The 115222-nt window shown below is 41.8% G+C and overlaps 1 long non-coding RNA gene across 3 annotated transcripts; it reads left to right on the top strand.

Moving 5' to 3' along the window:
• The first annotated feature begins 10349 nt into the window (after nt 1-10349).
• On the top strand, nt 10350-45840 carry LOC142600417 (uncharacterized). 3 transcript variants are annotated; one of them, XR_012833888.1, is made up of 5 exons: nt 10350-10728; nt 34355-34476; nt 36207-36427; nt 42219-42315; nt 44608-45840. It is a non-coding gene; the product is annotated as an uncharacterized LOC142600417 (long non-coding RNA). The 3 variants fall into 3 exon arrangements; XR_012833887.1 differs by lacking the exon at nt 10350-10728 and having other exon boundaries at nt 33097-34476; XR_012833889.1 differs by lacking the exon at nt 10350-10728 and having other exon boundaries at nt 33097-34476; nt 36140-36427.
• Nucleotides 45841-115222: the final 69382 nt, after the last annotated feature.

Below are 115222 nucleotides of genomic sequence, written 5' to 3'. Positions count from 1 at the left end.
GCCCGGTGCCGGCTCCGCCGCAGAACACGCTCCCGCCTCGGGCGGCGGCGAGAGGACGCCGGGGCCGGCGCGGGCTTCGGCGGACGCCACGGACCGGCGGTGCGGCGCGCTGGCCGCGACCGGCCCTGGGATCCCCCTCCCGAGGCGGCGAGGCCGGCGGTGCGCGCCGTCCCTCCGCGGGCGCCGGGGCCTCCCTCCTGGGCCGGCGCCGCTGCCAGGCCCCCGCTCCCCCCGCGGGGGAACCCGCCGGCCGCCGGGCTCCCCGCGCGGCGACACTTCCCCTCCGGACGCAGCCAGCTCCCGGCGGGGCCAATCAGCGCCTCCACGTCACGGCGGAACGCCATCCTCGTGCCGCCGCGGCCAATCCACGCACAGGACGCGGCGGGCCCCGTTCCGAGGGGCGGGACGTAACGGGCTGACGCACGGCAACCGCGTCATTGACGCAAGCGGCGTTGCTAAATTTAGCCGCCGGGCCCCGTGCAGGGCGATCGGGATCGCGCGGGGGAGGGGGCGGAGCCGGAGCCCATTGAGCGGCAGCGGCGGCGGCGGCAGGGCGGGCGGGAGCGGGCGCGCGCGCGGGGCTATTTTTGGGCCCCCCCGGTTGTGATCCGGCCAAACCAAATATAGATGCGGGCGGGTATTTATAGCGCCGGCGAGTCCCATTGTCGTGGGGACGCGCCCCCGCCCGGCTTCCTCTGCGCAGGGGGTGGAGTGCCGGCCCGCGGGGACCGCCCGCCCGCGGGGACCCCGATGCGCCCACGCAGCCCCCCTTCCCCCCCCCCCCCCGTGCACCACCCCCCCACCCCCCCTCCTTCGGCTGACCCCCGCGACTCTCCGGAGGGGGAAAGCCTCAGCCGGCCGCTGGCGGAGGGCGCCGGCCTCCGCTCTCCTCCCCGCAAAAAAAAGTCTCTCCGGGCCGCGCTTGGCTGGGCTCCCCCTCAGCGTGGCCGGGCCGCCGCCTCGGGGCGATTCCCTCGCTGCAGCGTGCGCTGCTTGCCCTCCCCATCCCATCCCTGCCCTCCCCCGGCGAACCGCTTGACGTTCCCGAGCGGCGGCCAAACGCCCGCTGCGGGGGAGCGGCGGAGGGGCTGGGGCTAGGATCCCCCCGCCCCGCTAGCGCGGGACACGCGTGGAAGCGCGGGGTGTTTCCGCGGCGGGGATGCCCCGCTCGGCCGCGGCGGGGATACCCCCTGCCTGACGCAACGGAGCGAAGCAGGGGCGGCGGCGGGCGCGCATAGCGCGGCGGTGACCTCATGGCAGAAGCGGCGGCTGGTTGGGAGTCCTCCCCCCTCCCCCCCTCCAAACTAACCCCCCCCCCCCCTCCACCCCCCCCCGCCTGTTGAGTAAGCGCCGGGAGAAGCGAAAATGCCATGACGGGCCGGTGCGCTCATCCCCGGTGCTGACACGCCGCGAGAAGGGAGATTCCCTTTGATGCCGCTGCCGGCGTGGGCGGCTGAGGGCAGGGGAGGAGAAAGGGTGGCACTTTCCGCCCGCCGCTCACCCCGGGCACCGGCCCTGATAAAAATACTCCGCTTTCCATGCTGTCATTTCTCCTCTGCATCTCGGCCTCTCTGCTGGGAAAGGGACTCCGCCGCCCGGGGCCGGCCCCCTCACCCCCTCCGGGCGGGCTACCCCCGGGGTATAAAGTCCCCAGCGTTATCCCGAAACTCCCACGGAGAGTGTGTGCAAACACAAAACCTCGGAACCAGGTGGACGGTCCTAGAAACCGTATTGCTCCCCCCTCCCCCCCCTTCCCTGCCACATACTCCGTGCAACTTCGCAGCTTCCTCGAGCTGTTCCTGTCTCCCACGACGTGAAAATATCGTCATGTAAGAAGGCTAAAAAAAAACCCCAACCAACAAAACCCACCTCAAATCCAAAACCGGCGGCAAGAGTGTTTTGAAAGCTTTTAAAATAATATTCAAGGTGCTATTTAAAGAACCGCTACACAGGAAATGGGATATTTGGAGAAAATAGTTAGAAAGTGCCGTTGAGAGTGCGATGTGCTTCGGGGAGATGCTGGTGCTGCGCAGGGAGCCAGGCGTTCGCTCGCTGCCCGACTGAAGGCAGCAGTTTCCTCTGGGGAGAGCACGGCCTGCTATTTTGCAGTTATTTATGAAATGAGAGGTCACTCGCTGTACGCTGCGTGCTTCTGAAGCAGCGAAAAGGAAGTCCTTCATGCAAGGAGCTCCCAACCTAAGGATAAACACCGGGGCGGAGGCGGAGATAAGGGGACAGGAACAACACGAGGCAAATTGTCTAACTGGCGTGTACACGTCGGCTTGATTTCGCTGGAAGTGGTGGTGCAGGAGTGAGGGCCTGAAGGATGGTGTTGCCGGGGCTTATTGGGTAACTCAGGATAATCCCACCAAGCACTGGAGCTCTGTGCAATGAGAGGAGGAAGCCTGTGGGAATGTGAGGGAGGCCTTGAGAGAAATAAAGCTCCAGGAGCTAGGGAAGGTTGTTGAGGGATATTTGCCGGGTGATGCCGTAGCTGGGGAGACTGAAGGTTACGCGGGGACACTGGGAGCAAACAGCATGGAGAGGCTGAGGGGTTCACTTCCCGTGCCCAGCCATGCGTTTGCATTTATGGCCAAATCACTTGATGACAACTCATCAGAATTTGCAGTTGACTTCTCCAACACCGGAGCTTATACAGTCCAGGCCAGTCTTTAGGCCGCAAATTTCTGGGACCAAGGCAATGAAAATTTCACTGGTTTTAGGCTTTTACTGCAGACTTTAAATACCCAACTCAAAAAAACCACGATCCAGAAATCCTCACCAGCTGCCATCTATCTGGAGCCACCTAAATTCAGTAGGGCCATAAAGGTGCTCTTTGGAAGGTCATCCGGTGCAATCTCCTACTCAAAGAGTATTCCCCTGTATTACCTACAAATTCCCCAATCTTCCTCCAGGATGTAGAAACCTACATGCCACCTGTGCCTACATGGCACCTTCTACGAAACCCCCAAAAGAGGAGTCGGTGCACCCAAATTACACGATAGCTCAGTAGTTTCAGGACTTGCACAGAAAACAGGACATCCAGATTCACATAGTTTGTCTGGGGCAGGGGGGCAAGGGTGGGGATGGGGAGAGTCCGCCTACATTCCCCACCTCCCAGGAGACTGCTGTAATCCCTGCATCATTCTGGGTGGCATCTCACCCACCTGTTTGAAGTGGTGAAACTGCTTTCAGGCTTGTGTGTGAGCGTTGTAGTGCAGTGCTTCAGGCTGTCTGCTGGAAAGGAGGAGATCTGCCTATCCATTCCTGCTCCAAAGACGGCTTATTTTATGTTAAACACCTATAGTGTAAAAATACTGCCATGGCCTTACCTGAACTTACTTTCTTGCCTGATTAATCCCTTCCTATGGAGCATGGTTTCTATAGTAAAAGCTCCCTTTCCCCTCCATACCTTCCCAGACAGCCAATAACCTGGTGATGAGGCCATTCTCTCTGATAACGGTCGTTGTGGATTCGAGTCTCTTTAAGCAGAGAAAGGAGCTGAATCCCACATCTTCTGTTTTCTAGGGAGTCCTGTATTTGACAAAGCCACAGAGACAACGGAAGGTAGCACCCATCTTCTTCCAGCTGTGCCTTTGAAAAAGCTCATAGGTGGGCATCTTCAAGATAGGGTTCTGATACCCTGAGACTTCCTACGCTCCTAAGCTACGCATCCTTGCTCCAGAGGGGTGGGATTTGGGATGTGCCCCCTGTCAACTTGTTACGGTAGTCTGTTTTGTACTTTTTTCTCATCCTGCAAACATGCGAAGAGTTAGATGATTAATTTGGATTTCTGGATTTCTTTCTGGGGATGGGGCACTAAAGAAAACACTGCAGTTTTTAATTTGGTCACCTAAAACCTCTTTGGATTTAGGTCTGAGTTAGAATCCTACCCTTCAGAGGTATCCTGTCACTCAGAAAATAAATGTCACAGGTTCTGGTGATGATCAAGGTGACTAAAGTCTTGAAAACAGGATGTGATCCTGGTCAAAATGACAGCTAGCTGAGTTTGGATAGCCTGGAACAGCAGCTCTGCCTTGGCTGCCTTACGTGGTTAGGCCAGCAAGTTTCTGTACGCAAGGTAGCGTGCTACAATAGGTACTCAGAACACCCAATTTATCACCGCTGAGTTTCAAAACTGAAAGAGGAACTCATCCCGCCACCTTTGCTTGAAAGGTGCCCTTGTCATACAGAGGTCATGACGGGGAAGAGGGAAAGGCCTATTTTAGCCTTTGGTGGTGTGTTCGGCAGGGTACCCCCTGCCAAAACTGAGTCCTAGTCTTGACTAAATGAAGTCCCAGTCTAATCTAGCCTGCTGTCATACTTTTACAGTCAAAAGTTTATATTTTCTTTTTCAAACTAGTTAAAGAAATGGTTGGGTGGTTTATGCTCAGATTTTCCAAATTACTATCATTGGATCGGGGCCATGCATTGGAAATTTTTGCCCCAAAGGAAGAAATTTTGAGAAAGATTCAAATGATTCAAACCCAGTCTTTTATGAATGTTAGAAATATGCGCAGTATGCTTTGTTCACAATAGCTCTGTTTTCCCAGACAGAAGCTCCACCAACTGGTGGAATTGCCATGGAATTCTGCAATACCACAGATGGGGAGGCTTGAATATTCCTGGACTGACTCAGCCTGTTCACTTTGCCTGGCTTATAAGACAATAGGCGATTCTTTCTTGCTCAAGAAGATCCAAAATTAAAAGTAAAGGAGGTCACATATTAACAAAAGGAACGGCTGCCTTTCAGACAAACCCACAGACCAAACCGTGATCGTATTAAGCAGAGAGGCTGTTGAGAGTATAATTCCTACTGCCCACGTAAGAGCTGATTAGGAACGGGAGAAGCCAGGACCAGACAAGGTTCAGACATGCAAGCATAGCAGATTATTAAATAAGGAGATGAAGAAGCATTCAGAGGGATCTTAATTTAAGTACATTAATTATGTAATAATGAAGCCGCTTTAAACTAGATTTATCATGGATACACAAGAACTACATTTTGCATTGGCCTCGATTCTTTCATAAGGACAATCTTATTTGATTGTGTTCACTTAAAGAAAAATGAGAGAGAGAAGGGGAAAAAAAAGCTCAAGCTCATCTTATCCTAGGCAAAGATCTCGAAGACTGTAACGCTTACTACAGAGAGCTGGATTTTAATGAAGGATCAAGGCCGTGGGGCTGGTTTATAAACCCCAAAAGTTAATATTTTCCCCCTCTACCTTACAATTAATAAAATAATAGCAATTATCATTATTATTTTGTAAGTTCTTTTCCCATGGCTTCCTTCTGAGTCCTTTATTTCTAAATTTAATTCTTGCCTGGATTGTCAATCCCTACTTTACTTACCACATGGAGTTCTATGCAAATGCAATTGTATCATTGTAAAGAAAATACAATTCATATCAGATAATCATTTAGGCTTGTTCAGCAGGCATTGCTGCTCTGGCAGACTTATACTTTCTGTTCGTGTTGACAAAGGATAGCTCCTCAAAAGCATCAACTTGTCATTTGTTTACTTTTCCTAACGTCCTTCTACAAGCAGACAGAACCTTTTAAATTCCATCTGTTCTTACTACCTTGTCTTTCTGGTTACCCTCTTTGTTTTACTCCTAGCGATCCCTAAACCGTTTACCTATGTTCACAGGCATTGTGTTTCATTTACTGTCCCTCTCATCTTTTCTTGGACTGCATCTTCTTTCCATCCTACTCTTTCCCTGTCCATTTCTCTCCCTTCTTGCTACTGTGCTATCTGAACCGGCCATTTCCAGGAGCCATCAGGCAGCAGTTGCTCAGCTGGGGTAGGATGAGGGGTTCGAGGAGGGGACAGCGGGAGAGTCCAGATGCCAAGGCAACTGACTGTCCAGGTTTTGCTTTTTGCTTCGTCTGTGTCCTGGCTTGTGCCTTTGTATAACGCCATCTACCTCCGCACGCTTCGTTTCCCCATCTGTAAAATCGCAACAAGGGATTTAGGAAATAAAGGCACAGAAATGAAAACTAATGACTATTATTGTTTATGTCTTACTAATGCACAAGGTCTCAGACCTCTCAATGGTAATGATTCCTTTCTTTTTCTTAAATAAAGAAATGAATAATTTACCTGAGATGATCTGGGCTATTTCTTTCAAGCTTATCACATCTTACGATCAGAAGTGGGCTCTAGTATCACGTCACAGGTTAAGAGAGTTTAAGCATCAGCTTTCTTCAATTATGACTAAAAACTTCTGGCATCTGTGAATCAGCTGAGATACACTGTTAGAGTGAGCTGATGAAATCAGCTCCGTTCCCCACCCCTGCACTGTATATGAAAGACCAGACCACAGTGTCTGCACTCTAGGCCTGTATGTATGGCCCTAGCTCCGGGAGTAGGGTGATGAGCTCAGAGTCTAGTCTTTGGGGTTGTGAAAATCATCTTGAAATCCCAACTTGAGTGAAACTGGGAAGTCACGGCTGCCCAAGCCCATAGCGGGCTGGAAATGTCCTACCTGGAGCTGCGTTACGCGTGTTCCTCTGTGCAGCCCTCTGGGGATGGCTGAGCGAGCAGTGCCAAAACAAACTTACAAACAAAAGGAGCAAAGTGCGCTGAGCGCAGGTGTGCTGCTGTCGGAGCAGTTCAGGGAAGCCTGGGCTGTTCCTCTTCTACCAAAGAGGAGGAGCCTGCTGCTATTTCTGCAGGAGAAGCTGTGAGAAAGGCAAGAGAGGATGCTGTTGCCTCACACTCTTTAGGAAAGCATTTGAGCTTTGAAATGTGTCTTGGAAAGTCGATCTTGAAAGTTAAACCAAAAGAGAAGCTGAATTCCTGACTTTGTTCCCTCCTGTTTCAGAGGCGAGGAACTTGACAGTCTCACCTGTTTATAATTGTATGCTATGCAAAAACTTGCAGGTGGAGTGCTATATGAGACGGCCACATGGTTTGAACAGCAAAACCTCAAAACATCAAGAAGTGATAGTCAAACCCATCTAAATACAGTTTTAGAAAACAACCATCGCTGCTTCTGGGGCACCTAGAGCCGTGATCCAAAAATTACGGAAAGGCTATGTGTCTCAGTGATGGAGACAAGGCGGAGAATGACAGAGAAAAGAGATTCCATGCCTCATCTTCTGCTCGCTGAAGTTACCCTCCTTTGGGTGTTGGAACTTTGCAAAGGCAAACAGGAAGCCCTGCAGTGGAATTGCAAATCACTGAAGCCACTCGCCGCTGTAGCAGGAGGTGCATCTTTTTTTTCTAGTAAAAGGACCTCCCCATTTTCAAAGTAGCAAAGTCATAATAGATTCTCTCTAATTCCTGCGACCCCGAAAGAAAAGACCAACAAATTTCTTTGCAAAGACTAAAGTCAGCATCGTTCTGCATAGTTTTGGCTGATTTCAATACTCTGCCTAACAGGAAGGGAATGGAACATCGTGCAGCAAGAGGACTGACGTTTGAACAATCTCCTATTTTTTACTAGGATATGTTTTGTATTTTTATAAGACATTTGTTGGGGATGATGAGGCAAAAGCTTTGTCATGTTGCAGTTATATTTGGCAATAGAAACTAAAGCATAATTAGAAGTTCTGGGCAATTTAACGAACAAATTTCATTCCCATTTTCTCTTTCCTTCACCAACACTTTCACGTGCTGAGTGTTAGAATAACTCTGGTGTTTTCACCCTACCAAAATTCCCCACTGATCATTCCGTGCATTTGTGGTTCCATGCAAGGGGGAAAAAAAGCTTCCTGCCTTCTGTTCTGAATTAGATATCTTTTCCTATTATATTTCCCTGCTTTATTGTTTTTGTTGTTATGAAATAGGAGTTTAAATTCGCAGTAGTTGTACCCATAAGAGTTTAGGCAATTCCCTTTATTTTGTAAGCTGCTCTTCTTAAAGACAAGGAATAGGGTACCCTGTTTTCAGTGGATACATAACACTGCCGAGTTTCACCTTTTTATCATTCCTTATAGCTTCTCCTAGCATGGTACTTTCTTTCTAATGACAAGAACCCCAAACAATATCCTAAATAGGCTTTTATTAAAATTATGTCATTTCGGGCTGTTCAATTAGCTTTTTAATTGCTTCGCTGTATTACAAACATTTCTAGAGGGCCCCACATTACCTGCAGATTTTGTGTCACATCAGCATACTCCATTAAATTCCATTAATTTTTCATTTGTGCTGATAAGTGCACAAGGAATGCACTGCTTTTTTTCGATTTTTAAACTTCACCAGCTGAACTGCTGTCGCTTCCCAGCTTCCAAGTGAAATCCACTTGCTTCTATTCATCATGTCATGCATGGCTAGCAGTGAAAGCCAATCAGGATTAAGGAACTGGTTATTCACAGAATCACAGAATCACAGCACGGCGGGGGTTGGAAGGGACCTCTGGAGATCATCTGGTCCAACCCCCCTGCTACAGTAGGATCACCTAGAGCAGGTTGCACAGGATTGTGTCCAAGCGGATTTGGAATATCTCCAGAGAAGGAGACTCCACAACCTCCCTGGGCAGCCTGTTCCAGTGCTCGGTCACCCTCACAGTGAAGAAGTTTTTCCTCATGTTCAGATGGAACTTCCTGTGTCCCAGATTGTGCCCGTTTCCCCTTGTCCTGTCCCTGGGCACCACTGAAAAGAGGCTGGCCCCACCCTCTAGGCACCCACCCTTTAGATATTTATCAGCATTGATGAGATCCTCTCCCAGTCTTCTCTTCTCCAGGCTAAACAGACCCGGCTCCCTCAGCCTTTCCTCAGACAAGAGATGCTCCAGTCCCCTCATCATCCTCATAGCCCTCCGCTGGACTCTCTCCAGTGGTTCCCTGTAATTCCCAAGCCCGGAGCCACAGAATGCCAGGGGTATTTGCTATAAACCCCTTTTCCCCCCAATTTCGCGGAGGTTGTGGTGGGGTTGGGTTTTGTTTGTTGGGTTTTGTTGCGCCCCCCCCCCCCCCCCCCCCCCCGAAACTCTTCATTCCGCCGTTTCTGAGGAGTTTGTGAGTGTGACGGGACTTTACGCGGGGGTGAAGACTTCGGGCACGAGAGGCTCCCGCAGCTGCTGCCCCCCCCGGGGGACGCGGGCAGGTGACGGCGAGCGCGGCACGCGCGCCCGGTCCCGTGACGGCGCCGGCGGGCTTGGAGCCCGGCCCGCCGCGCGCCCGCCCAGCTGAGCGCCGCGTGACGACGGCGGCGGCGCCAACAGGTGTCCCCGCGCCGCTGCCGGGACCGCCGGGGCACCCCCGCCTCCCCCCCCCCCCCCCAGGCCGGTGACCCCGGCCGGCCCCTGGCCCGGCTCCCAGGCGGGGAGGGCTGCGCTCTAACGAAGAGGTTTCCCGGGGACAGACCAGCCGGTGGCGGCCAACGGGCCGTGCCGCTCCACGTCCCGTGCTCGAGCGGCTCGTTCGAACGGGCATCACGGCAGGGCGACGGCTGGCAACGAGCAGCGCCGTCCCGGGCAGCAGGTTCTCCTGCGCCTTGCTTGTGCTCGGGGCGGGGGGGAAACTCAAGAGCGGCCTCTTTACGACTTTCGGGACAGGGCAAGGAGACGAGACTCAGCGCTGCGTTAAGCGGCCGTCACCGAGGCGGCCCCGCCCCAGGGGCACCCGGGCGGCCGCCGCCAGTTCGGACAGCTCGGCACTGTGGCTACAGGGAGTCCGCAGACCTCCCGCGACTGCCACGCGTCACCCTCCGCGGCGGGGACCCGCTCCTCCCACGCGTGGGGGCCGCCGGGGCGCGGGGGGGAAAGAAGCGTTTTGAAGCTGCCGTGAGGCCGCCGGGCTCGGCTGCTCGGCCCACGCGCCCCGCGGAAGGAGCGGGCCCGGCCGGGGCTCTGGGGGCAGAGCGGCACCGCCGGGCTCGGGCGGCGACTCCGTTTCCCGGAAGCCCGGGTCTTACGCTTTTATTTTCCGTGGGGTTTTTCCCGGGGATGGGGGTAGGGTAGGAGGGGGAATCCCCCGCTCGGCGCCCCGGCCCCGCACCGCGCCGCCAGCCCGCCGGGGAAGGACGCCGGCGGCCGGCCCGCGCCCATCACGCGCTGCTACCGCCGCCGGCCAGGCCGCGCGCTGCCCGGCTTCCCCCGCTGGCGGCGGGGGCGGGGCCGGGGCCGGCCCGTCACCTGACGGCGCCTACGCCGTGCGCGCGGCCCCGCCCCCCAGCGCGTGCGGATGGCAAACAAACGGCCGGAGAGCTGCGCGCCTCCTTTTCTTTTCTTTTTTTTTTTTTTCTTTTTTTTTCCCCTCTCCGCCTTCTCCAGCTATAAATAGCTCGCGCCGTGCGTGTGTCACGTTCCCATTACGTACGCCTTACGCTGACGCACGGGGGCGGTGCGCTCCGTGACGTCAGCACGTATCCGGCCAATCTATAAATAAACTTCCGGCGGCGGGTGCCAGGGGCGGGCGAGTGAGTGAGGGCCGCGGCGGCGCTGCTGCTGCTCCCGTTCCCCGGGGAGCGGCCGGCCGGCCCTGTTGCCGTGGCGACCGCAGCCTCGTTTCCTCGAGCTGGGCGGCGCCGCGGGAGGGAGGGGGGGGCGCTCCGGGCCCGGCGCTGCCCTCGTCTCTCCGCGCTTCGCTCCGCCGGGCCCGGCGCTGCCCTCGTCTCTCCGCGCTTCGCTCCGCCGGGCCCACGGCCTGGCTGGGGGGAGGAGGAGAGGAGCGCCCCGGGGGCTGCGGGCAGGCCCCGGCTGGGAGCGGCGGGTTGGGCCTGCACCCGGGTCGCGCTTTGTCGCTGCTCTCACGTAGCTGCTGCCCCCTCCTCTTGCTGAGGTGACAGCGCGGCACGGCTCGCTGTGTGGGTCTTAGTTACGTACTTTCTAATTACTTCCCTGCTACTACGGCAGTAGGTTTTTTGGGGCAGGCCGGGGTGAAGGCACGGTGCTGTGGAAGGACGTGTCTGCAGTGGTGTGCGAGGTTCCTCTCGGCTGGAAGGGGAGCAGCCTCAGGAGCTCCCCTCCGGCGCCTGTGTCTCACCCTGCTGAGTAGGGGAGCTGCGTGCTGAGGGGCACCCCTCCTCGTAGGAGGGGTGAGCTCCTTTCAGGTGGCAGGTGATGCCACCTTGTCCCCCCTCTCCTCTCACCTGGCTAGCGAGTCACAAGCTTTGGTGGTTCGCAGCCATGTGTTTTAAATCATTGTTTGTCTTCAAGTGCTGACTGTGAGTTGGTAATTCAGTAGTTGCTGTGCAGTGGTCCGAGCCCATGTGTCGCAGAGATGGAGCGCACAGCAGAAATGGTAACAACAGCGGTCCTGCTGTACTCTTTCTAGTCTGAGATCCAGATTCTGGGCAGAGGTTTTTGAGGGAATTCATATGTAGCTTAGCTGGTCATTAAAAATGCAGGCAATGTATTCCTTGCTACACAACGGGTGTCTCATAGGCTCATCTGCAACAATCTCCAAGGAAGTAAGCCATGCTGGTCTGGCTCCCTTTAGGTCTGGGAGGGAAGTGAGTGTCACTCTTGTGGCCTAGGCAAGTGCTCTAGCCACTTGTCTGCTGTGTAGAAGTGGCTGTGATGGCTGGTCCCGATGTCATCAGTACTTATTAGGCCCCTCAGGGCCAGGGGTGTAGCATGATCCTTCATTCTGCGAGCAGCTGCGCTGGCTGAAGATGCAACTCTTTCCCCCAGCTATTTGCTGCCTTTCCTCTGCCAGAGTTACCGCCCCCACAGCTCTTGAGTTAATGTTGGATAAGTGAGCGCTGGGTGAACTGTACTAATTTTGCTTGAAGCATGCTAGGGAGGATTTGTACCATCTCTCTTGCTGGCAGAGGTTTTGACTTGGTTATCTATGGCACATAGGTAATGACAATATTATGTGGCAATAATGCTTTCACCTAATGCAGTGATGTTTGAAAGAAGGTACCTGCCTGTTGCTTTAGGCATTGGGACAACTTGTGAGTACATGGTATCTCTTGGATTAAGGTGGGTAGACAAATGCTGGGGTCAGTCTGGATGGTAATACCGCTGGGTGTGTTCACAGCAGTGCTAGATGCCGCAGTAATCTCTTCTGGTGAAAGCGTAGGCAGCATGTTTGGTTCTCCTGTCCAGGCTTCCCGGTTGCATCCTAAATGTGTAGGGCTAGGTTCAAAGATGGGCCTGCTTGACTGGCTAAACAACATATTGAAAAACAACTCTGGAAAAAGAAGTCCATTTCTAGTACTTAAACTATTGCTAAATAGCATGATAATGAAATTCCTACTTGATTGTAAGCTTTCTGGGCAGGGGAACATCACAGTTATTGGCTATCTCATGCCTCTCATTCCTTGCACTTAGGGTGGGTTGTGTTTTTTTTTTTTTTTCCTAAGAGTCTTTGCAGAGCGATGACAAAGTAAGTGTAAATGGCAGATTTACTTATTGTAACTTATATTGCTTGGGGTTTCAGGAAATCCAGTCATCTTAATTGTTTTCTTGTGCGTGGTATTTTTGTTCTTTATTTTGTAGGTCAACATCTGAAATTTGATTGGTTTGCTTAAATTATAGGTTATAAAGTACTGGATGTTACATTTTTCTTGTCTTGCGCTTTTATATCGATGGAATTAAAAAAAATATTCTCCCATTAAGAGAATTAGCCTTTTTGGTGATTCAGGGTTTCCACTGAGTTCTGTGCATTTGGGGCATTTTGTATGTATTTTGTAGCCCTGGTAGAGTAGACAGGTTTATTTCTGTCTTTCTCCAGAGAAAGTGGAAATTTCACAACGCGCAGCGGGTTGAATAGTGATACCTGTCATTTCTAATCTCTAGTCAGCTTTCTAGGGCATATTGGACATAGTAATTTCTTAGAGATGTTGAAGTATTTCTTAATCTTTCAGTTTTTTGGAGGTATAATCTTCTCTGATGTACATGGTCTGTTGGAACATCATACAGAGACTGTGTCAGCCTTCCGGGAGTTCAGATTTAATGGTAATACCAGCTTCAGTTCTCAAGGAAAATGGTTTGCTGCTTCAGTAATTGCATTCTTGGAGAGAAACTTAATGGTTCTGTAGTTGCTTTATCTGTAAGGTTTGTAGTTTGCTGGAAAATTTTCCTAGACAGCACCTGTGGCTGCACAGGTGAGCTGAAACTAGGAGCAGCTTGGTTATTTGTGACAAATTTCCTCTGGTGCTTTCTGCCATTGCAATAGGTAGGATAGATTACCTGCAACATCATCTGTGGGGTGGCTGGTACCTTTGTCTCTACCTAGTCATCCCCAAAGTATGAATTCCAAGCCTTTGGCAGCTGTCGAGAGGCAGGTGAAAAGGATGAGAGGATCTAGTTATGAACACGCCCTCATACTAACCTACCTCTCTGAAAGCGGTGAGTCAAGTCACACACTGTCTTTCCAGGAAAAGTTGACTTAAGATTTCTGCCCGGTGATATTTCTAAGAGAACTTTGGGGAGCGCTATCATACAGTGCCACCGGTGGGCAAAATGAGATCTTTACATATATTTGAACAAAACCACTGTTAGCAAGCTTCCATTAAACTGATCTTGAGCTTTCTGTTAATGAGCGTTGTGCCTTTTGATGCCTAAAGGTCTCCTGCAGGATTCAAGTGTTTTATTAGTTGGCCATTTGAAGGTTTTCAATAGCCAGGGTGCTTACGTGTGCACTAAACTGTCTTCCCACAGAAAGACTAGAGTTGAGATACTTGACTGGGGTCCAAGGAAAGCTGACTTTAACACTGTGTCACTTCTCAGTGCTGGGTCTCAAGGCCTTGAATTAACGAGGATGAAAAAGGTGGGAAGTTAGAGGTAATCTTGGTAGGGTTCAACCTAAACAAAAACAATGTAGTGACTCAGTTCACATGCATTGGCAGTAATTCTGCCAGTGTAGTGACTTGTTTGAATAGAAGACAAGTTAAAAGAGAACAAAGAGTTTAGGGGAAGGATGACTGTGACACAAAGCCATAATGGCTTTCTAGGGTACAGTAACGAATCAAAAGAACTAGTCTCCTTTATAGTTGTCTCCCCAGGCTCAGATACCTCTTAATTCTCAGTGCTGGGAGTAGAAGTCCTCTACAGTGATGCTGTCTGTGATCAGGGTAATTGATAGTGTTTCGGTCATTGAAAATGGCAACAGTAGAAATATTTTTGCAACACCACTTGGTCATAAGAAAATCTGATATTAATGTGACAATATTGTACATTTGTTGAGTACTTTCAAAAAATCATACTTTTTGGATTATCTTTTTTTTTTTGAAAGGTTTGCACTCTAACTTCAGGTAGACTGGGATACTTTCATCAGTGAAGCCACTCCAGTCTGTTTTACAGAATTCAATGTGTCAGATAAGTATTTTTAACAAGAAAAAGAAAAGCATTCTATTAGTTCTGTGATGTATGTCTAGGAGCAAATTTGTTAACATTTATCTTGGGTAAATTCTTGTTGCTTTTTTCCAGAAATGTTTCATTTATGGAAGTGAAGAAAATGAAGTTTGAAAAACATATCTGGATGGAATATAACAGGCATGATTGTATTGACATCCAGTGTGGTATTTGAATTACTAAAAAGTGTGGCTTGGTACAGTTCTTGAATATGATTGTAACAATCCTGTGTGCGAGGGTTCGATGTTCTAAAAAAGTTTTTAATTGGTATTGTTTTCCTCATTTGCTTGTTTTTCTTTTCATGAGAAGCAAAAATAGGCTGACCTCATGATTTGAGTAGGACACTGTAAGCAGAAGAGCACAAGATAATGTGGTTTGCTAATGTCAGCCTTCAGCTAATGTCAGCCTTCAGCTTATGTCTGTGGTCACACTTAAAAATGCCCTTCTTGGTTTCTCTGCCTTCTGTTCTTCTTTTCACTTTAAACTCTCTTCTGCCCTATACCTCTAGGGTTTCCATTCTCTGTTTTGGGTCTTCTTCCTTCCGCAATAGGCCAGTTCTGGACTTTCCTGCTTCACGTTTCCCTAATTGACTAGTTTTGTTCATTTAGGTATTAAAAATGAGTGATTTCATGTTAGCTTTCTAGGGTTTTATTAAAACTTATTTACTTTTTTCAAGCTGGTCTCCGTGTGGAAGAAGTGCTAATGAAACCTGTTAAGTCTAAAGTGTGGCTTTTTCTTGTGCTACATCCAGCCTTTTTCTAAACATTTTTTGACATTTGGTTTTCATTATGCACTCTTCTGCTATTGACTTTGTTGTTCAGAACTGACTACAGTCATGAATAGAAACAAGTTTGCCTTGGGATCTGGCATGTAACTGGGACAGAGCTACTTATGTATGATGAGATTTCTGCATGTCTTTCCTTATGGTGGTCTTTTCTGCTAGTGAGTAGAGCTTCTCTCCCCCCCTTAACTGGTCTGCAACTTTCTCAATCTTCCATGGCAAAGCTAAGCCTTCCACACTGAAAAGGAGATGCAAGCCTGAGACATCATGTCTCTTTCTTCTGAGGAAAAGAATCAGTCTGCCTTTAATATTATTAAGGCCTCTAGAGCCATAGAGCAGCAAGTAGTCATGAAGGACTGGTGACTGCTTTCCATTTTCTGTTCCCCCAAGGTGATTGGAAGTCTATGAAGAAAGACTAATCCCCTCTATTTTGCTCACAGAGATGTGAGGAAAGGCAACATGGTCTTTCTTTGTGGGAGTGGGCTCTGGTTACTGTTATGTTAGCGCTTGTAATCCTGCATGTCAAAGTGATTTGATATTGTATGTGTTCTCAGTAATTTATTTACAGAAATGTACTTGGATAAATTTATTGCTCTCTTTCAATTAATTTGGTACTTTAAAAGTGCATGATGCACTTAATTAACGCTACTGGTGCTTTAGTTGTGGAAGCATTGCTGAAAAAGTAATGAAAGGTAGAAATAACCAGTGCAGCCATCTGCAGTATGTTCTGATTTCGTTTCAATCTCCTCAGTCAATGATGACTAATGGAAAAGCTAGAAAATGGGTGATTGATTTCAGTGATTGTTCTTGGCTGTGATCATTTGGACATTGAGCCAATTATTGGTGGAGATGGTTGGGTTGAGCAAGTGTGGCAGAACAAGATGAATGATTTGGAAGTCACTGGGGACAGAACTTGGTAGGACTAATGAAACAGGAGGAATGGAAGGTAAGAAGTCGTGTTAATATTTGATAAGATCTCTTACAGGTTGTAAAGGCTGGAGTAATTGCATAGCAGACTTTTTTTTAGGAACCTGAAGAAAATATGGGAGATGTCATACTGAAGCTGTGCAACTCAGGAGTAAAGACTTTTATTCGAGCTTGTGTTTGCAAAAGTCTGCAGTGTAGACAAAACCTGGTTATGTTAACATCTACTTCTGAGTGATGCCTGAATTCCCCTTGTAAAACAAAAAAAACCCAAAACAATAAAAAAAAACAAACCCAAAACCCACCCCGAACAAAACCAATTTGTGCATCCTGGTATAGTAATTGTATAGATGTAAAGATGTGAGCTTGCGTGTACACTTTCACATGAACTGTAAATGTTTTCTTTTTGAAAGAAAAACTGAAGAAAGGAGTTATGTTAAGTATTAAGCTAAAATAAATTCTTGGCTGAACAGTGTGTGGGATTCAGTAGAGTCATGGATGCATAATTGTACAGATTTATTTATATTTAAACAGTTTCCTGAATTCAGATTGTGCCTCTCGCTTGTATAAATACTGAACCACTCCCTCCCCCCCATAATTTCACAATAACTTTAGAAGCTGCGAATCCTTGTGCTCTAGTTGGCTACTGACTTTTAGTAGCCAGTCATATGGTATAGATTTGCAAAGCTGACGCAAAATGGAGCAATTCATCTCCTCCGTAATACAGGCTGCTGAAAGCGTATCACCCTGAAGCTCTGCTCATTGCACTGTCACCCTGCTGAGTACCAAGACAAGTTCAAGGTTTTGGTTTTGGTCTTAGACTTTACAATGCACCATGGCGATGGCCCAAGCCGCCTGAGGGAACACCTTCTGCAGTCACAGCCACTCATGACAGCTGCATTCCACTGGAACAATGGCATTGTTGGCGAAATGGGGAATGAATGGGAGAGACAAACTGCTTCTGCAGCTAGCCCACAACTGAGGAGCTCAGTCCTGGAACACATCAGAGTGACTGACCTTGGAATTAAGTGTAAAATTCACTTGCTTCAATCTTGACTTTCTACAATGACCAGGAAAAAAATAATCCCTAGGGCATAGACAGGGATGATCTCAGTTTCTTTTTAAAAAGCCCAAATAACAACGTATATAAAAGTATAGAAAAAATAGGGTAAATTTTGTCCACTACTCCTGTGTGGTTTTTGGTAGACTTCATAACTCCTGTCCTCAGAACTTTCACTCTACTGGCCAGCAGTAAAAATGCTACTTAAGCTTGTTTTTAGGGTGAGGAAAAATCCCAATCCAAGAGGAGACAATAGAAAGCCAAGTGGAAAAGCAACACAGAAGAATGTTTCTAAAAATTTTAGCTTCATTTTTTTTTCTGCTTCCATTTTTCCTTTGCACATCTATTCTTAATATACTTTTTATTTACAGATGTGTTACTGATTGTTGAAATGCAACAGTAAAATGTATTAACTGTTGTAGGAGCGTTGCAGCTGTTCTTGGGACAAGAACCTGACTGATCTGTTGTAGCTTGCATTTGCATGAGCGTAAGGAGATGAAATGCCAGGGAGAAAGTACCCACTACATTTTTTTTTTTCTAGAAAAGCATTGGACAATGTTGATGCCCCATCTGGCTGTTGTAGTCCTTTTGCTCGATAGTGAAATTTTGGGCCCAAGCCTAAAGAAAGTGTAAGTCTGTTCTGAAATAGCTAACAAATGGCTCAGTCTTCAAAAAAACCAGAAGTCCCCCCGAATCATGGGTGTCATTAGAGGGTGACTAGAGAGTGGCTGCTGTGCCACAGGAAGCTGGTGGGTGTCAGGTTTGGAAGGAGAGGAGGTGGTTCTTTGCACAATGTGTCTCTAAGCCCTGAAATTCTTTGCCTGAGGATATGACAAGTACTAGAAGTTTGCCTGGGTCCAAGGAGAGCGCCGCAGGGAAAAGCAAGCCATCGAGAGTGAGTAGCTATAAAGACACTGCGTGCAAACTCAGGAGTGGTTGAGAGCGGCAAGTCTTCCAGGGATGTGTTCTGACGCTGTTGCCTAAGCATCTTTTTTTAGTCAATGTTGCACAGAATGCTTGGTTAGGGGGATCACTGATCTGACACAGTGCAGCTGTCTCTGTACTTTTATGTTTAAACGCAGTCTGAGTAGAATGGAGGGAATGACAAAGCTTACGGAGATATCAAAACTAAAGCTGGCTGTAAAGCAGTGCGGAAGATCTTGCAATTCTGCGTGACTGAGTGAGAAAATGGCAGATGAAATTCAGAATTGATAAATGCAAAATAATGCACATGGAGAAAAGCAACTAATTATACATACACAGTGATGCACTCTAAATTACCTATTATCACTCAGGAAGGATCCTGGACTCATTGTGAATAGTTCTGTGAAAATGTCAGCTCAGTACTCAATGGAGGTCAAAAAGGCAAGCAGAACAATGTTAGGAAGGGGTAGAAAGAGCAAAAAGGGAAGGGGGAAAAAAAATAAAACCCCAACAGTCTGTTATATGAATCCATGGAGATCTTGAAAGCTGCATGTATTTTGGGCCACCTTGTCAAAAGGAAGATACAGTAGAATTTGGAAAAAAAAAAATGAGCAAAGGAACAAGGATCATTGGAATGGTTTTCATATAAGGACAGAAAAGTTTTTCACCTTAATAGATTTCAGGGGAGAGGGATTGGATATGATAGCTCTCTGCAGAGGGATAAACAGTGGAGAGGAGGACATGGAGCAAATAATTGCTTTCTCAGTAAACTGTAAAGGAAAATGAAGTCTTCAGGGTGCAAGCTTGAAGACAAGCAAAAGGAGATATTTGTAAAGGAAAAAACCTGAAGCAAATAATTGCAGTGTGGCATTTGTTGCAGTGGGTGGTTTGAATAAATAGGTTAAAGCAGTGATTGATAAAGTAGCAGGACGAAGGTCCACCAAAGATTACTAAACACAAAGGTGATGTAGCTGCTTCTGGTTCAGAAGGACCTTAAACTGCCTGTGGCTGAAGGGGGACGATGGTGTGCTTTTCCCAAAGTAGCGTGGGCCAATGTCACGGGTGAGATGGCAGAGTCAGTGAAATTATGGCCTGATGCGGGGAGCGTGCCTTACGTTCTCAGCCCTGACATCAGGAGTAGTCGCTGTGACGCTCTGCAGTGTGGTTTGTAGCCGATGAGATGTCTTGGTCACAGGACGTAGTATGTGCATGTAACAGTTGAAGAAAGGAAGGCTTTGTTCCTGAATAGAAAAAGATGGAAATAATTCAAATTCAATGTAAAAAAAACATGCAGAAAACTATGGCCTGGTCTGTTGGCTGTCACATGTTGATTTGCTGGGTGATTGTAATATCAGAATGTTTACAGGCTTTCAGTAGGCAGGGGGATGATGATCTGCGGGGTGGTCTGAGGGCGTGTAGTCTCAGGTGCTCTTTGGTAATGTCAAAGAATGGTTTTTGGCTTCTCATTCCTTTCTGCAAAGCTTCTTTTTTACCCTGAGTTTGTCTTAGTGGTATATTTTTCAACCAGGTACCAATTTCTTTGAGACGTTTAGAGACATGGGAGATGATGCTGTCTAAATTCGAGGTATTGAAGATCAGGCAATATTGGGTATTGCCTGTGTTTTGGCGATACTGTAGTCAAAGCTCTCTCGCTAGTTCTCCCAGGCACTTTTACAGAAGCCACTTCTGTCTGTGGAAGAGCAGCTGATCGTAACAGCCGTGAGAGTGGGTCCTGGGGTGGAGAGTAATTATTTTCGTCCCTGAAGCCTTTAAAAAGCAAGACAGGAATGAAGGAAGTTGTTTTTGCTGAACTGGTATTTCTTAACTTTATGGGCTCAGGGAAAAATAAAACAACTAGGACAGTCTTGTGAATGCATGTATGTACAGTATGTCAGATGCATTTGCTGGACCACAGTCTAATAATAAAAAGAGAAAATGAAACTTATAAAGTTACTGTTTATTACTTCTTACACTGGAAGTGAAAGAAAACTACTCTGTCTACTGTTGTGTTTGGTTTTTTTTTAAAATAACACCCTGTACAAAGCAAGTGAGGTAATGCTGAAATACATGTTTTCTAGTGCCAGTCTGCTCAGCACCTGATAGAAAGTATCAAGGAGTTGTCCCCATGGAAACTATCTCCTGAATCAGGTTGAATGCAAGAACAGGGATTCTGTGGTTAAAACTTCTGCCTATGACAAAATTCTGAGTATTGGTGTTCCAACTCCTGTCTTCCAAAAAAAAGCATAATAATTAGGTAGCGAGGGGAATAATCCGTACAAGGAAGAAAGATGCTCCATGCAAGTATATCACTTTTTACAATTAGTCAACAATGTTAAATGCTTTTTACCTCTTAAAAATACAAAAAAATCTGGTATATGTATACTGGTTTAAGTAATTTCTTCAAGTTACTGGATGGAATTTATTTTTATTGTACACATAGTGTTACTCTCATCTCCTGTAGCTAGGTCTTTGCTGAGAGCTTTAAGTGTTCATTTTACAGTTAGACAAGTGATTTTCAACCTTTCAGTTTGAAGGTCCAGACAAATGTGCAGTGGTGGAAGGAACACCTGTTAGAGCAAATTTAAGCCTGTGAGAGGTTTCTTTGTGGTTTTGTGGTCCCTGAGTCCACCAGTACTTTGGGGGTCTCCAGAATTTGAAACGACTTATTTAGACTCTTTAAATTATGTATATAAAATAAATAAACCCCCAAAACACATTCTCTGCATGGAAGCTAACAGTTTATCCCAACTATGTTGCTGGCTTTGCCGATAGCTTGCTCTGCACATTTATTCATGCATCGACTAGAGTTTTTCTTTCAAGAAGCTGGCTAGCACATATTTGATCAAATTTAATTATGCTGGACCAACAGAATCTGTTTAAGTCTTCCTTCCTGCAATGCTAAGGAAGTTATGAGCTGGTAAGAAAGCTGGTGTTCTGTTCAAATATTACTCCATGAGTCACCAATTCTTCATTATTAAAACAGATGAACTGTTCCTTCCTTCCCTCCTTTCCCTCTCCCTCACTCTTTCCCTCTCTTTTTCCCTTTCCCTTTTGTTTCTTTCAAGAATTTAGTCACTTCTTCTAGTTTTACAGGTTTGGTGTGTAGGGAGGTCAGACGTACTGGTTTTTGGCTCCTAGGATCCCTCTTCAAGCCATTAACATTTTTTGATGTTTAGAATCTCACATGTCCCAGAGCTGAAATGGGTTGAAATGATAGGTTGCAGGACAGACATGATAGTTTTGTGATTTGGGGAAAAGTTCCTCTACATTTTTGGTTTTGTCCTGACCTGTTATAATACAGGATTCAGCTGGCTCTAGGTTTCTGTCCTAGTATTCATATTCCACTGGCCTTATAAATGGCTTCATCCCTGATAACAATGACTTCTGACAATAGCTGTATTACACTGTAGTTAAAATAGTGTAAAAACCCCACATTCCAAACCAACAAACAAATCCAAAAGGTAGGGAGCACGCGGGAAAAGACCCAGGTCTGTTTTCATGGAGGTCATTTGGGTAGTCAACCTGTCGAGGAAGGAGAACGCTTATTAACCTCATGGCATTCTGTACCTGTCTGTAAAATTGATTTCTTTAATAAAAGTAGCCGTTGCTGATCCTTCACATGCAACTCAACGACTCTGTCTTCTGAAAATCTGAAACACAGAGGACTTTTTTTTTTCCCCCCCCAGTTCTGAGTGGGAATCAACCCATTTGGCTTTGTGATTTCTGCAGGGAGCTTTTGTATGGAAACAACTTGCCCAGTGAAGTGCTATCTCTCACCGTCTGTAAAACTAAACTGGGCCAAATAGAGAAATTTTGCCAGCTAGGTGGAGCTCCCCCACTAAGTTTATCCTTGTCTTGATTTTGTACAGCCTTAGTCACTATGGCTGAATCTGTAAGCTCATGTAATAGATGGCTGGTTTACAAAGAATGAAAATCAAAATGCAGGAGAAGCTTTCTCCTCCATGGACTTTGCCACAGGTGGAGATGAGCACACTGTAAGCCGGGGTTGTGCTGATCCATGCTGGTGTTGAGGCTGGATCTCTCTGTGGTGTTTTCATTCAGCAAACCTGGAAGTGCTGGCAACACTTTAAGTAGTTTTCTTCCTGGATAATAGAATTTAAAAGATACCTTGCGATGACTCAAATTCAGCCCACGGGTTACTGAAAGATAAACTTACCACTTAGCTGTAATAAACACTTGTTCATAGCAAAACTTACTCTTCCCCCTTCCTTCAAAGAGTGATTCTCTAAGCTTGGCATCCTTTGTTCCCCTACTTGCTGGGTCTCTAGAGAGCACCGTATCAAGTGATTTCTGTCTATATGTGACAAGGATGAGGCTTCCCACTGCAGTTTGAGATGTGAGGATCAGATGAGATTCGTCATACGTTTTTATGCCGTCTCTGCGGTAAAGAATCTGCAGGACATTTTAGGCATTGATGGAACCACATCCTTTTTCTATAAGGCCTCTAGTGATGCTGAAGACACTTAGTCTTCAGTAGTTTTCAGTAAATAAAATGAAGGGAAGCTTAGTACATGGTATTGTTGATAGTTCAGGAAGAAATACAGAATCTAGATGGCTGTCTTACAGGGAATTCTTATGTTGGAAAAACACAATTGCTTTGTTGTGGCTGTAAGGAGAGCCTAATGTATATCCTCATCAGTGTTCAAAATAATGGGTCTGATTTTGCTAAAAGCATGCTTGCGGTCAGTGACCGTTGCTCAGTTGCTGAACAGCAATTCATTATGCTACGGTAGTTTGTTTATTGTTTGCCGTGATACCCATATGCTGGAGTAAAAAGTTATGGTTCTGGATTTGAAATGTAATAAAATAGAGCTAGTAAGAAGCTAATTTCTTTTTCCACAGAGCTACTTTTTGAAGTAAAAGTGAACCTTTTAAGGACCATAGTGAAGTATAATTAAGTAAAGCTTTTTAGGGGGAAGGAAAAAAAAAAGGAAATAGTGAACAAATAACTCTCTATGCCAGTAATCAAAGACGTTTGTTTGAAACCAAGTATCTCCAAAAGAAATGTAGGTATATGTGTTTCTACTGTAATATGACACTAGTCTGCAAACTTCTGTATGTTGTATATGGAATATATTCAACCAGTACCAATCATTGTTTCAATTCACCAGATAACCAATTAAAAGGAGAAAATTAGTACCATGTTGTAGCATTAATAATGGCAATAGAAGAGTTTTAGATTGAGGCAAGTATTTTCTTTTTTCTGAGGATATGCATACGTTAGTCTAATGGGAAAATGTGTTTAATTCCACCCTTCACAGTGTGGGAAAAGTTTAAAGAGTTTGAAGAATCCTTTTAGTTCAGATTTTGAATGAAGGCAATCTCTGAATCTGCTGACTTCTGAAAAACACTGCTCTGGGGAGTAGCAACCTTACATCAGTTAATGTCTCATGTTTTAATAACCAGTGGTGGCACATATACACATTTTATTACAACTTACATAGAGTGTGGAAGATGAAACACCAGAAGAAGAAGGGAGGAATTTGGAGGAGTCATCAGAAAGTAATTTTCACATGCCTGACTGGAGTGGTAACTACATTTATGATGTTGTGGAAAGAAGGATATTTTGATGCAGTGCTAATTTAATTTTAAAAATACAGAATTGTTTTATCATGAAACTAAATCTATTTTTATATATTTGCTATTCCAATAACATCGGAAAAATGTTGACCCTAAAACCTATGTCATTGTTAAAGCTTAGCAGCCTGTGTATTTATTTACAATTGTAATTCCATTCACTTATTAACTGAAGATTTTTTAGCACAGTGTATAGAGTGACTAAATTAAGTATTCTGTGCATTCCCATGACACTGTAGACCTAAACTGTGCAATGGTGACTTTTTCTTGTTTCTTATGAGCACATCTAAATTTTGGGGGAAGAGCAGGATTTGGAGCCTCAGTCTCAAGGAACAGAGTCAATCCTCTCTGCGATCCTAAGTGCACCTTTCCAGCTTACGATTTTGAGCTAAGGAGTGACCTGAGATTTGTTGAGTACCATTGACTATTGGTTCAAAGCAGATATTTGAAGCATGACCTGCATCAGTGACTCATAGTACTATAGAAAAAATTTCACTTACAATGGTGCATTCATCATCAGGATTACCATTTAAAAGAAACATTTGACTTCTTCCTCAGCAGAGCTATGCAAGAAGACCTTCATATTCTGGACATAGTCACTAGAATATGTCAATACAAGTGTTCTACTGTTCATAGAATCATGGAATCACAGAACCATAGAGTGGTTTGGGTTGGAAAGGACCTTTAAAGACCATCTAGCTCCAATCCCACTGCCATGGGCAGGGACACTCTCCACTAGACCAGGTTGCCCAAAGCCCCATCCAACCTGGCCTTGAACACTTCCAGGGATGGGACATACACAACTTCTCTGGGCAACCTGTTCCAGTGCCTCACCACCCTCACAGTAAAGAATTTCTTCCTAACAGCTAGTCTTAAATCTACCTTGTTTCAGTTTAAAAGCATTGCCCCTTGCCCTGTCACTACAGGTCTTGGTAAAAAGTATCTCTTTTAACTCAAAGTATTAGGCCTTGCAATGTAGTGCCTCATTGTACTCTAGAATACTTTAAAGAGCTGTAGCTAAGATTTGTCATCAGTAGCAATGAGTGCCATGATACTATGTGACTAGGGGGAGAATCATTAGTGGCAAAGATGTAAAATTGGTATATCAGAGCAACTTATTTTTTGTTAGTGTCACTTAATGAGCTTCTCTGCTTCTGAAGCCAACACTTTAGTGTTAGCTAGTGATTTTGTATTTGTGTGGACACACAGCAGAGGATTTAAATGACATCATATGGGCTAGTAATGTTTCAAACCAAACAACAGGGCCATACATTTGACTGCAGAAGAAATTCATAACTAAGTAGTCTTATGGGAACCTTGTAAACCAAAGTTGATGGTAGTTTTGCCTTCAGGTTCATCACTGGTGCAACTGAATGACTTCTTATCTGTATCTGATGTTGCTGTTATACTGGTGTACTATGATGTGGTTGCAGAATAATGGACCAAAATATTCAGGCTTTCACTGATGCCCTCTGGTTTTTTTTTTTTTTTTTTTCAGGCTGTTACCACAGAATATGAGTATGTATTTTGGTCCTTGTAAGAAGACAGAATAACAACATGCCCCTGTTGGAGTCAGGAGCCAGATTTCCATCAGTGATGCAAACAGTGATATATCTGTATATTAATGACGGGGGAGTCCCCATCCTTGAGGCAGTATGTAGGTATGAGGTTATCAATCAGTATCTTCAGACCTTAATAGTTCACCCCAAAGTGGGTGACTTGCACGCTGAGCAGGGCTAAATACTGGATCCCAACAGTCATTGTTTTCTTCTGAGTTATAGTCACTTCGGGCTGTGGTGACAGCTGCTGACTTTGCAAATAGCTGGGCTGGTTGGGGATGTTAAAATATCATCTCTTCATTACTGATCTCGCTGCTGAAGAGTATCACTCTGGTAAATCTTGTAATGGAAATAAGTGTGCTTACTTCATCCACTACAGGCCCAGCTAGAAGGTGTGATTGAAAGAGCTGATAACCTTGCAGACTGGACCAATGTGAATGAGGGAGGGCTCACACAGTCTCTTTTGTTAGCAGGGCTCTGCAAGCGGTAACCTGCAACTAATGGGTTATGAGGAGCAACCAGGAGTGGTAGCAACTTCGTCCTCACAACTAGATCTGAAAGAGGATACACGTATGGAGAAAAGCTTGTTCTTACTCAGAGTGCTACTACTTCAACTTATATTGGTATGGGAAAAAGCAGACAACTTCCCCTTCTCCAAAAGCAATTATTATGACTACAATTTTGTATTTTAGCTATAAGCTGTGCCAGCATAATGATTTTTAATATCCAGATTGGTATCTCTGTGCTAGGAGGTCTGTATTCACCTGATAGTTTTGCTAAAAACATCACACCCTCTACTGAAATCATTATGTGGCTAGAAAAAAAACAAGCCTTAAAAAGTTATATAGTTAAGTGTTTTTGTGGTTTCTCAGTAATGTTGCTGTAGATAGGTAAGTAATTTAAAATGTTAAGTCAGAATATCTTTTTTTTTTTAATAGTGTAGACTGCTCATAATAAATGTAGTAGAATAAATAGGACAGATATTTGGGTTTTTTTACTTTTGCTGCAGAGTACAAATATTTAAAAGGTGTCTTAATCCTTTGTTGACTGTGTATTGGTTTTGTTTCTGGCTTGCAATTTGCAGTGACTCAGAAAAGGAAGTGAAAAGTATTTTACAACTTGAACTAGTTTTAGTATCTAGCAGACTTGTGCAACATCTGTACAGGAGCCTGCAGGGAACATGAGTATTCTGAAAAGAAAAATTTCATGTCTTCTTAAATGCTATTGTAGGTTTGCTTGTTTAGCATCAGCAAATGGAGTGATCTGGCACGTCAAGACTTATGGCTAGAAGAATGATGTCCTTCAGAATGACTGTAGCTTACAGACATTTTTTCTTATTTCTGTATACTATTTGATTCATTAATACTTATAATTTTTTTTGCTTTTCAGAGTACATTGCAAAACTGGCATGACATATATATATATTGCATAACACTTGCTGAAAAGATTATACCTCATCAGGTGTAGAAGGGGATTTCAGAAGCTTTTCAGTATTAAGAGACTATTTAGAATCACATCTTGCTTCGAAGGAAGTTTATGAAATGTATTATCACAATGAAGACTGTTGCTGTCTTTATATCACATATTTAAATTAACTTCTGAGCCATAAATGAAAGGTTATAAAGGTAGCAAACAATATAAAATGAGGAAGGAACTGTACTTTATGTATTTGTCAGGTGAGGAAAAAATACAAATACTATGATGATGAGATGCATATGGCTAGGGGTGGATAGGGTTTATAGTATCATGCTCTGTGCAAGTTGAAAGGGATTGTGGGGGAATGAGGAGCTACCAGCAGGTGTAGTTTTTTATTTGCAATGATGGGTCTGGTCAGTGACGAAAAATACATGCATGGCATAGTTTCTCTGATATTACCAGTGCTGCACTTGCTTACACTTGCAGTTTGTCCTGCACTTTTGATTACACTATAGTATCAGCCGGATAAAACGAATTACAGTTTTTATGACACTAATTGTGACTGCTTCCGCTTCTCTGCTGTCTACACTGATGAGCATTACTAATGTGACTAATGTTCCTCAAAGCAGTATTTACGGGACTCTTATGCTGTGCTAAGGAAAGGGGCTGTTCTAAGGGTGTTCAGGACCTCTGATGGACTAGTTTTCAACAATAACACATTCTTTGAAAGTATTGACAATTCACAGAATATAGGACCAGTACTTCACATTGTTTTTTCTTCTTGGTGACAGTTTTCCTTCCTGTGTCTGCAAAGAAATGTCATTCATCCTGGGGAGTACAGGAAAAGGCAGAAAGGTGAAAATAGTAGTGCCAAGGACAGGAAAAGGATAGGAAACTGAAACTCTGCTAAGAAAAACTAAGACTTTTTGATGTTTCAAAACACAGTCAATGATTTACCTTCTCAATACATTATTTGTCCTCAGCTTTCTCAAACTGTTAAGTTTCTAATGTGTCCCTTATATTTTATGAGTACTAGGGCAAAATTTCTAACGAGCGAGGAAGTGTAGTAGACAGCAAGTCAAATCTGGTTTATGATGATAATTTTCAGAGAAGCAGCAAAACTAATTCTAATACTAACTCCAGGAGCAGCTTTGCTTTGTTTGTTTTCTAAACAGGAGATACCTGGAGACATGTTCAAGGTCAGATTTAAGTGTTGTATTGACCAAGGAGATATTAGAAGGTGGTACATTCTCCAGCTGCGCATCCAGGAGAGAGTTTTTCGTAGTTAGGTTTTTCAGAGATGTTAATGACGTGTAGAATTGGTAAAGCCATGAGACAGGCATCAAACATGCATCCAAATTTGATGCTAGCTCTTGCAGAAAAAATATAGTCTATAGCATCTCCGCTCAAAAAATACCCAAAATGAACTTGAAAAGAGTTGTAGATCCTACATGTCCTGTCAGCTACCTCACACAGCATTTGTAATTCAGTAATCACAATGAATGAATAAAATATGTAAAAAGTCCCCATATTGGTTGCAGTACAAGAAGTGGGTAGAATATACAGCAGGATGTGCTAGGAAGAAATATGACCTTTATGGGAATAGTTTTGGGGCTTGTTCATAAGTGAAGGCTAGGTTGAGAGCAGAGGCTAGAATAATAGCACCTCGGAGATGTACCCTCACATTTGAGCACTAGCTGCTGAATGGCACTACGTTTCTCTGACTTACCTGTGTCGCAACTACTGGCTGATCTAAATTTGTAGAAATACTTCTTCCATCTTAAAACCACAATGAATGGATCTTAGAAAGCTCTCTTTTTCTCTTTTGGTACTTGGAAGGATTAGCCATAATTAAGAGCAGTTTCTTAGGTCTGTAATGCTCCAAGCATTGCAGAAACCACGGTGTGGTTTGGAGCGTACAACATCCTGGTCACTCCCTTCATGAGGTATCAGACTGGTAAGAGAGAGCAGGACGGACATCTGTAGCAATTTTAGCTGGTGTGAGCTCCTCTTGGTTGAAGGACAGTCTTCTAGTTCAGGCATGCTGCATAGCCAGCAGCTGGGAACACCACCACTTTCATTTCAAGTGGCCTCGTGTAAATGACAGGAGACTTGGAGGTGTCAAAATCCATCATTCTTTTCCTTAACCACAGAAACCTTGCGCAAGATGAAATCAGGCAATCTAGATGCAATAAAACTAAGTAGGGAAGATGTTGGGCAATACCTGCTGACATCACTATCGCTAGACGTGGACTGTATGTGACTGCCATCGACTGAAGTATGTAAACTTTACTGAGCTGTGGTGTACTGCGGAGGTTAAGGTTAGTCATGCTGGAACCCGAGCAAAAGATCTCTTGATCTTGATCAAATACCACCTCTGTGGTATTTGATATCCAAAAGAACCGAAAAGGCAGAAATTTTCTCTAGGTGGGGATGTCCACATCAGCAGGGTTGTCATCCAGCTGAGCATTGCTGTGGCTCTGGAACATGCTGCTCTTCAGAAAAGCCAGAGCCTCGATGGAGAAGGGGAACCCTGGCAAGGGTGCACGCATGCTGTAGCTTTAAACCTGTAAAGGGACGCCTGGCAGAAGGGGGCTAAAAAACTCTGCCAGGAGTAGGAGGATGAGGGAGGAAAGCAATTTAAGGTAGTAGTTCCCAAAGTTTCTGACTGATGGATGCCTGTTAGCCTCATTCTTTCTCTCGTACCACCACGGAGCTTTTTTTGTCAAATCTTTAAAAGAGACACTGTTGAAAACAGTGTTTTAATAGACTTTTGCGGGCCAGCCTTAGAGCATTTAGCCTGGCTTGGTGGACCATACTTTGGGAGTGCCTTCTTAAGGGGAATTCTGGTCTACTTATTGTAATAAAGTTCTCAATTCATTGTCAGAAGACTGAAACTCTTCTGGGGATTCTGCACTATTGTCATTTGACATGGTGGCTGTCGGGGATTGTGGATGGTTTAGAGGCGTATGGGGGGTATTGGCCTATCACACATTCCCTGGGAGCTGCTGTGTGCCATGGGGGGCCTTGGAGTCTATTCTCTCTTGCAGAAGGGGCATGCTCTGCCACCCCCAAGGAACAATAACGTTCAGACAAAGAACATTTTTTCCAGATCTCTTTTACAAACATGGAGCTGAGTGTAGAACCCTTTCTGAGCCAAGAGGAAGCTGCAGAATTTTGTGTATCTGCTCTACTGTGAAGCCACGACGAATATTCAGCAGAGGCTTCTTTGGAGGGTTGATGTTTTGGGACCATCTGGGTGCAGACGGTTCTTCTACTCTAAAACCAGAAAAAGAGCTTCTGAACCATAGATGGAAGGTTTTCAATCCTCGTTGTTAGAAACAGCTCCACTGAATTATGGAGACATGGGTAGTAAAAACCAAAGCACTTAGAAAAGCAGAGTGCTCTGAAGTTGTAAGAGGAAGTCTGATTCCTGAGTAAACAAGGCACTTCTGATGGAATTCCAGGATAGCTATTGCATCACTAAGATCAGTTGTGGGCCTACACCAGGTGTGGAATGTGTGGGACAAAGACACGGACATATTGTCTCAAGCACTATCTTTTTAGGGGATAGTCAAATGAGACAGAATGAGCAGACTTACCAGCTCACCACTACCAAAAAGATGAGATCCTCTACCCTTCCCTCCCTTTCTTTTCCCATCATATACTTTGTGTTTTCTCTGATACTTGTATCTCTCCAGGAACTGATTTAATTCACTTAAATGGCAGACTATTTATGTTGTGGGGAGTTTTTTTCAAATTTCAGTCAATCAAGTCATAGAAGAGTCTGATGCTGCAGCCGTAAAACGTGACAGTGGATTATGTGGCTTTGAGCAGGGGAGGAGGAAGATAGGAGCTGAGGCATAGAAAGAGAGAAGCAGGAGAAGAAGAAAGGGGAAGACAGACCTCATACTTTCAGCTGCGGGGAACCATTTGTTGGGTTTATCTGGCCATCAAACTTACACTGTGGCTTTATGCCACTTAAAACAATTTTTCCAATTAAAATTGAAATGTTTTCCTTACTAATTTTTGTGAATGCCTTTTTTTTTCCCTCTTTTTTTGCTCGCATGAGGAATTGATGCATAAACTGCATTTTTAGCTCTTCACATGCCTGAATTTTTCTGAGCTTTGCTGAATTTCGTGACCTAGATGTTGGTCTTCTCTTGTTTTATGAAGTATGTTCCACATCTTCTGTAATTATTTTTTTTTCACGTGAATGATTTCTTCTCTAATAAAATCTTCAGCTAAAAAAAAAATAGATAAGTAGAAGTCAAACAGCAACAAAATACTGAGTATCAGCCATATGGGACTCAGATTTAAAATGTGGAGTAAACTTCACTGCATTACTGCATGCATTATCTGTGTACGTTCAGATTAGAGCAAGAAGAGATGGGCCATAAGTACAATGGTCTTTAGAAGCAATGACTAATAGGGAAAGGGAGGTCAAATATCAACCAACAATTTTGTCCTCAGTCTCATGAGGATTATACACAAACAGCTAAATATAGGAGCATTCTCCTAAATTCAGACAAATTAATTAAGGCCAGAGAGAATTTTATGTCATTCAGACACCACTAGGAAAAGCAAAGTCATATTTCATAAGTCCGATTTCTCGTTCTCAGTGAATAAATTGACTTGAATTACTGATAACTTCAACACTCTGTTGATTAGAACAAAAAGCTGTCCCTTTCACCCAAGACTGCAGAATTTTCTTCACCGCTGAAGATCCTTCTCTCTGTAACAGAATCTTGGGAAAACCTAGGGTTTAAATTTTGGAGCATTAGACTTCTGATGTACTCTGTTCTTTTAAAAATTGTATTCCTGGAATGATAACAAAATCCACGAGCAGCTAGACCTCTCTTTAGTGGTACAGGCATTAGTGATGCAGGGCTCCTGCACTTAGGCTTTAGAACATCTGTCAGGGAGTGGTTCTTTCTGTGCTGAAAAAAAAATCTTTAAGAATTGCCTATCTTTGCAGCCAGCTCAGTCCTTTGGCCACATATCCTCACCACTGGTAGCTTTTTGCATACAACTTTGTAGCAGTTCTTTCAAGGTTCCTTTCCCCCCTACATGTCAACTCATAACTACGCTTGCTCTTTGGATGGGACTAGACTCTGGGGTTTTTGTCTTTAAATTGTTGTTACTTATAATTAATGGTAAATTAAAATTTTCAGTGGACGCTGAGATGGCTGGCAGTGCGAAGGGACTAGGGGCAGACAGACTCACTGGCGGGGAAGGGGCTAGAGCACTGTGACTTGGGGGCAGCAAAGGTGTGACCTGCAGAGTCAAAGACCCTGGTACCAAGGAACACGGGGACAAAGATGGGGTCATGCAGAACAGTAACCGGAGAGGAAGAGCTAGAAATGGTGTTATGAGGTGCACATGGAAAATGAGGAGCATGAGGAAAAGGGGGGATTGGGAATGTGGCGTGTTACAGCAGTTATATTGCTTTAATCTGTCAGTATGGTGTGACAGGGAATGAACGGGATCCACAGTTCTGCTATTTCTTACACATTCTTGTCATATTGGCTCGTTTGCATGCATATATCAGAGTATTCATTTAAATTTTTTATTTATATCTGAAATCTGCTCTAGAGGAATTTGTAGGTCCTTCAGTGTAGACATTTTCTTCCTTTGTCTTTGTAAAAGCAAAGATCAACCCACAACCTTTCATATTTCTTAACTAATTTTGTATTGAGATGTTTATTACATCTTTCTTGCCTGGGGAAAATCCCATTTGTCTGGGGCACGCAGTAGTTTCTTCTGTTTCCTGTGAAAAGCTGTTCTTCTCAGTAGGCTGTGCTTCAAAGATATTTGCTCTAAAATGCAGGCTCAACAAAAGCCATGCAGTTTGCTCTATCCTATCTGCTTTAAGCAATCGCATAGTAAGAGCTCCTCCTAAAACAAACAAACAATGCGTCCTAAAAGCTGAGTTTCTTTATAAAGGTGTTAATGGAGAAGTGTAAATGGAAAGAAATCAAGTTGATGATACAATATAACCTGCCTTTTAAACTTATTTTCAACTTCAAGTAAGTAGAAGGGTTGGAAAGGGAGGATGAGGAAAAGGATCTCTCGCTCTTTCTTTCTCTCTTTCCAGCTTGTTTACTCTGTTCATGTGCCAGCACAGTGTGGGTATTCAGTTTCACTCTTTTCATAAGAGTTTTATACAGACATGCACTGTTTTATTTTTTGTTTTTATGATTATTGCATATGTTAGTAGGGGATGCAAAACCTGTTAAAAATGTAGAGGATCCATACTGTAAAGCCACAGGAAATATCCCAAGGGATTTAGGGACAGATGTGGGATTTGCTCCATTTCAAAGCAACTTCAGATTGGTCAGATTTCAGCGTGATGTAGTCCCTTTGAAGAGATGGCTGCAACAGCCCGTGCATCTACGAACTGCTCTAAGGGTGACTCCAGGGCACGATAAACTACTTTTGGCTGATACTTGGAGGAGGTTTACAACTTTTAACTCCAGGAGCACACCCCCCTTCTCGTCGTGTGTGCTGGGTAACATACAGTTGGGGGGGGGGGGGAGTGGAACAGAGTAATGATTCTCTAGATATCTGATCAATCACAGGAAATAGCTGGCACACACTTGTTGCTAATCTTTAATCTGAGATCGGTTGCCTGGGAGAATTTTCTTAATTCTCTCCATGGTTATAATCTGGCCTTGACTTTTTTTTTACTCTAGATAACATCTGATAAGAGATTAAGAACATGATAAGAAGCTGTTTTATATGAAATTTGAGAGGCCATTAACATTCCATTGAATTGTAAAATTGTCAAGCTAAAAACAGCTCTCCTGGTGTTCTGCACAGATGCAATAGCAGATCACTGAGTCACAGGAAATGATTCAGTCAACATTTCTAAACTTTCAATGTGTGTTTTATGGAAGAAACTTGATGTAAATGTTTAGACAGTTATGGTTTTGGAGATAAATATTGCAATTTTATGGAGTTTGGGGTTTGACGTACCAGAATTGTGATGCATAGTTGTCAATTTACTGAACATCTAAAGCTGTTCAATTATTGTATTTGGTTCCAGTGTGGGATGTATTTTCTTTGGCTAATGAAATGTGGTGTCATATTTGAGCATAACAGATTACACATCAGAAAATTGAAGGAAAATTAATTTTTAATGACCTGGGATTCCCACTGCACTGCTGCAGGAGAACTTGTGTAGGCCTCCACACAGTTCTCCTTAGTTTCTTGTCTCCTCATCCTATAAATACAGTGCTTCAGTGATATGACTTCTCATGGCAGGTTATCCTCTGCCCTAAATGATCTCACTGAGATAAGCTGGTTTAGAAGGTTAAGTTAAAATGTTTCCTTGCTCATTTTAAGTGCATTAATTGCAACAGACAGAGTGCTGACAACTCAAAATTCACTTTTTTTGATGTCAGTTCCTTGCAGATAAAGTGCTTCTTGTATTTTTCAAATATATTATTTCAGTAGGATTTTCTTAAATGTTTTACTCATTAAAAAGTTGAATGGACCTGCAGTGTACTATGGCTTAAAGGACATGAAATCAGTATTACGGTTACTCTACAAAACTATTACACCTAGGTATACTTTTGTGAATCTGAAGTAGCACTAATAAAGCCCATGAAGATTCTCTGGATTTATAATGATTTAACTGAGAACAATCCAGGCCTAAATATTAATATCCATGATTAAAATACAAGCAGTGAGGCAGGAACTTAGAGTTCTAATTACTTCTTGTCTGTCGTTAAATATCCCATGACAGGACTTTTAAAAAAGACCTGCTAGCACCAGCACGACAGATAAATTCCAGCTTCAACCATATCATTTTCACGTGCCTAACTTGTCCTTACAGGAAAATAATCCGAGGAGACAGCTTCTGTGGGTGAGCAAGTGTCTGCTCGTGTGTGGGAATCGATATTTGGACCCGAGATGGTGGAAGGACTATGGGGTGTCTAATGTTTCTGGCTGTGACAAGTGAGGACAGGCACGTCAAAACCAGTAATGCCTTTGTGGTTCTAGATTTCCACTTGGAGGTGGGTTAGTCTGGTCCAAAATGGAAAAAGAGACCCCTTTGAATGTCCCTGCAATGTTGAACGATCAGGATGAATTAGTCACCCTAGATAACGCAGGGTGTGCAGTGACTGAAGAGTTTGGTTCAGTCTGAGCGATGCTGTACGGGCGCAGGTGCCCAGGGGCTGGCAGGGGGCTGCAGGGGCCTCTGTGAGGAGCGGCCAGGGCTGCCCCATGCCGGGCACAGCCAGTTCCAGCTGGTTCCAGCCAGTTCCAGCCCACCCACCACAGGGTACGGCTGAGCCCCGCGGCCGAGGTGGTGGCGCCTCGGGGAAAGCCTGGGTAAGTGTGGTGGGTTGACCCTGGCTGAGGGCCAGGTGCCCACCAGAGCTGCTCTGTCACTCCCCTCTTTCATTAGACAGGGAAGAAAAGGTACAATGAAAAAAAAACTTACGGGTCGAGATAAGGACAGGGAGAGATCATTCTCTAATTATCATCATGAGCAAAACAGACCGAACTTAGAGAGGGAATTCATCTAATTTATTACTAAGCAAAACAGAGTAGAGGAATGAGAAATAAAACCAAATCTTAAAACACCTCCCCCCACCCCTCCCATCTTCCCGGGCTCAACTTCACTCTCGGCTTCAACCTCCGCCCCCCTCAGTGGCACAGGGGGACGGGGAATGGGGGTTACGGTCAGTTCATCACGCGGTGTTTCTGCCGCTTCTTCATCCTCAGGGGGAGGACTCCTCTCATCGTTCCCCTGCTCCAGCGTGGGGTCCCTCTCACGGGAGACAGTCCTTCACGACTTTCTCCAACGTGAGTCTCCTCCATGGGGTGCAGACCTTCAGGAGCAAACTGTTCCAGTGTGGGTCCCCCACGGGGTCACAAGTCCTGTCAGCAAACCTGCTCTGGTGTGGGCTCCTCTCTCCACGGATCCACAGGTCCTGCCAGGAGCTTGCTCCAGCGCGGGCTTCCCACAGGGTCACAGCCTCCTTCAGGTGTCTCCACCTGCTCCGGCGTGGGGTCCTCCACGGGCTGCAGGTGGAATCTCTACACCCCCTCATCCTCCCTCCATGGGCTGCAGGGGGACAGCCTGCTTCACCATGGTCTTCACCACGGGCTGCAGGGGGATCTCTGCTCCGGCGCCTGGAGCACCTCCTCCCCCTCCTTCTGCACTGACCTTGGTGTCTGCAGATGTTCTTACATCTTCTCACTCCTCTCTCTGGCTGCAAAAGCTCTCTCTAACTGTTTTTTTTTCTCTTTCTTAAATATGTTATCACAGAGGCACTGATTGGCTTGGCCTTGGCCAGCGGCGGGTCCATCTTGGAGCCGGCTGGCATTGGCTCTGTCAGACACAGGGGAAGCTTCTAGCAGCTTCTCACAGAAGCCACCCCTGTAGCACACCCCCCCCCCCCCTTGCTACCAAAACCTTGCCACGCAAAAGCAACACAGTAAGAAAGGGCAAAACACTGCCTGGCAGCAAGGGGTGAGGGAAAAAGAGTGTGAGAAACAGACCTTGAGCCCTGAGGTGAGAGACAAAGGAGGGGAAGGAGGTGCTCCAGGCACAGAGACTCCCCTGCAGCCCCTGGAGAAGAGCATGATGAGGCAGGTTGTCCCCTTGCAGCCCACAGAGAACCATGGTGGAGCAAATACCCACACTGCAGCTCATGGAGGACTCAATGTTGCTGCAGTCTTAACCTGAAGGAGCTGCAGCCCAGGCGAAGGGCCCAAGCTGGAGCAGTTCATGAAGGACTGCAGGCCATCAAGAGGACCCAGGCTGGAGCAGGGAACAGTGTGGGGAGGAAGGAGTGGCGGAAAGGAGCTGTTACGGAGTGACCACAGCCCCCATTCCCCATCCCCTGCACCACTTGGGGAGGATGAAGTAGAGGAGTCAAGGATGAAGGAGTTGAAGGTGAGCCTGGGAAGAAGGGAGGGATGAGGGGGACGTGGTTTTACTTTGTCATTGTTTCTCAACATCCTATTCTATTCTTAAGTGGTGGTAAATGAAATTAATTTTCCCCAAGTTGAGTCTGTTTTGCCTGTGGCAGTGGTTGGTGAGTGATGTCCCTGTCCTTATCTCCACCCACGAGCTTTCTCCTCTTCTTTTCTCCCCCCCTTTCCTGCTGAGGACAGGGAGTAAGAGAGCGTCTGGGTGGGCATCCGGCAGCTCACCAAGGTCAACCCACCACAAATGCATTTTATTGTATGTGGGGATTATGAATGTTCTAATTCAACCAAATACCTGCTATGTAGTTGCTAATGATGAGGTCTTTGATGTCAGTTTGTTTTGGAGGGAGATGTAAAGAGAAGGAGAGAAGGGAAGCTGGCCTAGTATTGAATAGATACTCAAATGGCAAACCAAGCACAAGTAGCTTTCACTGAAAATTGTCTTGAAAGGTTTGTAATGACAATGTCTCTTGATGTTTTTTTTTTTAATCTCCAGGTTGAATTTTTAAGTAAAAGGCAATAAACAGTTAAAAAAATGACAATGCCAGTGACAAGTAGCAAAAACATCAAAGCTTTAAAAATGAAAATAAGTTTGGTTTGTTCAACAGCCTGTAATAGCTAGCTTTGAAACTTCAATTCAGAAACTTTTGCATTTCCTTTTAAAAAGTTTAAACAGAGTATTAATGTGGCCACTTGGGATTGCACACAGTCACCTTGAAAGGATGCAGAAACGTATTCTTCTAGGACTTATACTATGTATTCTGTTTTGTTATTTATAGCATCTTTTTTTTGAAAACTGCAATATCCTTTGTGAAATTTCACAGGCAGCAGTTGGCCAGAAATAAATTATTTTTACAACAAAACAAAAAATTCCTTAAGATTCACTGATATATGCACTTAATTGAAACTTAATGAAGCTACTATTAATTGTCAAACTTGCATTCCTCACTTACCTATAAATCCTGTTCAACATACTTATTTCCAACTAATGTTCACTTTTTCTGCAGAGTACTTATTACTATTAATATCAAATTGGCTTAAAGTAAATAATTTAAGGATTTTTCATAGCTAAGGGTTAACACTGAAATTGTTGAAAATGTATACACATAGAAAGTGCTGTGAGTCATGGTTTATCAGACTAGCTCAAGAGACAGAAAGTTGATTTTTTTAGTATACAGCTTCTGTAAATTTTTATGGGTCTGTCAAAGCCGAAGTAGTTACAGCAGCAAATGTAAAAATATATATGGCAAGTGAAGACAGTGAAAAAGAAATTCTGCGTGAAAAACAGGACAGACCTCTTTATCTCTCTCTTTTTAATCTGATTTTAAATGTATCCTGAATTATGTAATCCACCCCTTTAAGCTCAATTGTAGTAAAATGAGTGCAATAGTAGAGCAAAACAGAAAGGAGGGAAATGTTAAGCTCCTGTTTAAGAACCATTCATGGAATTATCCATCGTAATGAAGTTAATAGAAATTTGGTGAGGACAAATGCCAACCCCCGCACCTGGGAAGGAGGGACCCGGTGGAGGAGCACAGGCTGGGGACAGGGTGAGCAGCTCTGTGGAAGGGACCTGGAAGGCTCGTGGACACCAGGTTGGGCAGGATCCAGCAATGCGTCCTGGCAGCAAGGGAGGCCAACAGCATCCTGGGTTGTAGCGACAGAAGTGCAGTCAGGTGGTGGAGGGAAGTGATTATTCCCATTTACCAAACACCTGTTAGACCACATTTGGATACTGTGTTCAGTTTTGGGCCCTTGAAAACAGGAAAGGCAGTGGTAAACTGGCAAGAGTTCAGTAGAGGGCCATGGTCAGGGGGCTGGAGCACTTTCCCAGTGTAGGGAGGCTGAGGGAGCAGGGCTTGTTCAGCCTCAGGAGGAGGGGCCATAATAGCAGCATTCCCCTACCTGTGATAAGGTCATCAAAAACAAGGAGCCTGGTACTCCTCAGTGGCGCAACGTGGGAGAACAAGAGGCAACAAGCAGAAGTTGAAGCAAGAGAGGTTCACACTGGGTGTGAGGAGAAACCTTTTCACCATGAGGAGACTCAGATACTGGAACAGGTTATCCAGAGGAGGTCGTGTGCTCTCCATCCTTGGAGGATTTTGAGGCCAGATTGAATGAAGCTCTGAGTAACCTCAAGGCTCATCCTGCTTTAAGTGACCAATCCAGTGACCTGTTGAGATCCCTAGATCCCTTCTAACTTGAATTATCCTGTGATTCCATGTGATTTTATTATTATTATTCTTGTTTTCTTTTCTTCAAGAGGTTGAAAGACAGACTGTTGTAAAAAGTGTCCTTTCCAGAGTTTATGTGCAGTCTCATTTCAGTCTTAAGTACTTTTCACTTGTGCTAAATGTGATTTGATATACATGAAAGAAACTGTGTCTGACACAGAAGACTTCAAAGTTTTTGATTCTATGATCTCAAAACATTTAGATAATTACATATTTTTCCTCAAATAAAAATACTCCCCTGCTTATTTTGGCAAATATTTATTCATCTCCTCTGTTTTAATTAGTAATTAAATGAATGGAGCATGACTTCTTTATCAAATAAATACTTATTTTTGAAAATAAGGGTATAATTTGAAAATGAAAGGCAATTTTTGAGTTGAGCAGATTACTTGTATTCAATCACTATTCATTATCTATTTTCTCTTTAGGTCTTGGCTGTTTAAAAGGACTTAAGAATATATTCCTAAACTCGGCGTTAGATGCAGTAATTACATTTTCTGGTTGGAAAGTTAAGTTCTTGAACAGACCTTACAATAGGCTCAAGTGAGCTAAAAATAAACTCTAGGCAGTTCGTATTAACTGGGTAATAACAGGCAACAGCAAAAAGCAGTGTCCAGCTATGATGAAAACAGGAAGTTCATTACACAAGCTGCCCTTTCCAGATAGGTATGAATTCTTAAAGGCTTAACTAAAATAATAATCCCTCAAAGTTTTTAATAAAAGCAGAGAGTTGCCTATTGTTCATAGCTCAGTGGAGACAAAAAACATGCACCCCAGTACATTGTGAAAGATCTCCTGTGTTCTGGGAAACAACACTATTTCCATTTAGTTATTGGTAACCCTGATTTCAATTTTAAGTCACTATGGATTTGATACTGCAAAGGGCTGAACATCTGAGCCCCATCCAAAGCTGCATAATGCCATTAAGCCTGGCAGCATGGTGAGATTGAAATGCAGAAGTTGCCCCTGATTGACTGGGGTCAGAACTAAGTGCTGAGCTCGTGTCATTGACGCTGAAGCTATCTGTGCTCCAGCATCTCCCGGGAAACCATGTTCCCTCTCTGAAGCAGTAGTGCCCTCCCCACCTTCTCTTGGCAGGCAGAGGTGGCAACATGGTCCTTTCCTTAGAAGTGGCGAGTGAAGCACTAGCTAGATCTAGAGAGGTTTTGCTAGAGACATGCTACTCATTTTATTTCTGAGGTAACAGGCAGACAAAAGAGATAGTCCCCCTGCTTACAACCCAAGGTGTCTAGAGAAGGTGCACGTTTTCTGAGCCCCTTTTTCTGCTTGTGAGGTGATGAAGAGTAGTTGTGTGCACAACCAAATACTCAGCGTATGCAGCTTTCCTCTGAGTGTGTCAAATGCTGATCTGAGTACACAAAAGTAGGGTGTTTTGGATGCATTTGGGGGGGTGTTAACACTTTGTCTGATCTGTTAATGGGATAAATTACAGCAGCTGAACCATGCCGTGCTTCAGAAGTGCCACGTGCTAGGGACTCAGCCAGACTGTGGTGATAGAGGGCCATGCCTCAGCCTGGCTATTGTCCTGTAGCGCTGGCTGATCTCTGCTGCTCTTCCACCACTCTTTTCCCTGCACCGCTGGGATGCCTCCACAGGGAAGCTCTCACCCTTCAGGAGACCACTCTTCCACAGTGTGGCTCTGCCTCTGAGGCTTGTAATGGGAATCTATGTGTATACGGTAAACACGATGCAACACAACTCTCTCTCACCCCATGTGTTCAGTATGCATTTGCATGACAAAAGAAATGTCAGTTTGTATTTCTCTTGCCAAATGAAATCATGTTAGACCTTTATGTTTGCTCTGATTTGGGTGCTTTTTATCTAATGCTGCCCATCCAATAAAATGACCTCTCAAATTAAGATGTTTAAAAGTCAGAATTGACTATTTCCACCCAGCAGGATAGAATGCAGCCATGTTATTAAATAATGACAACGTTGATTTACTGTTAACAAATTCTTCATAGAAGCTAAACACATTAGATAGTCTATGCAGATAATACTGGTATTAAACCCAGACCCATGGGCAAACTATTGCTATTATGCTCTTATCACACAATTTTGGTTCTCAAACTGGAAAAAGCTGGTACTTTGTGTATTAATTAAATGATTGTATAGTCTGCAAAGGCTCCTTATTGTGTTTCAGAAATACATAACGATAATGATTCTTATGATATATGACAGGAGAAAGCTTCTTTGTAAACTTAAGATAAGGTTTCCTGTGGAATCTCCTCAGGTTTAAAAATTGGAAGTCACGTCATTCCCTACTTAATTTGCCTGTGTTTAGCTCATGGATTACAATAAGTACTTCCACTTTTAACCACATATTGCTCCAGCATATTTCTTTTTGCTGATGCTCTCGCTGTGCTAAGTCCAGCTTGGATTGCTGTGCCTGGTACAAACTCTTGGGAAGATGCAGTTCTCTCAAGCTTAAAGTCTAAAATGGAAGGCCTCCAAATGAGGGGAGGGAGGAGAAGATGATGACATCTATGCAAAATTATCACAGCAACCCGTTGATCTGACATCTTTTTTATGTGTAGCACTTTATTTACAATAAAGACAGTTAGTGTTAACATTTTGTCAAGGAACATTTCATGAGTGATGTGGAAAAGAGGATTGTGGAAAAGAGGATTGTGGATAGGAGGATTGTTGGGTTTTGCTATGGGAGAGAAAAAAACTAGGAAAACGTGAAGGGATAAGAAAGTGTGTGTTACAGTGGGGACAGTATAGACACATGGACAGTAAAATTGCATGGCTGACGTGTCACAGAGGTGAAGGAGGAGGAGACAAAGGTGACAGGCAATCAGCAGTGACACAGTTCAGTGGCAGAACTGAGCGCCTGGCCCAGATCTTGCTGCTCCTATCTGCAGTGAGGGAAAGAGGCTGCTAGATTTCTTGCCCTGGGATTCCTCTTTCATTTTCTGTCTTCTTTGTTTGCGGTCTATTAAGTAATTTTTTCCTAACGGGTAATTCTTAAACATCCCTTTTATTTCATTAGATTGTCAAAACCTGTGGTAACACTGAATAGCAATGCTTGTGATGTTCTTTGGAGTTCTTTGCATTTTTATACCGTTCAGATTACCCTAGGTGCTATTTAGGCCGGAGTGTGGGGGAGCATAGCTGCTGAATGTTTCTTTGAAGGAGCTTTTTTGAAGTCCTGAGAAAGCTGGGATGTGACTGGCAAAGAAACTTCCCTAGGTCTCTTTGCCGCCTTCTTGCCTTCTTGTGAAGGACTCCCTTTTCAACTTGTGGTTAGATTTTGAAAGGCATGGAGAGTTCTCCATTCACCCATCTGCCTTCAAAAACCATAATTAAACTGCAGACTTAAGGCCTGACACTGAGATGGCACAGTCATCTCAGATTAACGTGGAGAAATGCCAAGTAAGAGCATTGTGGATGAGGTCCTGTGTCTGAAGGGCTGTTTCGTTGTCTCCTGCTGGCTGACAATACTGAGCAGGGGGAGGCAAGGAAGCCTTTCTGACTGCAGACGCTTCTCCTTTGCAGAGTGCCTGTGTGGATTTGCAGTGCTGCAGTGGATTGTGGTAGAAAAGACAAAAACGCCCTCAGCCTCTGCCTGGAGACAATGGGCAACAACGGAAGGGTGAGTGCCTAAAAAAAAGCATGGGATGGGGGAAGAGCACATCTGGAAGGAGAAGAGCTAAAAATGAAGTTGTAACTGTAAATGACAGTGATAATTAGAATTTAAACATGTTAGGGTTGAGATGGGGGAATAATTGTTATTTTTCAAGATAACTTTTGGAAACAATTACCTTCTCTGTACACTTTTCTGTATACTTTATATATATACAACCCTTAATATACTTTACCAAAACAAAATTTTTTTTTAAAAACAATGCAATCTGAAATGTCAAAAAGAGAATGAAAATTTTTAATAAAATGATGATTTCCTGAAAAAATTATCAACTTGATTGGAAATTTTTTCCCCAAAATTGCTGATCAAAAAACCTTCTAGAATCTTCCTCTTATTATATTCCCTAGTTTTGCCTGCTGCAGTGCAGGATCGTTCCCAAATTAATGTAAATTCTAGTGTTTGTCTACTCTACTATTATGGCAATTAATTCAATTTCAGAGACTGATTAAAGTTTTCCCTACTATTGAACTTCAGCGTTCATCACTTAATTTTTCCTTGATATGTGTGTAATATTCTCTTGTATCTCTCTAAATGATTCTGCAAATGAACCAGTGTAGAGTTTGAACATTTTAAATATTTGTTGTAGATATAATCATAACTTAGCTGTCATTTAAACAGCACCATACATGTATTTCTCTTTTCATCTTTTCTTTTAGTTTAGTCTCCTCTAATTATTTTTGTAGCTTTACTTTGAACTTAATCTCTACGTTTTTCTGGTAATTAGGTGCTGATAGCAGAAAAGCATTTGAACAAATTCCACCTGTTATGTGAAGAATCATCTCCTTTTATTTCTTTGACCCCGTCTCCTAGTAGCTTTCGTTAATGACCTCTACTTCTTGTGTTTGAAAAAACTTGATTTCTCGCCACTTTCCCACATGTACCATGATCCATTTTGGATTCTATACTCTTTTATGGTTCATTTCTTTTGACTTCCAGAATTACTTGCCCTGTTATTTTTGCATGGGAAAGAAGTTAGATTTGTTCTGCTAGTGGTTGCTGGAGCAGTACTGTTTTCTTTCTTCAGCAGTAGAACTGTCTCTGGTTTTCTCTAAACTTCTGCTACTTATTTAGTTATAAATTCCTTACTTAATAACTTTCACAGTTTCTAATGCTTGCCCTTCATCTATGAGTATGCACACAGCTAATCTGTAAAATAATATTAGTGTGGCAAAGTGAAGCTCTCAAAGGAAAAACAGAGTTCCAGTTGCTCAGGCATACTAATTGAGAGCTCCTTCACTTGTATGATGTATCTTTAATTTATGATTATACTCTTTTTTTCCTTTACATAGGATTCTGTCTCACTAAATGCAAGAATGGGTAACACTGAGTGACAAAAATCTTCCACATCTCATCCTTTACCTGTAGCATCCTTATTTTACAGGCAAGGAAAATGAGATGACATAACAAACTTTTGCTGACATTAGAACTATGTCTGTCAGTGTGGAGACTCAGCACTGCTTTGGTCCTCAGAGTTGGCCATGAGCATGCCTGGGAGCGCACACGTCTCAGTGACCATGGAACTGAGCGGTTAGATCACCTTCCTGAAAATTAGCCCCTCAAGCAAGAGATACCAGAAATGAAGACTGCAAAATATTTCTTTCTTGGGGGCAGGGAGGGAAATGTGTAAAAAAGTCATGAATGTAAGTGAGTTCACTTGACTGAATTTCTGCTTCCTAAACTGTACATTTGCTCTCACCTTGAAGTCCCCCTGCCAGTCTGCTCTAATGCTTGATACCTTGTAGAAATTGAGACAGGGACAGAATCAAGAATATTAAGTGCCCTGGTCTGTGTGTAGGTGCCATTCTTTTTGTGAGCTGTGTCAGACAAGGGGGATATTGGAGGAAACAGGATGTGAATGTATAATTTAAACCAAATTGTTTTCCTTATGGGTGGGGATTAATTGGGCAGTCTTAATTCTGGACTTCCCAAGCTTTGAGTGCTAGATCCTAAAAATTATTCTTCAAATGTTAGTTTAGGGAAGGGAGGATGGAAAGAAGTGAAATTCATCACTTCATTAGAAGACAGAAGTTGGGCTTCTCATTGCTTTTATGTATAATTCTAACACCCTTGATTTGTAGAATTGGTTTCTGCAAATTCATTTAATGAAATGAAGGTTAATTGCTTCAGTATCTATCAGCTATGGTTTGCAGGCGATGTGACCCACAACACACTGATCAACTCTATGATACAAACTACTCTGACTATACAAAAACATAGTAATGTTTATTGTGTTGATTTTAGGGCTCATCTTGAGGTTGTCTACAAAACCAGCACTGGTCTCTGTTGGCAAGGAGCCTGCAAGGGTGGCTTGAGGCGAGGCCAGATGGTGTCATGCATGATGTGCAGATCTCTCTGATATGATGAGTGTGTGTAGCTGTCACGTTGGACTGGCAGCATGTAACTGCTTTTTCTATGTTCTTTCTTTCTTTACATACCTAAGTAATGCTATGCTTTCAATCTGTTTAATACATCTTTGCCACTTAAAAAAAATAAATTCTCTTCTTATCAAGAGAAACACTTATTGCAAGTAGGACAATGTTATGATGTAAGATAGATTTTGTTATTCTCTTTTCCCGCACCAGACCTTTGATTTCTCATTCTGCCATTCTGTAGTAATTATACGCTCAGTCTGTGCGTGACTTTGCATGTGCTTACACATCAGTTTTGCATCACAGCTTCCCCTTGCCCATAAACCAGTGCCTGCTAAGTGCTTCATGCCCTCTTGCCTTCCTTCCCTGAGTGCCTGTAGAGCTGTGTCCAAACTGCTGGAAAGAGCTGTATGGCAAGAGGAAGAGGGAAGGGCAAAACCAGGTAGTAGGTGAATACCAGCCAGTGCAATGATTAAGGTGCTCCTCTATATAAATTGTGTAGGGTTTTTTTTTCAGTATTTTTGCAAAAATAGCAGGCACCATAGTAGCAGAACATACAAATTTGTAAATAAAGCCTGGTTCAGTTCTGGTTCCAGAGTGATTCCCTGGAGTGGTACAGATTTCCTTCGTCTCACAGTGCATTACTGTATAATAGCCCATGTTTTATCAAATGTGATAAAGCTTTGCTTTAAGATGATAAGCTTTTCTCTCAATTAAAGATTATAAAGGTTCCAGGCAGAGTGACAAAAAATTAACAGGTGATTTGAGAGCATTCAGAAATTGGATGTTGAGGACTGGTCTATCACAGAGTAGCTGGACAAAGAAACAAAACCTGTAACTACTGTAGACTATCATAAGTGTTCAGTGTTACAATTTAAAGTGAAATAATTTAAGAAAGCCTCTGATAAAGATTATTCCTTCCAGATTGTAACCATAGAGTGATGCCAGGAAAACTGAGGAAATTTTGTATTCAATGATGTTTATAAAAACAAACAAACAAACAAGACCCTTTCTCTATTTTGTGAACTTTTCATTAATAAGTGTTTGTGAACACTGCAAATTGTTTTTAGCAAAGTAGATTTTGGCCGTACTAAATAGTTCAACTAATGCATTTATTTAATTTTTCATTGCTCATGGTTCTGCTGTGACAAAAGAACTTGATCTTTTGGCATCCAGTAATATTTTTGCTTTGATCCTGTAACCAAATGATGCTAGCCACAAAATTATTGTAATTTTGTCATGATTGCACTTGGGATACTTACTATTCATTTTGGTTTTGGCACTCACAGCATCAAAACTTAACCCAAATAACTAATAATGTGTTTGCAATAATGTCAACAATATTTGGCAATTATTTCACTGTATGATTCGGGAAGGTGTTTGACACTGACCTGATTACATCTGGGAATAATTGTGAATTTATGAAACTAAGAGTGGAATTATAAACTAAACAGCTAGTAATCTCTGACAGGAACATAGCAATTATACACTTTCAATAATATGGGGTTTGAACTGGAAATAAATACTTAACAGGTAAGAGGTGACTTCTAGGCCAAAGATTCATAATGTCAACACAGAAGTAACTAGGTGATGGTTTTAGTGTCATTAGTATGGTGGTAGATGATGGTGGTGGTGTTATCATCGTCATGGTCGTGGTTGTTGTCATCGTCGTTGTCGTCGTCGTCGTCGTCATCATCATCGATTTTCACAAAATCTTCAGCCAAACTTGAAGCTGGATTTAGGTGCTAATACTTTCTACCAGCTCCTAGTGATTAAGCGTAGTGAGATAGGTACATACATTAAAGTTCAGTGGCTTTTTCTCATGGATAAATATACTTTAAGTTTTATTTCACATAGCAGAGTCCCAAATCTGCCAAGAAATGGGTCATTAGGTAATTTTCTGTTTCCCATTGAATTCTATGATAACCTGAGAAGAAATTGCCTGGGTTGTGTTCTTTTCACATCATTAAAACTCAGAAGCAGAGTGGCATTGCCACAAATAAATATACAGCTTCAACATAAAAGAAACTTCCTGAAAAATCTGAAAAATAATTTGCCAGAGATAAAGTATAAGATGGTAAAAGTACAAGTTTTTGTTGCACAAGTCCAGGTCTATTTCAGACGCAAGAAGAGTAGTTCAGTTTTCACAGGACAATTTCAACCACGAAACTAAACAGAGTTTATGAGTTATTTGTTAGTTTAAGATAATGTATACAATAAACCGTTATGTCTGGCCAGACATATTTAAAACCAATTACAAGTAGCTGTTAATAAAAAGTGTTCAGGATGAATGGGCCTTTTTGGTTTGCTTTGTAGAGGAAAATATTATCATATTAGCCAATAAGACACTTACCATGATTACTACTGATTGCCCTAACCTCTCAATTTTACTTGGCAGAAAGCAGCATGGAGCATTGCTATTGTTTCCCTTGCTCCTGAGCCTCCACAAGAATGTCTAGCCAAAGTGGCTAGATGACATTTTGGCATGGAAAGCATCACATTTTCTCCTGCCAAGTCTAGATAGTTCATATATGTAGGAGAAGTGTTGCTTTTACTGGTTTTTGGGATATCATTCTCAGCCTATCATCAGCCACATATGTTAGGAAAATGGGAAAAACTTGAAGTGTCATTTTTAATGAACAGATGCAGATATTTATTTGTGTCGCCCCCCGGCGTATTGATATTCTGGCTTGCAGTATGAAGGACGCTACTTTACTGTGACATTTAACTTGACACTCAAAAATTGCAGCCTCTGCTTTCTTACAGATGGATACTAAAGAGGAATTATGAACAAGTTAAAATCTAATGTAATTTCTCTCCAAGCATTCATTCTGTGCAGGAGGGATGGATAAACAAATTTCACTAATAATCTCAAGAATCACGTAATATATTAATTATAGTGAACTCTAACAAAAAAGTTCTAAGCATTTATGATTTGTAACTGCCATTCTTTGTCATAAGTAAGCACTTTTGATGTATACTTAGTGCCACTCCTGTCTTGCCTTTCTGTTAGCTCAAAAGCCTGCCTTTGAAGGTAATAAAATACAGTTGTTGGAGACTGACTCCTAGTACTGCAAATTACTTTTTGGTACATTTTCAAATTTGTTTTGCCCAGCCTTTATGAAAACTAAAATTCTTTCAGTAAAGTCTACTGGACGTTATTTAAATTGCAGGCATTAAATCTCACACAATTGTATGGTGAAGGGATACATGCTTTGCTGCAAGAGAGTAGTCTTTAGAAGGAGTTTATTTAAACATTTACTCAAATACTTATCATTTTGAATATTGTAATTTCCATGACAGAAGCACATTCATTATGTTAAAATACTATAAGAGGTGCAAAATCAATCTACCTTCCCTAGAACTTTTAACATGACTTTCTGATTCGTACTCTTATTTTCTTCATCTGCAGTAAATAATTCTGAAGAACAGAAATTGATGGCTGTCTTGGCAGACTTTCACTTTCTTCAGAGTCTCCTAGAGGATGTTGCACTTGTCAAATGTGGGAATCGGTCATAGCGGAACTGGTAAAGGAGATGATTTATGGATCAAAGACATTGCTGGGCAGTGTCAACAAATGGCCTGTCACTTATGTGGGACCTATTTTTTAATGACTGCTTTGAGTTCTTAAATGGGACTTGGCCACAAAAAAAACCCTTTTGGGATAGTCTTCTACAGAATGGTGAATATCCTTCTCCGTTTCTCCATTTCCTCTTTAAATTTTCTAGGGTAGTTTTGTTTCCTCCTTCATGCTTTGTGACACTCAGGGTGAATGCAGTATTTAGCTACTCTGACATTCAGACATTTCGAAGAGTATCTCTGTGCTAAAGAAGTCTTATTTTTCAGTGAAGTGTATTTGTTCTTTTATTAATATCTTGTTTAATATTGTCCTACCATTCAAATTCAAGTTGATGATTATTCAGAAAATACTTGCACAGAAACACTTCCATTTTTATCTGGTCCTGGTGGAGGAATCCTTGCATTAAGCAAATCTCTTTTCTTCTGCAGTCTGCTGAAAGTCAATAGGCTGATGATGTTGCAGTGACTGCTTTTCTTGCTGCCAGGCTGAGAAAGGCTCTATCTACAAAAACATTCTCCTGTCTACAGTTACTTGCATGTGCTCTCACCTCTCTTTCTCCCTGAGCTGAGAGAGACTGCTTCAGAAAAGAGGTCCATGTTGGCCACTTACCAGTCTCTAAAAATGCCCAGTGCTGAGATGTATTCAGGTTCTGTTCAGATTGATTGCTTGAATTTTGTAGCTGGCCTGACTTGCAGGAGGAATTTTTTAAATGTGTTTGATAATGCAGAGAGAGCTTGGAGCTTGGCTTGTGGAATTTAATACTTGGTGTTCTAATTAAAATTGCTGCATCAAAAAACTGCTGCATCAAAAAACTCTTTGTGAGCAAGCATAGTTGTCTGATGAATGATGAACTGAGGTGCTTCCTTTGTGAAAATTTTGTCATGCAATACCTGAAATAGAAATTTCTATTCAAAAAGCAGATATTACAGATGTTTATAATTGGGCTCAGTACAAAAAATTATTAAATTGCCATATTTTGAATGTAAAGATTCAGAATTGTGGTTTATCTTGAAGACAAAAATGTATTTATTTTACTGTTTACAAACAAGAAAATTATGATACAGTATAAAACCAAGATAAATTCCTAAATGAGATGTATTGACATATTCCCCAAGGAAATGCCTGCATTGCGTTAGTTCCACTGTGGTAACTTTTAAGTGTTATTTTTACCTACTACTTAAACATTTTATAAGAAGCTTTCCCCTGACATATTTCAATAGAAAGATGAGTTGTCTGGAAAGTTACAGGTGGGCTTCTTTTGATGGGCATTTTTGATAGGTATTTATCATAACTCTTGGCTCTGGGGCCAGTCCTAAAAAATGGAAAAGAAACATGTCACTGTTAAATGACAGATGTTAAAAAAACTAAGCAATTTACTGTGAGCATTAGGCATCCAATTCAGATGGCTTTTATATACATACTTTGTTTACATGTAATCTTCAAGAACAGTTTTTCATAGATACAAAACTGCTACTATACAGGTAATGTTTATCTATGACCTGTAAGCTTGACAGACAGAAGAATTAAAAAAAAGTTTCCCATGTTGTATGAAAAAAACAGGGCAATGCTTGCAAAGATGTACGCTTGCAAAACAATTGCTTCTGTTATGATCAGTGCAGTTCCCAGTCTGCTCCCAGGTCAGCTCATTGTCTTATGTAGACATTTGGATGGTCCTGAGCAAATTGATTACATCAGAAAGATGATGTTGCTGGATAAAAGGTTATAGCAAATGTCTTTATTTCCTGCAAACTTAAGTAAATGTAAGGTTCCCTAAATGTCAAGTGATTAAATTATGTATTACTTAGAATTCACGGTCTCATTGCCTTCTTATGCCCATTCCCACACTTTTTTTACGTTTCAAGAAATGTTAAAGCACCTGACAATTATTAACTGACATTTTGGAAATATTTAGGTTAGAGTACCTGGATTCCATAGTCTAGTCATGATACTCAGAAAGATGGCTCTTCTACCCAAATGTGAATGTTATGGAGAAATGATAATGTTCTTGCTGAATAATGGGATTTTACAAGAAAAAAAGACTCTGAAGTTGATAGCAAAATTCTTACAACTGTCAAGAGGATTGAGGTTTCATGAGCTTTCTGAATATTTTTAAATTTTTTTAATAGCCAACAAGAAATTTTGGAATCACTCCATGGTGAAAATTATAATTACTTTTATAACTTTGAAACCTCAAGTTGTAATTCTAGTTGAATGGACTACTTAAGAGACATTCTTTTTTTGATGTGATTTCAAGATTTTTTGAAGAGACTTATGCTGTAGCATTGCCTGTCCATCCGCCTGTTCTACACTAGTATCTTTTGAATTCTTTGGTCAAATTCAATCAAATCTGAGTTACCTGTAAGAATTCTAGTTTGCTTTATGTTCCCTCAAGTCACGTGAAAAATTAGGGGCTGCATGGAAGAAAGAGACGCAAATTAGCATACTGCTGAGGAAAGGACAGGCAGAAAGCAATCACTATGTATTTTACTAGGCAGCAGTGGGCTAAGTCTAACTTTGGACTATCCACATTGCATGGGCTCTCTTGCATGGTTGGGATGGCATGATGAGAAATGGTGATGTCGAGCTGGTTTATGGGATGAAGGGAACCATCTTTCATTAGTTCTACTACTCACAGAAGAGCTCATTTGACTGGCATTGCTATAGCTACCTTAGTTCAAAAAGAGAAGATTTTGAAAACCAATATCATATGCTTTATTAAACTCAAGTCTTAAGTAAGGCTATATATAATCATTTTAATTTCTGAGGCTTCACAAGTAATCCTACTTAAATATATAGAGAAGATTTATCATAAGATGTTAGTGCCATTTTTCTTGATTATCACTTACCGAGGCTTCGAAGTACTCACTTCAAAGTTCTTAAAAGCCAAATGTGGGGTTTTTTTCCTTGCCACAGCATCCAGTAACCTAATAAAAGGCAGATTATTCTGATTTACTGTGAAGCACAAGGGATAACTAAAATATAAGTTTTTTTCACATGTCTACCCCATAGGATTGTGAGTTATTTCAGGACTACAGGCAATGTAGATAATTTTGTATTACAGGTACAGAACACTCGCGTTTTTAAAGCATAATATTTTTCTTCGATATGACAAAGCACATGCCAGAAAGAAAGCTTTACTTTCAAACTTAAAGTCACAAGGACTCGTGCTCATTTGGCATTTCTGCTAGAAGTATCTCTCTAAAGACACCATCACTGGTGAAGCCCTGTCCTCCATGGCCTTTGGTAGGTGGCCACAAGGATGCTGGTCAGCAGAGTGTTTTGCCCTCTGAACATAATGCTGTCTTGCAGGCAATCCACAGCTGGCCACTCTGGTTGTGCCTGGTGTACCAGCAGGCTGCCTTATGCCGCTCTAATCCCCTGGGCGTTCTTGGATGCATGTCTGGTGACCCTCTTGCAGTTCCTCTGTAGGAACAGAGACTTCTGGAGGCACCTCAAGGCACCCTTCAAAAGTCAATCTAGACCTGTTCTTTGGCTTGCCAGTGCACACTAGACCACTACTGAGGCCGTGAATTTCACTGTTTGAGAAAGTTTCAGTGGCAAATAATTTTCCTTTAGCTAAGAACCTTTTATGTGGCCCATGGAGGGCTCTGAAAAGAAGAGCAGAGTCATTTTGTTCTGGTATAACCTGACAGAGTCAGGGTAATGGGTGCTGAGTGACCAGTGTGGCTGAAAGATTTGGGCTAATGCACTTCAAATGCACTGAAGCAATTTCAGGCATCGGTTAAAAATGGCAAGGTTGTCTTGCAATAGCCAAACCTGGTAGCTATGCTTATAAGAAAGAACCATGGCTATGTCACAATATGCAAAAATGATAATTTTAGTGGCATCTCTATTTGCAGCTAAAACCTGTTGAGATTATCTTGGAGCCTTAACCCTAATAGAAGTGTTCAGCCTTCAAGATTTTTGTTCTCAGCTTCACAAGTTCTCCACTGTGTTAGGGTTTAGTTCCATCTTGTCAAAGGACTGGAACAGTTGGGCTGTGAGGGCTAAGTGTGCCACACCTGGAAGATGCATGCAACTGGCTTTCTTCAGTGTGCTCTGGATGTTTAATCTGCAATATGTTGTTAATGCTACCAGCACTTTCAGATAGCTGTTCAGTGAAGATGGGAGGGAGAGTGGACCTGCAAGCACATGAATGGAAACAGCTGCAGCAGAACCCTCTGGGACCAGACCACAGTTTGTGTTTGGCTACTGTTCTGTTTCAGTTAGTGGGTAGAGCAGGCTGGTAAAATAGTAGTGAAAATTTACCAGTTCTGGCATAAAATCCTTATCTCTAGCCTATCAAAAAGAAAGATGAGAAAATGATATTTGTGTTATAAGCTACATTTTATCTCTTATTTAGATACAATGAAGGAAACTAATTATCTAATTAAAATTTGCCTAGCACTAAAGTTGATTCTCAGTGACTTCAACAGTAATATATATAGTTCTCTGCTGCAGAGAGTGGCAAATACACCAGAACATGCTGGATTATATCAGAGCATTGCTCTTATACTACTATCCACTCTACACAAACTTTGAAGCTTTTGCCTATGAAGCTGCCAGAACCTGGTTTTGGAACTGTAACATACTAGCTGCATTTGTGGGGAGAAATCCTCTTAGATTTCTCCCCTTTATAGAAATCTAAAATTATTACTTCTTTTTAAGTTCAGCTATTGTGAACTCAAACCATTTACAAGAATGTTGTTCCTTCCATTAAAATATAGCTGCATAATGCTTTTGCTGGGTAAACTGTCGTGCATTTATTTTAATTGAGGAGATATTTGAAATCTGATGGAGATGGGGCTGGTGACAAATATATACCTTTTTTAGTCTCTATAGAAGCCTCACAGTGTGGGCAAGGTAGAGAATCCAATCACATCTTACATATGCAAATAAGGGGATAAATTTATCGCCTAGATTATCTGAAGATGTTACATACTTGATCTCTAATATCCTGATGGTTTGGAAGGCCATGATAAGTTTTCTGGAGCCAATCTGCAGAACTGTGTGGAAACACAATGTTTATGAACTAACCGGTGCTGTATGGTAGACGTAGTCTACCATCAGTATGTTCTGCTGCAGTGCTCCCCTTGCTGTGTGACCTCACATGACCACTGACTCCCCAGCATGTAACAAGTCCTACATGGATGGTCCACAAGATTCCAGGAGTGGTTCAGTGCTCCAGAGACGTTTGGGTATACTGATTTATCCTGTAGATAGAAGAAGATTATCAAAGTTTTCCACTGTTTTTCTCTCTTGTTAGTTGCTGACAATGTTTGTGGAAGAATAGGATCACTGTCTTTTCTATGCCATCAAATGCTTTTGCAGCTGGAGACCAGGCTAAAGGGAGATAAGGATGAAACAACACTCCTCTTACATTTTTTTTTCTATTAGCAATATATTTCTTTTTATTCTCAATGGATTTTTCAACTTTATAAAGAAAGCTGGTATTGGATCTGTGGAAAAGCTCCGCGAGTCTTTTCTTGTCTGCAAAATTAAGGTTGCATCTCTGCTCAGGAGAATGAAAAACTTGCAGATTTAGTTATATGTCATGGTATTATCTTCTGTTTTGTGGTACTTCCTTTCCTCCAATGATATTGAGAAATCTATATGGAACTTAGGGAAATAATAAATGTTCTGTAGTCTATTTAAAGGACTATACATGTTAGTCCTTGTTCTTGCTATGTAGTAACACACTTCCTTCTTCCTAATCAAGATGTTTGTATTGCCTTGTCCTGTCATAGGCCTGCAGTGGCATGGAGTGAAGAATATGACACTAACCATGGAAACCCAAAATGTACTCACTTGTAGGCATTTGGAAATCCACCATGAGGGTGGTGGTAACAAATAAAGCAAAAAGCCTGTAACTGGGGACTAAAGCCCTGCTTCAGAAGGTTCTCTCTTGCAAAGCTCTTACCTCTCATACTTTCCGTACTGTGCCAGTGGGCAGTCAGCAGTATGGATTCTGCCTGTCTCAGCTAACAAGAGGGAATTCAAGGGGCTGGACATAAGGAAGATTGTTGCTGATTGTTTTGAGCTACTGCTCTGAAACTGCCTGGTTGGCAGGAGCTGCAGCCCAATAACAGAAGAGACAGGTTTCAGAGTCACAGAAATCTTCATTGCTGTAGGCTTTCCCACTGGTATCAGGGGCCTGGTATTCCTCAGGCCAAATATTACCAGTAAAGACCAAGGAAAAGCATTGAGTATCTTGTACTTTTCCATGTGGTTTGTCACGAGGTCCCCATTCAGCAGCAGGCTCACATTTTCCCTTCCTTTTGCTGCTCATATATTTCTCATTGCCATTCACATCCCTTGCCAGATTCAGAGCCAGATGGCCTTCAGCCTTCTTTACCCCATCTCTTCATGCTCAGACATGGGTTGCCTTACTGTGCTTCCACCTCTTGCATGCTGCATTTTTGTGTTTTAGTTAGAGCTCCTTATTCATCCATACAGACCTCCTGCCATTTTTGCTTGATTTCCTGCTCGTTGATATGGACCATTTTTGAATTTGGAAGAGGTGATCCTTGAAAATCAACCACCTCTACTGGACTCCTCTCTAGCATTGTCACCCATTGGGATTCTTACAGGCAGATCCCTGAACAAGCTATAGTCTGCTCTCCTGCATTCCAGGGTTGTGATCCTTTTTTTTTTTTTTTTTGGGGGGGGGGGGGGGGGGGAATTCACTTCTCTCAGCATCCTGAACTTCACCATCTCATGATCACTGTAGCCAAGGCTGTCCCTGATCTTCACAGCCCTGACCAGTTCTTCCTTGTTTGTAAAGAAGAGGTTCAGCAGAGACCTTATTGTCTCCTGTCCTGGTTCTGGCTTGGATAGAGTTAATTTTCACAAGGAGCCAGGACAGATGAGCCAAGCTGGCCAGGGGGCTATTCCATACCTTGTGACATCATGCTCCCCATAAAAGGGGGCTAGTCAGGGAGGGGCGGATTCGGCAGGGCTCCAGGATGGTCTGAGTGTCTGGTCAGTAGGTTGGTCCTCGGATTGGTAAGTTGCTTTCTGTTATCACCCATTGTGAATATCAGTTATCAGTACTGTGGTTGATTGTTTCCCTTGCCCTTGCCGTCCCAGTAACCTGTCCTTATCCCAATCCATGAGGCTTTGCCTTTGTTTTTCCATTCTCCTCCCCATCCTGCCGGGGCAGGGGTGAGCGAGTGGTGGCGTGGTGCTCAGCTGCCAGCTGGGGCTAAACCATGTAATCTCCCCATTCACCTGTGTCAAGGAATTTATCACTAATGCACTCCAGAAATCTTGTGAGTTGCTTGTGCCCTGCAGTATTGCCCTTTCAGCAGGTATTGGGGTAGTTAAAGTCTTCTTATTTACCTATAATGTTCTAGTGGCAGAACTTGGGTAAAATATTAGAATGTAGGGGTATGTATTAAGCACATTGCAGGTAGCCATTTTCCCTTTCCTGTCTTGCACGCCTGTGTATAAATGGCTAAAAGGCAGGCACAGACCTCTGTGTGGCACATTTACATGTGCTCCATGTACATGAACATTCTAAGTGAGGTGCATTTGTATTTTCAAAAGTCTCTTACCAGATGCCACAAAGCTCTAAGGGCTGCTGCTGTGTTTCTGAATAATGGTAAGCTCCTGGAACAGTACCAGTTAGGTCGAGATACAGAGTCAAAATCTTGTAAGATACTTGTGCTGGCCACATTGCAGTTATTAAGTGAAAAGAGCTGTTATCCATTTATAATTGCTGATAACCTGAGAATATATCATTTCTATAACAGAACTAGTGTAGAGTCTCCAGGGGATGGGAAAATCTCTGCCATCAGGTGTTACTCTTTATCTGTAAAAAAGTTCACAGGATCCTGAGGATGAAATCATTATTATGGTGGTGAAATATTCTTAGATGATTAGACTTCAGTAGAAGCAGAGTGAAATCAGTGCTGAACACTTCTTATAGTCCCACTACTTTGAATATTCAGGTGTGTGTTTGCAACATGAAGTTGCCTCTTCTCCATATCAGAATCTCCCTTCTTTTAAGAAATTCCCTGATGTTGAGCTCTTTTTGAGTTTTCTGCCCCGTGTATTCAAACAGCTGCTTCAAAGACATTATACTGTTGGTTCAGCAGTACCTAATCCATATGAGTGGCTGGTGGCTCTGCTTAGGTCTGTTTTCTTCGTGTATTTCTTTCAACACAAAGGTTTGAAAGGCCTCATATAGGCTGTTTTGTTCACTGTCTTGGCAATGGGTCTGTGACGGGATGTGCACAGATTAAAACGATTAGTTTTACACTTGAAAACTATCAATTTTATGCATGTGAGGTACAAGTGGAAGCTAAGGCTGAATCTCAGTGATGGATAATGCTTTATTTTTACTCTACTTCTATGATGTTTTGCTCCTTTATAAAAAGAGAGTGATAGAGTCAAGCAGAGACTTCTGGAGGAAGGGACAAGTCGCTCCTCAAGATCATCTGAACGTGTAGGAGGGGAAAAAAATCTTTGATACATGCTGGTCAGGCAGAGGAGGAATGTCTGAGGAGCTAGGAGGTGGCTTAGGAGAGCAGGGGACAAACACACAGCAAGGCCTGAGTGATTTCTCAGGATCAGGAGGGAACTGAATAGAGTTGAGCTGCAACCTCAAGACAACAAGCTGTTAGGTTGCCAGGAAGCCTAAAAGAAAAGGTGTACTTCAGAAGGATGAAATAAGCAGAGAACCTTCTATTGCAAACCATTAAAAAATTTCATTTCAGTCTTACGTTATCAATTGATTTATAAAAAGTTAACCCTTCTTTTTTGTATTTTAAGAGAATGTGGCTTTTCACTTGAAAAGTGAAAAGTTTTAGGAGCAAAAGAAGTTCAATTTACAAGCTTTAAACAAATCTGCCTCACAGTTCCTATCCAATTTGAAGTTTAGTCCTTGGCTTGCCTGAAAAAGTGATTTTCAGATTTTTCAGAAACTGCTTCTAACTTTGCATTTTTCTAACCACATGTAGACTGCATTGCCACAGTGCAGGTTTAATTTTGAGGCTTAATAATGGAATACAAAATCTGGTGTGGTGGGTTTTTTTTGGTCTTGTATGGGATATGAGGGTTGGATGTTGACCAGATGTCAAACTTTCTGAAAATAGTTCCCCTTTTGGGGAAGATGACCAGCCGTTTTGTGTTTTAAAGAAGAGTCCTTATTTCCTTAGTTTGTCACATGAATCAAACATTTGCAGACTGATGCTAAAACATATACTGCTGATTAAACCTTGTTTTCAGTGTGGAACTCATCCTGAAGAAATATTGGTACTATCCAGAGCCATTCATATGTGACAAAAGATTTAAAACGTGCTCTCTTCCAAGGTTTATGCACGACTGATGTAATACTTCTTGGTGGAACTAGAATTTTATGTATGTGCTAATAATAATTACTTTTCCAGTTGAGAAAGCAATTAAACAATTTGGTTGGAAAGGGCATATATTTTCTTTCTGGCCACCATCTCAAATTGTGAAAATATCAATGTTTCTGATAGCTGTTCATTATCACAACTCTGAAAGGAGAAAAGCCTCTGTCTCTCAATTAATTAAAAAAGAAGCAATGAAACTGCATTAGGAATATTTGCAAATGGGAAAAGTACAGTGCATTCAAATGATTTGGCTTTTGAAAACATACAATCATTTATACTGATAAAGCTAACACTGACTTTCCAGAAACACTAGTAGGTTTCGGGCTCTCTTACTCCCTGACACAGCAAAGTACGCTGTACATAAATAATTGCTCAGTTTTAAAAAAAAACGTGCAATCGTGTTTATAGTCAGTTTTCTTCAATTGCCAAAAGAGGTCCAGAGTTATGGGAGATATTTCATTTTATCAGCCTTGAATATTTGGAACTAATGAAGCATATCTCCAGAAAAATATTATCTCTGCTGTTAACTTAAGGTAACTGTGTTATCTTAACTCTGCAGTTGAAGGGATCTTGAAAAGTTTCCTCACTATTAGAAGTTAGTTTTCTACATTAGGTGAAGATTGCTTAATTGCAATTTCTAATTTCTTTAAGGATGATGAGGATGGGAATGATGCTTTCAATGACTAAATAACTACTTAAGAGGATTTTTTTATGACACACTTAAAAAACATAACAACCTGCTCCTCTGTATGCTGGAGTTAATGATGTAATGCTTTCTGTGAAAGGTAAGCTAGGAAAAAGAATTGACAACTGATTCATGCATCACAGTCTAATTCTTAAAAACACTTCACATCAAAGCAGAAAAAACACTTAAGCATTTCATTCACCTTTCAAATACCTGAATTTGTATTAAAGCTGCAACAAACAAAACTAAATCTAAACTGAGCCAGTTGCTTTCTCTGGAAAAAGCATTGGCCTTTCAGGAAATCAGAGATGTCCGTGACAGGCTGAACTTCCAAGTCTGGATGTGGAACCTTTGCCTGAGGAATTTTGTGGAGGGCGAGGGTGTCAGCAGTAAGCCTGCTGTGCAAGTCTTGTGTAAGGATATTATCCATGGCTCTATCCTTAAGCTCTTGTTCTCTTAATTTCTCTAAATTCATTGACTTTAATATGCCCTCTGCTAACTAAAGTGCACACTTTGAAGAATATTTTTCTTTTGAAAACAGATGGTATGGAAATTTGTTAAATATTGGTTCTGTTAAACCCAAGCTACAAATTAGTGTCAGTTGAACATATGAAAAGACATACAAATTGATTTTTAAAAACTGCCTTAAGAACTGAAATATTTAAAAAGGTATTCATTATTGGTTTTATCTCAATATATCAAATATGATAGCATAACAGTGAGGGCAAGAGGAACGCTGAATGAGAAAAAATTGGATGACAAATAGTATTTCCCTTTTCTATTATGTTTACACCCATGAAAGATGATGAGCCAACTTCCAAGGCAATTAAAAACTGCGTTGTCAAGAATATGGCATTCCATATGGATTTCTGGTAACTGTACTGCTAGACCACTCTTTAATCACAACAAAACTGATCTTTTTGAGCTGCACCTAATAAATAGGTGCCCATATTAAGTGACAGTAGTTTCAACTTGTACAACTTTCAGCCCTGAAGCTTGTTATATTACATTTTTGCTCTTTATAAAGGTTCTACTCATAAACATATTGCATTTATTTGTTCAGATCTTGTCTTCCTTATATTGACAAGTAATAATGTGCAGAGGCTTTGTTTGGGTGGGTGGGGATAGCAACTGAATATATCTAGGTCCTTTGATAAACTTTATAGGCTATATTTTCTAATTGATTGTTCTTTGGTTTATTTTTGGGGTGTGCTTTTTTTCATAATCAGCTTTTAGAGCTGTGGTACTCAAATCCAACTTCTTTATTCCAATTAAGGCCTAGTCACTGCTGTCTAGACTGCAATAATGATGTTGGTTGTTTTCCTGTAATAACCCTATTGATACGCCCCAAAATAGCACTGGCCCTTTTTTCAAATAGCTGATGTTGGGTGATTGTACAAATAATGGACTATCGTCCATTACATGTAGTCTGTTTTTTGCCATAAAAGAAAATTGTGCATTAAAGATAAAAATCATCTTGAAAGGAAAAGGAAGGTTTTAGCCTGAAAGACATTTTTCAGCCCTATTTTGGGGAAACTGTCATTCAAGCTCTACGTATCAGGGTTGTGTTGCTCTAGGGAATTGTGCCTGCTGTTCTCCTAGTCCCTCATGGCAAAAGGGTGAAGGCGAGAGCTGGGGTCTAATGAATTGCAGGCTGAGAGCAAATTCACCTTCCTGTGAAAACTGTCGTTTAATGCCTTTTCAATAAGTTGGACATTAGCCTGGACCTGACTGTATTATTTCTTGCTATTACAAAAAACCATCTTAGTTAGCTAAAGCACTAAAAGGACCTACTTCTGGGCACTAAGGATTATGTATCTCTGTTACAAGTTGGACTGGTGTGATGTAAGATTGTAAGTTCCCTGGCACTTGAATGTCTCTGGAGGCAACTCCAGAGGTTCACTGTCTATTTGGCATGGCAAGAAAAATTTCTGCAGTAGCCCCTTCCATGGTGTCAACACATTCATTCTTTTCTTCAACTTGGAAATCTCCGACTCAGTCTTTAATCTTAATGTTAGTCTTAACAAAAGGGCAGGAAAGTACAATTTCACAAAGCTGTCACAGGCTCAAGGTATATATTTTGAGCTTGAGTGTCATTTTGTATAGACTTATATGTCTGTGGTTTAGTTGGAAGCTGTGTCAGAATGGGGTGCTCTAGCTGCTTTCTTCCTTTATATGTGTGGAGATACTTGCTTTACCTCATTACCAGAAGATTTCTGGTATCTCTGGATGTGTCATGGTATTGTTGAAACTGTATGATTTGTTGTTTTGTGCCCTTTCTTGAGACCGTGCCAGATTCTTGTAGATAAGTACTGTATGAACATCCACAAAATTTTCTTCAAATATTAGCAGCAATGATGGGAAGCCTTAGGTACTGGGAATGGTACGAGTGGATTTTGCTGGGCTGTTTTGTCGTGGAATAAAGGAAGAAGTTTGGTACAAGGACCTCTGCGCTAGATTCTTGGGTGAATACTTGGCCTTATACCAGCTGCTGCGATCAGGGGAATGCCAGCCAGCCGGACTCCTGTCGTATAGGAAGAACAATCTCTGAATTTCTCCAAAGAATGGTGTGACTCTGCACCATCTGTAACCACAGCCATTGTGCTAACTGCACAAAAATCCTCCACAGGTGCATCTCTGGCTGGGAGAGAGACTTATCTTTTGTTCATTCGTTGGTTGTGTTTTGGTTTGTTTGCTTTTTTTTTTTCCCCCCAATAGTATTCATGAGCTAATAAAGCAACAGGCCACAATATACATGTATTTGGAATTGCAGTACTTGTTACAGATAAGGAATTCACTCAAAATCATATGAGAGGAAGAAAGGCACATGACCAGCTTTGAATGTATGCTTCCCACACAACAGAAAACCACAAATATGTGCAATTGATGAGCAACTAAATCAAATGCTCTGTTGGTGACCATATTAGCTTCACATAAGGTCCTCTGCTTGACTGCCACTCAAGAACTTGTGCTGTAAGTTCTGCTACGAGGCTGAATTTGTTTCACACCTTCCAGAGTGTAGGGGACAGTAATTCTAGAAACAAGGAAATACTAGGCCAAAGGAATGGGACTATCATAGGAGACTGCCCGGAAGCCTGCAGGCTATGCATCTTAAGTTGATCTCTTCTGGCTGGTGAGTACATCAGGCCGGGAGATAGGAGACCAATACTCTCTTCCTGACTCTGCCAATGATCTGCTGGTGTTTCCAGGCAAATCACTTAATCTTTCTGTGTTTCAGTTTCCTTTCCCTTGTCAAACATGGGGTAATGCTATCCTGGGGAAAAGTTTCACCTAGAAGAGCCAGGAATCTCATCATAACAATAAGGTTTGTGCTTGTGATGTTACTACAGAAAGTACCATATGATACAGAAAAAACGTTCCTTGCTTGTAACCCATACATTTCCTTTTTGATGAGTCTTTCCACAGTGGTTGATCATGGATTCTAACTATTCAATTTCAAAGCAAAGCAGGGCTGAGTGGCTTCCATTCAGATGTCAGAGACAGAAGTGAATAGAAACACCATGTACAGTGCAATCATATTTTTAAAAGTACTTTGTAGGATCATTTTTTGCCATCAAGGTGTCCTGGTTTCAGCTGAGAGGGTTGATTTTCTTCATAGTAGCTAGTGTGGGGATATGTTTTGGATTTGTGCTGGAGACAGCACTGATAATAACAGAGATGTTTTTGTTCTATGGACCTATTGTTGAGCAGTGTTTACACGGGGCCAAGGCCTTTTCTGCTTCTTGCACTGCCCTGCCAGCGGGATGGCTGGGGGTGGACAAGAAGTTGGGAGGAGACACAGACAGGACAGGTGACCCAAACTGACCAAAGGGATATTCCATACTATATGACGTCATGCTCAGTTTATAAGGAGCTTGGGGGAAGGGGGGGGGGGAGGGGCGCGGCGGCATTCGGAGTAATGGTGTTTGTCGTCCGAAGTAACCGTTACGTGTGACAGAGCCCTGCTTTCCTGGAGATGGCTGAACTCCTGCCTGCCCATGGGAAGTGGTGAATGAATTCCTTGGTTTGCTTTGCTTGTGCGTGCGGCTTTTGCTTTACCTATTAAACTGTCTTTATCTCAACCCACGAGTTTTCTCACTTTAACTCTTCCAATTCTCTTCCCCATCCTGATGGGGGAGGGGGGAGTGAACGAGCGGCTGCGTGGTGCTCAGCTGCTGGCTGGGGTAAAACCACAACACAAGGAAACAGAAAAAATAGAAGACAATACTATTTAAATCTATTCTTATTGATGGGATTTGTGCAGATTTAAGATTCTATTATTTTTTTGTCAAACTACTATTACTCCAGGGAGAGAAATGAGGTTTATCTCTCTTGGCAAGAAGCTCCAGCAATTTGAAGGGAGAAGTGTGAGGGAGAAAAGACATTCTGAAGTATATAACCAAATAAATAAATAAATAATAAAAAAATGGAGAGAAGTGATCAAAAACCCAAGGCTCATTTTTACGTGAGATATTCTATGATAAGAAATTGGTGATAGTGTAATACCAACATTAATAATGCATATCTAGTTATTAAAGTATGTGAAATTGACTCATACAGATGTGTTCCTTCTACCTGCGTCCATAGTGAATTTAACCCAGAGCAGTATTATATACACCTATTATGGCTAGTCCTGAGTATGACAACTATGAGCGCTGCAGGCAAATGACTAGATCACTGACTAGGTCCTGGCCTGAACTTAGGCTAATGGGAGAGAAATTGGCATGAAATCAGAAATGCCTGGACATGATTCAATAAAGAAAGAAGATGAGAAAAGTTGCACCTAGTGCCATCAGGAATGGCAGAATTGCCTAGATTACAGTATCAGGGTATTTATACCAACACTGGAATCTGTGGGAAAAGCAGTAAACATGGGTGGTTGGTGTTCATTTGGGAGAGAATGAGGATCACCAACAGAAGAGAGTGAGAAGGGGAAAAGAAAATATTAAAGGCAGCAAGTTGTGATTATTGCTATCTGGGGATACCTGTTGGGCAGTCTTGTGCTTTCTCACCATGGACGGAACTAGGTCAATAAACCAAATTTCTTTTGCTGACCACAGCAGGTGCATCAAACCTGCTTCCCTTGTGAGGAGGACCAGGAGGAGCAGCGTGCTTTCCTTAGCCAGCCAGGAAATACGTGAGCCAGATCAGGCATCCTGATATCACTGTGACCATGCCTGTCCCAGGCCTGATGGCATTGGCATCCTCCTAATGACTTCCTGCCAACATCATAAGGTGCCAGTGGAAACCCTGTACAATCAAACCTACTAGAGGCTTTTGAGTCTGCTTCTTCATGGTATAGATAGAATGAACTTCAGAAACTTTCTGAAGTGGTGGGAAAGACCTATGATCACAATCTGTTCCTCAGTTTGGCTAAACATAATTCCCCTAAAACTGAGAAGGTTCATTAATGTGGCATGTGGTATCTCTGGAAAGTACTGGTTCATCAAAAGAGCCCTCGAAATATTTCTGGTGTATGATAGGGGTGAGACTTGCAATATGATTTTACAGCTGTTGGTCACTTAACTACATAAGTGAAAAAAAAATATGAGTAGAAGAATCAGATTTGCATTGCTAGAATAAATCCGTTGCTTTTTTCTTTAACCTAGTTTAGTGTTAAGAGGGATCTCAGGAAGCTATAGCAAGAATGGGTAGAGTGGATGCAAATAAATCCTTTCATAATCTGCAAACTGGTGAAGTTATCAATCCCTCTGTTGTCCTGCCAGCAAGCTGCAAGAGGCAGTTTGAGAGCCAGTGTTACCAGTAAACAGAGCTGGTCTGGTGGGAGACAAGCGATAGAGGGGCAGCCCTTCACGTTTGGAGGCTCTAGATTCTCTCTCGCAACAGTAAGAATGTCCTCTTGTGCATTGTTTTGATTTTTTTCTATGTGAGTGACTATGTCTTTTGGATGGGAAAGTGTGCGTAACAGTAGTCAGTGTCTATAAGCATGCACTTGATGCCTCCAGATGCCCTGTGCACCTGTCCACATAGTATTTTTGAATAGTGAAACCTTTTCTTTTTAAATCTCATGGCAATCTCTGTGTATGCTGTATAGCTATCAGCTGTATGTTAACTTGCCCTTTGAAAACATACCTGCTAACAAGACATTCTTCACCTGTCTGGAAATGATGGTAGAGAGGCGATGCAGCTGGATGGGACTCCTCTTTGCCACACGGCAACACTCTGTCCTGGTAGACACAGCTAACCCTTTGGGAAGAAAGCTGGAGATTGCAGTGGTAGCAAGTGAGACAAAGTGAGGCAGAAACTGCCCTTGGGATCTCAAAGAGTTAAAATTGCTGGAGACATCTCTGCTCTGGCTTACGTGAAACTAGGCAGCATAACAAGATTTGAGAGTTTGAGATGGATCACTTGAAAATTAGCGTTTCTCCTCTGTGAATGGACCAGAATGATTTTTTTTCCCCACCAAATGACCTAGTTTGCAGTCGCCAGGCAGCCCTGTCTGCACTCACCTGCAGGCTGAGAGGTTCATAAGTGCTATTTACAACCAGGTATTTACAACCTTGTTGGCCAACAGAAATATTTTCAAGACTTGGAAGGTAGCTCCAGACTACTTGCTCACACCCACATTGAATATGCTAGCTGATATGCCTAGATGCATGGTAAATTTATAAATTTTCACCATGCAAAAAACACCACTTCTGGTGAAATTTGTTGAAATTATTTTTTTAAAATGTTTAACGTGACTTTTTATTTGTATTCATTTTTAACAAAGTTCATACTTTGCCCTCTCTGCAGTGTTCTAAAATCAATTATAAAACTTCTCACAATTTCATTAAGTTAAAAAAAAAATCTGACAGCTGTGGGGAGGAATTCTCCCTCCTCTTATCTTGTTCTGTCATTGTTGTGACAGACTGTAATGGCTTGTAGGGTGGTGGGAGGCAACTCTGAGGAACAGTGAACTCAGGAATATTGTGCTTATCCCCTGTGAGTTCTCAAACAATGTCCCAGCAGACCAATGTAAGACTACTTCTTGAAACCAAATATTTTCTCTTTTTGAGATCAGGGGATGCATAAGGCTCCATAGTGATTCTGTGCAGAAGCAGGTTTTGGGGAGGGAGTAGGGACAGCTACAAGCTGGTTTATACATTGCCATCTGAGAGGAATCCACTGGTCAAGAGATGGGAGCCATGCCAGAGAATATCTGGTGACATCTCTGGAGAGATCTGTCACATCTCTTCAGATCAAGGGCATTAGTTAGCTCCTAAATTGCAATGGTTAGTGATTAAAATAGAAAACATTTGAATCAAGGATTGTCTGAAACTTAGAACAAATCATTTGGCTGTCTTGTCTTTGAACAGAATGTATGGGTTAAAAGAAAATTATCAGAGAGAGAAAAAAACTTGCATATAAATGGTGAAACACAAAAAGTCCTCAGAAAGAGAGAATATTGGAGACAGGTGAGCTGCTCTAATGGGGAGGTTGGGAATACCCCATGTTTCAGGAGGGGTGTGATCTGGACAGAAATTCCCTGTATAGGTCCAAAAGATCTGAACTGAGCTCAAAGGAAGGCTCTGATAGGATGGTGAAAAGGAGGAAAGCCTTATTTTTTTATAGATCCATGCATTTGTTGTGGCATGAAGTAAGTAGCGGTGGAGTAAATCTGACTTTTTGTTTTGGTTTACTTAGCTCTACCATGTACTTGTAGAGAGGTAAATGGTATACCAGAGAGCTTGCACTCCAAAGGTAAGTTCTGGGAGATAACGTATTTCAACCCTGAGGGACCAGCCTTAAATCCTGTCGGGACAAAAATTGATTCCATCTTTTGAATGCCAAAGAGAGGATCTAGAAGGTGAAAACTAGAGACGTCAGGTGAGTGAGTGCACTGATCCTTCCCAGATCCTGGAGGTTTCAGGTGGGATGGAGGTCGCTGGCTTGATCTCTGGCACTTTCCTATTTGGCTATGCACAGCTCTGTAGCAATAGTCTTCCTCCGTTCAGCATCTTCCTTGCAAAATGTAAGGTAGGCCCATTTCCACCAGCTCATAATTATTGTATGTCAGCCAGCACAGCTTTTTTTAACATGCTACAGCGTCTGTTAAAATATCTGTTTGATATTAGACACTGCATGTTTATTCCTTATGGCTTGCTTTCTCACCTCTTACTTATTGTGGCAAGGGCACAGGGCTGTTCCCAGGATATCTGCCTCGTCAGCATGTCAACAAGACTGCTTTAACAGACCTGTGATCCAGAAGAGAAGTCATAGCTGGAGAAATGAGATATGGATGGGCAGGCTTGAAAGGCTACTGATAAAATGTCAAAGCATGACCAGATATTGCAGGCACGCATTCCTTACAATGCATAATTCCATGTACTCTTGAGCAAATGGCATCACACTGTCTGTTTCCTATTTATTCAAATATCCTCTGGCTTGGAGGTTAAACTGTGAACCACAGCACCACATCCAGTAAGATCTACTCTGTGTGTGTGTGTGCGGGTGCGCGCGCGCGCGTGTGTGTGATGTACTAGGAAAACGTGGCATGGAAGGAGTCCTCTACTAGCCATACAGGGAAGATAAGGACAGCTTGAACTGTGGTTTCACTGTCACAGAGCATCCAGAAGAACCTGAGGCTGCAAGTGCTTGTCTTGTAAATTCCTCATCCCTCTCTGACAACACTCAGGGATCTTAAGGACTGCTTCTGCTGATGTCTGCAGGTATGTCCACTTACCCCTGATGTCTGAACCACAGGAGCCTTCCAGCCTTTAGGGTGGTTTCTTGGGACTCCAGTGTAGTTGCATTTCCCAGAAACAGTAGAGACCCTTCTCTGAGTGAGTTGACTCGCATAGACTACTCATGCTCACAGGAGCATAAAACTGCAAGGAAATGGCAGTTTTGATACAAAAGCAGCAGGTTGGTGAGCACTGAGCAAAGAGGAGCTTGCTTAGGGCTGCAGGCCTCCCTTCAGTTGTGTAAGGAATAAAGTTGTCACCTGGCCTCAGTTAAATTAATGACTGCATGAGCAACAGCATGTTTAATCACAAAGCCACTAGAAACAACTTGACATGAGATGGAATTGCTTCGTCAGAATTTGTTCTAAAGGGATCAGGGACGGAAGTAGCAAGGATACGACAAATAAACCTTCCTGTCTCTTTCCTAAGCAGGTTTGTTCTGAACTAGTGGAAGAAAAGCGCTGTCTTCTGAAAGGCACAACCTGCCTTGAAAATTTGAGTCAGCCCCACAGTAGAGAAATGGGAGCCATCACAAGTACTTCACTGCAGAACCCCACCTCGTGTCTGAGGTCCTGGGTGAGATTTTCAAATCTGGGTGAGTTACTGCATGGTGGCTGGGACTCTGAATTAATTAAAGAACCTAGCGATTATCTCCACTAAAGAACAAGAATGGGTAGTTCTTTCTGCGGGGTTTTGAAAATACGCGTACTTTCAGTATTTCTACCACTGACTGTATCACATATCAGTCAACTGAGTTGCCAGTTTTAGCCTGTGAAAAATGGAATTGCCTTGGGGCAGGTGAAGTAACTGCTGAATAGTTTGTCTTTTAACAGCCTATATACTCTTCAGAAAATGGACAGGTTAGCTCTACATATTTAATAGAAGTGCTAGTATTTAAGCTGAACTGGCTGCTGGAAAGGAGAAAGGAAAGGAAAGAAGGAAAGGAAAGGAGTCGTCTTAAATCTGTGAAAGAAACTATCATTTTCCTTCTATTATTGTTCTCTTAGAAGAACTGCACTTGAGTGACTAAGTTAAATAACACAAGCAAAAGATGATGATTCATGCTGCTTTTCCTGATAGTTTCTAATGTTCAAAAGCCAGTATCACAGCTGCAGCTTTGAATAAATGCGTGGGGAAAGGAATAAAATTATAGTAGGTATGTTAGCGTAATGTTCCCAATGTGCAGCCTGTGTATGTGATTACCTAATATTCCTTACCAGCTGTTTCTTAACATTAGTCATAGTGATCTAAAACAACCACCCTCTCTTCATTTATCTCAGTAAACATTGTTCTTTTTTGAAGAGGTAAGCTGTTTAGGAACAAAAGTTGTTCCCCCCTCCCCTTCAGCTCTTTCGTGTGCATGTCGTAATCATCTCAAATTGGAAACAGCTATAGCTGACTGTGTAGGTAATAAACAGTGAAGAAATATTTAAATATGGTAATAGCTATATTTGAGTATCATTATGAATGTGTTTCCTAGTAGTGTCTGGAAAATGCAAGACTCTATTCTCACGCCAGTACCAAACAAAGATGAAAGGAGGAAATGTTTTCATTTTCTCATTTACACTGCACTTCTGTCTTTCCAAATGGAATCAAGATATCCTCTACAATTCAGTGTTTGTCTTTTCATTTGAAGCTGCTTATACTGTGCAACCATTTGGGTTTTATTTCAAATATGCATTGTCATCATTCATTAGCTGTTCATGCTAGCATCTTCATAAGTGTCTGTCCCACTTATTGATGGTGAGCTGTGCTCTATTCCTGCCTAGCAGCCACAAAATTCAGTGGGACATGTGTTCCCAAATTCACTGGGATACATTCAGTGGAGCAAAATGCTGCTCAGGGTGAGGAGAATCGGCTCAGGGTATGTCTGAAGGGGAAATGGCAGGAGTGCTTGTGAGACCGAGGAGAGGCAGCAAGTGGATCTTGTCACCCTGTGGCTTGAAGTACTTTCTCTAGGCAGGGTGGTGACTTGACAGGACAAGCTGCAACCCAAAACCTTCCTGTAGCTGAAACCACAAGACTCATTCTTTTCTCCAGAAGGCGGCCAGAATCAAGACATGAGATGATAACTTAGGATCATAAGCTGATCATAAGCAACCTGGTCTGGACCATGTGATCTCTAAGAGGGCTTCTTTGTTTTTGTGTTATGTCTGTGTAAGCAAGGGAGTAATTTTGCCCAGCACTTAAAAGTGATCGTTTCTCCCTGCTTAGTCTAAGGAAAGACCAAATTAGTCCATATTCTAGTATGTGTGTGATACTCAAGTGGAAGCTGAAATTTTCTACCTGGTCTTGAGCAGAGAACAGATTGACAGGAATGCTTTCTTGTCAGCTGTCAGCAATGAGAAAGATTTGTTCTCCTCTGCAAAAATAAAGCATTCATGAAACGGAAATTAGTTGATAAGTATTAGGAGAAGTTTATGAATAAGTATTTAGAAAATGCTATTTAAAACCTCAAACAACAAGAAACTCAGATGGCTAACCATTGTGGAGAAATAATCAAACTGGGCATATATGGAGGGAAAAAATACTTTATTTGCCAGTTTGAAGGCTAGAAAACTGTAGTAAAATCCACATAGCAAGGAAAAATGTAGAGAAAAGCTCAGCTGGCATTTGATTAAAGATCAGTGGGGAGGTCTCATTAATATGTAAAGTGCAGTGTATGTTCCTCTTTGTCAACATATAGCTGGTGCAAAATTAAAGTTAATTTCAGCATCAAGAAAACTTGTTTTCTTTTGACTTTCTACTAGCCTACTCAAACTGTGTTGCCTTCTCTTTCTGTCGACACCATGTTCCTGATCAAACTGATGGGCAACACAGAAGAGAAGACTTCTGATCTCAGACTGTATGTTTTGGTTTTGTTTTTTTCCAAAAGAACAATCAACAACTAAAAGAAATTCAAGTGATTTTCTCAGCACTTGCTACTGTGTAGCTGAATAGCCAAAGCTCTTCATAGAAAACAATCTTGAAAATGTAGTCCTGGAAAATGAAGTGTGCCATTTACAGACAGTAAAGACGCCTTCAAAATTGGAGCACACTGATCAGTGCAACACATTCTGCTCTTAAGGTTATTTAATATATGTAGAATACCAGCATGAAGTATGTACACTCAATGTTTCTCTTTGTACTTCCATTTAGATGTTTGCTGCAGCACAAGAAAGAGATGTGTCAACAGAAGCATATGTTACGATACCTGACAGACTAAAATTCAAGGCACAGTATTCAAATACTGAACTCAGGTCTTTTGTATAGGTAACCAGCTGTTATTTAACAAAAAGCTACTACATAATTATTCATAGTGAAAATATTTATAGTGAGCACATAAGCAATGAAAGCATGCATCCTGGAATACTTTAAAAACAACTGTGTAAAAGCAATTTATTTCTGAGGAAGTTTAATCCAGTGTACTGCCATACTAGCTCACACTCCTGCTGTTGCCCATACATTATGTTCATGAAAAGTAACAGCTGTAACATCTGTTCTCATCACAGCATATTTTCAGCACAGTATTAACACACAGTTATATCATATATGCAGTCTTTCTCTTCTCCTCACCTCTTCTTCTGAGATAACTACCCCTCCTTCAATATAAACATGCTGTGCTTATATAACCTGAGCCTCCAGAAGTTGAAAGGCATTCACAACATATCTGATCTATTGCCAAATCTTTCTTGACTGGGAACATACAAAAGACTCTGGCAGTTATAGCATTCAGGGCTCTTGAAAATGAGTACTTTCTTCTCTTTATCTGATTCAACAAGGATGTTCCCTGTAGACAAAATGTTAGTATTTCTGGGATGTCAGCAAAGATAGTAACTTATCTCCTGGATTTCTACACAGCATGTTTTTTTCTTCTTAAACCAGTTGAATCAAACAAGGGATTTAAAAGCTTGAATCTCACTCAATTCTTCACTTTCACTTTTTTTTTTTTTTTTTTTTTTTTTTTTAGTACTCACCAGGAAGGAAAAGTTATCAGCCAGCTAATAGGTAACCAATACACTCAAATTTCATGGTACTCTCTCACAGTCCTCCATATTTATAAATCTACTGTGGAATTTACCTCTTTTTTAAATAGAGCCTTGTCTAGTAGAAAGATGATGAAATAGCAACTGTTTGTCATCAGGCTATTACAGATGGGGAGAGCCAACCCTGATGACATATCTTTGGTCTCTTTTTTTTGCTTTTTGTCACTCAGCTTGTGGGTGTTTGGTTAACACTCAAAGCCTGGCTGAGTCTGACTCACCAAGCATTTGAGCTCTAGCTTACCAGTGCTATGTAACATCAACCTCTACACAAACATAGGGTTACACCTGCACATGTAGCTAGCTAGGTCCTGTGTTCCACACATCCTCCTTCCCTGGTCAAACATAGCAAGAATTCATGATCAACACTAGCATAACACAGAGTTTCAAGACCATTCCAAAACAAAATCCCCAACATTCAATGACTGTGACTAATTGCTCATGCTTCAGATGATTGCTTCCCTCCAAGCAGTGTATTTCCATAAATTCTGGTTACCTCCTAGAGTGTAGCTCTTGACAATCATTGACAATCTTGACAATCACTGATAGTCATCTAAGATTGCTGTCTGTGTTGACCCTATCTGGGTAAAACAGCCAACTCAGAAACCCATATGTTTCTCCCCTATATGATCTGAAGAGGGAGTCATTGATATGTCTGTACTGTGTGACTGTTTGAAATGACTGTCATGTTCAAAACAGGTTTTGGGTCACCACTGCTATCAGTCATCTATCTTAGAAATAGGCACAGTATCATTTTCATGAAATAGTAGTAATACTTAGAACCGCACATTAAAATAAGTCTTGTTTTTACATTAATCTACTCTATTAATATCTGCAAATCCCCCTTGACTTTGACAGCAATTTGCTGGATGAGGGAATAACAGGCTATTGATATACATCAGCCTATATATATCATTGCAAGCTGCTTACTCCTTTGTTACTAATTGGTGGCTTACTATTAAACAATATTGTGTCAGCTATGGTGCATCTAGAGAAAGCTGTAAGATAAAAATCTTCTAGTAATCATATTTCAGGGAAATCATAGAATAGGTGCATCGAGTTTATGGCCCCGCTCCCATACAGTCTGGAAATATGCTGTTCTCACCATCCTGCTCTTAGACTTTTCAGTATGGTCTCATCTGCAGGAGCAGTTTCTGAAACTCACAGTTTACATTTCATCTAATCCTGGTCTCTGGTAAATAAAGACAGGAAGCTTTGTAAACTTACCAACCAAGATGAAAGTTTTTGATTGCACAGATTGCCATGTAGATTTCCTGAACTAATCATGCTGCTGTGAGAGCAAAAGTCCTTCCCTGAAGAATTTGGTAAACAATTACATTTTCCTTGTTTTCAGAAGGCAGACTAAGGGGAGAGGAGGCAGTAGTGGGTTCAAGCAGCATTTCAACCTGGCAATAAAAATAAACAGACATTAAGACCAGTTGCTCTGAGTGATTTCAGCAAGTGCCAGAATGCTAGTGCTGGACATGTGAATTCCATGTAATGGAAGAAATATACCTGGCAGGAAAGGCAATACAGCTAAGCTGAGACCTTTGGTAACACGCTCTCCCATTCAGATAAGGAAGATGCAAAAGACTTCCTGGAAACAATGAATTAGGTGGTGAAACATGCTTGTGCCTCCTGTGCCACAGCTGGAAAGTGAAACCATTGTACTAATGAGCAAAGACAGTCAAAATGAAACAGGGTAAAGCTATTCACTGTCTGGGAGGTGTGATATGGAGGGTCAGACCAGAGCATGTGCACAATCACTTCCCTGTCATGCATCCCGGTGCACATGTGGACATCTCAACTAGGTTTTGGCAGTGCCTCCAGTGCGTGGTAAACTAGTTCTAACTCAACGTGCGCCCTTCTGTCTGCATTTAAGTTACAATTTAATAGCATGAATTATTGCTTCATCTTCTAAAGGATTTTTTAGCATTTTGTGGAATGACTGTCATGTGAAACACAGACAATAAAATATTGACAGCGTTCATACAGTAGTTGGGAACAACAGTCCTTTAACTCAAGAAACTTCAGGGTGAAATTCTGTGTCCACATGGGCCCTTTTGGCCTGAAAAACCAATGAATCACTTCGATAAAGGTAACACCTGGCACGCTATAAAGACAAATCTCAAAACCAGACATTGAATTTTTTTATATTTGTTTAACAGCATACAGGAATACAGAAATGAGAACAGGGCCGACACAAGTAATGACACTTTGAAAGTAGAACATATAAGAAAAAGAGACAATAAAAAGTTATGAGAACATATTAATCACACACAGTCTCACCATCTGTTGACTCCATATATATATCCCATCCTACTGCTCCATATGGTACTTGAAGATAAATACATATAATGATGGATAACAAGTGAAAAATAGCGCACAAAAGGTCTAACATACACATAGTAAATAAGCATATGGCATAATGACCCCATTTTGGTGTATCTGGTATGACCTCCCAGAATACACAAGCAAGGAAAAGAACTGATCGGCAACTGAGCAAATGTGGCATTAAACAGATCTAGTGACTTCAGTCACTGAAAACTCAAAAAAACCTCAGCTATGGAACGAGCATTAACTGAATAAACAGCCTAGGAATATTAAACCCTGAAAATAATAGGACATCATACAACCACAGAGCTCTGGCCAATTGCTGTCACTCCTCTTCCATCACTCTCTCCCTCTCTCTATTCCATACACATCCAAACATCACTGACTTTCTTATATCACAAATCCTATTTTGCTTTGTCTGTATGTGCCTTCAGTGATAGAGTTTCATATTTGAAAGCTGGAGAGGGACTGATTACAAGGGCATGTAGTGATAGGACAAGGGGAATGGCTTTAAACTGAAAGAGGGTAGGTTTAAATTAGATATTAGGAGGACATTCCTCCCTGTGAAGGTGGTGAGACACTGGAACAGGTTGCCCAGAGAAGCTGTGGCTGCCCCCTCCCTGGAAGTGTTCAAGGCCAGGTTGGACGGCCTTTGGGCAATGTGGTCTAGTGGAGGATGTCCCTGCCCGCAGCAGGGGGGTTGGAACTAGATGGTCTTTAAGGTCCCTTCCAACCCAACCCATTCTATGGTTTTATGATTTAAGGAACTAGAAAGCATTAAAGATACTCTTCTGTGGACTGTGGAGCAGAGGACAGAGGTGGACAGTGTGCTTCCTCTTTTCCTGCAGATTGTTCCTGTGCAAGGCAGAACATCACTCAGATAAGAACTAGGTCTTCTTGCATCAGAGAACAAGGCTGACCCATAGGGCACATGGAAATAATATTGCTCAGGTGGATGGTGCTCCAGAGGAGTTGGTAACTCATTTTTTTTGCTTCCCTCCTCTTGCTTCTCCTGCCTGTTGAGTTCTGGGTAGGAATGAAGTTGAACTCTGTGCAACATGAAGATTAGTCATGCGTCTAAGCGCTGCATTTTCTTTGTATTCCCTGCCAGAAGAGTAGGGTTTTTTCCACTGTGAACTCTGGGCACTGAACAGTGGCATCTTCAGATCTACATTCTGGTTAGAGAAGCTGGTTTGGCAAACATCCTGTGGTCATTTTCAGATGTTCTTTTTGTGTTCTCTAGCCCCATCACAACTTGTTTGGCCAAATATATAGTTCTACAGTCTTTCATAATTTATTGTATGTGTAATTAATGGATGGATGGATAGGCTGTTTAGCATTGTCTACATTTCCCTCTCAAAAATGTAGAACTAAGGATAGAATTTGTCTTGCTACAAGTGGTAGCAGTTCCTGTATGAATTTTCAGATGCGAATCACCTGGCACATCAAGATGCGAATCACCTGGGCTGTGCGAAACAGTTGCACCCTACCTCTGACAGCAGCCATCAGCTCCCACTTCACAACAGACTTTCTGATTTGTAAGGGAAGCAGGCAGCCTGGTGCACAAATCTTACTGGTTTAGAGGGACTTCCGTTCGTCTGCACCCTCTTCCCCCACCCTGTATTTGTGGACTTCCATGTCATGCAGAAGAGATGAGCCTCTGGCCGTTGGTTTCTGCGGTTTCTATGGCAGCTATGAAGATTATTTTGGAAAGCAGTTGACTCTAGCTGGAATCTTTGATCTTTATTTCTTAATGATTTGTGCTCAATGTACAAGTATTTCCTATATTTCTGCTCCTATTATTCAAAGATTTTCCTTTGCTTTTTTAATGGGAATATTTTCAACCCAGCAAGGAAGTTATGCCTGTGCCTGAAGGAAAGTCACTGCAAACTGCTCATCTATTGACTGTGCTCTGGGGTTGCTGTGAAAGGAGGTCAGCATGTCATGGGAGTGAGCAGTCTGCATCCACTTCCCTGGTCCTGTGCAGATGAAGACCTGGCATGGGCTGAGACTCTTTTTCTGGAATGTGGAAGCAGCAGAGTCCTGCTTGAGTGCTCTACTTGCCTCCAACCGTAGCTCCAATATTAAAAGCAAGTGACATTGCTACCCTTAAACAAGAGCAGGAAGGGGATTAAACCTGGTCCAGTTGCTAAGTACTTTTGTGATTAAAACCAGAGAGGTCTTGTCAGGCTCTGTTTACTATTCTCAGTTGTGTTTTGTTTTCCTGCAGCTACGTGATCCTGATGGATGCTTATGGTTGCAGAAGCCCTGTTTATCACTTACATTGTCAGAGCAGTGTCCTGCCAGGTAAAATTTAGGGGCACGTGTCTCTTTGTGGCAGAACAGTGAGCTAAGAGGATTTCATGAAGGCCTTTTAATGAGAATTTTCTATTTGTTGACCACAGATAATAAATGAAAATCTGATAAGAGCCTTCATTTCTCTCTAGAAAAGTGACCTTTCTGGAGATTCAGCTTTTCAATCCTTTTTCCTTTCTGGTCATCTGTCCACCTTCTGGTTTTGGCCAGAAGTGGAAGTATTGCCCTGCCATGAGAAATGCTTTTTCTAGGGTATTTCTGATCCACTGAAGCAAAGAAGTGCTAGAAATCTTTGTGAGAAATCTTATTCTCGTGAAATTTGGAGCTGTATTTGGAGTGGTATTTCCTCAGCAGCATGTGCTTAGTGGGAAGAAAGAGGTTGCTGAGCACTGTAACATTGCGTTTTAACTTGAACCCAAATGTGTGTCTGGAAAAGCAGGTTGTCCAGATCATTCCTGGATGAGTGCTTGTCTGCCCCTGGCAGCCTGCCATTCCCAAACAACCAAATTCCCTGCCTTTGCCTAGGGCTGGGTCTGACTAGGTAGGTACGTTTCTGTTTGGTATGCTAGCTGCACAGTCTGAGATAGTCTCATTTTCTCACTGGCCTGATTTTCAGAGGTGTCAAGTGCCCACAAATCTAAAAAAGTCAAAGGACATCTGGGTGCTCCGAAAATCTTGCCACGGATGGGTACATTTAATTCAGCACACAGAACACTTGCAGGTGATTTAATCTGTCCTTAGCTGCTTTTCCTGCCACATGTTTTACTTCTGGCTCTTGTTGTAATTAAATTATATTAGCAACTTTGTCAGCTGTCTGATTGGGAAGCTCCTGCTCATGGGTCCTACAGATTAGTTCATATTCTATACATTTCCCTTTATTTATTTACCTATTTTTTTTCCAAGAAAATAGCTATTTTTGGAGAAAAGCATAAGCATACTGTAAGTGAGCATAGCATCACCATAAAACCTGGTAGACAAAGGTGATAATATTTTAGAAAATCTTCATGATTGTTCTAAATATAGCAGGAACTTTGTGGCCTTTATTTGTGATTCTTAGATACTCAGATTTGATAAGGTTGTAGCAATTTACCTTTGCTCTCATGTGCAGTCTGTGGCACAGCATCAGTTACCCAAGCTGGGCACATGCATGTGTGCAAGTAAATTACAGAGAAGCTCTACAAAGAATAGTTGTCTTTTCTCTCCTCTTAGAATGCATCCCCTAATACAGTTTACCATCTCTTTAGGTCTTAATACCATGGTTAGGATTTTTTTGATCTATGAACTGGATACCGCTGTTTGGCAAAATCACTATGAACATATTGCAGCCAGAGGAACTATAGCTGGGTATTTCTGAAGTTCAGTTTTAGGTATGGTGGTGGAGAATGACAGACTATGGAACAACTTAGAGATTGTGGAAACATTCTGTAACATCATTTCATTAGGTAATTAGAACATTTAGGTGACTCAGGTTTTTTGTAATCAGCCTTACTGTTTGGAAATATTGGGAGCCTTTTCAAGCTGATTAAGATGTTCCTCGAATGACTTATACATACATTACTTTCTTCAAGCTCTGTTTCTAAAACTGCATCAGCTATTTTGCATATGCTGAAACCTACTTTTCGACGACAGATGAAGAAAGGGTTGTGAGCGAAGTATGAGGTAAAGGCAACTTGCCTCTCTAAAGAGAAGCTTTGCATACCCAGATGTTCTTGGATCACCACAGGAAAAATGACTGATGCACAAATCAGAGTTCACATTTGTTGGTCCAGCAGTTTCTACCTGTTTCCCCACTAAGCTCAAGCTGTTTTCAGATGGAATGAGGTGTATTTTTTTCATTTATGATGCTATGGAGGCTTTTCTTATGGCACAACAGAATAGTAAGAGAGGCTGAAGGATGAACATTTTGATGGATTTGAGAACAGCCTTATGGCAAAATAACTCTGATCATAGGCAGTCATCTCTAGTATGTGCTGGTATTTTATTTGGTATCCATTTGAAAGCAGTTTATTGTTAGCTCCCCTCCCCACCCCCCGTCGTTGTTTCTTTTCTTGGATTACACGGAGGCTGTTTTCTTCTGTTACTGGAAGTAGCCCAAAGTGATTTGAAGAGTTTTTCTCCCTCCAGTGTTCCATCCCCGACCTGAAACACACCAGTTTCTATGATGCCTTCTTTTGGTTTTGACAAATGGTTAAATGGTATTTGCTGACTTTTGAGGGAAGGGGGAAGTGTCAATAAATTTTCAGACAACTTTCATTGTGATTTAATCTGTGCAGGAGAACAACTAGGAGTCAAGTACTGTCTCATTGCTCAACACTAGCCATCCTAAACTTGAACAAAACGTGTTGCTGTGGGGAGCAATTGGTATTTTGGCTCTACCCAGCAAAACTACTTTTAGAAAAACTAAACTGATGCAAAGTGTGTTTGTGATTGGAATGGTCAAATGTCCGCTGAGTTAACTGGATTTCTGTGAAGCCAGTGCCTAGAACTGCACCGGATCAGTGTATTTAACACCTCTCCTGTGCCTTGTGATGCAAGATTGCATCCTTAAAACACTTGATACCTTAACTTCACTCATACGGAACAGGGTAACAGTCCTTGACTATACCAAGGTATTAGTCCTATAGCAAGGACAGCACAATAAGGGTCCAGAGTAATTTCTAAAAATGCATGAGGTTTCATTCAACTCTTATCCATAGCAAAGATATTGAGGAGGACCACAATAAAAACGTGACGGATGCATAGGAAATACATGAAACTGGTATGTGCAAAGGCAGATCCACCTGAACCTCTGTCCCCAGCTAGGATAATTAACATGCAGCTGTACAGTTTTTTTCTAAATGGAAGAACAGCAGGTGTTCAGAGATGCGGGTGAGTGAAAAGAGTGTTATTTGGAAAGAAGATCATGCAAAGGCTTGGAAGACAGCTATTCTGTGGCTACACCTTCAAAAGAACCCTCTAATTCTGTTCAAACAATAAAGGAGAAAGAAGGCCCAGGTCCATTCATGTGAAACCGTGAATAGTTTCCTGGCTTTGGGGAACATGCAGCTCATGCTTCATGAGACTGTCATCTCCTGCTCTGAGAAAGCACAGTGGAAATACCCTGGAGGGAAAAGTCACATGGGAGAAGATCAAAGCAACCTGAAAAATGTAACTGAATGGCACTAGAGAGGCAAGGGGGAGGGATGATAAAAAATGCCTGCTACCTAAAGGCTCTGACACTGGCAGGGTCACGGAGAAGGGGATCAGCTGGGACAAAGAAAAGGCACCCTCCAGGAACAGTTTGCCATTGAGTACTGCAACTATTCCAAAAGGCGCCTATCTAGGGTAGTGCTTACACACCCATAAGAAAATAAGATAGACTTTTTCCCTCTGATATTTTTTGTTTACTTTGCAATTTTTTTTCCCTCTTCATGTTTAAATAAAGCTACCTGACAACTTACATGCCTTTTAGACTTTGGGATTATAGGAGGGACCAGATAGAGATGATACACTTTTCATCTATGAGATCAGTAACACAGAAAGAGCATATACCTGGCATCTACCCTGCCCATAATCTGCCATCACAGGGCATCGGCTATGGACCGTTCTCCCGCACAGGGAGTTGCTCTCAGGCCTAGACTGTGCAAAACTGGCTAATGTAAGTGCATAATCTTATCACCTCTCCTTAAAGTCCACAGCCCGTTCTTTTCCCAACCAATAACCTGCCTGAATTGCTGGTTAAATCTAAATTTTCTAGAAAAGAATCTACTTAAGACAGTAGTATGTGTAGTGTGGAGCACGATGCCCTAGTGCTCCTGTTAGATTCCAAATTAGTACTATTAACAACAGCAAGAAGTAAACATCCCGTGATTACAAGTGAAATTTTTTCAAATGGGTCTGAAGTGACACTTATTAGCCAAAACCTTTGAATGACAGAAGGAGCTGGCATCACTTCCCAATTCCTTTTCAGTTAGGAAATGTCTGTGGTCAGAACATTTTCATCTGTCGTGAACCTAAGACTCTAGATTAAGAGAAGTGGCTAAAATGGATTTTTATAAATTCAGTGCAAATGCCACTATTTTGAGGAAGTGAATTTCTGCTACAAGACACACTTCTGAACTTGCTGCTTGCTATCCAGGTTTCATGATCTAAATGATTTACTGTTTGTTGCCTCTTGAGAGCTGAGAAATTTCATTCTTATGATGAAAACTCCTGGGGAGATGTACTTATTTGTAGAGTGCTTCAGTTCAGATGAACTATATGAGTGTGTGCATAATAATACCAATGACAGACTTCTTTGGCTGATTTTTTTCAATGTATACTTGTGTGTTGTTTTTTTTTTTTTTTCTTTTTATTTTTGGGGCATGGTGTCTGGGGATTATAATCTTGATTGGGACTTCCAGTTCAAAAAGGGAGCAGTAATTCTTTCCTTTGTTTGACTGGGGTTTATCAGAGTAGTGCTTATTTAACCTTGTGGGCGTTGTCGTGTGTTACCACTTTTGGGCCTGACAAGCTTGGGAGATTTCCTTCTCTACCACCTATGACGTAGCTGTGCAAATGAAAAAGGGAACTTAGTTTACTTCAGGGAACAACTTGCTTCTACTCTGATAAGATTTGGTGTCTTTCACCTCTAAGCTTACCCAAAGTTCCCAAAGATTAAACAGCAAGGATAAACTGAGTTCAGATTAGCTGAGCCAAATGAGGTTTTTAATCATGCCATTTTAAAAGTAGTACTGAACACTTTAGGGTTTGTTTGCTGGTTTTGCAAGTCTTCTAGTAATCAAGGAAACTTTTGATAGAAAGTGGAAATGTTTCAGGCCTGGAACCAGTGCATGGGCGAGCAATTGCTGATGTCTTTTGAATGATTTAAATGAGGGAGCATGGTAGGCTCTCATCAGGCCAACAGCAACCTTGTGCTGGTGTGGGATGTGCTCAGATGAGTGCGCTGCTGTAGGAGGAAGCAGAGCAACAGGTGCTGCTGAGACGGCATTGGGTGAGTTGGCCTGAGATAGAGCTGCTTACCCAGGCCAGCCTCAGCCCGTAATAGAATACAACTGAGACCTCTGGAGATCAATTGCCACTTCTGACTAATCATACAGCCCCCCCATTCCCATGGCTTTTCATTGTGTATTTTGAATGTCTTGGTCACATAAAGATTTTGGTATCGTGCTCAGGAGGTTGAGAAGATTAACCATCCCAGAGTCCTGTCATTTCTCATTTGTCCCATAGCCAGTGGGTCATAGCTGGGAGCCAGGATCTGCCTAGGTGTTAGTTGTGCAAGACGCAACTTGTGGTGGGGGTGCTTATATAAAGTTGTGTGTATGTTCTGTGCTCAGTGTAAGCACATTCATACCCTCTATATGAATCTCTGCAGGGCTTCTACTTTACCAGAGCTGTAAATTGGTTTCTTAAGGAAATAATACTGGTTACACGTTCATACAGTGTACTTGCACCCTTTCTCCATCCCCGTTCCTCCTTCAGTATCTTCTTATACAACCAAAAGGTTGAGGTCTTAAAGAGATGTGTTTCCTACAGAAGCCATGAAACAGAACAAACTTACCTTACGAGCCCTTACTGAGAAGTTGACTTTGGTGAGCCGGTCTCCTTCTGGACACCAGGAAGTCAAAGAGAGGAACCTTATAAAAGCCTTGACCATGCAAAAAGCTTAATCTGAATCTTATGCCTAATTGGATTCCAAAATCAGGCAAGCATAAATCTGCAGAAAATGTGAGTCCTTAGTTCTGGGGGGATGGAATGGCATCATAGCCTAATGCTCTCTGAAGGCCCGGTTTCAGGTGAAGACCTTCCCTTTATTATATCCAGGCCTGTCTTCTTCTCTCAGTCCAAATGCACAATGAAGGAATTCTGTTTCCAGCCTTCCAGACTGAATAGCCAAAACAAATAAAGAAAAAGTCCACAAGGGAACTGAGAAGAGAAGCCTACTGCCTCATCTTCACCTTGGCTGCTTGTCTAGTACTATGTTCTGAATGAAATGGGTTTCTGTAGAAAGCCTTGTGCTAGCATCAGTGGTGCTGGTGCTCTGCATGTTTCTGCTGTGGAACATTTACACACATGAGAGGTGGAATATGTCTGAGATAGAGGTGCCTTGAACCACACAGTATCCCTGGGGCATGGACCACATCTATTTTTCTGTAAAAGATCTGGCATGGTTTTTGGAGTTTTGTGGACAATGCCCTGAGAGGTGTTTAATAAACATTATGCATCTCTACGCAGTGTCCTATGTGGAGAAGAAGCATTAAATCTCAGCTAATGGACAGTAATAAACTTAATTTTGAGACTATATGTGACAATCAGAAAGTTATCTCTCCAGGCAGATCAGGACCACACATCAGCTGTTCGGTGTAATATGCTAGACCTATATATAGGTGTATATAGTAAGACATTCTTTTCTCTTCACTTCAAAAGGGCTGCAGGTTAAGCCCAAGTTTCTATTAACAGAAATGACACATTGTGTAATTTGTCACCTTGGAAAGGTCTCTGAAATATCTGGTATGAACCCAAGCTATCTCTCATTTCAGCAAAGTTTAAGTGTGGGAACCTTATAGGAAAGTAAGAGCCTGGGAGTTATTGGCACTCTGCTGAAAAAAAGTCACCAAAGAATTCATGGTCCACTGCTTGAATTCTTAGTTGCAAAATTGCAAAAGTTGTCGGTCAGTTTAGGATTGAAATGATGGCACATAACAGTCTCTTCTGTGCAAGGACAGGGTTTCAGTTTTCTCTGATTTGTGACATAAACAAATAGCAAGTGGCTTTGGAATGTGCATCTTGAATAGATCAGCCTAAGAATAGAGATGGTTGCTCTTTCTGTCACATTTTCTCAGCTTTTGCAAGTTTCCTACAGCAGAGGATGCAGGGCTTCTGCTGAGGCAAGCACTGCTAACTCCACTAATGAATGGAAAGTGATGTCTGACCATGTGATACGAGAACAGCACTTTCCATGTTTGCCTGATTATCGAAGAACTGGAATCAGCATTGACGAAGATAATGTGATGTCACTCTTTAATCTGGCAAGCCTGCAAAACCACTTCCTCCTTGTGTAGGCTGGAGGTCTCATGATTGCCATTTCACTCTAAAGCATTCATTGAAAATGATGTAAGACAGTAGAGCTTTGACTCTGTCCTTTTTTTTTAAATGAATGAATGCTATTGTGAAACTCCTTGCAGCTATATTAGGAAATACACTGGTTATTCAACAGAATATACTCGTTACCAAACAAAAAAGAAAAAATGAAAAGATTAACTTCATCACAAAATTTAGATTTTTTTTTTTTTTTTTTTTTTTTGAGCTTTAGCTTTGATTTCATTTAACATAGATTAATAGGCTAGCCATCAAGTTACAATTCATGATCTGAAACACCCAGAGCCTGGGCATTGCCAGAATTCAAAGAAGCTGGTCATCTTAAAGATGGGAGTGGGATGGGATACCATGAGGATCCTGTCTGTAACTTTTCCTTAATATGGTTTTAATAGGTTCCCTGGGAGAGAAAGCTTACATTTATTGAGATTTCTAAATGACTAGGAAAATCTTGCAGGAGGCTACTCCTGTCAGGGTTTGTACTGCTGTGACTTGTGTAGTGGGGTACATGCTTTTGCAAGAAATAGTCTGTAAATTGTTGCTAGTAAGGGATCAGCTAGGGATGACTGAGATCTCTAAGTCCTTTTGCATCGCTCAGTGCCACAGCTGTTGTTGAAGTAAAGCATGCTGCTACTGCAGGCAGGTGGCTGTCCAGTAAAAATACATTATAAATGTGTTCATATGCATTTCACTCTTAGTGGAATACACTCATAATAGGAACTAGCAGAAAGTCTAACTATCTTTCTCATACTGTTCATCTTCTCTAGTTCTACTCTTTCCTGCCTGTGAAGGCTGTGCACTCCTTAGGTAGGATGGCAGCCTCTTCCAGTAGATTTACTATGACATATAGAAAATGAAACTGACTTTTTTTTTTTTTGGGGGGGGGGGGGGGGGCGGCTTTAGAACCTTACATGCTGCAGATAATAATCACTGTTTCCTTATTAAAACAGCTCAGTCTGCAATTAGGGCTGAATGTGCAAAGCAAAACAATTAAGGTGAATCCCAAGGTTTTGTTTGGAAAATATTGAAAAAAAGGATGGAAAAAAGACCAAGCTATTTTTCTCAACGTGTATTTGAACTAGATTCTTAAAAGACTTGTAAAAGAGCTAAGTAAACATTGGATGCTGTTAAAACCAAAAGATGAGCTGAAAGATGCCAGAGTATTAAATAATCTAATTCATTTTTATTTTTTTTTGTTCATGGGTTTTGAGGAATGTTGCTTTGAAATTCTGATTTGTATTCTTCAGGAACTTCTGGAACATCATGTAGAAAACCAAATAATGTAGTGGTTCTTCAAAGGATAGCTGAAAAAAATAAAATCTGTAGGGGTCTGTTCTTTTTGAGCATTATCATTTTTGGGAAAGAAGTGTGATAGCTACTTCTCGTTGTTGTTGAAGGAGGCAGGGGAATTAAAGAGTAAGAAATTTATATCCTAGTTAATACGAGTATAACTTCTTCTTTGTTTTTGTTTGCTTTTCCTTAGGTTGCTTACCTAAAAAAATCAATTACTGGAATAGCTCTGTTCAGTACAGACTTTTGTGAAAGCAGGCAGTAAGAGCTTCTATTAGCTGTATGCCAACTGTTACAGAATAGGACAAGCCTTCTTAAAAATATTCTTTATTATATGTGACATGAAACACAAGCATGCCTGCACACAGACTCCGACAAAATGTGACACTGAGTCTGATGGCAAGGTACGCTGGATGCAAACACCGAAGCTTCAGGGCACGGCTGAGCCTTCTGCGGTGACATTGTATGTGCTGCTCTTATTCTGCTGGGGCTTGACATTGGCTGAAGGGTGACTTGGAAGGACAGACTGGTTAGAAGAGTGGACAGTGATGAGGTGTTCTCCTGATACGCCAAAGAGAAAAAAGAAAACATGGACACATCTAGAAGGTAAGGAATTGATTCAAAGCTTCACCCTATGTCCTGTGTTCAGAGAGACTGCCTATCAATTTTATAAAGTTTTCAAAGTCACTGTTTGGCTTCTGTAACATCAAGATGAACCTAAGGCTTGCTTTTTTAAAGGAAACTGAGGCGTCTGAGAAGTTTGTAAACTCTGTTACTCAAATTCCTGGCCAACACCTGCCAGGTATCTCACTTCAAACTGTTTTCCTGTCTTTAGTGTCACCAGTGACACAGCTGAAAATACCAACAGAAACAACTTTTGAACCTCAGCACGAGCCATTACTTGGCAATTCATCTTGATGAGTTAAGCAAGACCTGCGATGCTGAACACCTGCCAGCATGTTTCTGGGATACTTCTGACAATGCCACTGAGGAAAGCTTATTCTTTCATTAAGTTGGTGCTAAAACCACAAGAGCAGAATGTATATTCAGGACATTTCAGGATATAGGTATCAGAGTCCAGGAGGAGCAGTGTACTGCAGTGTGCCTGGGTGGTGCAAAGAAACAGTAGTGGCCCGAACAGCTTTTTAATAAAGGCCTTCTTGGCTTCATTTATAGTATTGGGATTGTAAGAAAGAATAATGTCTTGAGAGGTAGGATAGCTATAATATGATGCCTTTAAAGATATAAAAGCATTAAACAATGGTAATTTAGTAAATAAGCACCTTTTCTGAAGTTTCTCTGATGACACAGCTTTCTTCTGCCATTCAGAGTTGTTCAGTCTGGGGCAAAGCGCCTTTTCTAAAGGTACCTGCGTACCACACAGACTCCTAAAATTAGGGATTAGTGTGCAAGTATATGTCTTTTTTCTTCCTAAACAGTTGAACAATCTCTTCTTTTTATGTCTTTCAGTGAGTCTTACTGAGTGGTTGCTTAGTCCAGGAAACTTCTAGCTCTGGTCACACAAACCAGTCAAACCTTTCATTCCATAAAATGTGAGATGCCCATATATGACTGAGTGAATGCATTTGGCAAAGATCATAGAAACCAATTTTTTTGAGCAGAAAGGGAAATCTATCTTCCTGGCTCTTTGAAAGAGCTGAAGAATCAATCCAAACCACGCAGGAACTCTAAAAACATGTGAGGGAGCTTAAGGTGCAGCTGCCTGGCCCTTACTTTCTTTTCTCTCCCCTCTTGCCACAATGACAATAGCACCACTGACTGGGCCATCAAAACCGAAACAGAAAGAGCTTTGCAATTACCTGGCAAATTGATCCATAAATCCATTCCTGCCCTCCTCTTATCCCTGTTCAACCTCGTATGTACTGTGTCTCACTACCATGGGACGCATCACAGTATGTTCTGAGTATATTTGAAATTATCGTTTTGTATCTCTTTTTGTATATCTAAACCAGATCACTAGCATGCTGTAATTAAAGGTTTTGTATCACTCGGGAGCTTTAGAGGAAGGAGGCTAAGAATGTGGATGATTTGGGATCTCCTCTTCTAGCACATGCCTGGATGATTCATTAAGGCTAATTTTAAATGCTGGTGGCATGCCCTGTCAGGTTGGCTTAGTTTGCCATTATTCTTTATCCCTGCACCCAAGGCCAGTTACAAGGTCTATGCCCTGTTCTGGTGTCATTGTAGTTGTTAAAAGTTCATGTCACTGGGCTCTGCAGCAGTTGTTTCACTGCAAAGCACTCTAATAATGGTCTTCAGAGTCGAAGACAATACTAAAGCTCAAAGAAGAGGTCAGATGACCAGCTTGTACATGTCAATATTTTGGTTGACAGAGCTATGTTGATTTTTACAAGAGCACAGAATATCCAGCAGCACTGGAAGCATAGATGTTTTAATTCTTGACCTTTCCATTGAGTCCGTTTGTTGTGCTCCTCTTCTTCCAGAGAAATCTGAAAGGTATCTGCCCCACAACAGATCCCAGTTTTGATCTGTTGTTGAGAAGACCATTACAAAATGCTGCTTCCTTCTGTATTTATTTTCTTTATCTCAGTTCCAGGTTTCTCTTAGGGCTTTTTTAATATGGTGGTTGTTTTACAAATGTTATTGGAATCATCTTGACAATTTCCTGTGAGAAGACTTCAGCAGATATTTAGATATCTGCCACAGAAATCTGATTCTTTGAGTCATTGGAGTTATTCTGAATTCTTTCATTGATTGGGAGAGCAGAATTTTTTCAATGTTTAATATATAACACAAAACAGAGATTTCTGCATTGCAGCAGGAGCCAGAATGCAGAGAGACATAGTGACTTGTTCATTGTGACACAGGAAGGTAGCAGGAGCACATAATTTGAAGCCAGGTTTCTGTTCTGCCCTAGGACCTTTATCCTGTTTTTTTAATACCTTGTGTCTGAAGGCCAGATGTCAGGATTTTAGAAAATGGAAAGCTGTCATAATTTGTTACTATGGAACATATTTGATGAGCTGACTGACCAGTGTTTTCTTCAGTCCAGAAATGGTCATCATCTTCTACTGTCATCTGTCAGATGTCACTGATAGTAGGTTAACTTGCAAGACAGGAAAAGTGAGCTACAAGGCTTTCCTAAGGAGAAATGAGGTAAGAGGCTGCATAGCATTACTCTTCCAGAAATTGCCTGTTTTTAAATTGCAGTGGGGAGTGAAGTCTGTCCTGTCTAGCATCTGTGACTGGCTGGGGTGTAAGTCTCTGTTCTGTAGCAGGGGTGTTGAGTGTAAGTGCTGTGTCTCCCTAGGAAGTATTGGGGGACACTGCCATCTACTGTCTCCCTTACCTGAAATAATAGTTTGGTTATCGACTTTGTAGAAGAGACGAGTTTCTTCTGCTGCTACTACTTTTGGTTGTTGGTTTTTTTTTTTTTAAAAAAACCCCTATTTTCAGATTCTTGAGTTTCCTACTTGCATGTCTCTCTTAAATGCGGAGGGATCCTGGCAGAGGTGCAGTAGGAAGAACATAATGCTGGCATTCAGAGTAGCTTCTATTTCTATGTCCACCGCTTGGCATATTGGAGAACCTTGGGCAAGTTCCTCTGCCCCCATTTCCACCCTGCTAAATTAGGAGAAAAGAACTGATCTGCCTCATAAACTGCATTAGTGTTTTAGTAGCAGGTCACTGTCATTATTACTCTGTTGAATAGCTACGGATTTGGAATAGTCCAAAGGAGGAATAACTCTGGTCTGGGAAATCCATGCACAAGTGTGAGGGAAACTGTTGCCATGATATTTTGTTTTTCAGAAAAAAAAGCCAGTGTTGTGTGCTCTCTCTCTTTCCCTCTGGTGATGAGGGACATGTTATCACACTTCTTCCTTTATCTGTGCACTGGCCTCGGTACAGAGGTGGGATCTTGCCCTTGGACAGGGCATATAGACAGAATCACCATCTTCTCCAGTGGGAGCAGTGCATGTACAACAGCTGAGGGGAGCGTGTGGTTCCACATTCGTGATGTCAAAATGTGTTTATAAGACAGCACAGGCATCCCAATGGCCTTAGCTTAGTCATACTGCTCAGTACAAAACCAATACAAAGAATGCTGGGTTCAGTTCTAATTATCCACTCATAATTAATTCATAATTAACAACAACAATCAACACTGCTGTCCTACTCATTTAATGTCTTCAATATTGAAGGCTCTGAATCAAATTTTTTATGTGTTTCTCTCAAAATACACTTGTGTGAGACAGCTATAACTCAGCAACATACTCATCTTGTGGAATTGATTGTTTTGGGTAGTAAAGCTAGGTATTCATGACAGGGAATAAATAAACTTGTAATGTTGTAGAGCATTTATTAATTTTTGTAGGTCTAACTTCTGGGCAATAGTTATCACTGGGCAATAAATCACTCAGACAGAGCCCCAGCTACCAAAGGGCAGCACAGCTGAGAACAAGTGGTCCAAGATGTACCTTTCTAATCCTCTCTCAATAAGCTCATCCAGCTTGTGAGAAGTGCATTGCTCCTCCCAGCTGATCATGCTAGGTTTGCAGACTTTAATGCTTCTAGGCAGTCAGTACTGCAAGGATGCTTTGGGATTTGTCCTACAAAGTCTTAACATGGCCAGAAATTAAGTTTTATATCTATCTCATCCGTAGCAAATAATATGTACAGGTGTTTTGGGTTTGTGTGGCAAGGTTTTGGTACTGGGAGGGAGGGGGTGCTACAGGGGTGGCTTCTGTGAGAAGCTGCTAGAAGCTTCCCCTGTGCCTGATAGAGCCAATGCCAGCCGGCTCCAAGACGGACCCGCCGCTGGCCAAGGCCAAGCCAATCAGCACCTCTGTGATAATATATTTAAGAAAGGAAAAAAAAAACAATAGGGAGAGCTTTTGCAGCCAGAGGGAGGAGTGAGAAGATGTAAGAAACTCTGCAGACACCAAGGTCAGTGCAGAAGGAGGGGGAGGCACTGGAGCAGAGATCCCCCTGCAGCCCGTGGTGAAGACCATGGTGAAGCAGGCTGTCCCCCTGCAGCCCATGGAGGGAGGATGAGGGGGTGTAGAGATTCCACCTGCAGCCCGTGGAGGACCCCACACCGGAGCAGGTGGAGACACCTGAAGGAGGCTGTGACCCCGTGGGAAGCCCGCGCTGGAGCAAGCTCCTGGCAGGACCTGTGGACCCGTGGAGAGAGGAGCCCACGCCAGAGCAGGTTTGCTGGCAGGACTTGTGACCCCATGGGGGACCCACGCTGGAGCAGTCTGTTCCTGAAGGTCTGCACCCCGTGGGAGAGACTCATGTTGGAGAAGTTCATGAAGGACTGTCTCCCGTGAGAGGGACCCCACGCTGAAGCAGGGGAACGATGAGAGGAGTCCTCCCCATGAGGATGAAGAAGTGGCAGAAACAATGTGTGATCAACTGGCCATAACCCCCATTCCTCGTCCCCCTGTGCCACTGAGGGGGGGCAGAGGTTGAAGCTGGGAGTGAAGTTGAGCCCGGGAAGATGGGAGGGGTGGGGGGAGGTGTTTTAAGATTTGGTTTTATTTCTCATTCCTCTACTCTGTTTTGCTTGGTAATAAATTAGATGAATTTCCTTTCTAAGTTCAGTCTGTTTTGCTCGTGATGATAATTAGAGAATGATCTCTCCCTGTCCTTATCTCGACCCACAAGCCTTTCATTATACCTTTTCTCCCCCGTCCAGTTAAGGAGGGGGCGTGATAGAGTGGCTCTGGTGGGCACCTGGCCTCCAGCCAGGGTCAACGCACCACAAGAGACCACAAGGTCACAGAATCACAGAGTCAGTGGGGTTGAGTGATATTCTTGTCCCACCTCTGTGCTCAAGAGGGCTAACTGGAACAAGTTGCCCAGGTCCAAGTCCAGTTGGATGTTGAATATCTCATGGATGGAGACTCTACAACCTTTCTAGGCAACCTATGCCAATGCTCAGTCACTCTCATAGTAGAAAAGTGTTTCCTGGTGTTCAGATGGAATTTTATGTGTTTCAGTTTGTGCCCATTGTGTCTTGTCCTGTCCCTGGGCAATACTGAGAACAGTCTGGCTCCTTCTTCATCCCTCTGATCAGGTAATTATACATTTGATAAGATCTCACCTGAGCCTTCTCTTCTCTAGGCTAAACAGTCCCAGGTCCCTCAGCTTTCCCTCCAGTCCCATCTTTGCTAACTCTTTCTGGACTTGCTACAGTAAGTCCATGTCTTTTTTGTTCTGGGAAGCCCAGAGCTGGATGCAATAGTCCAGCCATGGCCTCACCAGTGCTGAGCAGAGAGGAAGGGTCACCTTGCCCGACCTGCTGACAACATTGTTCCTAATGCAGAGGATTCTGTCTTACAGTCCTGGGAGAGATCCCTCCAGCTAACAGTGACAAATAACTGTGCTTGAGTGCCATCATGCTGGACATGCATGCTTGAACTTGTGTTTGGAAAAAGGCAATCATGCAATCTCTTGCTTCATCCATTCTGGTACAACTCCTCTCTGGCTATCACTTTTGCATGGAACTGGCATGTCATAGACTAAGATTTCTTACACCTTCAAGATAAAATTATAATTTTTCTAATTTCTCACTTTTTTCCCTCTCTCTAACCCATTTGAGTGCTTGGAGGTTACATTTGTGTCTTCAGATGTGTAATGGAGGAAGCAGACAAGCAGTGAGAGTCACAAAGAGTTCTAAATCCAATTATTTTTCAGAGTAGCAAGCATAAAAGATTTATAGAACTGGAAAAAATAGTAATGTCCTGCATGTATTTCTCATCTTCCTCCTCAGTTTATTACATTTTAACAAGTCTTCCAGGGCAACCAGAATCCTCTTTTTGCACCTCAGGGCTTCTCCTCAAACTACAGCATCTCTCTCTCTCTCTTTCCCCTCCCTTCTCTCCTTCTCTCTCCCTCCTCTCCTTTGTCTTCTGTAGGCGGTTTCTTCTTTTGACCATGTCTAGCCTACAGATGAGTCCCATATGCTCCTTATGTTTCTCTTGCTTGCTCTTTCCTTAGTTTCTAATGCCATAATTCTTTCTGTGGTCTTTCTGTGGTTCAAGGCAGTAAAAAAAAAAAAAAAAAAATCTCTGAGAGTTAAGTTATCCTGTCTTTCTGCCTATGCTAGTGAATGGTTGTCTCCTCTACAGGAAGGCTTGTAGATATAACTCTCCTGTCTCCTTAACACAGATCATGATAATCACAGTAAAAGACCATCATAAGACTTGAGAGGCCAGATAGTCCACAAAAACCAAATTGGATTTTGCAATTTGTACAACTGTCTTCTATCATTAGCACCATTTTCTGCAACACCAAGATTTACTGTCATCTGTCTTCACAAAACTGCTACTGTGATCTCTGGTTCATCTCTTGTGCAATACAATGTATCAGAAAAAGAGTATATGCAGAAGCTAATAACTAATGATCAGATGCATGTAGCCAAATTGTGGTCTTCAAATCAGTGAAATTATTATGGTTAGCCTTCACCTGTAAAGAGTGGAATTGGGGAAAAAGGAACAGATTTTTAACTGTTATAGGTGACCAAGGGATGATGGATATCAGCAAAGTAATTTTCAACATCTGTCAGTAAATACCGCTTTTCTCTTTACTGTATTTTTAAAGAGAGTGGCAAACGATGGTAAAGCCCAGAGCAGATGTACCTATCTGAGAAGAAATCTTTTGTTTTCCATTAAGCCTGCAGAATTTATAATAAATAAAATGGCAGGCTACATTTATTGCTGGGTAGTACCACGTCTGGGATCAGAAGTGTATGAATGATGTGGTTTAGAATACAGTTACTGAACTGGAAAGCTGCAATAGCTGCTTGAGGGTCTTCTTGTGTCTTGTGGAGTTCTCTCTGCAGCCAGGGAAGAAATGCTCTTCACCTCTTAAACCAGCTGCTGTAAACCAGATCTGGCTCCCTGGAAGCTTCCCTGTTTTGGTGACATAGAGTTAGATCTCCGAGCATGGGCCAGAAACTGACAGAGACAGAGAATATGTTGTAGGATGCAGACCATTTTAAGTTGGCTGGTTTTTATAAGTCCGTTACAACTCTTTACTAAAGAACTACAAAGTATTACAAAACTCAGCTGTGCTATCAACCTTGTTGCCAACTGGAAAACACTTGATATCATTCATAAAAAGATCCTGTGATATTTCCATCACTGTGCAAAATTATTCAAATAAGTACTCCTCTCATCCCTTGAAGTGGTTTGAACCATGTACCACTATGATGTAGGAAGTTGTTGAACCAATGAGCTGGTTATATCCTCAGGCATTTGAGTCTGAATGAACAGAAATAATCTGTGTCGAGTCAAGACCATCCATCCAAGAGAAAGGCCTCAGCTGTGGAGCACAATATGTTCTGATCTTGAGGACTTAGGCATAGCAAAGTCAAGAGAGGATGTATTTGATTCAGACAGCATAGTATCACTTAGCACCAAGTGAGAGTGAGGTATCACTCACTGAGGTACCAAGAAAAGATTCTGCATAATGCCACTTGGACAATTATCTACAAGGCAAAAGAGAAAGAGATCATAAAGAATAAGCCAGTCAGCATGCAAAAAAAATTTGTAAATAAAGCCTGAGGCATGATGGAGACTCAATGTAGAGGACAATGCTGCTCCTCACAGCAGTTAGCCCAGAAGTGTATCAAGTCAGCATCTATGAACAAAGCCCTAATTGTCTTCATTTTAAAAAAACAAAAACAAAACCAAACCCCCTTCATTTTAAATAATCAAAGAAGTACTTGAAGCAGTCTCAGCATCGCTTAACAGCCTATGTAACTGTTACATGAAATGCATGTCCAAACCTTAGCAGTTTCTACATTGCCTTGCTCATAGTTGCCCACACAAATGTTCTCCGATTTGCCTTTAATGGAGGATGTCCTACTGTTCAGTGCAGCATTACTCAGATTAATATAGATGAATCTCCTCCCTTTCTGTCTTACTAGTAAGTTGTTAAGTTGTCCTATTGATTTGAAAAGTACATCTACTGCAAGGCAGAAGTTTGCTTTCACTGTATATGCATGGGTCATGCTGGCTATCAAGAGTTGTTACTTTTTGTCCCCTAAGTGTGAATCCTTTTCCCAAATTGCCTGTCACTCATGATTCAGGACAAAGGAAGATGAAATATTAATGCTTTTCTAGCAAATATAAAACCTGAGTAGCTGCAGTGTAACTACAATCACCTGGGTGTCAATGATGATATTTGTTTTCATTCTGTGCTAGAACCGTTAACTTATAACTGGATTGAATAACCCTTTATGACAGTGATTTGCTCAGCAAATAAATATGCAGTATGCTGACATTTTTATTAGGTAGCAAGTAGTCATCCAGAAATACTGACTGCTCACTACTTAGCCAAAGGCTGTGTAACTGCTTCTGCTAGGGATTATGTCATTTTTTTTTTTTAATACAAAGCAACAGAGGATTCTCAAGGTTAGTCTTGGGATAGCCATAACAACAACCATGTATTTTAAGTGCAGCCTCTGAGTTGGTTACTGCCTGCTTTTCCATAAAACACAAAGTACCATAGCTAAGAAAGCAACGTGTCCTGGAATTTAAATAGCTTTCTGTAGACACCAGCTTTGCAGTTTCTGACCGTAACTGGGTTCTTCTGGTTGAAGGTAAAGCTTAGTGTCTGTGACTTCAGCTCGGCTGTGAACAGCAGTTAACTATCATTGCATTTTCCTTTTGCTTTGCCTTCAGATACAAACAGCATGATCCTCACAGTGACACAGATCATAGAGTCTCTGTCAGAACTGATAAGCTCAGCATCCAAACTCCTCCTGAGCCATGTGGAATGACATAGAAGCCTGTTGGTCCTGTTGGCTGATCTCTAAGAATAGCTGCACCAGTGTCCCTCTTCTGCAGCCAGGCTTTTATTACAGACATGCTCAATCACGGGAAAGACAACTCTTTCTGGAGGATGGATGATAGCATTTCCCCTGTCAGGTCTTATTCTCTAAACATATTTTTTATTTTGTGACTGTTGTCTATCAAACTCTGAAATGTAGTGGAGTTTATCTGGTATTCTGAGCTGGACTTCACGGAAGGATGGGTAGGGATGTGACCATATTCTACTTTGCACTGGGGACAAAAAGGACGAAAATTATGTAGGCTACTTTGTCCTCCTTGCAGCTTTTCTTCATTTAGTTATAGCCCTTCTGATAAGACTTGATTGGCCACAATAAGAACTGGCGTTTTATTTGAGGAAATACTAAAGAAACAACAGCTTGAGCCTCTGTCCCACCAACCAGAAAAAACCCCAAAATAACAAACCACCAAACCCTGAGAAAATGAAATTAAACTTTCTGTTGTTCAGTGAGCTAGTTTTCCCTTGACATGTGTGATTCAATTGGCTTAAGAACCAACAATTTGTCAAAGAAAAAAGGAAATAATCAGGATAGTAAATTGATGCGGTGTCCAACTACTTTTTTTTCTGAAGTCCAGTTGTTCACACTGTTCCTCTGCTTTTTTACTGACACTGCTGATAGGTCACCTGGTGACTTCCCACCTTCTCTGCTGGACTTCTTTTTCAGTTTCAGATGGACAAGTGCCAGATGCAGAGTCTTCTTTTGGGTAAGGTGGCCCAGTTGAAGCTGCCAGGGATCTTTCAGTCAGAGCTGCTCTTGCCCTGCACTAGCTACTCGCCATTTCCCTTCTCCTTGCTCTGGTGCTGCTCTAAGCCAGCCTTTGCAGTTTTGCTAGCAGTTTCTTGTTTTCAGCTCTTTGGTAAGAGCATAGGAGCAGCACACAGAGCTATGCTCAGACCTCTGATTTATGGGGGACAAGCACTCCTACCGCTCAGTTTAGAAAAGGCTTAAGTAGAGTCTCCCACCATTTCTTCCCTCCCTCTTGCCCCCCCCCCCCCCAACTACTGGCTTTGTGGCCAGTATCTGCAAGGTATTTACATAAATTAGGGTAACCACTGACTCCAGGCATATTTAGGCATAATTCACTGCTGCAGATACCTATTTTCCAATCTGTAAACTTGTCTCAGCTTCATAGTATTTCTCTCCTTTTCCTTTTTTTTTTTTTTAAACAGAAAAGCCTCCTAATCAAGGTAAAACAACATGTTTAAAATGAACATTTCAGAGTTGCCCAGTGAATTTTTAATTCTTCTGTCCAACACTCCAGATGGAGTCTCAGTATTATAGCACCAGATAGAGGGGAATGACAAAGGAACAGCTGAGAACAAGGTGATTTGTTAACTCTTCTTTATGATCTTTCTCATGCATAGATCAATAAATGGGAAAATACTGGACTCATACAAATTATGAAGACATTGGGCCAAATCCTAGTCTTGTTACATGAAGGGTTTTGGATTATGCAGCCCAAAGGTGGAGAGCAGGTAGATCCTTCTCCTGAAGGCTCTTAGAAGAGCAGAGAATGACTGTTTTGTCTTCAGTATACCTGGTTTCCTAACCAATGACTGGTATCACCATTGGATCTTCTCCTGAACTTGGCATGTCATGAACAATACAGCTACTACCAAGCCGCCTCTAGAAGAAAGTTCCTATGTGTTTGCTTCTCTTACTCTCTGTACATAAACCATGTATGTGGGTATCTGTCACATCCCTGTACATGTACTCAAACTGATGAAATTCTCTGTAAAGCCGTCTCTTCAAAAAAAATTAGTCTGAAAATATCTTTGAAATTCTTCCTTTAGGATGGTGCTACCTTATGATATCAGGCACACGAGAGTACCCACAGAAGCCAGGCTTGGAAAATAATTCTTCAAAATTCCTGTAAAGTGTCAAAAGACAAGTAATTTGCTCAGATCTGCAGTAGGAGGGGTAAACTAGCACAGCTCAACAGAAAGCCCACCTTAATGCTATTTATGCTTTAGCCCTTTCCAAAGACTTAAAAATATTGTTTGTGTGCCTTACTGACCACCAGAGAATAGCTAGGTAGTTAGCAGAGCTCAATGCTCTTTAGAAGGTGGAATTAAGCATGATTTATTAACACTGCAACATTGTCTCCTGCTGGCCACTGGCAGTAAGAGAGTCAATTCTTTGGCACGTCTGCTACCATGAGATCCCACCCCACTCCTCTGCATTTCAGGAACACACTTGCAGTGTATTCCCTTGAATTCACAATGAAAATGAAATATTCCCCAAGGAATACCTTCTCTTCCTTCATATCTACATGGTGCACTAATGATGTAGCAATGAAAAGGAAGTAAAGGTGTTTTGTTGTTGCTGTTTTGGGGGGGGAGGTTGACTATTCAGTTAGACCATATATCCTTTTGCTTTCACCTTGAAATAGAGGACAGAAAAGAAATAAGATTTATTTTTGGCCCACTTCTTGAAAAAATAATAATTGGTGGATGTGACAAACTCCCTGGGGAGCCTTGAGTTTGAGCATCTGCTTCTCACAATCTTTTCACAGAGACAGCCAGAGAGCCTCCTTGGTTACTGCTGTCCACCAGAAGACACTTAGGCATCTCCAGACTTGCGTGGTCTGGAACTAAATGTCTGCTTGGTTCTTTCAAAAGAAAGCTACTAATTCCAAAATGTCCCAAACAATCATGCTTTAAATACTCTAGCAGGTCTGCTGGAGATTTGGGGTACCTGTGTATTACAACTTAACTTACATTCCATATACTCAAATAAGGAATGTATTGTCATTACTTACCTAGCTTGAAATTACTCTTACCTCATCATATTAAGGTAAATGCAAATAAAAACATTTGTTTGCAACTTCTAGAATAGATGATGTAATTACAAACATTAATGACTCTTGCTTCAGACCTCAGAGATCAAAAAATAACAACCTCAGGATGAGAAAAGGCATAGGGTGTTTAATCCCTATTGCTTTTTTCTAGGCATACTTGAACAATGATTAAAGAAAAAATAAATCTGCAATCCTTCCATGGTTTTCTTCATATCTTGGGCAAAACTGAAAAAAATCAAATGAGAGAATATGGCGCTCTCAAGTGTCTTTTTGGCATTGCATTTGTTCTCTGTTTCTTTAATTTATCAGGGCTGGCATTGTGCAGAGCTGGGAAATCCATGCCTTGGTCTCAGAGTGACAGATCATATTTTATCTTTGAGTGGATAGTGAATTTGCCCAATTGTTTCTGAGAGAACTTAAATGTAGGGGTAGAATAAAAGGACTCAGAGGGCCAAATTCTGCACAAACACCTGGTTGCCTTAGGGATTTAAATTAAGACAGAATTTCTTTCCTGAGCTAAATTCATCTCTCTTATGTGCAAGAAACTTTCACTTAGGCAATTTTGAGTTATGCAGATCTAGCAAAACAAAATATGGCTTTTTGAGAAGAAGTGCCAAATTTTATTTCATTTGAAACCCCACTGACTTCATTTGTGCTACACACAAGTTAAAGAAGGCATTTTTAAAACCAGAAACTTGTTGGTGCATGCATTATGATTTGGAATACGTACACACTGTCACTAGTTCTTCCAAAGGAAGATTTTTCTCAACCACTTCACCAGAAAGTAATTCAATGGGTTATGGCTATAAATGGCTCAGCTTTAAAATCTTCCGTGCAGTTACAAAGAATGAAAGCAAATGAGGAAACTGTATCTCGACCAGAAGTGATAGTGGACTGAGTTTTACTTGGAAAAATGGAAAGGATTAATTTACTTCCCTAGTTGAGACAGTTCTCTGAACTAAAATATTTGAATGAGTGCTAGTGTGTCACTTCTCAGACATCTTTTTGAACTGAACGAAGTTAAGAGAGCAACTGCAAACAAAGATTGCAATGAAATGCCAAACTCGTGAAAGTTTTTAAAAACTGATCGGTGTTCAGGAACTGTGAAGTCTCGTCTCTAATAATTTAACATTGGTGCTACACACTCTATGCTTTTGCAGGACAATTGTGTTCCCCCATTAGTCCATTAAAAGCTGCCCTCATCCTAAAAGCTGTCAGAAAAGTTGTACTGAGGTGCTGCAAATAACTAGTGCTCTCCCCTTTCTAAAGGATGTCTGAACTGCCATATACTTGAGTAATACAGCTGTTCAGATAAAGTGCTGGTAACAAACACGCACATCTGCTGCTAGGTATACTCTGGTGGAATTTAGTGGGCTTGATTAAAGAGTTTTTAACCATATTTGGACAGCTATTGAAATTCCAGAAAGGGAAGATGACTTCATAAGTAGTTTAAATGATAAGACTGTGAACGTGTGCCCATCTCCTGGAGACAGACAATAAGGTAAAATGGGTGTGAGAGAGACAGAGACCTTTGTTCGTATATTAAATCTTACTCTCTAACCTCCTTCTGTTATAGGAACTACGAGCAGATGTTGAGTTCAGTACATACTTTTGGCAGCCAGTGCCTGGTGTCCTGTAACTGCTTGGGATAAATGCAGTACCTCCAGTAAGCCCTGCCTAGTTGCATGTGCCTGGGGCTTTTTCTGAAGCAGAAGTACCATGAAGCAGCATGCTATAGGAGAAATATGGTCAGTCCAGTCTCCCAGTGGGCACTCTTTTTTATCCTGGGCTCTGAACTGCTGCATGTATTACATCAGACTGTAATTTGGCCCACAGACATGGGTGTCTTCTTGTCCAAATCAGCACAAACAAAAAAAGGAGGGAGCAGATGTGACCTTTACAGTCTTGATTGCAACATGCCTTCTAAAAATGAAAAGTATACAGACAGATAAACTACTCTTTCACTCTTCCAAATTCTAAACTTTGCCCAAAGACTTAGTCACTGCTTGAGAGGCCAGCCAGGCCACTAGGCAGCATGCGAATGTCAGGTAAATTGGCAAGCTTTCCAGCAAAAAAAGGCAATTCACAATGCTTGTGGTAACGTGACCATATCGAATCATCCAGTTCATTGTTTGAGATGATACTTAAATTAGTTTGTTGAATTTGTACTGAAAGAGAATTAAAGCCTGAGAGCTCAATGGAAGAGGAGTTGCTTTGCTGTAGTTTTTCCTTTGCAGATCAGTTCTGAGAAAAAAAAGCCTCCTAGTCGAACAACATTGCTAAAATTATTTTCTATTTTGAGCGTGTGTTTAAGCTAATCCTTTTGTTCCATTCAGAGCTCATCTGGTGATGCAGTGCTCCCTTTTTTAGTTCTCAGAATTGTTGCCCATAGTTAATCTATGCTCATATCTAAGCCTGTAGAGTTTATACCCCTTTACGTGGACACCTACGATTTCAATCAACTGAACTGGACTTTGTGAATTGTAAAGGAATGGAATGAACAAGGTGCTGATGGCAAGGCATCTTGTAGGACATGCAGCTAACAGGAAAGCACGAAGCGTTCACAAAGTGTAAGCAAGGTCATCTCTGTTTTAATTTATGCTATAGCTCCCCAGGGGTTTGGGCATCTGCATTAGAACAAACTCTCTCAGATCCTTCTAAGTCTTCCTTATAGCCCTTAAAACAATATTTTGCTCCTTTCACAGTGGGTAACTAGCATCATCTCCAAATTGCTCTAATCTGGTCTTGGTTTCTATACCTAAAACATAAAAAGGTATTTAAGACAAAAAAAGTACTTGTTTTTTTTTTTTTTAATTTGAGGCTAGATTCTTCTCTTGTATGACTACACCATCTACTCTCTTTCCATCTATTATGTAAGATCAGTGCTTAGAGTTACCTCTCCAAGGGATACTTTCATTTCTCAACTGCTCTGTATGACCCCACTGTTCCAGCCTGTGTGGCCTTAGCTCCTGGCCATATCCTGCAGCATTTCACCATTTATTCCTCTTACTATACTATCACCTAAAAAAAAAAGAATGAACAACTCCTGGGTTATAATTCCTTTACTGTTCTCTCCAGGTGTTGACTTGCTTCCCATCCAGTCCATGTGGCAGCTCACAGCAACACAATCTCAGCTTTTAGGAATAAGCACAATAACCCTGTTTCCAAGAAGAAAAATATCTGTGTTTTGGGATCACTAAAAGGATCAGCAGTGATGAAAACAGTGTTTTCTCACCCTTATGATTTTGCTGTATGAGGGTAATACTAAAGGAATCTGTAAAAGTGCATATAATGCTACACCAACCGTCAATTATGTCAGGTATTACAAATTCTCTAAAAGTTTTGGGATTTCCCAGTTAATTTTTAAGTCATATGGAGCTAATACCAAAGTACAGAAGCCAGTCCCTGAATCAGTCCCCATAAGTCTTGAAGACTTGTATATTTCTCCAATTTCCAAAAGTTTTTAACACATCATTGCCGTGCTTTTGTAGCACCATGAAACATCCAACCCCTCCCAGCCCAGGCTAGTGACTTGGAGCTTACCCAGGATCTACCACAGGTAGGAAGATACACTCTGTTTTAGCAGTACTGCCAGTTTCAAACCTTTTATATCAGAGACTAGATGCAACTCAGATAACTGAATGCATAACCCTGGTCCATACACAATATGTTTTGGGCTGGAACAGGTGATGGGAGAAGTGTTAGCTGTTCCCATAGGTGCTCTTTTGGTTGTTAGCAAAGGGCATGCTGACATTGTTCTTATTCTGTGGGGTCTTCTTATTTTACCCTAAAATTCTCTAAGGCAGTTGAAGTCCTCCCTGGATGGACTTCCAAAGAGGTTTTATGGAAAAGCTTACCTTTGTCTTGTCATTATATCTCTTGCCAGTTGAGACCCCCCTCAGAAATTTATCTCACTGGTCCTGTCAAGTGTCTACATGCAGCTGTCAGCTGAAATTGTACCACAGCAGGACAACAAGAGCCACCAATATGCACAAAGGACCACCTTATTGTTGTCTGAGGATGTCTAATATAGGCACTGCCACCAACACTCTGCTTGTTTAAGATCAGATCAGGGACGAAGACCATCTGTTTGCGTCCTAGCCTAAGGAAGGCCAGACCGATGTTTAAACTATAGCCTTCAGAACATCATCTGTGTCATCTGTGTTAGGACAAATGACTGATATGGACAATAACAATAGTCTTAGAAAAATGTAAAACTGGCTAGAGGTGAGCCCTTTGGAAATGCATCATGTTGTTATGGTAAGCGTAAGAGTAAAAAGAAGAGATCAGTCTAGGCCTTCCCATCTAAAGGTTTTGGTATTAATACTAATGTCTTTTACCAAGGGATGCCTTAGGGAACATTGTCCTCAAATTGTGAAAAGCTATAGCTTATGCTAGATACAGCACTTCACGGACTCATTATGATACATCCTTTTCGGTTACTAAAAATTGTTAGAAATAAGCAAACAAACATATTGAGACTACACATCTGTACTGTCATGAAAGATACAGAGGAAATGCAGTACTGAAGATTCAGCTGAAGTTGAATCATTGATATCTATTTAAATTAATGCAAAAAAGATATTTTTTTCTTTAATGCATAGTGACTAAATGGATTCAGATAATAAGTGCATGATTAAAAGGCTCAGAAATGGATATATTCAAAATCTCATGCTTCACGAATATATAAACTCAGGAATTTTTAAAATCTCCCTAAGAAGTTTTAATAGTATTAATGTTCAGTAGGAACACTTGGAGAAACAGAAATGAGAATTAAGTCCCTGAAAAGGATCTTCACATCATATCCTGAAATAAGCCCAGTATCTTAAAACAGATATCTATTTGTATGTACATAATTAGATGTCTATGCATGGAAGTAAGAGAATAGGTACATGTATTATAATGAGAAATGACCTTTTTTCTTTCCTTCATATAGGTTTTAGACTGCAGTTGCATCTAATTTATTGTAAATTACTGTGAGTTATTATGTAACATTCACTGACACTACCCATTCATCCACTCTTTCTGCTTTGGCTGGTGCTATCAGCTGCCATTGCTTTCACTGCTGCTATAGATACTCTACAGATCTTTCACTCTCCAAAAAATAGCTCTGTTTTGGATCTGTAAGAGGTAGAAAAAGACTTTTACAACAGTTACTGACATCTGTTTCAGCATGTACATAATATCTAGCCTCACAGAATTTCTTCCTTTACTAGTGAAGACACTGTTTAAAAATATAGATAAATTTGATGAGAACACAGCAACTTAGATTTTTCTGCCATAGAATAAAAGTTCTGTTCTGCATTTTTTTATCTTTTTATAAGGCTGTAGAAATTAAAGATGAGAATAATTCCTATTTTTTTTTCTCCCAGGAAAAATTCCCTCCAGTTTTGAACAAAGCCAAATTAGACTCTTTTAAAAATACTAATATTCAGTGCACATATTGACAAAACCAGAGATTCATATAATGAAAAAGCAGTGCTCGGAGAACTCAAAGAGATGCTAACATAGGACCATCAATACTAGAATTTGAAAATGTATGAAATGATCCCTCCCCATGCTATTTTTTTTTTTTCCAGAAAAAGTAGACACCTCCACTTGCATACCCTTCTTTTGCCTGGTAGAATCTGGAGGCAGAAAAAATATATTCTGCATCAGGATGTTTATTTGCATGCCATCTTCTCTCCTCTCTTCCTCCTCAACACGCCACATGAATTTTTGATAATTTTCCACTGTACTGCCTATCTTTGATAATTTTATCATAATAATGAGTGGGTGCAATTTGCTCTTCTCAGGTGTGTCTTTTTCAATCACCTGACCCTTAGAATGCATCTTAACTAACCATTTATTTTTGAGGTATATTAATATCTTTTGTAGGGTCAAATATATAATATTTTTTTCTATTCTGGAAGAAGTTGTCCATGTATAATGGTTTTTTTCCCCCTGAATATTTTTGCTAGGGTTGCAACATAGATCCTGTTGCAATTGTTCTGAGTAATTCATGGAAAAAGTAAGTAGCTGAATGCTACAGAATCCTAGATGAGAGAAGAGGGACAAAATGTGAAATTCAGAACTGATGAAATAATAATCACTGCCTGGTTTTGGTGAGATTACGGGTCCAACTCCCCCCCCCCCAAAAAAAAAAAAACACAAAACCACCCCAAACAAAAAACCAACCCAAAAACCAAACAACAAAAACTCAAACCCAACAAACCTCAACAAACCCACTGACCAAACAAACAAAACCAAACCCAAAGGCAAGTCCTAATGTTATGCAATCCATGGGAAGACTCCAACTGATTTCAGTGGAAGGGAATGAAACATCACTTCAGCAAACTTTTAAGATTTAAATAGTTTAGATAGCTCTCTTCCTTCAGCTGCATCACTGCTGAGCCCATCTCTGGACATGCCAGGAGGCCTCACAGGCCCAGGGGTGGCCGCTCTCTGGCTGTGCTCAGGTTTTGCATGAGGCACTTCAGAAATATGTTACTGAGATACACATGGAAAAATCTTCCAACAGCTGAGCACTGACGCAAAAGACAATTGTGGTTTCACAGAAACTTAGTGTCTGAGGAAACAACTGTGTGTGATTCCTGTTGGCAAGGTGTGATGCTCTGTCCCTGAAGCCAATGGATCTTCTGTCATTTACTTCACGGAGTGCAGGACCAAACAGGTTCTGAGTTGGAGTCTGGTCCTTGTCCTGATCCATTGGTTTATAAGAGTTATACGATGACTGATGAGGAATTCCTCTGGTGAAGGGACAGTGCAGCATTGCTCATTTGTGTTCCCACAGCACCCCTGCTCTACTGTCCCTCTTTATCTCTTGTGAGGGGTGACCCACACCATTCCAAGGCTGGCCTCGTGCTACATGTACTGTGAGCCTGTCCATGAGTCTGCAGGTGCAGTGAGAGCACGCAGAGCTCAGGGGAACAACGTGACACCAGGAGGCCAGGAGGTCTGCCCTCCACCCACCAGTGTGATGGTGCTGTGCATGGGTGACACACAGCAAGCAGAGCACGCTGTGCTGACAGCCTCTCCAGGCTCTGCTCTTGTCACAGCGGTGTGCCGCAGCTTCACTAGTTCTCATGTACACACATGAGAACTCTCCTCTCTTTTATTTGTGGCTGCACTGAGCAAAAGGGCTATGAAAAGACCTACTGAAGGTATCCTTTAACAAAATAGATCAGCACATCTTGCAGACCTGAAACTGGTCATATTTAATCAATGCATTTTAATTTCAGGCTTATCATTTAGATTAGAAAAAGAAGCCATTTATAACTTTTGTATAAAATCCATATTTTTTTAACTCAGAGTATTTTGTTCTTACTGGGGATTACTCGAGTTTTTGACAGTATCTAGTAAAATTTGAACTCTTATTTAAAGAATAAGGCAATATAAACATACAGACATGACAAGGCAAATAGAGGTGGTCCTGCAGAAAACACTACAGATAAATGATCCTAGGGCCACATGGGAGTGACTGAGTTCAGCAGCTCCTCTTTGAATTCAGTGAGATCTGCTTAGGAAGAGGTTTGAAATACTTTTTCCTCTTTGTTTAGATTTTTTTTTTTTTTTGTCAGATGACGAAGATCTCAGCCACATGCTCAGCTTTCTTTTGGTGCTGGCGATTTCACTGCCTATTTCAGGCTCTAGCATGATAACGTCACTTCTGCATGGTTCCAGGAGAGCTGAAGTAAACACTCCCATGCAGTGCTCTGAGAGCCCACATACAGTGGCTCATGCTCATTCTGCCAACAGAGCTGTTTCATCCCAGACACTATATTGTCTGCATAAATAAACTGTAACAGGAATTCATACACCAGCCATTCGTCAGAGATTTTATTTCTATTTTTGCAGCTTGCAGTAATTATTTCCTCATAGGGAAGCTGATTCCGCTTATATGGACTTTTCTTAAGATGGAGCATCTTTTCTGTACTTTTCTTGTACTTGTTATAAAGAAAGATTATTCATCTCTAAATTTATAGCATCTAGACATGTTCCCACTTGCAGCACCCAGACAGACAGTTATTCACTTAGCTCTTCTCAACACCCATTTTGAAAAAAACAACTAATATTTTCTTTTTGAAAACGACCAGAGTCTTTCTTTTTCATCATAGCAACATCTTTTTGATCTTATGACATTATAAAATTCATGTTTTTCTTGCCAAAATCCAGATGCCTATTTGGACTTGTTTGCTCTCCTATGTAAATGCTACTATTACTATGTTTGTGACTAAAGTCTAATAAACTCCCATGAAATAAAATATTAATTTAGTTAGTAAAATTAATAGGTAGAAAGCTTATAACATTAACATATATAAATGCTTGTGTCTTTAATTAATAGAACATCATAAAACTTCTTTCTGGGCTTTGCTTTCAAACTTCATGAGATTAATCAGTGCTGATAATTTCTTGAAGATAATTTGTCCTCCATTGACAAGCTGATGCTGCAGAGCTTTCAGGCTTTTTCTGTATGGGGAAGATGAAAGCTTTGAGTTGAAGAGGGAACATGCTGAGGTCTCATTTTCTGTGTACTATGACCTTCCAGCTCACTGGTGAAAGGCATAAAAGATTGCTGGTAATACAAATGGGAGTGAAAAGGCTCACTCCAGTGGGAGGAAGTAAGTGAAGGTTTTTGTCACATCAGGTCTTAACAGGTCTAAATCTGATTTGTCTGCTTTGCATAGAGGAGTTCGACATGTCGTACTCACACCCATGTTTGTGCTTGTCATCAGAGAAAAGTGAGGGTCCTCAGCTCTGTCGTCCTGTGTTTGTATTCGCCATCAGAGAAAAAGTGAGGGTCCCCAGCTCTGCTGTCCATGGCTGCCACAGAGCCTCCTTGGGACTCCTGATATGTGGCCAGCCCAGGGCAAATTTCAGATAGCTCCAAGTTATGGCATGAGCCTTTCTGTCACACAACTGGCCTGGAGTGAGGCAGTGCAAAGGCAGGAACAGTGACATCACTGAGGAGGGACACTGACCTCACTGAGGAGGAACAGTGATCTCTCTGAGGATGACAATCCAAAGCAGGGCAGCTTGGTTACTTTGGCAGGTTCTGTCAACAGTCCAGTAATGACTGTGCAAAAGCAGGGCAATAAATCAGGTCTAACGTCAGTCCAGGACCAGTTAACAGGTCAGGGTCAGGGAGAGCAGCTAAGGACAAGCCTATCCAATGACATAGCTCGGTGGGAGCTATGGTGGGAGGGCCAATGGAGGCCAGTCAGGACCAGTAAGGTCTGTTGGCATGCCCAGGGCCCCAGCACCAGTGTGCGCTGCTCAGTCAGGGACATGAGTTCGAGTCCTTAACTGCAAAGGAGTAGCTTGTGAGGTGGAAGAGGGAAAATAGATCTTTAGTTTGTGATCTCGGATACTGTTGGCTAAAGTGCAGTTTTTAATTTAAGTAATTTAATCTTGAGTCCTTGATATTCAGCCATTGGGTGAGTGAGTGGCAAACAAAGCTTTGTGAACTCAAACACCCTTGCCTTGCTCAGCTCTACCAGATCACTGGTGCATGCCAGGCTCTGCATTCCAGTCAGCAAAATCTTCTCTCCCAGGGGGCCTGGTGCTGCCTTCACCTGCTAGTGCTGTTGGCCGTGGCTTTGTCAGATCCCTGGCTACCAGAACCATCTTGTTATCTGAGTCTTGACCTTCATCTTCTTGCAATGACCAATCTATTGAAATGCATTTGGAAATTAAGGTGGAGGGACAGAAAAAGAAAAAAAAAATGGTGAAATGAGAAAGATAAAAATGGAGAGGGAAGAAAATGATCAGGGAAACTAGAATCTCAGTTTCTTTCTGCTAGACACTAACGAAAAGCTTTTGAAGTGTTAGACCACATATTTTCAGACGTGCCTGGGATCACTCTCTGCTGAAGCTGCTGATCACCTGCTTTTGAGCTGTGAGGTTGACTTTTACGCTGAGTGCCTGCTCTGCCAAATCCAATCGTCAAGGCAAAATACTTCACCTGCTGTAGTTAAATCTCATGTTTTTTTTAAGCCTGTCTCCTGATTTTTGGAGCCTGACTCATGGTTTCTGTGAAAAACTTTGGCTTGGCAAATGCTGAAAGCAGTGGGAGTATTTGCAGCTTGAAGGCACTGTTCAGCGAGAGGAAGGGTGGAGGAATCTGCCCCTCAGCAATTAGTAGAATCGCTTTCTACGAAAGGACGTGTCATTTGGTAGGTTATTTTAGCATGCTGTACAGATGCAGATTATTTTTTAGAATTTTTAATTGGTGATACCATAGCAACTTTATACAATGAAAAACAGTCCAGGCCAGATTGTGCCTGACAACCACCCGCATGTTTGGGGGTGGCGTAAAGCTGTACTGACCCAGGAGGACTTTGAGAGGCTCTTGGTGCTCCAAGTCTTGGTGTGGAAAGCTGTCAGATAGGTGACATGGGTTCCTAACCCTGCAGCTAGAGGGGACAGGTCCATTGCCTTGTCTCCTATGGGCCTTCCTGCTCTCTTTGGGATTGGTCAAGATGTTGCAGCTAAAATCCTGAGATGCCGGAAAGCTATTTAAATTCCAGGGTTCTGATAGATTTTTGTCCTCCATGAATCAGAGATGGGAGAGTGTCTGAAGAAGTAGTGTAGGGCAGAAATACATGTAATAATAGATTGTTTTGTTTCTGGGCCTACTAATGCTGCCACACTTAATAGTTTTCTTTCAGTGATAACTAGGCTTTTCCTCTGTGTAGCCATCTTAAACATTGTCTACCCTTTTGGGGATAAAAATCTAGATGGGGCATGTTCAGTGCTCTTCCCTTGATATTAGTCTGACAGCGAGGGGCAGAGAAGAGTGTCACATCACTATCGTGATGTAGGTCCTTTGGTGTTCCCTCCTTAGCCAGAGGACTGTTTTTCATACTTGAACATCACTTCAGGCACAAGTAGATCTCAAGTGAGATAAGGAGATCATATTCAACTCTGTGTAGTACTGTGCTTTCATGCATGAAGTCTTTGCCTTTCTGTCATGTCTAAGGCATGTATATGTATGTATGTACATTACCGTGAGATGTTTTGAAGTCATTGATAGAAATGAAAATGGACTGTGCTTGCCTGGGTAAGTAGGGTAGTGACCATCAAGCGGCTAAATGTAGCATCAAGGGGCTAAATGTATGAAGTGGACAGAATGGATGTAAATGTGAGGCAGTATATGAAAGTGGAGGATCTTTGCTAAAAGATGGAGCATAGATGAATCATGAGAGCCTTGTGGTTCCCAGCCCACCTAGGGGAGATGGAGTGCAGATAATGACTTTCACTGAGAAACAGGGTGATGGTAAAAAAAAATTTCAGGCAGGGGGACTTTCAGAGGAAAGTAAGATGTGATGCTTACACTGTGATAGGTAGTTAGGATAAGAGAGGGTCAAGGTAGTGCCACATATGTACTGTTTATTGTGGACACATATTACAGCAAAGACTATCTTTTAGTGAATTTAAAGTCTTTACGTAGAGACAAAATTCAACATGTGATTAAATTGCACCAAATGTATGAAGACTGGTGACACTTGGGAAAGAGGATAGTAACAAGAGAGCGAGCTATTTTACAAACGGTGCAGAAGTTTGAATGGAAAGAACTGAGACTGGTCCAGGTAGTGGAGACATGAGGAAGGTACCTCGCAAACACAGATTTTCCCTTTCAGTATGGAATTAAAAAGGGAGACATGGAAAGAAGGTCACTTAACTTTGATAATATCGGACTCCTTCTGCGAGGCCATCAGCAGCCCTACATTGTACACAGACAGATGTATGGAAAAGGTGCTTGGAGAAACAGCGAGTACAACACTTAGGAGCTGTCTGCTTTGTTCCCAGAGCAGATTCATTAAAAAGCTAACACGGAACATCACTGTGCTAAATACTCATGCTCAAACGTTTTCCCACCCTTGTGGGTAGCCCTATGTCCCTGATCATTCCCTAGAGATATGCACAAATTGGCTTAAAAATACAGCAGAAGAGGAACGTTGCTGAGTATCCCTTTATTCACACCACTTCCCATGGGATTTTCAATGGAAGAAAGCAATCTGACTGTGGGAAATTAAACATTCTTGAAGCTATGAGCAGAATTTATCATGAGCTAATGCTATTGCAGTAGAAAAACACCTGAAAATGTCCCCAGGGGTCTTTTAATAACAATTTTTAAATGGATTTTTTCTTTGAAGGTAGAAGAATATACTGTGTCTGTGTATCTGTATGTTATTATTCATCTACAAGAATTTAGCATTAAGTATCAATTTAAAGAAATCTACCAAAGACTAATTAGATGTATTTTTGTTAGTTTCTGCTGCCTATGAAAATGAAGATCTGCATTTTGAATAGTGGTCTATGAATCATGGAAGTGTTTCTTTTTTAATAAGGGAGATATTAAATACTGTTCCCCATTCTGCCAATGTAGTCAATTAATACATCACTGCTGGAATGTTACATTTTAAAAGTATGGTGGTGGTCACCTGTGTTTTTGAACACATTCATAATAATGAACTGAGTTTTTCTCTCAACATTAAATTGCTTTTAATGAGAAGCTAAATAGGAAATACCATGAAGCCAAAGCTTATGTATTTACTTCTGCATAATGCTGTGCTCTCCAAATCCCTTCTCTGCTTTATTAAACCATAGATAACTGTTCCTCTCTCCAAGTAATCTTAGTTGGGTTGAATTTTTTGTATCAGTTTATGATAAAAGATTATCAGAACTTTACCATTTTTTGAAGAACAGTATCACTTCATCTTTCATAAATACTAATTAAACAACTGAGACTTACGTCAGTGCCAAGATTCATGTCAGCAGTTAGTGCAACTTGTTATTGTAAGATTAGTTCTGACACATTCCTTCCAGCACAGCAAGCAGTGGGATCCTGTGCAGCACTGGGAAGAAGTCATCTCTCTAGAGACTGCCGGTAGGTATCCAATGGGAAGGAAGACTGCTTTCTTTAACAAGATTAAAAACTCACTGCTGACATACTCCCTAACTGAATCATCTCGAACTGTAATTCTCACCACACAGAAGGAGTGAACGTATCACTCATCACCCAGTCTTCCCCCTTTACGACACTGTTAGGCCATTTGTATTATAATATCTATACACCACACCCGATACATGGTTATGGGGCTGGCTTAAGGAGCCTTCTCTAGTCTGGTCAGGGATCATTCACCACTGCAATAATTGGCAATGATTTCTTGACTACAAGAACATCGAACAAGGCTTGCTCCTTTGAGCAATTACTTGCTGTGAAAGAGATGTAAGGGAGAGAAATGACCTTATTCTGTTCAGCTGGCACGTACGCTGCTGATTCAGGGGCATTCACTGGTCTCTGCTTAAAGCGGTGCTGGTAGTGGTGTCAGTGTCTAAATGTTACTGTTTGAGTTAGCCGAGATATCATTACTTCAGTGCCCAATAGAAAACTAAAGTAGAAAAGATGACCTGAAAAGGTAAAAATACATTTTAAACTAAGCACACATACTTTCAGCAATTACAAGAATTTGGGAAGTAATGCCATCTCATGCACCTTGCAGAATTAATTGCATGGTCTTTGCCCAATACAGAAATGCTGTGCCAACATGCAAATACTGGTATTTTACGAGCTGCGTAAAATGTTGCATCTTCTTAGTAGGGCTCATCCTCAAAAGAATTGCTTTAATTGTTCAGATTTGCAGGACTTCTGTTACAATGCCTTTTGGGCATCATTTCATTTTACTCTGAATGCTTGTGAAGTTGTAGAGTATGGTGACAGGGAGATACGGATAGACAATGCTTCAATGCGATACAGAGACTTCTTGCCTAGCAGTGCACTGTGAACCAGCATTTTGTCTTGTTTCACAACATGTTAAGACCCGGATTTTTCAGAACGGTGTGAGCATTTGTGTGTCCAGATGGCATATGCAGTTGCCATGAGTGTGTGCGCAACTGTAATAAAATGTAAACGTAAGGGTCGCAACACATATCTAACGGCTTGTGTGCCTAAAGTGATTCAGTGAGTAGTGTACTCACTCGACATTGGATTTTAATCATATTGCAGTTCTGAAAACCAGTCTAGCCTGAAAATTTGGATTCTTACAAGAACTGAGGCATAAACTGGCATTACTGTTTATGCTACATATTTTTCTCTCTTTTTCTCATTTTAATCTAATTCTTCCTCATGAGGTACCATTTCTTTTTAAAAAGGCACTGCATATCCACAATCAGAAAGTTGTTAAATAGGTAAGCCTTCTTTATCCTTCTGTTTACTGCACTGACTTGAAGTGAGTACGTGAAGGTTTGCTCTCAGTTTGGGTAGCTAATGACGAGTTTGGACCTCAGCATTAATCTGAAGAAGATCATTATGATACAAAGTGGTCTGACTGATCCAGGAGTTGCATCAGACTATATCATGCTAGAAGGTGCATTTAGACCCTTTAATCTGTAATCAAGTGCTACTTGGAGTCAAATGCATCATTCAGATACTGTCTTTGGCCACGTGTCTAAATACATACTGGAAACTAAGCAGTTAAGATCAAATGCCAAGATATGTGTCTTCCAGGCAGGGTGTGTGTGGTACTGTTCTGAGCATGCTAGTGCATGGAGAAGAGGTATAAACACAAGAGATGAAGGAACAATTTTTAATTTCCGTCTTCATCGTATACTGAACATCAAGTGGGAGACCAAAGCATCTTTACAGAGAGCAAAGCTGTGAAGCGTGATGGTACTTTTTGGCTTTGTCATATGTGCTGCATAAATGACAGATTAGTCCAAGCAGTGTCTTATTTGAAGAACCTAAGCCTGCACAACTGCTAGTAGGCTGAGCAAGATTTGGACTCATAGACAGATGTATGAAAGCCTTGAGTATTCTAAACATCCCAGACTGGAGGGTGCTTCTTAGCAACAGCTCATGAAGTGAGCAGAGATACGGTGGTCCTAGCTGGGTGCATCAATCATCGTCTTTGTCATTATCCATCTGAAATGAAGGGGTGTTGTGATATTCTTTGCTGGTTTTAAATCTGCAAGTGTGGAAGAAAGCTCTATCACAAGTCCTGTGTTGGTTTTTTTTGTTTGGGGTTTTTTTTTTTGTGTGTGTGGGTTGTTTTGTTTTTTTTTTCTGAAAAATGCTGAATTCCTACCCTAAAGAGAACTTTCCATTATTAAATTGAGCAGAAATGGACTTCTTTATGAACTTCAGGGGGACCACAGCTATTTAATATGACTTTTTTTTTTTAAGTAAAAGTGTCAAATATTATCATAAAGGGTACCTTTTTAAGGTAGAGAGAAGTAATTTTAGTCATACTAAGATTCAAGTCAAGAACTCATACTGCATTAGCACATGTGGTGCTGCAACTGGAGACAAAGGCAATTGGAGACACATTTTTAAACTCTTTAAGAATTATTCAGAGATTTTAATTTGTTTGTTTCTTTGATTTATTTACTCTGAGGTCTGCATATTGTAGCTTAGCACGTCTTTACGTGCAGAATAATATCCCAAGGATATGGGAGGGAGGATGCTAAGAAAGGCTCTTATATCAAAGGAAAAGGGCATAAAAAAGAGAAATTAGCCTCATTAATATTTAGGAAGGAGGTGGGAAAATTAATGATGACTCAGAAGTTGCTGAGATGAAGTTTGAAGTTTCTTCCTTCAGGCATTTTTGAGTTGTGAATGTATAAACATTTTGTGTAGAACATATGGAAGAAACAAAGCTTTTATTTCCACTTGCATAACTTGAAAACTGAAGGAAAGGAAAAGGGAAAAATGAGAAAGGAAAAAGGAAAGGAAAAAAGCAAATTTGGCTGAGACCAAGCATGAAACATTTACATTCAAAAGAAATACTTTTTTTTGGTTTTGTTTTGGTAGAGTATTTTACAGGGAGTTGTAAGCAACTGAGAAGGGGAATCTGAATGCCACCTTCACAGACAACCAACTACATGTACACACAGATAGAAGATATTTGATGCATGCGAGGTCCTTAATTTAAACTTAAGACATATGACTTATTCTGTCCTTATGCTTAAATTAACTGCACTTTCAATTCCATAATGTACTTATACTATAATACCAGGGATGGTAATATCAGAGTGCTTTTTAAAGTGTATACCACTGTTTAGTCTGTTCACTTTATTGATATATGACAGGTATTCAGGCTGTTGAATATTATTGAAAGCTGACAAAATAACTGGACTTCAACTGGAAAAAAATGATTAATTCTTTCCCCAAAGCAGAGATTGTTGTTAACTATTCCAGAACGGTAACTGTTAAAGCATTCAGTCTCAGAGATACTCTAATGAAGACAGAAGGTTTATATAGGCTTGGCTAGTCCCCATGGTAACAGCCTTTCTACTGGGTTACCATAGGAATCGTCAAAGCCTTTGTAAGCCTCCCTTAATAGAGCATATACGCTTTCCAGGCAGACTGGAATATCTGCTAGAGGATACACCTCCTGTTGTTAAATATAAATATAAACAGATTTTGTTTTGGAGTGGTACTCATCTCTGTTTAACTAGCTATGCTACTCTTTACGTTAGAGTTATATTAAACATTGGAGGCACCTGTGATATAGGACAATGTGTGAGAGCAGAATGGTTTTACGAACAAGACAACCCATATACATTTGTACATAACCTGCAGGGAACGGCAAGCAAAAACACCGTTCTATACGGCACTTCTGACATAGCCCAAACATGGCAGTACACTGCCCTTTCACCTTCCTGTGGGCATTGCGGAGCTTTAGTCAGTCTGAAGCTTTGCTGGACAAGAGTTAGACAACAGGAAACAAACAAGTAAGAAATGGAGCCAAAGGCAACAAACAGAAACCCCGGCTGAATGAGACAAGCAGAAAGCGAGCCAGTGAGTGACCTCAGCTCTGTAAGTCTTTCAAGACAGTTGCTGTTTTGAACTTCTAAATAATGTTCCTTGAAACTATTACCTGGGCACAGTAGTAGTAATTTCTTGGATAACTGGTCAGGAGTTGCAGTTTCGCATCCTTGGTCCTGAGGCTTTGTAAGAAAAGGGAAGTACGGTGGAGACCTGCAGGTTGTGAGGGAACCATGCACCTACTTGCTGGTCTTGTCATCATGGGCTTCATTTTATTCTAAAGAGTTTTACAGATGAAAAAAAAAATTAATATAATTTTGGTTCTGTTTAAGCTCCCAGGATTAACACAGCATTCTCCATACAGAGGAATGACATTAATAAGACGACTTATTACAGAAATCTAGCCAACATCTTCAGGGCTTGTTATTTTTCCAAACAAATGCTAGCTACAAGGCTTTCTACTGTAAAGCTGACAGCATCATAATGCTTTTAGATTCTACTTTCCAGTTGGCTAAATTTCATTATACAGTTTGGGCTTATAAATCAGTGGAGCTGAATTAAAGGACATGGTCTTACAGGACGACACTAGCAGAGAATTTGGGCCTTGAATTCCAGTTACCAAGATACCGGCTTCTACACACGTAAAGATCTCTACGAAAAGCAGTGGGACTACTTACATGCTTTGGTTAGGCATGTGCTTCCTTGTCTTACCAGAGCAAGAATTCTGATTGGGGAAAACAAAGGTTTTGGAATTACCTGAAAACGTGTTTGCTTTAAAATAGATAATTGGAACTGCAGATGTGAAAATTGCTATATATTGTGGTATGTTTACACAGATGGTATGACAAGGCACTCATCATACGTCACTCCTTTCCGGAGCTGGTAAAAAGGCAATATATTTTTCTCAGAAAATATTTGAATGAAGCCAGAAATGTCATTGATTTCACAAGTAACAGAGGTACCACTATTAAGCACATTTTTGGACACCCTAGCCCAAAGATGATCTCTCCAGTCACCCAATAGCAGTGAAAATCTGAGGATAGTAGTCATCCAGAAAAAAGCAGGAGATAGACATCTGTTTACAGGGAAAGGGGATGAGAAAAAAAGATAAGGTTTGTAGAAGAGTTAATAAGGGATTCTTCTGTGCATTGATAATTTAAAGGCTGCTTTAATTGTCCTCTGCCAGTTATGAGTTGCTCTTACACAGAAGTTGATCCTATATTTTTGGTTCCATTTTAGGAGCTGACAGAAGTCACAACAATGGTATCTGGAGCAGCAAGAGAGGCAGGATTATGTAGGGTATGACAGTATGAGTGCTCTCCAATGTGCTCTCCCACTAAAAATGTAGAATGCTTACTATTTTTGGAGGTCTGACTTCCCTAGCCATGCATTGTCTTGCCAGAGCGGATAGTTGCAGAACTACCTGAAATGAAGGTCTAAAAATAAAGCCATGACTAATTCATTGTATGGTTCAACTAGTTATGTGTCCACCAAATGGAACAATGCAGCTTTAATTTCAGGCTTTTTATTCTTTGACCATGAGACCAAAGAGGCCCAGATAACATTCCTTAACTCACTATCATTATACAACCTCTAAAAGGCCTTGTAAAAATGGCTCTATCGGTAGGCTTTCTGTAAGACTGCACTCAGTATGTAAACTGCCCCTATTTGCCCTGCTCTTTGCCACTGAAAAGACCTTACTGGCTTCATGTTGCCGAAACT

Source organism: Balearica regulorum, chromosome 2, assembly GCF_011004875.1.
Source record: "Balearica regulorum gibbericeps isolate bBalReg1 chromosome 2, bBalReg1.pri, whole genome shotgun sequence".
Classification (NCBI taxonomy): domain Eukaryota; kingdom Metazoa; phylum Chordata; class Aves; order Gruiformes; family Gruidae; genus Balearica; species Balearica regulorum.
This window is presented reverse-complemented; position numbering and strand designations above follow the sequence as displayed.